Below are 144,179 nucleotides of genomic sequence, written 5' to 3'. Positions count from 1 at the left end.
TTCTGAAGCTGGAAACGGGGAGAGACAGTCAGACAGACTCCCACATGCGCCCAACCGGGATCCACCCGGCATGCCCACCAGGGGCGAGGCTCTGCCCACCAGGGGGCAATGCTCTGCCCCTCCAGGCGTCGCTCTGCCACGACCAGAGCCACTCTAGCGCCTGGGACAGAGGCCAAGGAGCCATCCCCAGCGCCCGGGCCATCTTTGCTCCAATGGAGCCTTGGCTGCGGGAGGGGAAGAAAGAGTCAGAGAGGAAGGAGGGGGGGTGGAGAAGCAAATGGGTGCTTCTCCTATGTGCCCTGGCCGGGAATCGAACCCAGGTCCCCCGCACGCCAGGCTGACGCTCTACCGCTGAGCCAACTGGCCAGGGCCGTAATTAATTTTTTGACAGAAGTTTGGTGAGTATCTAAATCTCTGGAGCTATGGAGAGTCATCCCAGTGTTTGTGCATGAATGTTTTTATACCATAACGTTTTCAGTGAACACCATACTATTTCTATAAATCAGTCATTTTAAACCTTGACCAAATGGTATATATTTACATTTCTTTTAAGATATTTTATTAAAACATACCATGTCAGTATTGGTTGAAAAAGATGGCATGAAATCATATATAAAATGTGTTTTTTAAAAAAAATGTTTAATTATGCTTTTTAAATTATATTGTACTTCCAGAAGAAATACTATTTTTGTGTAGTGTTAATCTCCAACAAAATAAAATATTTAAATTGTTAATTTTTTTTTGCAGTGAAGTCATTGATCTCAGTATGATATATCATGTGTGTCTTAATATAATTCCATTGAGTACATTATATCTAGGCATACTGGTTTGAAAATGAAAAGTAAACATTTTAAAGAGATCTATTCTATATAAGAAGGGAGCTGGCGAGGTTAAGTAAATTCTGAAGCTGTGACTGACATCCTAAAACCTTTGCAATATGCATAAAATATTAAGACTATAAACTGAAACCTTTCTTTGCAAGTAAAAAGAAAGTTATACCAACTAGTAGCAAAATTGTCTGGATTTAAGTACATGACAGTTGAATAAATGAGATTATATTGTGTCAATTAAATGTTATATATGTTACATTTATAAAGAAATATCCAAGAGCAGCTGTCCTACCTTCTTGGTCCCATATTGTTTTATAATTAGACTTTTGTTCATTAAGTTGATCGTTAGAATCTTTAAACATGTTATTTGTAAGAGTAGCAAAATTTTTAGAAAACATTTTATTAGCTTCACTTTTCTTAGAGTCGGGGACAATTTTTTAAGGTTCTTAACATGCAAACATGTTACTTATATGTCCCAGGTAGTTTATTTTTTTATGTCGATAAACATTTGTGCATGGTGCTTGTCCAAGATCATACAAGTAGTAAGCAGAAGTAGGACTTTAAAAGCAGAAATTGTACTATTAACTAATAGTTTATAGGTTGAAGAGCTAGAGTGAGGTGTTTTTTTTATTTATAGTTTTTTTAAAAAAGTGTGTGTATTTTCCTTAACTTCTATCTTTCTGAGTCTTTAATGCCTATGAAACTTTCTTTTTTTCTCAGCGGAGATTTAAAAACAATTATAAAAGGTTGTCATTTAGGAGAAAGGGACCGCTGGGTTGATCTTCACTGGCTTCATTGGCAGAAGCAATGTACACAGACCCATATGCTATTTATTCCTACTGTCAAGTACCAAGCAATGGGGAAAGTGTTTCTACATTGTGTTATGTAAACAAATTAATTGAGATAAGTTTTCTACTACACTAATATATTGTTTTGATATACTTATTTATATATAATGCTTTATTAGCTTATCTACCTACTGTGTGTTTTGAGGATGAAATAGCTTTGCCTTTTAGGAAAGTAAATATCTGAGACCCGTTCTCCAAAAAGCTTTACTCTTTCAAAGACCAAACATGTGTTTCATTGAAATCTCCTTAGACTTGACTCATCCCTACTATGCTGAGACAATATGAAATGACTTTTGAATACGTGTGTAAATTAATAAATCCCAACATTCAGGCATTTTATTTAGAACCTTCAGGCTCACTTTTATCATCGATGAATGCTTAAAAGATACTAAAGGTCAGTTTAAATTTTTGTGGGTTTTTTTCCCCCAGCTAGTTAATGTAAAGAGGAACATTTTTTCTTGAACTCAGCATTAATTGTGATGTCGCAATTTACTTCTCTGGTGGTGTTTTTTGTACATCTGTATGTATTAAATCCTTGCTACTCAAAGTGTATTCCATAAAGTAGCAAAATGATCACTTGAGGACTTCCTAGAATTGCAGAATCTCTGGCCCCACCCAAGACCAATCAAAATTTGCATTTTAATAAAATCTCCAGGTGATTCATATGCACATTAAAATTTGAAAGGAACTGATGCGAAGTGAAATATGACTTCTTGTACAGATTGGAATTCTAAGAGCTGGTAATCGTAGAAAAGAAGTGAATGTCCTTTTGTCCATTTTCATATGTACAGGTGCAAGGCAATATTTAATTAAAGTATTATATGGTTAATATACATCAGCTTTGCTCAGTTCTGGAGTTAACATTATCTCATTGATAGCTACAACTATATGATGAGTAAAATTGTTGACTCTGAGGGAATCCACATATTCTGGTGATAGTGATGGCCTTACCACTGAAATAGTATTTATCCTCATTATTTGACTTGTCAACAAAGTGTTACAGAATAGTATACATATATCGAGGTCACTGTCACTAATATCTTCAAGAGGAGTTGTATTAGTTTTCTGTTTATTGTAACAAATTAGTACAAAAATACTGGGTTAATATAACATGTATTATCTTACAATTCTGGTGGTTAGAGGTCTAAAGTAGGTCTCAGTGGGTTAAATCAAGGTGTCAGCAGGGCTTTCCTTTGTGGAGGCTCTAGGAAAGAATCGTTTTGTTTTTTTTTTAGTTCTTTCCAGCTTCTAGAGGCTACCCACATTCTTTGGTTTGTGGCTGCCTTCCATCTTCAAAGCTAGCAATGGCTGATCAAATCTTTTCTACATCATAACATTCTGACACAATCTTCTGCCTTTATATTTCACATTTAAAGATCCTTGTGATAACACTGGGCCCACTCAAATAATCTAGGATAATCTCTTTATTTCAAGATCAGCTAATCAGCCACCTTCATTCTTCCTGCAATTTTAATTTACTTTTGCCATGGAAACTAACATTTTCATAGGTTCCAGGAATTAGGATATAGATATCATGAGTTCTAGGGGTTGGGGAGAAAGAAGCCCAGGAATTGATGGCCTTTTGGGCTAATAAAGTCAGTCTATTATATTGTTATTATTGGAATAAGCAATTAGTCAGTGTTATGAGGTGAATTGTGGCCTCCTCCAAAATTGATTTCTTAAAATCCAAACTTCCAGTATCTTAGAAGGTGACCTTATTTTAAAATAGGGTCATTGTAGATATAATTAGTTAGATTATGATAGGTCATAGTGAAGTAGAGTGGCTTCTAACCTAATATGCCTGGTGTATTTATTAGAAGAAGAAATTTGAATACAGAAACACATACAGGGACAATGTTATGTGACCATGAAGATAGCCATTTACAAGCTAAGAAAAAGGGTCTAGAACAAATCTTTTCCTCATAGTCTTCAGATGGAACAAACCTTACCAACATCTTTTTTCCAGACTTCTAGCCTTCAGAACCATAAGACAATAAATTTCTGTTTAAACCACTTAGTTTGTGGTACTTTGTTACAGGAACCCTAGTATATTGTCAAGATTGTACTTTAGTAGATATCTAAGTATCATCAATCTCAAAAACACTTATGTAGTTAGTTTGTGTTCTATAATATACCAGGTGTTGGATAAAGTGAATTACGTTGTTTTCATATAAGTTCTAAAACACTTCAACTCTCTGGCTGTTAGTATATTCAACTGTGAAATGAGTTCAAAATCTTCATACTATCTAAGAGTATTTCTACTTTAAAAATCTACTTATTAAGTGATTTTAATATTATTAAATCTATGCATTAATAAAATGGGGAGCTGGTTGAAAAGTTGAAGGGATTAAGAAGTACAAATTGATAGTCACAAAATAGTCCTGGGGATGTAGAGTATGGGGAATATAGTTAGTAATATTGTAATGACTATGTCAGGTAGATATTTGGAATATTGAGCAGGAGGATCACTGTGTAAAGTATATGATTGTATAACTACTATGCTGTACCCTTACTTGTACTAATATAAAATAGTATTGAATATGAACTGTAATTGAAGAAACAGAAAGGATATTAAGTATAAGTGAAGCCCTCAAAATTGTGTTAATCATTTTTTCAAGACGTGGTATCATAATAACTACCATCTCTGCCATTCATTGCCCACGTTCTAACCTTCCATTTTAAAGACAAGTGATAAAGACATTATTGTGAAACACCTTTGTTCTTTTGACTTGCATGACCCCTTTGAAATTGGTTTAAGACTTATTTTTAAAACATAGTACATTAATGATGGCAGGAATGTAGTATAGGGTTAATAAATAAACATATAAATAAATAAATAAATTGTCGAACTATCTGTGGTGATACACCTATATATTGGCAGCTTTTGAAAATCATGACTTATAAAGGAAAAGGTTATTTAACAAAATGTTTTTCCTTAACTTCTCAGTACTGCAATGTATAATGGAGAACATGTGTTCTCACAATTCACAAGTAAATATATATATAGTTTCTAAGTAGCCTTGAATATCTTTTGCAAATGATTATCAGGTTACTTGATTTAAATAGTAGCAGTTTAATAATTGCCAAATATGGTCATAATCAAACCCTGAAAAAAATTTTCCCTGTGTTCAAATCTGGTTTGAATAACACCAAGGAATATAACTATGATGAAATACCCAGAAGCATGTTAGTTGAGTAACATTTTCTCCCATTGTGTCTTATATCTACATGAGAAATATAACTTGGCAGGAGAAATGCAGTGACAACAAAAAATTAAGGGTAAATGTTAATCTCATTTTTCAAACATATATATGTCTATGACTTTGTAGTAACAATGTGTTTTCTATCTTAATGTTACAGGCTTAACATAGGGCAGTGTCTTCAAACTGAGGTTGCAGACCACTGGGGGTCCAAGGACATGTTTTCCGAAGTCTGCATGTTTACAACAATTTTTAAATTTGAGATCTTTCTTTAATTGGTAACCATGAAAATAAAAATCCACAATATTCAGGCATTCATTCACACATAGAACCTTTCCACTAGTTACAAAGAAAAAACACCTCTCTTTTAAAAAAAATTATTAAAGTATAGTTGGTTAAAAGACATATGATGGAATTAATTGAGTACCCTAAGACAGAGTTCTTCAGAGACCCAAAGACATATTTTTAGCATAGTAGGAAAAATTTTGCCTTTGTTTTTTTCTTTCAAAGGAAGAAGAAAGAAGGGCTTTACCTGTGGCTAATAAATGTGCTCTGTACTTCATGAGCCTAAGTCATTAAACAGTTTCTTAGTCTATTAAAAGTATTTGTGGAGATAAATTTATGCTTCCGCTATTTCATGAATTAGCATGTGTGTATTGTTTCAACACTATAAATGTTTGTGCATTTATATACTGTTACCTACTTACCACTAGATAGTGTGCTTTGCGGAATCTTCCTCTAACCCCCAAAGGACAGGATGTACACTCCCTCAAGTTTTGCAGGCTTTAGAAGTAAAATCAGGAATGGTAGGTATAAAAGTATGAAGTAGTCCACCTCTTTGCTCCTAGAAGAAACTACTTGTAAGTCTGACATATATTGTGAATATCTGATTTACAAAATAATAAAAGAATATCTAGCTTAAGTGAAGAAATAATGGCTTTAATTTTTTTAGAACTTCATTTTTAAAATTGAACTTACTGGGGTGAAATTTAATAAGACTATATAAGTTTCAAGTGTACAATTCTATAATACATCATCTGTATATTGCATTGTGTGCTCATCACCCAAAGTTTAGTTTCCTTTCATCACCATATATTTGAACCCTTTTACCCTCTTCATCCTCTGCCCCTACCCTTTACCTTCTGGTAACTACCCTACTGTTAAAACAAAATTTAATTACCAACCAAAATTCTTGCTGGGAGTGGGGTGTGAAAAGAAGTAGAATAGTGTAAGATGGAGTTATATAGGTAATGAAAAAAGGTTAAGAGAGAACTAATAAAAATAATTTCAGAGTAGAGTGAATCCAAGAGGAATATAGATTATTTTAATACAACAAATAATTTACTAACAATCACTTTTCCAGTTGTGCCCAGGAGGAATTTTATAGAGCTTCCTCCAATAGTAAATTAAAATACAACCTAAATTTTAAAGGTATTAACCTAAAATGTGCATTGCAAGATGTAAGTGGTTAATGGTTGTGGCTATGGAAACACTTTCAATAACTTTGAAAGATAGAGGTGATTTACTTGCACAAGTTGCTTGTGACTAGAAACCTTAAAAGGTAGATACAATTTAGTTGACAGATATATATGGATCAAGGTACTCTTTAGTTCATAAGGAGATGTTATATGTCACTGGTCATTAGTTGTCACATATTCTGTATGAGTGTGTGCATGTGGGATTGGATGAAAGAAAGCTAAGACAACAGAAAATCAGTTATCCATTTGATACTATTTGTGTTTCTGTTGTTCAACAGATTATCTGTATGAAAATGATTTGTTTTAAAAAACTGTTCTATCCTTAGTGAGTCTTGATATCTAAGTGCATGAAAAGGTATTTCTAATTTGAAGGTCTTTTATTATTTTAACATAATACCACTTTGTGATAAAAGCAAATGTCATTATATGTTAAAACATTATCATTGATGAAACAATCTGAGAACCAGCATATTTATTTTTTACTTGATAGTTTTTTTTGAACAAATATAATCCACTTTGAATTTAGACATTAAACATGTAGTAGAAATATTTTCCCTGTAAATGTATATTTTTTCATATATTTATATGAAGAATGTATACATAGCCTTGGCCTGATAGTGCAGTTGGTTAGGGCATCACCCTGAAGCACAGAGGATGCTGGTTTAATCCCTGATCAGGGCACATGCAGGAAATGATCAATGTTCCTCTCTCTCTCTCTCTCTCTCTCTCTCTCTTGCTTTTGATTCTTCTCCCCCTAAAAAAATCAATAAAAATGCATACATAAAATTGTATTGCAATCTATGTCATTCTCACTATAAATATATACATATATAGACTTTACATTGCTGGAAAATACTAATTACATAGAATTTTAAGTGTTTTTTAATGAAGTCAGTGTACAATTTCTTTGTATGTTGAGAAATTCATTATGATATGTTGTTAAAATTTCTTGTTTCATAGTTACACCTAAGGGATAGAGAGATATCATATCTCTAAAATGGAAGATAAGAGATGTGAGCAATGCATTTCAGTAATTATAGCCCAATAAATAAAAAATGATGTTTTTTCATAGTATTAGACTAAAAACTGTGTCTGTTACTTGAATTTCATGCTTAGAAGATGCTGAAATATATGTTTCTTCAATAGCATAAAATTCTGGCAAGTTAATTATGAAAGAAGGTAAATAGAACTTTTTTTGGTAAAAATAAAGGTAATTAAATGTAAATGACAGGTTAAAATGACAGCTTCTGAGAACAGAGTTACTATACCAATTTTTTTATTAAAATTATTGGATGACATTGGTTACTAAGATTATATGGGTTTCAGGGGCACAATTCCATAATATATAATCTATATATTGTACTGTGTGTTTACTACCCCAAGTCAAGTTTCGTTTATCACCATCTATCCCTCCTCTATTCTCCTTCATAACCTTCCACCCTCTTTCATTCCTGCAAACAATTTGTTTAAACATGTTAAAATTTAATTAAGTTCAAGTCTGAAACCCTCCCTAACTTTTCCTACTGTAGGTTATTTTTAAAAGGGCAAGATTCAGGCAAGGTGTTTACTTTTAAATTGGATTTATTGGGGTTAACATAAGTTTTAGGTACTCAATTCTACAACACATCTCTGTACACCATATTCTGTGTTCACCCCTTTTCAAGTCAACTCTATACATCACCATTTATCTCTCTTACATCCTCCTCAACCAGCCCACACAAGATCTACAATGTTATCCTTGTCCATTTTTTGTCTTTTTTTGCTCGGTTCCTCAGCCAGCACCCCCACTGCCTGGCAGCTGTCAACCTGCTATGTATGAGTCTGTCTCTATTTTACTTGTTAGTTCATGTTGTCCATTAGATTCCACATATGAGTGAAATATTATGGCATTTGTCTTTCTCTGACTAGCCTATTTCACTTAGCATAATGCTCTCCAAGTCCATCCCCGCTGCCATAAAGGTATTCTTTCTTTTTTATAGCTGCATAGTACCTCCATTGTGTAAATGTAATACAGTTTTTCATCCATTCATCTACTGACGGACACTTGGGTTGTTTTCAGTTCTTGGCTATTGTAAATAATGCTGCAGTGAACATATTCTTTTGAATTAGTGTTTCAGGATTCTTAGGTTGTATTTTCAAAAGTAGGATCAGTGGGTGGAAAGGCATTCTTTTTGAGGTAACACTACACTGCTTTTCAGAGCAGTTGTACCAATTGACATTCTAACCAACAGTTACAAGGAGGGTTTACTGTTCTCCACATTCTTGCTAACATTTGTTGTTTGTTGATTTATTGATGATAGCTATTCTGACAGAAGCGAGGTGATACCTCATTGTGGTTTTAATTTGCATTTCTCTGATGATTACTGACAATGAGAATCTTTTCATATGTCTATTAGCCATATGTATGTTCTTTTAAAAGAAGTGTTTATTCAGGTCCTTTGCTCACTTCCCAATTTGATTTTTTTTTGGTGTTGAGTTTCATAAGTTCTTTATAAATTTTGTGTATTAATCCTGTATCAGATGTATTGGCAAAAATATTCTCCCATTCAGTTGGTTGTCATTTCATTTTGTTGATGGTTTCTTTTGTTGTGCAAAAATGTTTTAGAATGATGTAGTCCCATTTGTTTATTTTTTTCTTTTGTTTCCCTTGTCCAAGGAGATATCTCAGAAAAATATTGTTATAAAAAATGTCTGAGATTTTTGCCACCTATGTTTTCTTCTGAGATTTTATAGTTTTTAGTTTAATATTTAAGTTGTCAAACTATTTGGAGTTTATTATTGTGTACATTGTAAGAAGGTGGTTTAGTTTTATTTTTTTGCATGTATCTGTCCAATTTTCTCAACACCATTTATTGAATAGACTATCTTTGCTCCACTGCATGTTCTTGCTTCCTTTGTCAAATATTAATTAACCATAAAGCTGTGGGTTGATTTCTTAGCTTTTTATTCTGTTTCATATTATCTGTATGTCTGTTTTTATACCAGTTCCATGATGTTTTGGTTACTATGACCTTGTAATATTGTTTGATATCAGGTAGCATGATTCCTCCAACTTTGTTCTTCTTCTTCAAGATTACTGTGCTTATTTGAGGTCTTTTGTGGTTCCATTTAAATTTTTGGAATATTTGTTCTAGTTCTGTGGAATATACCATTGGTTACTTGATAAGAATTGTATTGAATCTGAAGATTGCTTTTGGCAAAAAAGGACATTTTAATGTTAGTTTTTCTTATCCTTTAACATGATATATGCATCCACTTCTTTGTATCTTCTTCAATTTCTTTCTTCAGTGTGTTATAATTTTTATAGTATAGTTTTTTTATATCTTTTTTTTTGCATTTTTTAAAATTTATACTTTATTTTTCAATTACAGTTTACATTCAATATTATTTTGTATTAGTTTCTGGTTACAGCATATTCATATACTTTACAAAGTGGTCCCTCCTATATTTCCAGTACCACCTGGCACTATACATAGCTTTTGCAGTATTATTGACTATATTTCTTATGCTGTATTTTACATCCCCATGACTATTTTGTAACTTAATCCCTCCACCTTTTTTACCCAGTCCCCCCCCAAAAAAAATGGGTAAAAAAGTTTTTTTATATCTTTGATTAAGTTTTTTCCTAAGTATTTTGTTCTTTTCAAAGCAATTGAGAATGGTATTGATTTCTTTTTTTTTTTTCCTTTCTGATAGTTCATTTTTGGTATATAAAATGCAACTGATTTCTGGACATTTATTTTGTATCCTGCTACTTTACTAAATTTATATATCAGCTCTAATAGTTTTTTTTTTAGTTGTTTTTTTCAGTGAACTCTTTAAGGTTTTCTATATACAGTATCATGAAATCTACAAATAATGTCAGTTTTCATTCTTCCTTTCTAATTAAGATGCTTTTTAATTTCTTCTTTCTGTCTGATTGCTTTTGATTTCTTCTTCCTGCTGATTAGTATATTGAATAAAAGTGGTGATAACAGACATCTTTATTTTGTACCTGATCTTAAAGAAAATGCTTGTAGTTTTTGCACACTGAGTATGATGTTGACTGTAAATTTGTCATATATGGTCTTTCTTACATTGAGATGGTACCAAACTTGCATCCATGGAATAAATCCAACTTAATAAGTTAATGGTTAATATTAGACATGGAACTATAACAATCCTAGAAGAAAACAAAAGCAGTAGAATGTTGGACATTACTTTGTAGCAAATTTTTTTCATATAAATCTCCTTGGGAAAGGGGAATGAGAGAAAAGATAAAGAAATGGGACTATATTAAACTAAAAGGTTATTACACAGAAAAGGAAACAATTAACAAAATGAAAAGGCAATCCACTAAACCGGAGAACATACTCATCAATGTTATATCTGATAAAGGGTTAATAGGTAAAATTTATAAAGAACTTATAAAATTAAACAGCAGGTAGACAAACAATCCAATAAAAAAATGGGCAAAAAACCTGAATAGACACTTCTCCAAAGAGGGAATGCAGATGGCCAATAGACATATAAAAAGATGCTCAATCTCACTAATCATTAAAGAAATGCACTTTAAAACCACAATGATTATCACCTCACACTTGTCAGTATGACAATCATCAATAAATAAATAATCAACAAGTGTTGGCCAGGGTGTGGAGAAAAGGGAATCCTCATGCACTGTCAGTGGGGATTCAGATTGATACAGCAACTCTGGAAAGCACTATGAAGTTATCTCATACAATGAAAAATGGAAATGCTTTTTGATTCAGCAATCCAACTTCTGGGCATATGTCCTAAGAATCCTGAAACATTAATTCAAAATAATATATCCACCCCTTTTGTTCATTGCAGTGTTATTTACAAAACCAAGATCTGAAAATAGCCCAAGTACCCATCAGTAAATGAGGGAATTAAAAAGCTGTGTTACATTTACAGCATGCTGTAATAAGCAGCCACAAAAAAGAAAAAAGTTATCTTTTTGACAGCATGAATGGACCTAGAGACTGTTATGCTAAGTGAGATATGTCAGTCAATAAAAGACATATACCATATGGTTTTACTCATATGTGGAATCTCATGAACAATATGAAGTAGCAAGCAAAAATAAAACAGACTCATACATAGAGAGCAGGCTGACAGCTCTTCAGGGTGGGTAGGAGGGGGTTAGGTGAATGAGGTTAGAGTAAAGAAGGACAAAAAAAAAACCAACTCATGGACAGGGACAAAAGCTCAGTAATGGCCGAGGATGAGGGAATTTTAAAGAGGTTTTAGAGGGAATAAATGGTGTTGAATAGGAGTGAACACACTATACGAGGTATAGAGATGTGTTATAGAGTTGGTTATCTGAAACCTGAATTTTTTTTTTTTTTGAAGTTGGAAACAGGGAGGCAGTCAGACAGACTCCCACATACACCCGACCGGGATGCACCTGGCACACCCACCAGGGGGCGATGCTCTGCCCATCTGGGGTGTCGCTCTGCTGCAACCAGAGCCATTCTAGCACCTGAGGCAGAGGCCACAGAGCCATCCTCAGCACCCGGGCAAACCTTGCTCCAATGGAGCCTCGGCTGCGGGAGAGGAAGAGAGAGACAGAGAAGAAGGAGAGGGGGAGGAGTGGAGAAACAGATGGGCGCTTCTCCTGTGTGCCCTGGCCGGGAACCGAACCCGGGACTCCTGCATGCCAGGCCGACGCTCCACCACTGAGCAAACCAGCCAGGGCAACCTGAATATTTTTTAACCAGTATCACCCCAATAAATTCAATAAGAATACTAACTAACTAACTACTAAATAAATTAATTAATTAAAAGAAGAAAAAATAGCTACCTAATAAATCATCAACAACTTAAAACCTAAGCAACACATTTTTAAGTAACTAATGAATCAAAGGAGCAGCCACATCGGAAATTCAAAAGGACCTTTTAATGAGTGAAAATGAATTTGCAATACATCAAAATATGTAGAATGCAGTAAAATTAGTGCATAGAGTTTAATTTAGAGCATTAAAGATATATTTGAAAAAAAGTAAGTTTGAAAATCAATTACTTGAGTTCACCACAACAAAATATTATCTAAAGTGCAAAGAAAAACCAAAGCAAGAAGAAAAAAAAACCTTTATAGATATAGACAACAGCAGGGTGATTACCAGAGGAAGAAGAGAAGTATGAGAAGGTAGGAGAGGGTAAAGGGGGAATAAATGGTGAGGAAAGGAGACTTTAATTTTTGTGATGAACACACAATATAACAAACAGATGATGTATTATAGAATTGTGCACATGAAAACTATATAATTTTATTAACCAATGTTGACCCAATAAATTCAATAACTTTGTTTTAAAATAACTAAAACAAGCATAAGAAAGAAATAATAAGAGCAGAAATAAATGAAACAAAATACAGAAAAAAGTAGAGAAATGCAATGAAACCAAAGCTGATTTTTTTTTTTTTTTTTTTTTTTTTAATATAGAATAATGAAGATCACACTGGGATTTTTCAGTTTTTGTTTTTTTTTTTTGGTATTTTTCTGAAGCTGGAAATGGGGAGAGACAGTCAGACAGACTCCCGCATGCGCCTGACCGGGATCCACCTGGCACGCCCACCAGGGGCGACGCTCTGCCCACCAGGGGGCGATGCTCTGCCCCTCCAGGAGGTCACTCTGCCGTGACCAGAGCCACTCTAGCGCCTGGGGCAGAGGCCAAGGAGCCATCCCCAGCGCCCGGGCCATCTTTGCTCCAATGGAGCCTTGGCTGCGGGAGAGGAAGAGAGAGACAGAGGAAAGAGGGGGGGTGGAGAAGCAAATGGGTGCTTCTCCTATGTGCCCTGGCCGGGAATCGAACCCGGGTCCCCCGCGCGCCAGGCCGACGCTCTACCGCTGAGCCAACCGGCCAGGGCCTAAGCTGAATTTTTGAGAAAAGATTTTACAGCAAAAAAGACAAATGACACAAATTATCAATATCGGGAATAAAAGAAAGAGTACAATACAGACTAAACAGACATTAAACAATATATTTATGGACTATTGAGACTTTTATACATAAAAATTAAACAACAAAAGGAATGGACATATTACTTGAAAGACTAAAATTATCAAATCTTTGAGAAGAAACACAACTGAACATTGTATATCTGTCAATGAATTTGTAATTTAAAATCTTCATTTGAAGGAATCTCTAAGCCCAAATTACTATACTAATGAATTTTATAAAACTTTTAAAAAAGAAATAATATCAAATATACTCAAACTTTTTCAGGAAATAAAAGAGGCAGAACTAACTAAGCAGCTATTTGAGCACTTACTATATCCCAGGAGTTTTTTTAGAAGATGGAAAATTATAAAAGATGAAAATTTGCTTACTGTCCCCCAGAAACTTATAGTAAGATTAATTTAAGGAAAATTTTCTCCCTTTATATATCATTGGGATGTAAAAAATGATAGAAAAACTAAAGTGACCTAGAGGTATAATACATAAATTAAAGCAACCACTTCAGAATCATGCAAATAAATACAGTCCAAAAGTTAATGTATTAAAACATTTTAAAATTATTCAAATAATCTAAAAACAGTTGGAGAAACGGAAACAGAAAAACAAAAAATCAGGACAAACAGAATATAACTAATAAAATTATATCCCTAAATTCAAGCATAGCAGTAATGATATTAAATCTAAGTAAAAGACATATTGTCATACTGAAATTTTTAAGTGAGAAGAGGGGAGATAGTGAGATAAACTGCCACTTGTGGTATGACCAGGATCCACCCAACAACCCCCATCTAGGGCTGATGCTTAAATCAAGCTATCTTTAGTGCCCAGGGCCAATGCTCAGACCAATTTGGCCACTGGCTGCGGTAAGGGAAAAGAGAGAGAGGAGGGAGAGGGAGGGAGAGAGAAACAGATGTTCGCTTCTCTTGTTTGCCCTGACCGGAAATCTAACTTGGGACATCCATACATCAGGCCAGCACTATCTACTGAGCCAACTGGCCAGGGCCATATTGAATTTTTTAATTTACTATAATCTGTATATAAGAAACCAATGGTACATATAAAGACATAATTTAAAAGCAAAATGATAGAAACTATATATTATGACAGAGTATTCAAAACAAAGCTGAAATATAAATATTAGTATCAAATTAGAATGTATGCCTGACCGGGCAGTGGTGCAGTGGATAGAGCATCGGACTGGGATGAGGAAGACCCAGGTTCGAGACCCCAATGTTGCCAGCTTGAGTGAGGGCTCATCTGGTTTGAGCAAAAGCTCACTATCTTGAGTCTAAGGTCGCTAGCTCGAGCAAGGGGTTACTCAGTCTGCTGAAGGCCCGCGGTCAAGGCACATATGAGAAAGCAATCAGTGAACAATTAAGGTGTTGCAATGCGCAACGAAAAACTAATGATTGATGCTTCTCATCTCTCCGTTCCTGTCTGTCTATCCCTGTCTATTCCTCTCTCTGACTCTGTCTCTGTCTCTGTCAAAAAATAAATAAATTAATTAATTAATTAAAAAAAATTAGAATGTAGACCAAAGAATAGTATGAGGAATAGAGAGGGGTATTACATAATAAATAAAATAACAGTTCACTACAAAGGTGTAACAATACTGATTGTGTATTCTTAATGATGGATCTTCAAAATACATAGAGCAAAACCAATACAATTAAAAATAGAAATAAATTCAAAATAGTTTAAAGAGTTAAATGTTAGATTCAAAAGCATAAAAATTCTAGAATATAACATAGGCAGTAAAATCTCTGATACTTCTCATAGCAGTGTTTTTTCAGCTGTTTCACCTCGGGCAAGGGAAACAAAATAAAAAATAAACAAATGGTACTACATCAAACTAAAAGCTTTTACACAGCAAAGGAAATCATCAAGAAAATCAAAATACAACCCACTGAATGGGACGACATATTTACCAATGAAACTTCTGATAAGGGGTTAATAACCAAAATTGATCAAGTACTTAGAAAACACAACATCAGTCTGACCAGGTGGTTGTGCAGTGGATAGAGCATCGGACTGGGATGTGGAGGACCCGGATTCAAAACCTCAAGGTCTCTGGCTTGAGCACGGGGTCACTGGCTTGAGCGTGGGATCATAGACATGACCCCATGGTCGCTGCCTTGAGCCCAAAGATCACTGGTTTGATGCCCGAGGTGGCTGGCTTGAGCCCAAGGTTGCTGGCTAGAGCAAGGGGTCACTCGCTCTGCTGTAACCCCCAGTCAATGCACATATGAGAAAACAATCAATAAACAACTAAGGTGCTGCAATGAAGAGTTGATGCTTCTCATCTCTTTCCCTTCCTGTCTGTCTTCCCTAGCTGTCCCTCTCTCTGGCTCTCTCTCTGTCGTTGTCAAAAACAAAAACAAAAACTCAATATCAGAAAGGTAAATAATTCAATTAAAAAATGGGCAAAAGACCTGAATAGACCCTTTGCCACACAGGACATACAGGTAGTCAATAGACACATGAAAAAAAAAAATGCTCAATGTGCCTAATTGTCAGAGGTGCAAATTAAAATCACAATGAGTTATCACCTGACACCTACCATAATGACTTTCATGAACAAATCAACAAACAATTCTTGAATAGGGTGTGGAGAAGAGGGGAACCCTTGTGCACTGTTTGTGAAAATGCCGATTGATACAGTTATTCTGGAAAGCAGTATGGTGTTATCTCAAAAAATTGAAAATAAAACTGTCTTATGATCCAGTGATTCCACTCATGAGAATATTGCCTAAGAAACCCAAAACACTAAATGGAAAGATATGCACCCCTTTGTTCATTTCAGGGCTATTTACAATAGCCAAGGTCTGAAATAGCCCAAGAATTTATTAGTAGATGAGTGGATAAAAAAACTGTGGTAAATTGACACAATGGAAACTACACTGTTGTGAAGAGAAAGAACTCTTATCTTTTGGGACAGCATGGATGGACCTGGAGAACATTATACCAAGTGAAATAGGCTAATCAGAGAAAGACAAGTACCCTATGATTTCCCTCATTTCTAGGATCTAATGAACAAAATGAACTGGGAAGCAACATAGAGACAGGCTCATAAATAGAGATCAGGCTGACAACTGTGGGGGACTGGCAAGGTGAGAAGGTGGAGGGATTGATTTAAAAAAAAAGAAACAAGAGAAAGTAAAACTTATAGACGTGGACAATGTGAATGTTGGTATGCCTGAAGTTGTTCAAGAAGTTCCTTACTCTATCTTCATTTCTGTTTTCTTTTTTCTTTTTGTTGTTCTGAATGGGTGTTTTTTGCTTCCTTATATTCGAAATCACTGACTTGAATCTCAGCTTGATCTATATTACTTTGTTTCATTTTAAATTATTCTTCACTTCATCTAGTATATCCTTCATTTCTGACTGGTACTGTTTTATGGTTTCTATGTCCTTTTTATGCTTATTATTTCTTTGTTGAAGTTCCACTAAGTTTCTTGAGCATGCTTATAACCAATGTTTTCAAATTCTGTATCTCATAGATTGCTTGCCTCCATTTTATTTAGTTTTTTTTTTTTTGTTTTTTTTTTTTTGTTTTTTTTTTTTGAGATTTCTTCTGTTATTTCATTTGGGACATGTTTCTTTGTCTCTGCCTTGCTTGCACCTGATTTTCTGTGTTTGTTTCTATGTATTAGGTAGAGCGCCTACATCTCCTGGACTTGGTGGAGTGTCGTTGTGTACTAGGTATCCTGTAGGGCCCAGTGACACAGCTTTCCCAGTCATTCAAGCTGGGAGCTCCAGGTGCACCCCTGTGAGGGTTATGTGTACTGTCCTACTGTAGTTGAGCCCTGATTGTTGTTGGTGTCACTGGGAAGTATTAACACCCACGCTGATCAGCTTTCAGAACTGGCTGTGACTGCTGCAGAGAAGCTGATGTGCAGGAATTGACCCTAAAGAAGAGGACTGGCTTCAGTGAAGCTTTGATGCTCATTGAGTCTGCCTCTTGAGTGTGTCATGCATGTAGATGGTAGACTTGTAATGTGGTGTGTTTTGAAGCTATCCACAGGTGCATTGGCTCTGGGACCTCCCAGGAGGTAAAAGGTCAGCTACTGGCTGTGCACTACCTGTGCCCACCTGGCATGAATTACAGAGTGATGTGCAGATGGCTGCTTCTTGTGCTGGACTTGGATGTTCTCAGGAGAGGCCAAACCAGCTGCAAATAGTGCCAGGCCTGAGGCCACTTAGCAAGAGGTATGGGATGTGCAGAGACCGGATGCTGCTTGTTTGAGAGATAATTAGGAACATCCAAAGCATGAGCCAAAACAGGACATTTGTATGGAGAAGCTATTGAGAACAGCCTGGGTGGGCCCACAAGTTGGGTGCGGTGGGGGTCTCATCGAATCACATGGGTTGAGCAATCAGTGTGAACCAGGTTGATGGAAACTCAGATGTGGCACCCACCTGGCTGACTCTGGCGGTGAGGCTGGGTCTCAAAAAAAGGAACAATGGTGTCTGTCAGCACTTTTGTCTGGTGGAAAGCTGACCTCCCCAGCCCAGCTTTATTGCCCAACAATCTAGTTCCTGCCTGTATGTCCCTAATTCCTTTCAAGTTGCCGCTCCAGTGTTGGAGGTCAGAGGGAGTGAGTCTGTGTAAGTCAGAAGGTGGGTTCTTTAGAAGGAGCTGCCAGGGATTCCCATAGCCCTGCCTCTTGCTCAACCAAAACCCCCACTGGTTTTTACAGGCAGACATTATGGGGACTTCTCTTCACGGGCCTGGAACTCTGGGCTTGGAGGCCTGGTGTGAGACTGGGACCTCTCGCTTCTCTGGGGGGACTTTCAGCAGCAGAGATAACTCTCCTGATTTTAAAACCGCCACACATTGGTGTGGGACCAGCTCATTTGTGTCTCTGTCTCTCCTTTCAGTCTTGATGTGGCTTTTTCTTTAATGCCCTAGTTGGAGGACTTCCATTCAGCCATAGTTTAGGTGGTTCTGAACAATGGTTGATCTGGAGTTTAGCTGTAACTTTGATGTGGTTGTGGGAGGATTCAAGTACCATGTTTGCTTATACCGCCATCTTGACCAGAATTTTCAACAAAGATTTAATTTTTAAAAAATGTATGTAATCTCTTCTAGAACATATAAGTGGAAAATGTGTTATAAACCTAAATGTGAAATACAAAAATATAAAAAACTACTAGAAGAAATAGAAAAAATTTTGTGACTACATGGTAAAAAATATTTTTTAGATATGACACTAAAACCACAATCCATAAAAAACTAATAAATTGGACTTTATTAAAATTAAAACCTTTTTTGTGAAATACGCTGTTTATAATATCAGAAGATAAGCCAAAAACAGGAAGAAAATTTTTGCAAATTATATCTCTGATAACTTATATCCAGAATATGTAATGAATCCTAAAAGTTCAATAATACCTAAACGAACAATTTAATTCAAAAATATGCAAAATATATAGACTGTTTCAAAAAAAGAGTATATGGATGACAAATAAGCATTTTGAAAGTTGCTCAACATCATTAGTCACAAGTGAAATAGAAATTAAAACCATAATAATAATATGCAATTGCACATATATTAGAATGACTGACTGCAAAAAAAAATATGACAAATGCTGGTGAGGAAGTAAAAGAACTGAAATTTTCAAAGACAATTAATGAGAGGAAAAAATGTACTTTTGAAAACTGTTGAGCAGTCTCTTATAAAAATAAGCATACACTTCTCATATGACTTAGTAACCACAGTCTAAAAGTATTTACTCAAGGGCTATTAAAACTTGTTTTCAGGAGAAACCTTCAAAATTTTTTTAAAGTTTTATTAATAATAGCCAAGAACTTGAAAAAGGCCAAATGCCCTTTGATGGATGAATGGATAAATCAAGGCACATCCATACAATGGACTACTGCCCTGAAATAAAAAGGAACAAACTCTAGATACATACAAAACAGATAAAAATCAAAAGAAGCAGATTCAATGAAAGAAGCTCGTCTCAGTAGAATGCATATGTATAATTCCATTCATATGGCATTCTATAAAACTCAGAATTATAGAAAACAGATTAGTGGTTGCCAGGAGCTAAGTGATTAGAGGGATTGATTATAAGGAGCATCATAAGATAAAGTTTTTGAAGTGATAGAATTGTTCCATATTTTTATTGTGGTAGTGCTTTCATGACCACTGTGTATGTTTGTTTGTCTTAACTTAAACTGCACGTCAAAAGAGTAATATTTACTAAAGATAAATTTAATAATAATAATGAACAAAAATACAATGTTAATAAAGACACATTGGTCAGATCAAGATACTCAAGGTGTTATATTAACCTAGGCTTAACTGTTTGTAAACAACAAAATAAAAGGCTTATACAAACTTCTAATTTTTAATGTAAACAATGTTATATTTGAATTGGTGATAATTTTATGGACTCCCATTTTTTAAATCAGATTTTCCTAGTATGGGTACTTATGAGTAAAATATTTTATGACTCCAAATTAACCCATTAAGATATTATTAGGGATTATTAGAGCTGATTTTACGTGTGACATCAGATATATAAGAACAGTGTTATACCTGTATAGGAATTTATACGATATATTCCCATGTGAAAATACATACTTAGTTATCAAGAAATTCTAAAGAAATAGTCTTTCCTAGAAACTGTATTTTTTAACTGAGTTTTATTGAGGTCATTTGGATAATGATCATACAGGTTTCAGATTCCCAATTCTATAACACACCTCAGTACACTGTACTGTGTGTTCACTCCCCCAAGTCAAGTCTTTGTCCATCACCAATCATCACCCCTATACCCTCCTCTTCCTCCCCCATCCCCAGCAATCTCCACATTGATGTCAGTGACTGTGAGTTTAAAAGCTGCATTTTTCAAGTACGTCTGAAACAACAAATCAAAAGTATGTTATTCACTGCTCTGCTAGTTTGAATGCAATATACTGAGTATAATGTAATTTTTTCTCAATGGCTCAGGGTTCTCATTAAAACAAAAAATCCTAAAGCTGACAGCAACCTGATGAATCCCATACCTGAATATGGTAAATAATAGTGCCTAGCTATACTTAAAAATATAAATATGTTACAACTGTAGCATGCTGTACAATTTAAGAAAAATGAGTTTGCATACCCTTAATTGTTCTACCAACCCAGGCTGGAAAGTGAAACAAGTCATGTAATCCAATATTTTACAGACTAGGAAATGGATGCTAATAGAAATTAAGTGATTTACCCAATATATCACAGTGATTCTTAGAATAGATCACAGGTTGTCTTATTCTTATTGGGTGGCAGGTACTTAAGAGGTGGGGCAATGTAAAGAGTATTAATTTAGGAATTCTTGGGGTAAAGCTAAATGACTGGCTGTTTCAATATTTAATCCCCAAATTCAGTTATCCTCCCTACTCCAACCCAGTGAATCTCAATTTTCATGAAACCAGTAGACTGTCATTTATCCATTACATATTTAAGAACCCAAATTTTAAAATAAAGGTTTTCACAAATCTTTGATTTTTGTGCAAATGATTAAAAACTTTGGTTGTGCAGTCATTCAGTATTGTTACACTTAATAGACCAAGATGACTAGGGCAGGTAGAGGTAATGACAAGGTAGCTTGCCTTTAAGGGTTTATCTACTTGTTACAGTAAAGAATACGCTTGCTATTACTTAAAAGAATAATAGTAGATCTCTTGAACAAAGTGGATTTCTTGATGCTGCTACTAAATTTAAAGGAAAAATTTAAAAGTTCATAGCATTGTTATGGGAAGTTGACTCCAGAAATCTGTTCAGCATTCATTACATAGTTTGGTTGTTGGTATCAGTGAGAAAAAAGTCCTGTTGTGTTTTTAAAGGTTCATATCATAATTGGATAAGTATAGCAGTTTTAGCCAGCCAGTAAAAAAACATTCCTATATTTCTAGTGCAGCACACTTGGGAATCAGCCATATCTTGCAGTCTAGGGGTTTCGTGATATTACAGCCCTACAGAAAAGGATCAGAGCATTAGTGACTGAAGTTGACTCCCTTTCTCAGGACTCATTCCGAAGTTCATTACTTCTAAGTCCAGACCATATGAAGTTTTTCAGATATTTTACCTCCATCTTTTGGCTGCTATTGTGACTATAGCTGAACTCTTTAAAGAACCCTAAATTGCTCAGAAAACTGGTAGCCATAACAGTAAATATTACTTTAATGGATACTATCCTCTGTCCCCAATATTTCTGAAGATTGGTTGGGTTGCAGATAAGAGATTTATATTGCTGCGTTAGTGTACTTGAATGAGACCCCCTTCAGAAAGTTAGTGGAGTTATTGGTTTCTGAGTGTTCCAGAAAGAAACTTTGCTTTCATTTTTCTATTGCCTTCTCCAACAACTAATTTTCTTGAATCTGATCCCTTAACATAAGGAAGTGTTTGTAATAGAGTCAGGAGTACAAATGCAAAGGATACCTATACGATGGCCTTTAATTTCTTTATGAGACAGCTTTATTATTTAAAATATTCAGAGAAAGAAAAATTAATTCTTTATGTCAGTGTACTTTGTTGTTTTCATAATCACTATACTAAACTGGCTTCTGTTCGGTTTGGCTTATGGTGTTTTTCTTTTTGTTGTAGTTTTCCTAATTTTGAGAGCCACTTTCTTTGGGAAGGGTTTTCTTTCTCTCAACTTTTAGCAATAACAATTTCAGTGTGACAGCTTTTAACAAGAACCTGAAATTGCTTTAATCTAAGTACAAGATTAAAAATATAAAAACATGATGCACTACTAGAATTTCTTTTTTAAAAGAGTTTGACTTGCCTTTTATTTATTTATGAGATTCACAAAATTGTTTTCCCTTAATGTTAAACATGTGGCTTGTTGAAGGGAAGGATAAAGTGTTTTTAAATTTATTTTGTCTAATTTTGATGTTAATTTAATTAAAAGTTTCATAGTGTTTTTTGCATAGGTTTTTTTTAGTAAAATGTACATATTTTTAAATTTTGATTTGTGTACTACAGTCATTAAAAATAATTACTTTGGTTAATATTGCCTAAAGCAATTTTCACAGTCGCTAAACCCTCTTGTTTATTTTTAAGTTTTAAAAAGAGGTTTTGTTTTAATATATAAAATGAACCCCTTATCTTAGAAGGAAAATAAAATAAAAACACACTTTTGTTCCAGAGAACAGCTTCTGGCTATAAGACATATTCCAGATGCCTGGCTTGACAAAAAACAGTCAGTGTCCCTGTTGATAATTGACCACGTATGGCTACCACCATCTCTGACTTTACTAGCCATAAATATTTATTTTAGTGAAAGAGACTTTTTTCCTTCATGTACTGACACTACCCAGATAAGGACTTTCCTTTTGTTGTCTTTAGAGTTAGTACGTTTTCTGAGCAAATTCAATGTGTTTGCATTATGTATAATTTTCAGTGAGAACCTGTCTCCCTTTAGCACACAAATTATTGCCCATTACTGTGAATTAATTGACTTAAAAAATCTTTCAGCCTCAAAGGACTAAAATTGGTTTTGAAAAGACGTGCCAGTTCTACACATACCAAATTTTATTTCCAATTTTCAGAGTATCTTCTTTTATTTTTAGATGAATCTACGTTCTGTATTTACTGTAGAACAACAAAGGATTTTACAGCGTTATTATGAAAATGGAATGACAAATCAAAGTAAAAATTGCTTTCAGCTCATATTACAGTGTGCACAGGAGACTAAGCTGGACTTCAGTGTAGTCAGGGTAAGTATTGAGGTCTTCCACTCTTGAATTTGTAGCTTTTTATTGCAAGTAATAATTGCTTGATGTGAAAAAGTCCATCAGGGTTTGAAGCCACTAATTTTATAAACAGCTTCATTTTCCTGGTATAAAAATATTATTTTTAAATAACTAGAGCTAATTATTTAGTGTGTATTTGTTTCTATGGATAACTTGAAAAACCTAAAATTTTTTGCATTGTAAATATATTTTTAAAAATCCCAGTCCTTTGAACTAGGTAAAATGTTATGTAAATTATAAAGAATTCGGTAAACCTGTTTCATTAAACAGTATCTTTAAAATTAGATCTTGATCTTATACTTTCTTTAAATATAGACTTAATATAGGTATAACCTTACAAAAGAATATGAATAAAACAGGCATTACTGAGGAAATATTGTATATCTAACATATTTTCTTGTTGTATTTGAATTTTTCATCAGATAGTTATGATTTTAACATTTTTGTCATTTTAGGAAAATCTAGACTTTCTTATGAATACTTACTTTTTTAAGTAAAACGCATGCATTTTAATGGGTTAGCCAGTAAGGGACAAGAAATCACAAGGAGGAAATGTTCCTGGATCACAATTATAGTTATTCACCTGTAAAAGTCAGAGAGCTGCCAAATGTTTGTGAAATCAATGAGAAGGTGATAGAGAAGAGACAGGAGATATGTCCAGTAGAAGAAGTCACAGATTTCACTGAGTGCATAGCTTCTTTCATATTTTCTGGACATGCTACAAATTTAAATATTAACAAGTTTCCCATCATTCATTCATCAAGCTAATATGAGGAAGAGAAAGAATATCATTTTTAAGGTTATTTTCTCTCAAAAGAACTTTCAAAGATTCCAAAGATAAAAATCTCTTGATAAGTAAAATTCTTTGTGAAATCTATTTTTTAAAGACTAAATGATATATTTACCTTCAAATAGGGAATTATGTCAGTAATTCTAAGGTTGTGGGAACATGCAAGGTATCTGTTGCTTATTAGTTGAGATCAATCATCATATTTATATTTGTTGAAGAACTAGAAATATTTCTTATTGATAACTTTACATTTCTTATTTGAAATGCCTTCAGTAAACCAAGAGAAAAATGTTAACTTGCCTTAGTAAAAGTAATATAAAATGTGTATCATTTCAAGTTGATGAGATTTTATTTTATAAGTGTAAACTCACCCCCTCCCACACACACACTCTTGGTAACTTTTCTTTTTTTAATATTATTTTACCATTACTTTTAAGTGAAATGTGTTCTTAAGCAGCTGCTTTGTGAACTGTGACCTTTCCTATTTCAAATTTGTTATTTCAATCTTCCCTAAGAACTTACTTGATTATATTTGAATATTGAGAGTGCTGGAATCCACTGGTTTATAGTTATGCTACTACAAATGGTGTGAAATCTAAAACAAACAATGAAAATAAAAGAAATGAATTCAAAGAGTGCAAGCTTATAGGTAAAATGTTATGTAAATTATAAAGAACTCGGTAATCCTGTTTCATTCTCTCTGCTATAGTACAGAATAAATTGTACAGAAATTTGGTCTTCCTAATCTAAGTTCTAACACAAATTTGTGGCTTTTCCATTCTGACAAAAAGGAAGTTTTTTACTCATCATTCCACAACCTCCTTAACCCTCAGTAGTTTACTTGCTTTGTATGTTCTATTTGGAAGAGACTTTTTCTTGGTTTTAATATAGTTCCCCCCCCCCTCAAACTTGAATCCCATTTTACGAAACTTGATCTTAATATGATTAGAGCTTAAAAGGTTAAAACATCCATGCAAAAAATATATATACTGGGGTAATGGAACAGGAAAACAAACAAGAAAGTATAAAATAAGGAAAAGAAAATAAATTTGGAGAAAATGAATTTTGAAGAGAGAAATGAAAAGAATTTTAGGAACACTGAGATATGATGACCCAAATATGTTTCCATTTTTGTATAGTCTATCACTTTGTTAGTCCAAACTTCAAATTCTTAATTCTATCTTGTTTGACCCACTTTTTATCTCTCTCCAATGAGATATTTGGAAAGTGAAATCATTAATATCCTATAAGTATTGGTAATTTTTTTTTATAGAGACAGAGAAAGAGAGAGTCAGAGAGAGGAATAGATAGGGACAGACAGACAGGAACGGAGAGAGATGAGAAGCATCAATCATTAGTGTTTTGTTGTGACACCTTAGTTGTTCATTGATTGCTTCCTCATATGTGCCTTGACGGGGGTGGGGGGTCGGGGGTGGCTAAAGCAGACCCATTAACCCCTTTGCCCAAGCCAGCAACCTTGAGTCCAAGCTGGTGAGCTTTTGCTCAAACCAGATGAGCTCGTGCTCAAGCTGGTGACCTCGGGATCTTGAACCTGAGTCCTCCGCATCCCAGTCCAATGCTCCATTCACTGCGCCACAGCCTGGTCAGGCAGCATTGGTAAATTTTGTATTATGTGACTGAAGGACTTTTTATTCATTTTTTTTTTTTAAGAAAGAGGGTGAGATGCGGGGAGGAAGAGAGACAGTCTCCTGCATGCACCTGGACCAGGATTTACCGAGCAAGCCCCCTACTGGTGGATGCTCTGCCCATCTGAGGCTACTGCTCTGTTGCTTAGCAATCAAGATACTTTAGAGCCTGCGGTGAGGCGATAGAGCCATCCTAAGTGCCCGGGACCAACTTGCTCAAACCATTCAGGACATCACTGCAGGAGGGGAAAAGAGAGAGAGAGAGCAAAATGGAGAGAGAGAGAGAGAGAGAGAGAGAGAGAGAGAGAGAGAGAGAGAAAGGGGAGGGGTGGAGAAGCAAACGGTTACTTCTGTGTGCCCTGATCAGGAATCGAACCCGGGACATCTATATGCCAAGCTGACACTCTACTGCTGAGCCAACCAGCCAGGACAGAATAACTTTAAAAAAAAAATATTCAGTTATTTGGAACCCTCAGACAATGAATTTTTTTTATTTTCAACATATTAAATGGAAAATATTTCTTAGTATTTACTTTACTACTTTTACTTCAATAGAGATTATTAAAAATAGTTAAACACTTTATTACTCAGAGTTTTAATATGGAAATCAGTTATTGTACTGTGTTCACGTAATAACGCTCACAACATGGGAAGGTATACGGGGTGATTTTCTTCTTTAATAAAGAACACAAGACTAATGATTTCTCACATCGATTCCCTTGTGTGTGTGCGTGTGTGTGTGTGTGTGTGTGTGTGTGTGTGTGTGTTTTCCTTCTTTTCCTTTTTAGTGAGCAATATATATTTAGTAAACATTGTTAGTTTTGGGGCTAACGAGTTGCCTCCAAAAGGAAACTCGATCACCAAGGCACCTCATGTCTTTTCTGTCTAATTTGTTATAGATTAAAATACAAGGCTTGATAAAATATATGTATAAAACAAAATAAAGTGGGTTTTAAAGTCTGGGGATCTCCTTTTAGTAAAGTACACAGATTTTGTGACATCTATGTTGGCTGCCTTCCAAGGTTAGAGAGTTGAGTTTTATATGCACACAATATTCTACTGAATTTTACTTTGTAGTGGGTACATAATATAAATACCTAGTGAATTATGTAAATAAATATTTGCACTATCGAAGTAAGCTATAAATGAACAATGCACGAAGATCACTCTTAAACTTCCTGTGTTAAGGTAGATATTCTGGTATTATGATGAGAATATGGTAAGCTGTTTGTTTTCTTAGGAATATTGCAGAGCTGCCTTTCAAAAGTAGTAGCTCTTGAGTTCAAATTTACCAATTCACAATGCTTTTCTCGTTTAAAGTTTTTAAATATAATGCTTATGTATTTTTACAAAACTGTATGCATCATAATTTCTTTGCTTATTTTTGTGCTTTAAAAGCCATATCACGGTAATGTATTTAGAATATTTATAAAATTCACCTTTTTGAAACATATATTAAAACTATATTTATCAAAAATACATTTTATTAGATATTTTTTTTTAGTATATACTTTAAAACCTTTTAGATTTTCTCCCTTGCCTCCTCTTGTGACATTTATATTCATTTGTCTCTTTAATTATAATTTTCACTTCTGTTTAGTAAAACTAAATCAGAGTTAATTTAAAATTCCCACACCCTCATGTGAAGCAAAATTGAGCTATATCAGTTTCTGAAACATTTTTTTTTTACTAGAGAACATTAATTATAAAAGTATTAAACGGCCAACAAAGATGACTGTTTCAGGAGTTTCTCAACATAGTGGAAGGATAATATGCTTTCAGATCAAGTAAAATTGATTTTGAATCCTTATAGTAAGAATCCACAAACCACTTAACATTTCTAAACCTCACCTCCACCTACTCAATTTGAAAAATAATACCTAGCAAAGGAGCCTCTATATATGTGCATTCAATACTTGATAACTTTTATTTATAGTATCACAGCAAAATTAATATATTTGATAATTTTTGTGATATTCAAAAGCATGTCACATAAAAGTTAACCAAATATATTTGTATCATGTCTGTGCAAAGCTAGTTTATTTAATATTTTCCTTCATTTATTTTTTAAATAATTCTTAATAAATGAATGTGTTTGGGTATTTTATAATATGGTATAGATTTTGAAGTAATTATAAAATTTATTAATCATATTATAGAATAATATTTTATTGCATATTTTAAAAAGAATCATAATTTAGCATTGTAATACTAAGATTATTATAATAAATTATCTATATAAAAGTACATACTTTATAATTAAATACTAAATGCTAACCACTAGTGTTATTTTTATTAATAATATATTTTGTTTATAAAAGTAATACATATTCACACTATAAAATTTGGTAAGGAGAGAAAAGTGTAAAGAAGAAAATAACTACCATAAATTAATGACAAACTGAGAAAAATATTTGCAACTTATAACTAAGCATTGCTATCTTTAGTAAAAAATTGCTCTTATAAATCAATTAAGAAAAACAAATACCCAATATAAAAATGAGTAAAAGAAATAGAAAAGCAATTCTATCAAAGTTATATAGTAACCATAGACATTCAAATCAAAAAAGCAATTATATACCTTTTATTAATTCCTGGGATAAAAAAAAGACTACAAAAAGATAATGCAAAGTTTCCTAAGGGAGTGAAGAAACAAGAACTCTTATACATATATCGCTCAATAATTTGAAAATATCAGCCCTGGCCAGTTGGCTCAGTGGTAGAGTGTCTGTCTGGCCTGTAGATGTCCTCAGTTTAATTCCTGGTCAGGACATGCCTGAGAAACAACCATCTGTTTCTCCATCCCCTCCCCCTCTCCCTTCTCCCTTCTCTCTATCTTTCTCTTCTCCTCCTGCATCCATGGCTCCGTTGGAGCAAGTTGGCCCCAGGCACTGAGGATTGTTCCATGGCCTCACCTCAGGTGCTAAAAAAATAACTTGGTTGCCCAGCAATGGAGCTACAGGCCCCACATGGGCAAAACATCCCCCTGTAGGGGGCTTGCTGAGTGGATACCAGTCGGGATGCATGTGGGAGTCTGTTTCTCTGCCTACCTGCTTATAACTAAAGAAAAATAAAATATAATAAAAAGAAAATATCAAAAAACATAGTGATTTTTTTCTAGAATAATATTCTAACAGAACAACAGCACAAAAATGCAAGTACAATGATGTGTGTTGCAGTATAGTTTATAATAGTGAATCCTTGTAAAAATAATCTAAATATTTTGTTTAGCAATATTAAATTAATCAAGTTAAAACATATTAATAGAGAAGAAATTTAAACTTGAAGATTGCATGTATATATTGTTTAAACTACTATTAGTATTTTCCAAGGTCATTAACTACCTTTAGTATGCTTCCATTTTTCACTATTATAAATAAATATGTAATGAACAAAATTGCATGTAAACTTTTATATCAAGTTTATTGGGATGAAATTGGTTAATACAATCATACAGGTTTCAATTGTACATTTCTATAAAACATGGTCTGGATATTGCATTGTGTGCCCACCACCCAGAGTCAAACAATCTTCTATCACCATATATTTGGCTCCTTTCACACCTTATCGCTCCACCCCTTTGCCTCTGGTAACCACTGTACTATTGTCTGTGTTTATGAATGTTTTATATTCTATCTCTAAGTGAAATCATAAAGCTCTTAGCTTTTCCTGACTGACTTATACATTTATGATTATTTTTAGGCTAAATTCACAGAGGTAGATTTACTAGATCAAAGGATGTAAACATTTGTAAGGTTCTTGCTACAGATTAATTGGATGAGTTTTGAGGACAAGAGCAACAACACAATTCTGTACTCGAAATTCCTAGATATTTACTAAGTGTGAGTCCTCGATCAACTCTCACCTTATATTTTAGTTACGTTTCATTTCATTTTTTTTACCCTTTAATTTGTATAGGCTTTGGCTCTCTAACAAGTGAGAATATAATTTATCACATAAAAATTGTTTTATTTTGTTTTTTTTTTGTTGTTCTTAAGACCTTTCCATAGTGTCATATTTTTATTCTTCCAGACGTGGGTCGGCAATAAAAGAAGAAAAATGAGCAGTAAAAATTCTGAATCAGCAGCAGTAACAACAGGAGCTGTTTCTGGTACGTCCTTGGCAGCTCCAGACATTACAGTAAGAAATGGAGTTAATATTGCTCGACCTTCAAATCAACAGTCTTCTTGGTCATCTGCCAATAATGATGTCATTGTAACTGGAATATACAGTCCAGCCAGTTCACTAAGTAGGCAAGGGACAACCAAACATACAAATACACAAATTACAGAAGCACATGCAATCCCCATTCAGAAAATGACTAGTAAAAATGATACTGAGTTTCAGTTGCACATTCCTGTTCAAAGACAGGTATCACACTGTAAAAATGCCTCTCTGCTCTTAGGTGAAAAGACAATTATATTATCAAGACAGACAAGTGTGTTAAATGCTGGAAACTCCTTATACACTAAGAAAAACTACGGAAGCTCTTCAATGCAAGCCTCTGAGATTACGGTACCTCAAAAACCATCTGTGTGCCACCGACCTTGCAAAATTGAACCAGTTGGAATTCAAAGACCATATAAACCTGAACACACAGGTGTTGCATCACATAACTTATGTGGGCAAAAGCCACCTATTAGAGATCCTTACTGCAGAACACAAAACTTGGAAATCCGTGAAGTATTTTCATTGGCGGTTAGTGATTACCCCCAGAGAATTCTGGGAGGAAACACCCCACAGAAGCCTAGTTCAGCAGAAGGAACTTGTTTGTCCATCGCAATGGAGACTGGAGATGTCGATGATGAGTATGCTAGAGAAGAAGAGTTGGCATTGATGGGAGCACAGATACCAAGCTACTCAAGATTTTATGAAAGTTGCAGTTCCCTTCGAGCTGAAAACCAAAGTACAACTTTGCCAGGACCAGGAAGAAGTATGCCAAATTCACAAATGGTGAATATCAGAGACTTGTCAGACAATGTACTGTATCAAAACAGAGACTACCATATTGCACCACGGACCTCACTACATACAGCATCTACTACAACCTACAGTAATACAAATCCATCACGGAGTAATTTTTCTTCACAGTTCGCATCATCAAATCAATTGAGGCTATCACAAAACCAAAACAATTACCAGGTAATGTATCAGTTTATTTTATAACGGTTTTAAAGCGCATTGTTTGTTTGTTTAATAAAAAAAAACTATGTTGGTATCCAGTTAAACTTTAGACCTAGGTCATTTAACTCATACTATAGTCATTTAAGAATTTTTTTGCTTCAAAATGGTGGGTTGGGGTCAACTTGGAAAAATCTTGTGCTCTTTTGGTCATGTTTAAAAATGGTGCATTTTTATTCATGGAATATAATCATTTTTATAACATGACAGCTTTCTCCTGTCACTTAAAATGACTTTGATGAGGAAATATTAGCTTTATGGGAAGCAACACATTTGCTATCACTAAAACAGGACTAAACTGGCTAGATTCATCCCTTTGAAAATAGATTATCTCTGCAATGATTTTTACTTGCAGTGTGAAGAGATGTCACAGGATGAGTGGTGCTTTCCCTGGGTACATTGCCAGGGAAGTCAGTCATTTTTTTAGGTGATGATGGCTGAGAAGTCAGAGCCTGCTGTACTTAGCCAACTCCTTTTTCTAAAAGAAAATGCTTTATTCAAACATTAAATGGAACATAAATCAAATATTCTTTTTAAAAATGTGTATAAAGAAAAGACATATTCACAGTAAAAATTAAAGCAATTTTATACTTGTGCAAAAAGTAAATGTCATTTCTTTACTGTTTCACACATTTATATATGCTTCAAATATTCTCAAGAATCAGGTATAAGCCTACTGTAGAACAACTTTTAAGGTCACAGATCTTCTCTGAAAAATCTGCTTCAAAGAATTTGAATAACAGAGCAAGGGTGTTTGCTATTTTTTCTTGCTACTAGCTAGACTCTTTAATTTGTTCAAACACAGCATTTAAGTTTTGTCAGATTTAAGATGCTTCCAGGTTATTCTAAATTAATATAAAAATAAATTTTCCATAACTCCTTCCATCTTTTAACTCTCTACTTCAAAATGAAAAGCAATAACGGAGTATAGGAAGTACCCCTCTAGTACCTGTCTCTAATAAAGAAAGACTCCATCATCAGCATTAGTTTTCAGTTCTTATTGAGGGTCTACTGATTTTCTATATTTGCTCTTTCTTAAAACATGCTTAAACTAACATGAGTTATACTGTAAAGATCCTTCGCAGTACCCACTTTCATTCTCTATTGTTTTATACATTTTTACCTCTTCAGTGTTGTTTTGGATGGTAGTAATAACAATAGCATTTAGCATTTGTTGAAAGCTTTACACACACCAGCACCATGAGTCGCTTCATATTTTTTATTCATTGATTTTATTGGAGTACAGGTTCTTATATACCTGCTCTCATTTAATCGCCATGGTAATCTAGACAGAGATTTAATCCATATTTCAATAGCCTGTCCAAGATCACACAGCCAGTACATGACAAAACCAGGATGCAACTCAGAAAAATATCCTGTATTTTTCTGCTTTACCACACACCCTACCAATATTAATTATATTAAAGTATTTAGAGGTCTGAGAGTATAAAGTTGAATCCTCAAAGATAATTTAATTTATAGTTATACCATTTTATAATATTTTTTTCCTAAAAGCGCTTTTAAAGGGATTAAATTTGTTTTTTATAAAATAACTTTGTAAATGGAATAAAACTGAGCAACTTTTTTTTTCTTTTTTTTATGAACAATAATTTTGTTAAAGAAAGGCAGTCTGATATAACAATTTAGAGTGTAGGTTTAGAGTCTTATATACTTGGGTTCAAATCTAGGCTATGCCACTTTCTACCTGTGTGATCTCAGGCAAATGTCATAACTTCTATGTGTGACATTTTCTTCATTTGTATAATACGGTTAATGACACTTCCTTTTCGGGAATGCTGTACTATGAAATGGCAAAATCTGTGCAAGGCTCTTTGTACGTTCCTTCTTACATATATTTTTTTTTTATACTTAAACCATATAGGTAGAAAGTTAATGAAACTCTGCTAGTCTAGATAGGTCTTTTCATTCCATTTCAAGTAAAATATTGCAGAGCCCACAATATCACAATGTTGTTGAGGAAAAAATAGCTGTAGCACTGGCTGTGAGAAGACTGGAAATCAGCTATCAACTTCAGCATAATCTGTGTATAAAAAGCCCATATATTTCTGTTAATATGATACCAGAGCTCCATCAACTTGACTTGAGACAGTATGGTAGAGATTGTATGCAAAAAACACTTGGAGCATCATTTGACACTTATTTCCTTTTTAAATTAAAAAAAAATATTAATTTTGAGAGATGGGGAACATCGATTTGCTTTTTCACTTTTTTATGCATTCATTGATTGATGCTTGTATGTGCCCTGACCGAGAATTGAAACCACAACCTTGGCATGTCAGGACAATACTCTAACCAACTGAGCTACCTGGCCTGGACATTTATCTTTACTTTTAATTACTTGATATTTGGGGATTCCAGGGCAACCTAGGAAATTGTAGTGCATGAGGATGAACATCTTAGTCCATTTTTGTTTCTATTACAAAAAATACCATAATCTGGTTAGCTTAAACAACATTTATTTCTCACTGTGCTGGAGTCTGGGAAGCTCAAAATCAAGGTGCTGGCATATTTTGTGTCTGGTGAGATTCCACTTCCTAAAGTATAGAAGGCTGTCTTCTTACTTTCTCACTGTGTACTCAAATGTCATGAGTAATGGTATCTCTTTTATAACGATACTAATCCCATTTATGAGGGCTCCATTCTTCTGCCTTAATTACCTCCTAAAACTTCAACCTCAAAAGGCCATCAATTCTGGAGATTAGGTTTGAAGATGTGAGTTTGGCTGGGACACCAGCATCCAGTCCATGTTAGTTACCCTCCAAGATATTAATGAAGTTCATTACCAAGGTGTATTACTGTAACATCAGACCTAAAAAAACCTGTAGCCTATGGCAATCTTGGCAGCTCATTAGCTATGAGACTACAGTGTATAAACAAACAAACCATTCTATTTAATTTCTGACCCTAGGACTATGTAATAGAGATAGCTGCCTCTTTTCTCTGTTATATCTGGTATGTTCAAGCTATTCCTGGAGAATCATCTAATTCCAAGCTATCTAGGTGAATGAGTACAAATTGAGGGACTCCTAAAGGATGCTAAAAAGTGAAATCAGCTCTATTTTATAGTCACTTGGGAATATCATACTATGGTTTAACTGGTAGTGAGGAAACTATCAGGAGGTGGCTATAACCAGGATACCATAGCCAAGGTCTACTTCAAAAAATCTGGCTAACCTCACTCCTTTGAGGGCAGATTGCAACCATATTGGTTTCCAAAGTGCCATTCAGTATTCATGTCATCATTGTTGGTCCACTATTTATCATGAGTGGTTTGATGAATAAAGATGAATAATTTACAATCATCTATGTGAAGATATAGGAACATTTTGGAAGATAAGTGCTACAAGATTTTTTGTTGCAGTTATTGTGGATTAATAATCAACTGCATTTCCATCTTTGATGAGCTTCATAAGAATTTAGCAATTAATAAAAGTAGAACACTTTGAGCTTCTTTAAAATGATATATTTTTAAGTACAACGTATATATCCCTATTAGTGTATGTGCTTTGGTAGTGCCCTCCAACTTTCATCAGTATTTGTGGGCTTTGATGCATTTTAAAAAAACAAACATGAAAGTTTAATGGTTGTAGGAACGTTAAACATCATGGCATTTTAAACCAATAAAACTTATATTTTGATTTGAAGAAAGTGAAGCATAGTAACATTCAATGACTGTTAAAATTACTCTCAGGCAAATATTCAACTTCAAAAACGTAACAATAATCTGCTGAATGGCTTTAGTCAGCACAGATGATTTTTACAAAACTTTGTTGAAATTTAATTCCCATAAGATAGAATTCACATATTAGGAGTGTATAATTAAGTAGTTTTTATGTATATTCATGGAGTTGGTCAAGGAGCACCCCAATCTAATTTTAGAATGTTTAATCCCTTCAGAAATGAACTATGTACCAATTAACATATTAAATCCCCCATACCAGCACTAGACAACCACTAATCTTTTTTCTATTTCTGTGAATTTACCTATTCTAGGTATTACTGTAAATGGAATTGTACAAACTGTGGTCTTTGGTAACTGGCTTCTTTCTGTTAGCATAGTATTTCCAAGATTTGTCTAGATTGTAGTATCAGCCCTTCATTTCATTGCTATATTACTTTTTTTGTATATAATCATTTGTTAGTTGCTGGACATTTCAGTTGTTTCTACATTTATCTGTTGTGAATGTTATAAACATACATACACAAATTTTTGTATAGACATATTTTCAAATTTTTGGAGTACATATCTAAGAATGGTTTCTAGTTCTTATTGTAAATCTATGCTTAACATTTTGAAAAACTGCTAAAATGTTTTTCTAAAGTGCCTGTACCACTTTACACTCCCACTTCATTGTATAAGAGATCCAGTTTCTTTACATCCTAACCAAGACTTATGTCATTCATTTTAACTATAGCAGCTATTATGGGTGTGAAATATCTCATGGAGATTTTGATTGCATTTCCCTGATTGCTAACAATGTTAACCCTTTGTCCATTTTTAAAATTGGTTATTTGTGTGTTTTTTAGTTGTAAGTAGTCAGTCCTTTATATACTCTATACTAATCCTTATTATAGATATGACTTGCAAATATTGTCTCCCCCTCCATATGCTGACTTTTCACTTTTTATACTGTTTATACATTAATGTTTTTAATTTTGATGAAGTTCATTTTACCTATTTTTTTTCTATTGTCACTTGTGCTTTTGGTGCTGCATCTAAGGAAAGATTTATCTGAGACAAAATAGTGAAGATTGTCTTTTATGTTTTCTTTTAAGAATTTTATACTTCATTTCTTACCAGTTGGCCTTTCATCGGTTTTCAGGTAATTTTTTGTGTGTGGTGTGAGGTAGTTTACCTGGATTTTTTGTATATGTATATCCAGTTGTCATACCTTTATTAATTGAAAATACTATACAATGCCCATTGAACAGTCATGCATGCCATTTTTCTCAAAATCAATTGATCATATATAAGTTTATTTCTAGACTCTCAATTTTATTCCATTGAGATATATATGTATGTGTGTGCATATCTGTCCATTTACATATATATTTATATGTCTCTCTTATGCTAATATCACATTGTTTTTGATTACTGACACTTTGTTAGAATTTTTTAAATTGAGAAGTGAGTCCTCCAACTGAATTATTTTTCAAATTCATTTTGTCTATTCTGGGTACCTTGAATATTCATACGAATTTAAAGATCATCTTGTCATTTTTAGAAGAAAAAAAGCCACCTGGACTATAGATAAAGATGGTGTTCCACTGTAGATTAATTTGAGAATACTTTCATATTAGTAATATTGTGCTTTCTTATCCATGTATGCCTTTCCACTTATTACATCTTTTTAAATTTTTAATATGTTCTAGTTTTCAGTAGATAATTTTTTTCATTTATTTTATTAAATTTATTTTGAAATATGTAACTCTTTTTGAGTTACCTAAAATGGAATTTCCATCCTAATTTAACTTTTGGATTATTTATTAATTTTTTATCAATCTTGTATTCTGAAAACTAGTATATTAATTATAGTAGATACTAGTGGATTCCATCTACAAGTACAGATAGTTTTACTTGTGTAAAATTTTACTGCATTTTCTTTCTTTCTTTCTTTTTCTTTCTTTCTTTTTTTCTTTCTATTTCTTGACTAATTAATAGTAACTCTAATACAATGTTGAATAGAAGTGGAGCAACCAGATATATTTCTCCTCTTCTTGATCTTAGGTAGAAACATTCAGTCACTCACAATTAAATACATTGTATTTTGTAGATGCTCTGTGTAAAGATGGGGAGGTTATCTTTTATTCCTGGTATGTTTAGTTATTTTATCATAAAAGTATTTATTTTTGTCAAATGCTACTTCTGTATCTAATGAAAAATTCATGTGTATTTTTTATTTTATTAATATGAGTACTTGAACTTTTTTCTTTTTTCAGTAACTGTTTTTATATTTTTTCAGTTTAATTAAGAAATAATTAACATATGGCACAGTTTAAGTTATATAGCACAATGATTTAAGTTACTTATATTGTGAAATTTTTATAATAGGTTTAGTTAACATCTATCATGACATATACATGCAAAAAAAAACATTTTTTTCTTTGTGATGAAAACTATTGGAGACTACTCTCTAAACAACTTTCAAATATACTTTCATCAGTGTTAATAATAGATATTATATTGTACATTACAGTTCTAGTACATATTTATCTTATAATTGAAAGTTTGTACCTTTTGAACACCTTCATCCAATACCCTCCAACCTCTGGTGACCACAAGTATGATCTCTTTTTGCATTAGCTGTCTTTTGCTTTTTACATTCTACATATAAATGTGATCATACAGTATTTGTCTTTCTCTGTTTGACATATTTCAAATAACATAATGCCTGCAAGATCCATCCATGTTTTCACCTATGGCAAAAGTTTCTTCTTTTGACAGCTGAATATTTTTTCTATATAAGTAAGAAATGTATATATAATCATAACAGCATTATTTACAGTGACCAATTTTTGCAAACAACTTAAGTTTTGATCTGCAGATTAAAGGGGGTCACAATATCTCTGTGATCCAGTGTTTTCATTGACTTTGGATCTATTCACAGAATTGAAATTGCTGGATCATGGGGTAGTTCTATTTTCAATATTTTGAGAGAACTCCATATTGTTTTCCATAGTGGCTGCACCAATTTACAATCCCACCAACAATGCACAATGGTTAATATTTTTGCCTACATTCTTGCCAGCATTTTTAAATGATAACTATGATTAGCCTAAGGTGATATCTCACTGTGGTTTCCATTTGCATTTTCCTTTTGATTAATGATGTTGAACACCTTTTCGTGTACCTGTTAGCTATTTGTATATCTTCTTTGGAAACATGTCTATTGAGAGTCTTTTCCCATTTATTAATTGAATTATTAGATATTATCTATTGAGTTATATGCATCCATTATATAGTTTGGATATTTATCTTTTACTTGATACATAGATTAGAAATATTTGCCCATTCCTTAGATTGTCTTTACATTTTGTTGATTGTTTCTTTTGCTGTACAGAGATTTTTTGTTTCATGTCCCACATTTTTATTTTTATTTCTTTGTTGTGTGTGCTTTAGGGGTCACACTCACAAAAAATAATTGCCAAGACCCATGTCAAGAAGATTTTTCCTATGATTTCTTTAAGAAGTTTTATGATGTCCAGTCTTACATATGTCTATAATTTATTTTGAGTTAATTTTAGAATGGTGTAAGATAGAGGTTATTTAATATTTTTTGTATGTTAATTTCTAATTTTCCCAGCACCATTTATTTTTTGTTTGTTTGTTTGTTTTTATTAAGTGAGAGGCAGGGAGGCAGAGAGACAGATTCTCGCATGCGCCCTGATCAGGATCCACCCAGCAACTCCCCTACCTGGTGATGCTCTGCCCATCTGGAACTGCTGCTTCATTGCTCAGCAACTGAGCTACTTTAGCACCTGAAGCAAGGCCATGGAGCCATCCTCAGTGCCTGGGGTCAACATGCTTGAACGCATTTGAGCCATGGCTGTGGAAGGGGAAGAGAGAGAAAGAGAGAAGGAAGAGGGGGAGGAATGGAGAAGCCGATGGTCGCTTCTCCTGTGTGTCCTGACTGGAAATTGAACCTGGGACTTCCACACATGGGGCAATGCTATACTGCTGAGCCAACTAGCCAGGGCCCCAGCACCATTTATTAAAGGGAATGTATTTCCTCCATTGAGTATTCTTGGCTTTTTCATCAAATATTAGTTGACCATAAGTGCACTGCTTTATTTTTAAGATATCGATTTTTGTTTTGTTGGCCTATGCATTTGCTTTTAAACCAGTTCTATACTGTTTTGATTACTATAACTTTTTCATATAGCTTGAAATCAGGAAATGTGATGCTTCCTACTTTGTAACTTCTTAAGATTGCTTCGACTATTTGAAATATTTTATGATTCCATATAAATTTTAGTATTATTTTCCACTTTACTAAAAAAAATGTCACTGGAATCTTGATAGAGGTTGCATTGAATTTGTAGATGGGTTTGGGTAGTATGGATATTTTAACAATATTTCTACTTCCAGTTCATGAACCGAGATACCATTCCATTTATTTTTGTCTTTTTCAATTTTTTTTTTTTTTTGTCAATGCCTTATAGTTTTCAGAGTACAGAATTTTTTCTTCCTGGTTAACTGTATTCTTAATTATCTTCTTTTGCTTTTAATCTATTAAGAATTTTCTTTGTTTCTTTTTCAAACAATTTGTTTTTAGTGTAAAAAAATGCTACTGATTTTAGTATGCTAATTTTGTATCCTGCAACTTTACTTAATTTTTTTATTATATCATACAGTTTTTTTGATGGTGCCTTTAGGGTTTTCTCTATATATAGTCATGCCATCTGCAAATAGACACACTTTTACATCTTCTTTTTCAATTATGAAGCCTTTTATTTCTTTTTCTTGTTTGTTTGCTCTGGTTGGGATTTCCAATAATAGGTTGAATAAAAGTGGTGAAAGTGAACATCCTTGTCTTATTATTCTCTTCTTGGAAGAAGAGATTTCATCTTTTTACCATTGAGTATGATAATAACAGTGGGCTTGTCATATATGACCTTTTTCTGTTTAGATATGTTACTTCTACATCTATTTTGTTAAGAACTTTTTATCATGAATGGATGTTGAGTTTTGGTTAATGATATTTTTTGTATCTGTTGAGATGATGTGATTTTTTTTCTTTTGTCTTATTTATATGATATATCCCATTGATTATATTTTGTATGTTGAACTATCCTTGACTCCAGGCATAAATCCTACTTAAAAATGGTAAATTATCCTTTTAAAATGTTACTAAATTTAGTTTGCTAGTATTTTCTTTTTTTACAGAGACAGAGAGTCAGAGAGAGGGATAGACAGGGACAGACAGACAGGAATAGACAGATGAGAAGCATCAATCATTAATTTTTCGTTGGGCATTGCAACACCTTAATTGTTCATTGATTGCCTTCTCATATGTGCCTTGACCACCGGCCTTCAGCAGACCAAGTAACCCCTTGCTCGAGCCAGCGACCTTGGGCTCAAGCTGGTGAGCTTTTGCTCAAACCAGATGAGCCCTCGCTCAAGTTGGCGAACTCGGGGTCTCGAACCTGGGTCTTCCACATCCCAGTCTGACATTCTATCCGCTGCACCATCGCCCAGTCAGGCAGTTTGCTAATATTTTAATGAGAATTTTTCATTTTCATTCATCAAGGTTATTGACCTGTAGTTTTCTTTCTGGGTAGTATTCTTTTCTGGCTTTGTTATGAGGGTAATGCAGACTTTGTAAAATGAGATTGGAAGTGTTCCTTCTTGTTTGATTTTTAGAGGGAAGAAACTGAGAGGGATTAGCATGAATTCTTTAAATGTTTGGTAAGATTCACCAGTGAAGCCATATGGTCTTGGTCTTTCTTCATTAGGACATTTTTTGTGGTGGTTTTTTCAAGGGTGGTTACCATTAAGTAATGAAAAGGGTACCTACCATATTCATTGTAGTACCCTATCTTATGAGTATTTCTGCACTTCATTGTCCTTTGCTACTGTTAATCTCCATCCTCTCCCCCCTTTTTTTCCTTTGTTGTCACAGTTTAAGTTTGGTTTTATTGTGTTCTTGGTGGAGCTGTTACTTGTGGTGTTGTTTTCTTTTGTTCTTTGAATCTGGTTGGAAAACCCCCTTTAGTATTTCCTGGAGTGGGGGCTTTCTGCTGATAAATTCTCTCATCTTTTCTGTATTTGTGAATGTTTTTATATCTCCTTCGTACTTGAAGGATAGCTTTGATGGGTATAGTATTCTTGGCTGAAAGTTCCTCTCTTTCAGGGCTTTAAATATTGGGGTTCACTCTCTTCTAGCTTGTAGAGTTTCTGCTGAGAAATCTGATGATAATCTAATAGGCCTTCCTTTATATGTTGTACTCTTCTTTTCCCTGGCTGCCTTGAGAATTTTTTCTTTGTCATTGGTTTTCTTTGTCATTGGTGTCATCTTTATTATGATGTGCCTTGGAGTGGGTTTGTTGGGGTTAATAAAACTTGGTGTTCTGTTTGCTTCTTGAATTTGAGGCTTTAGTTCTTTCCACAGGCTTGGGAAGTTCTCATCTATTATTTGTTTGAGTATATTCTCCATTCCATTTTCTTTCTCTTCTCCCTCTGATATACCGATTATTCTTATGTTATTCTTTCTGATGGAGTCAGACAATTCCTGTTGGGCTTTCTCGTTTTTTATTATTTTTGAGTCTCTTTCTTCTTCTCTCTGTTGTGCCTCAAGTTGTTTGTTTTTTATTTCACTAATCCTATCTTCTATCTGGCCTGTTCTGTTAGCTAAGCTTGTTACCTCGTTTTTCAGCTCGTGAATTGAGTTTTTCATTTCTGTTTGATTTGTTTTTATAGTTTCAATTTCCTTGGTAATATATTCTTTGTGTTTATTGAGTTGTTTTCTGATCTCCCTAAATTGCCTTTCTGTTTTCTTGTATATCTCTGAGTATTTTTAAGATTTCTATTTTAAATTCTCTGTCATTTAGCTCCAAGGCTTCCAATATGTTAAGTCTTTTCTCCATAGATTTTTCCACATCTATTTGTGTTACCTCTCTTTCTTTTGTATCCATAATATTCGATTTCCTCTTTCTTATTGGCATCTGAGGGTGGTCTTGTTGATAGCACTAATTAGTATTAATAAAAAGTAAAAAAAAAAAAAGGTAAAACACCCCACAAAAAAAACAGTAATAATTTATTATGTCCCCCTTTTTTCTTTCTTCTCTTTCCCTCCTCTCCCCTCCTCAGGGAAATATCGTGATGACCTGTGAAGTATATTATGCTAAATGGAACAAAAACTGCCTATAATGGAGGGCCTGATTTGGGGTGAAGAGTTCAAGGGGCAAAAAAAGGGAGTAGGGACCTACTAAATGCAAAAAAAAAAAAAAAAAAAAAAAAAAAAGGAAGAAAATCTTAGACAAGCATAAGATGATTTGCTTGTAAGTGATGGTCGACTAAGAGATATAATGAGAGGGATAAGAGGGAACCAGAAAAAAGGAGAAAAAAAATAATAATAAAGAAAAAAATAAAAATAATAAGTAAAAATCTGTTGTATTAAGTGGAGCGAAGACTAAATACAATGGAGACCTTGGGTTGGGAGGAATGCTAGTGAGTTAAAAAGCAATGTAAAAAGTACCCAAAATGCCACAAAAATAAACAAACAAAAAAAAAAAAAACAAAAACAAAAGCGAAAAAGAAAAATAAAACCAAAAAAAACCCTTGAGTCCCAAATTAACTAATTTGTTCGTGATTGAGGATTAAATGGGAGGAAAAGTAAAACGAGAAAAGAAAAAACGAATAGAAAGGAAAAAATAAGAAAAAGAGAAAAACGAAGGAAGAAAAAAAAGGAAGAGAAAAAAACAAAACAAAACAAAAAAAAACAAAAGAGGAGAGAGTGAGAGTTAAGTGTTTTGGAGTATAACCTTAAAGGAGGGTGAGGATAAAGATAAGAAATAAAATGTAACACTCATGGGTAGTGTAGTTCAAGAAAAGGGAAGCATAAGATGGGCAGAGAATAGAAGGACCGAGGTGGAGGAAATAGAAATAATAATAATAAAGGCAATAAGATAGAAGAAACAAACAACAGCAAAAAAAAAAAAAAATTAGTGGAACAAGTTGTAAAGTCTGTGGATTTTTCTTGATTTTGAGAGGTTAACTTCTTCCTTTTTCTTTTCTCTCCCTCTTCCTGGTCAGTGACTCTGTACCCCAGGCTCTGCCCCTGTGTCACACTTAGGTAGGGATTTGCAGTTGATGGGATTCTATGGCAATGTTGTATAATTGGCTTTAGTCTTGCTGGTAGTCAAGGCTTGTTGGTGTTTGCAGGGTCCAACGATGAGAGAGTTTGCTTTCCTGGAGTCTCTCTCCTAGTCCCCCCTTCCTGAATTAGCAGCCTGGTGATCCAGCTATAAGGCTGCTAATGCTTCTGCCTGGGGAGTAAGAGGCTCAAAGAGCTAGGAAATCCCCACTCTATCCCCACTCAGCGCAAGGCTTTGGGAAAGGCTCTGGCAGTCAGAGCCTCCAGTGTAATCAGGCGGGGGTGGGAGTCAATTGTTGTCAAGGTGACTGTTCAGCACCTAGCATTCAGTTGGACCACTCAACCCAGGCTTTCCACACTTTGTAGCCTGTTTTGGCTGGGAAGAAGAGGCACTAGTCTTTGCTTGCGACTAGTGTAGTAAAGATCTTATTATCTGCCAAGTCCCTCTTGTTAGCGTTTATCCCTGAATATGGAGGCTCTATCAATCAGAAGTTGCCCCCGCCCCTTTAGCGAGAGGTACTAAGAAATATCACGCCTCTTGTCTTGGACCGTTGAACTGAGAGAGATCTTATCAATTAGAGCCCGTGGGTGCGCAGATTTCATGGGTTAAGCTAATTTCAGTGATTGGATCCGCAGCTGTGCTCCCGAAGGTATTTCAGGCTGCCTGCGCGCCCCTCCCCCAACGCTTGATTGTTAGCTTGAATGGCTGGGTGAGGTGCCGCGCCCGCGGAGAGAATCTCCCAAGTAGGGAAGACCGCCCTGGCGCCTCTCCCGCTCGCCCCACCGCTGGCGGCTGGGGCGCACCGTGTGCAGGATAATGGGGCACCCTGGGTGTGCGGGCCAGTAGGGTGCACCGGGCGCAGGATAATGGGGCACCCTGGGTGTGCGGGCCAGTAGGGCACGCGCGCGAATGGGGTGCTCCAGGCACTGGTGGCTGGGGACTCTCACTCGCAGTGCGCGGGCCGCTGGGAAAGTTAGCGGTGCTCGCTCTGCAACCGGACCGGGCACGCGCCGGCGGCTGCTCACCACTCCCGAGTGTGGGCCGACTCACCACAGGCGCACTCCCTCCGCGGCTTGAATGAACGTCCCTGCGGTAGTTAGCTTCCTCCACACCCTCGTCTCTCAGATTCAAGTGATAACAGTCCTTTCGCTTTCAGTTTGTGTGGAACTCCGGAATGCTCCGAGGATAAATTTTTCTGTTTCTAGTTGATAAATTTGTTGTGATTTTGGGGAGATCTGTCGGACGCGCTGTTCACGGCGCCATTTCCGTGACGTCACTCTTCATTAGGACATTTTTTAAAATGACTAATTCAAATTCCTTAAAAGTAATTGGTTTGTTCAGTTTTTCTATTTGTTCCTTATTTAGTCTTGGTTGATTATATGTTTCTAAGTATTTGCCCATTACTTTTAGGTTGTTTAATTTGTTGGCATATTCCTGTCCATAATAACTTCTTTTTAAAATTTATTTATTTAATTAATTGTGTTTACATAGATTATAGGGTCACCTCAAATGCATCCCCCTCCCCCATATTCCCCTCAACATCTCCCTTGCCCCCCTCCCTACAACACCCTCCCCACTTCCCTTCAGGTTTATCCCATCCTATCATCCCCTTTCCCTCTGTCTTCTTTTCCTCTGGTCCCTTTGATCCCTCCTCTGTTTCCATTCCGTTCCTCAGTTCTCATTGTTCCTTGGATTCCTCAAATGAGTAAGAGCATACAATGGAGTAAAGATAGTCTCATTAACAAATGGTGTTGGGAAAATTTGACAGCTGCCTGCAAAAAAATGAAACTAGACCACCAACTTACACTATTCACAAAAATAAACTCAAAATGGATAAAAGACTTAAATGTAAGCCGTGAAACCTTAAGCATCTTAGAAGAAAACATAGGCAGTATGCTCTCCAACATCTCTCACAGCAATATATTTGCTGATTTATCTCCACAGGCAAGTGAAATAAAAGACAGGATAAACAAATGGGACTATATCAAACTAAAAAGGTTTTGTACAGCTAAAGACAATATGAACAGAATAAAAAGACAAACCACACAATGGGAGAACATATTCAACAATACGTCTGATAAGTGGTTAATAACCAAAATTTATAAAGAACTTGTAAAACTCAATACCAGGAAAACAAACAATCCAATCAAAAATGGGCAAAAGAAATGAATAGACACTTCTCCAAAGAGGACATGCAGATGGCCAATAGACAGATGAAAAAATGTTCAACATCACTAATCATTAGAGAAATGCAAATTAAAACCACAATGAGACACCACCTCACACCAGTCGTAATAGCTTCTTATGATACTTATGAATATCATTTCTGTCTTATGATACTTACGAACATTTCTGTTATGTCAGTAGTGTCTCTTTTTTATTTATAGTTTTGTTAATTTTAGTTCTCATTCTCTTTTGGTAAGTCTACACAAAGGTTTGGCAAATTAGTTTTATCTTTTCAAAGAATCAATTCTTAGTTTTGCTAAATTACCCTATTTTTTTCTGTTCTGTATTAATTTATTTATTTTCTTATTTTCATGATTTATTTCTATTTGCTACATTTTGTGGGCAGTTATTTTTATTTCTATTACTTATAAGTGTACAGTTGCATTATTTATTTGAGATCTTATTTCTTTTTCTTTTTTTGGCTTTTATTACTATTATTTTTAAATTTAATTTATTAGGCTTGGTGGTTTGCAAAATCATACATGTTTCAAATGCTCAACCCAATGTTAATGTTTACTGCTATTAACTTCCCTAACTGATTTTGCTACCTTGTATAAATTCTGGTATGTTTTGTTTCCATTTTCATTTGTCTCAAGAAACATCTTTATTTCTTATTTAATTTTGTCTTTGATATATTGATTGTTCAGGAAAGTATTATTAATAATTTCTATATGTTTGTGAATTCTCCAGTTTCTTTTTTGTTATTGATTTCTAGTTTCATACCATTGTTCTCAGAGAAGTTAATTGATATGATTTTAATCTTTTCGATTTTGCTAAAACTTGCTTTGTGTCCTAACATATGGTCTATCTTAGAATATGTTTCGTATACACTTGAGAATATGTATTCTGCTGTTATTAGATAGAAAGTTCTGTATATATCTGTTAGACCACTTTATCGTTCTGTATATATCTGTTAGTTCACAAACACTTATAGTATTGTTCAAATCCACAGTTCTATTGAATTAGTGACTGGATGATCTATACATTGCTGAGAGTGATGTATTGATGTACCCACCTATTATTGTATTACTATTCATTTCTCCTTTTAGTTAGTTGTGGCTTTATATATTTAGTTGCTCTGATGTTGGACACATAAATATTTATAATTGTTGAATCTTCTTGGTAAGTTGACATATATATATATATATGAAAGTCATATATATGTCTAATAATATATACTGTATATTGTTATTTACTATTTTTTACAGTAAAATATATTTTGTCTAATGTTAAATGTAACTACTACTACTTTATTTTGGTCAGCATTTGCTTGAAATGTCTTTTTACATTCATTTACTCTCAATCTATATGTGTCTTTAAGGCTGTTACTCTTTCGTAGGCAGCATATTATTGGGTCTTGCTCTTTAAAAAATCTATTCAACCTTTCTTTGTCTTTTGTTTGGAGAATATAATCCATTTGCATTTGAAGTAATTATTGATAGGTAAGATCTTACTATTGTAATTTTGTTCATTGCTTTTTGGTTGTTTTGTAGATTCATTATCTTTTTTATGTGTATTTTGATGTCTTTTGATAACAGTATGTTTTGGCTTCTTTATCATGTTCTTTTTTGCAATTACTACAAGATTTTCCTTTGTGGTTACCATGATGAGGCTTATATAGATTACCTTAAACTTATAACACCATATTTTAAAGTGAAAACAACATAACTTCAACATAATTCTTATACTTTTTGTTTTTACTTCTTTTTATCACATTTAGGTTATTGCTTTTATAATTTACATGTTATTAATATCTTGTAACAAAACACAATATTGTATTTATTATTTTTGCTTTATCCATTTTAAAAAGATTTTTTTTGTATTTTTCCAAAGTGAGAAGCAGGGGCAGGGGCAGACAGACAGACTCCCGCATGCACCTGACCAAGATCTACCCAGCATACCCACCAGGGGGTGATATTAGACCCCTCTGGGGCCTTGCTCCGCCACAATCTAGTGCCTGAGGCAGAGGCCGTGGAGCCATCCTCAGCACCAAGGCCAACTTTGCTCCAATGAAGCCTTCACTGTAAGAGAGGAAGAGAGATAGAGAGAAAGAAGAGGGAGAAGGGTGGAGAAGCAGATGAGCGCTTCTCCTGTGTGCCCTGTCCAGGAATTGAACCTGGGACTTCCACACACCTGGCCAACGCTCTATAACTGAACAAACTGTCCATGGCAATTTTTAAAACTTTTTAACTGGAGTTGTGAGTTATATACCCTTATTACCATATTGCAGAATCTAAATGTGACTATATATGTACCATTATTAGTGATATTTACACTACTTTTTTGTGTAAAGTATATTAATTAGCTTTCTTTTGCTTGCACTGAAATATCGCCTTTTAGCATTTTTTTTTTTAAATGCAATTCTACTTCTAATGAACTTCCTAAACTTTTGTTTGTTCTGGAAGGCTTTTATTTCTCAGTGTGTTTCTGTTGATGTTGAAACCAGAAATATCAGTGTCCATGCTACCTGCCACCATTCAGCCAAATAAATAAATACAAGGGTAACTTTTTATGGGTGATTTATTCAAATGGCTGTCAATCTGAGAAGACAGGGATTATATACCCTAAAAAGCCATCTTACCTTTTTATACGGAGAAGAAATAGCTAAGAGGGAGGTTTGGAATTCAAGGGAAAGTTAATTAGGTGATAGTCAACAGACATTCCAGCCGAGGCGTACAAAAGCTTTGCTTGCAGTCTCTGAGGCACAAAGGTGGATTGTTTGCTGTCTTGTAAAGTTTTGTAGACTCATTCGGGTATCCCAGTTCCTGGAACAAAACTTTTAATTGTGTTAACTGTTAAGCCTGTTGACTTTAACTAAAGCTACTATTACTCAAGCTAAAATTTTAACTCTTGAGTTGCCTCTATCAATGTCTTTGGGTAGGTAAGACCTACTACTGTAGTCTATTTGAGAGCAAGTCTAGTCTTCATCCTCTGAGGATAAAGTTGGGGGAAACATTTGCATAAGACTATTGGCTTGATTCCTTCCTTACCTTAGTGAAGCCCTAATATGGATTCTGCAGCTGCCTGGATTCTCTGGTTAGACCTACTAGATGGATGGGATGGGGTTTTATATTCATCAGATGAAGGTATAAATTACCTTCTCCTTCTTGGCAATTTAGCAGGATGGTACCCAGGACTTGTATGGAGTGTTTTTTGGGGACTTGAATCAAGCAAGAGTGTACTCTGAATTTCTTTTTTTGGTCAGGTGAAGCCCTCAGTTTTGCTCTGCAGCCATAGAAAGCCATGGAATGTGCTGTGTATTCAAATGTTTATTTTGCTGTTGAATGGGCTCTGCAGGTTCTTGTGTGTTCTAGTTAGGTTCCGTAGTCAGACAGACTGAAGGCTATCTTCAGTGATGAACAGGTCTACTAATTAGATACCCTGCCTAGGCAAAGCAGGAGAGTCAGATTTAAAACTGGTAAAGCTCCTTGCTTTCTTAACTCAAGTCGACCCACAGCCCAGTTCGCTGGCTTTGTTCTGCATACTATTGGCTTTATTTGATCTTCTCACTGCTTAAGTGCTGCTGTGTCACACATCTTTCAGTTTTTAATTTGTTCTTGTTTGTTTGCTTTTTTTTTAGCCAGGCTTTCTTGTCTTTAGGGCTGGAAGACATTGTACAGTGGATGGGACTGTTTCTCAACTTCCTTACTTGGGCTGCTTTAAGGTACTTTCAATTTTTCAAACAGGTTCTCTGGTCAGAAAGGGTTGGGAGCTATCCTCAGACTTATCTATGAATTAATCTTCCTGCCTTTTCATGGCCCTGGAATCTTCCAAACCTGGTATTGGCTTTGTTTTGAGGATAATCTGCTCTTCTTAACTGCTTCTAGGCTTTAGCCCCACTGAGTCACACAACTTCCAGGAATTGTCACCAGCCCTTCTGGTCAGATGGGTCTGGTAAACACTTTCCATATTGAGTGTGTCTGTGACTTAACACCTTGCCTAGCATGGGAATTTTCTGGGGTCAGAATATTCTTCTTTTGAGGATCTAATCAAACAGAGCTAGCTGTACCTTTTTGGGTTCCCTGATCTGAGTGCACCTGAGAGCTAGTTCTATAAGTAACGAAGCTGCTGTTTGAGATTATTATTGAGACTTTGCATGTATGAACTCCGTCTTCCAAGATCTATGTGCTAGTTGCTGGTGCAAGTGTCCACCTTTTTCTCCATTGTTATCAGATTTCCAGTGGCTAGTTCCACAGATTCCCCTGCAGTCCCCATGGTGAGATGTCAGAGTAAGGGCTCCTACACAGCATCTCACAATGCTGGGAGAGGCTGGTTTACTCACTCCCATTTTTTTCTTTCTTTCTTTTTTATTGGAGAAAACAAACTCAGTAGAGTTTTCTCCATGTGTTGCTGTGCTGTCCGGGGAAGGAACAACATGGTCAATGTGTCACTACTCTTATTATCCTAATACTGCTAATGCAGTCTGTTTTAGTCTTTGAGGTACAAGGGGTACTTTAGCCTCACTTTTGTATTCAAGAATTGTCCCAGTATTGTCTTATTCTTGAATAGATATCTGTTGTGTATCTTGCAGTGGGTAAGGTGGTAAAAAGTCTGGAAAACCTTTATTGCCATTTTGGTGATGTCACTCTCCCCCTCCTGCCTTTAATGTTTGAAAGTTTGGTGGTGAGTGCTTTCTTTCATTCTTAATTTTAGTAATTTGTGTTTCTCTTTAATTTTTCTTTGATCAGTGTATTAGTGTCCTAGGGTTGCTGTAAAAAATAACCATAAAGTAGTTAACTTGCAACACTAGAAATTTATTCTTTCACATTCCTCAAGTCCAGTGGTTGGAAATCAAGCTATCATCAGAGCTAGACTCTTTCTGATGGCTCTCAGAGAGGCTACTTGACTTGTAGTTGAATAACTTCCATCTGTGCCACCATCTTCACATGACTTTCTCCTCTGACCTCTTCAGTTTCTTCTCTTGTAAGGATATTTGTCATTAGATTTAAGATTTGTCCCATATGAATAGTTTGGGACAAGTGCAGCTCAAGGCTTTTACTATGATTACATCTGCAAAGATGCCTTTTCCAAATAAAGTCACAGCAGGTTTTAGTGATTAAAACATAGACATGTTTTTTGGCCTGACCTGTGGTGGCGCAGTGGATAAAGTGTCGACCTGAAAATGCTGAGGTTGCCAGTTTGAAACCCTGGGTTTGCCTGGTTAAGGCACATATGGAGTTGATGCTTCCTGCTCCTCCCCCCTTCTCTCTCTCTCTCTCCTTTCTAAAATTAATAAAGAAAAAAAAAATTAAAACAAAAACAAAAACAAAAAAACATAGACATGTTTTTGGTAGTCACCATTCAATATACTACAGTAAATCCACCTAAAGTTTTGTAAATTTAATTGTTCTTTTAAAAAATAAAAACAAAGAACATTTGTTTCTGTTGATTTTTTTCTTGTGTTTTTTTCCATTCTCTATTTTCCCTTCCTACCACATTTGTTACATTAGTTTGATATTTCTTTGCTGTTTTTAAAAATCAAATTGCCTGTTTGTTGTTGAATTTTAAGGTTTTTAAAAATATGTTCTGGATATTAACCCTTTATCAGATATACAACTTAGAATATTTTCTGCCAATCTGTGGGTTATTTTTGTTATTCCTTTGATAGTATCTTTTGATCCATGAAAGTTTTTAATTTTGATGTATTTTGTCTATTTTCCCTTGGTGTCATATTTTAGAAATCATTGTCAAAGGCAGTGCCATGAAGCTATTTTTCTACATCTTTTTCTCATAATTTCATACTTTTAACCTTTATGTTTTAAGTGTTTGTCCCATTAAATCTAATTTTAGTTATGGTATAAGGTAAAGGTTTTTAGATTTAAAGTGGGTCTGTTATATGAAGGGATTAAGGAAATTATATATACCTAACACATAGATACAGAAAACAAGATAGCAAATCCCAAAGGGAAGGGGAGAGGGAGATAAGAGGAGGGCGCAAAGGGAGTGTAAATGACACGGAGGTGAGTGGGTAAGGTTATTATATTCAGTGGGACACTTGAATCCATGTTAACACAATAAATTAAAATTAATAAAAATTTAAAAAATAATAAAATGGGTCTGTATAAATATACTATACTTGAATCCTGTTTTTTAATCTATTATTTCAATCTGTCTTTTAATTTAGGAATTCAATTACATTTAAAATAATTACTGACAGTGAAGTACTTACTATTGGCCATTATGTTTATCATTTTTTGTAAGCCTTATGTTTTTTTCCTTTATTGCCTCCATTGCTACCTTCTTTTCTATTTGATTTCTTTTAAATGCTTACTTATACTGTGGTTCAATGAGGAACCATATGCAACACAAAGACATGAAAGTCCAGCCCAACAAATATTGTAGCTTTATAAGAGCAATAAATCTTTTGCTATTTAGGTAGCTGATCTCTGAATACACATGTAATAAAACATTTCATTTCAGTTGTATATTTAAAACACAAATCTAACATTTGACAGTTTACTTTATAAAGTTAATAAATAATTTGTGTATGTTCTCAAATATCTATTTTTTACACGAAAAAAATTAAGACAGTATTTTATAATGTTAGAAAGTAAGATATCATGAGATCAAGAATTGTAATTGTACACTTCCCAGGGCCTGTAGATCAGAATATAATCATTTCATGTATCAATTTATATTGTTTTATTTATATTTTGATTTTTTTAACAGCTAGCCTCTTTAGAGACAATATGGTAAAATTATATTTGCCATGTAATGTCTGAGTACTTTTTATGATTTTCTTGAAACATCTTGGAATTCTAGTTTTCCTGATTTTAATCTTTTGTGGTTTGTAAAATTTTAACTACTAAAATCATGTTAGGAAAAAAAATCTCAATTAGCATTTTAGTTGTCAACTACAAGAACTTTTCTAATAAAATTTTCTAAATACTAGTTTTATATTTCTTAAGAAAAAATTCATGTGCTTAAAAAAGTGTTAGATAATTTGTCAAAATTTATAATATTGAAATTTCCATTTGTAAGGCTTATTTAACTTCTGAAAGGTTTTCTAGACTTGGTAGAGAGGAGATGGGAGAATATTTTTAAAATAAGCCACTACATCTTTTCTCCTTTGCTCCTGAATTTATTTTTTTTTAACCTGAAGCAACTTATTTTCCTCCTTCTATTACCTACTCCATATAAAAGTCTCTTGTATATTTCCACTCTTGGCCTTTTGTTAAATTTCAGCAAGTGAAGCCAGTGAATAATGAAGGCCCTAGTGAATTCAATCAATCAATCAGCTTATATTTATTTTTTGTCTACCACATACCCAGCAGTGTCCTCTATGCGCTATACCTCGTAATTGAAAAACACCTAGAGAACACTGCTTATTAAAACAGAATGATTGAAAGATTTTAATGCTCAACTGATACCAGAACATCTGATGCAAAGCTAAAACATTGATTTGTGAATCTCTTACTACTGAACTTTTCTGAAAGACATATTTATTGTCTGATTGCTTCAGTTAATCAAATTTTATTTAATGACTTGCTAATTAATAATATACTATATTTTCTTGACTCACATAAAATGTAATATATTTTACATAGGAGCTATCCTAAACCCATAAATTTGTCTGAACATTTTAAAATAGAATATTCAACATATGTGTAGAATTGTCTTTATAACAGATTTTTCTAATCAAATAAATTCATTTTTGTGTATATTCCCTGTGACTATATAAAAATAATTAGACTAAATTGTTTTAAATATGATATCTTGCCTTTAATCACCTCATAACCTAGTGAAAATATTGCAACAGGATTATATTTAGGATCTAAATTATAAGATTTTCTATTTTTATTTTTAAGATTCTATTTATTCATTTAGAGATGAGAGAGAGAGAGAGAGAGAGAGAGAGAGAGAGAGGAAGAGGGGGGAGGAGCAGGAATCATTAACTCCCATATCTGCCTTGACAGGCATACCCAGGGTTTTGAACCAGCAACCTCAGCATTCCATGTTGACTCTTTATCTACTGTAGCACCACAAGTCAGGCAGGATCTAAATTACATAAAATAAAATGCAGTAAAATTACCTTTAAAATTTCTTAAATCATCCATTAAAGTAAATGTATTGCTTTCTTATCAATATATAACCATATACTATGATGTATATAATAATATATAATTAATATTCTGATACATAGTATCTATTTTAAGTATGATTTTTTCATGAGAAAGATAATGCATGATAGTTGATTAAAAAACCTTAACTATTCACATGATGTGACTTCAGTTTACATCCAAATAAGTTTCTCTACTCTTAGCCAAGAGTAGCAGATTTCCAACAGTAGGTACTTCTTTGCATTTACATTCAAAGTAGTGTCCCTCTAATTGTCCATTAGTTTGAGCAAGGCAACCATTTGGAGAGCTAGTTTTATGGTGGCCATAAAAAGACTATTCCAGTGATGTCCAGCCTCTTCTATCTCATACATAAGACTTTTCCTTAAAAATATGTTTTTTTTTATTTCTCCTCCCAATTTCTACCTCACTTAACATAGTTCAAAGCCTGAATTACCTACCCCTTGACTAAACAATTATTAAAGTTTTTATACTTATTCAATTCACACTTAGTTAAATTAGTCATCCAAATATATAAAAACACAATTCTGACCATATAACCTGTTGCTTAAAAACCTTCAATTGGCTCCCCATTTTCTACAGAATTAGATATAAACGTACCTTAGTATTCATGGCCTCCACAAAGCAACCTCAACTCCCTTTCTAGTTCTAGTTGAGCTGACAATTTCCAAAGACACCTTATCCTTTTAGTCCACTGTGTTTATACCACTGTTTTTCTCCAAAATGCTCTTTTCTATTTCTGTCTATCAAACGTATGCTCATCTTTTCAGGTTTGGATGAGAGATATCAATCCTCTAATTGATGTAATTTTGCCACATCTTGAACTTGTATAGCACTTCATTTATTGACCTGTTGTCATGGCACTTATCATAGCTTTCTTTGTATTAAAGTCATTCATATGTCTGTCTTATCTCTCCCTCTCGGATCATAGTTTTTGCCCTCCAGGAAATTATGTTTTACCTATCTTTTTCTTTTTCATTTTTATATTTCCTGTAGCACCTAAAACAGCACCTAGTATAGAAGATATGCTTGATAAATATTTGAACAAAATTCAAATAAGTTACCTTGGAAAGTTATCTATCCTTATTTCAATAATGTTCAATTTGCCAAAAAGTTTCTGAAGTCCTTTACAATTGTTTTAAAGGACTGTAGGATTCTTTTAAAAGATTTCAGTGGTGACAAATCTTTGTCATTTGATGGAAAATTGATTTTGGAAAATGGAATTTATTCTTAGTCAAATTTAGTGAATAATGTGGCTGTTCAATCTAGGCTGTTATATTTTCAGTTATTGAAAAAGGAATGTGAAATAATGAGACAAATCTCTGGGTGAATCATAACTGACAACTCCAAAAGTAAAGTTTCCAAAATGATTTCAACAATGGCAATATCATTGTAATGACTTTATAACATCTTGAATTTTCTACTTGGACTACTTATTTAAATGTGTAAGTTCTAATACATTTGTTAAATCCATCTTGGCCCTTGTAGATTAATTTTGTGATTCTCCACGCCACATTGTTGAAAAATGTCTTTGAAATTTAAATGTTATTTAAACTAGAAGTAAATTATCTTGTTCATTTGAAATAGTGCATTTTATAGTTTTTGGTGAAGGAGAAACTTTATCAACACTATTGGACCAAACAAAATTTCCTAAATTGGAAGAAAACATATTTATACTGTTCTATGATTCAAAAAAATCTTACGAATTCAGATACTATGCCTGGCTGTTCTGAGTTTTACCATAAGCATAAGAAACTGAAGAATAGATTAGTAGCAAACAATAGAAGGTAACTGCATATAGCATTTGAATACCATGTAACTGGTGCCTCAGAATTATAAAACAAAAATGTGAGACTTTATCCTTTCCTAAATCTCATGATATTTATAGTATTGGTATATTAATTTCTTATGGAAGTTTTACAATTGGCTTAAGTAAGAAACTACATTTTATATTGTTATCATTTATAATATCCATGTTTAAAGAAATTAAATTAACCATGTTTATTACATGTATCATTTTTGTTATTTCATATGCAATCTTTTAGTCATTACTGGGTCTTTTGCAATTCATTTATGTTATAACTTATTTTAAACATATTTTCCGTAACAACTTCATATAGCCAGCTTTAAATTATCCTAATATATGGGAGTATGTGAAGACATAATGCAAAATGTTTAGATATTTCTGCTTTTTTTCAAAACTGTTGATGTGACTACTTTAGCAAATTTACCTCCTTCATTAAGGTTAGCAATCAATTTACTTTACACACAATATATCAAATACTAATTATTGGTTGCAAGACAAGAAAGTATATGTTTTGAAGAATTTTTAATAGAAATATTATCACTCTCAGTTCACCATTTTAAAAATAAATTATTTAAACTTCATAATCTTTAGGCATTCTAGTTAATTGATATTTTACTCTAATGAGACTAACTTGAGAAAAAGTAGTTTTACAATATTTCTTAAAATAATTATTTGGAATTTATATAAGTTTTATCTTATCCTCAGTATATTAATATATGCTGAACTCAAAGTAAAATGGCAGGTCTAGTGGCCAGGGGTAGTAATAATTTAACTGAAAATTGAATAATTGACTATATTACCTTATTATTTATATTGGATGATCATCATTTCTTACTAATAGGCATAATAATAATTCATTGGCTATCACTGAATATAATTTATCAAATTCAATAAATGTTTGGTTGAATACCATGTTCCCACCACCACCACTTAGTGAAAATAAATTGTCTTATCAATTTCTCAGGAGGTACTAGTTTGGGAGGGAAGGAGAGGACAAGTGAGAGTTTGAAGTATTCCAAAAGTTTGTGTGTCTCAAGTAAAAGTATGATAAAGTACAGGCTAACTTGAGCCACAGCTCATAGGACTACCTTGGTCTCTATAAGCACTCTCCAGAATCCAACTAGGGTAGCATTTGTCTGCTTGTGGGCATGTTGATGTAATAAGGTGTTGCTGGCTATTTCCCTTAGTAGCTTCTATTTTAAAAAAAACCTTACAGGACTGACGTGTGGTGGCGCAGTGGATAAAGCGTTGACCTGGAATCCTGAGGTCGCTGGTTTGAAACCCTGCACTTGTTCAGTCAAGGCATATATGGGAGTTGATGCTTCCTGCTCCTCCCCCCTTCTCTCTCTCTCTCCCTCCTCTCTCACTCACTCCCTCTCTTCTCTAAAATGAATAAATAAAAAATTTAAAAAAAGAAACAGTTATGTCAGATGAATAAATCTTGTGAAGTAATACAAAGCATGATGACTATAGTTAATAATTTAAATATTGTAATTCATTCCAAAGAGCACTGCATATTTATTATAAGAATTTTATTTTTCATAGATTGCCAGACCATACTTTCAGGCCCCAACTATGTCTTAGAAATTTTGTTGAATTCCAAGGGAACCTTGCACCACTTCTAAAATTTCCCCACCAAGGAAGTCCTTTTCTATCTAGTGCATTCAATAAGGAAACAGGATTGTTTATGTGATACGTTATGAATGAAAACCTATCTTGAAATCTTATATGATTTTTTTGGTGTTGATCAGCATACCAGGTAGTGTTAATGCATACCTTACTGAGATTACATTTGTTGTTTCCACAGATTTCAGGAAACCTTACTGTGCCTTGGATTACAGGGTGTTCTAGAAAAAGAGCAGTAAGTAATCTTTCCTTTAAAGCAGCAAATGGGTTTTCCCTTGTGTTGTTAGTAGGGATGCCATTGAGAAAACTGTGATGATATTTATAAAGTTGGCAAAACCAAACCTCAGTAAGACGGCATTATCGCAAAGGATATATTTTGTGATCATAATATTTATATATGCTACAAAAGTAACCTTAAAGAAAATGCACTAATCAGTGCCTTAGATAATATTTGAGCACATTTTTACATTTTTAAAAAGCATTCACAGGGAATTAATAAAATGTTGTACTTTTTCTACATCTAGTTAACCCAGCTAATTTGATCATAACAAATGAATCGTGATTGATTTAAACATCTCAGTCAAAATTAAATAATTTATATTAGTATTAGTGCATTTTCATATCTAGCAGTAATGAGTAACTCATATTTTAACAGTCTTATTTAGTTTTTGTGTTAAAACTGTTTTGTGATGTTAATATAAGAGAACTTCATTAGAATTGTGTTTTCTCAATGAATCCCATCTAGTTGGTCTGTGTAAGACCCATAAATCTACATTTTAACAAGCAGTTCAGGAGATTTTTATACAATAGTCCATAGATAAGAAATTATTAAAGAATTTTAATAATAAAAGAGACATGAGTAGACTTTTAGAAAGATAACTCAAGTTACTCTATTAGATAGTTTTGAGGATAATAAAATGGAAGCTAGTATTGTAGTACTGGACAGGATTATGTAGACTCCTTTTTCTTTTTACTTCCACACAAAATAGAACTATATAGCATGAAAGTAATACAGGAGGCCACCAAAGGAGAACTCTGAAAGATGGAGAGAAAGCAACTGGTTAAGGACTCTAAGGCTTGGAAGACCTACAAGGTATTTTGTTGTCATATAACAACATCAGGTGACACAGATTAGGCATAATATGACCCCCAATCTAACAAGAGAAGACAACTTGGGGGGGGGACTCAGTCCTCCCATTTAATAGATGAGAATCCCACAAACATGAAACGAGCTTGGTTATATCGGTCCAAAAAGATCAATTTGAAACCTCAGTGACAATAAGTAAGCAAGGGAAATATTTGTTTGTTTGTTTTCCATTCTGGGCCTGAACTTCTTTCCTAGAAAAACCGGGCAATAATATATATTTTTAAAAAGGGAAGCCTGTTTGTTCCTTTAGGTCAGAGAATTATTTCTCCCACTTTTAGAACCAAGTGACTTAATTAGTACCAGCAAGTGTGATCAGGACACCATACCTACCCAACAAAGGAATTGTGTTATTTATCCTTAAATAATGTAAAATTTAATGGAGAATCTATTTTTTGACCTTGAGACACTGGTCTATTAGTTGGCACCAATAGGCAACATCTTCCCACAATAATCCCTTAGGCTGGAGAAGGTCCTGTGTCCCTTAAGATTGTAGCAGTAGTGATCAGTGGAAATCCAAGTGATACCATATAGACCAAAAAAGTTAAAATATCAGTACAAATGGTCTGAAAACAAAATATCATTGGAACCAAAACCCATAAAATAGGCCAAGACCTGTGTGCTAAACATAACTGGGTGACTATTAGATAAAATGAAAAGATTTAAATAAGACCAAAGGTCTGCCTGACCAGGTGTTGGCACAGTAAATAGAGCATCCTACTGGGACGCAGAGGACCCAGGTTCGAAGCCCCGAGGTCATCAGCTTGAGTGTGGGCTCACCAGCTTGAGTGCGGGGTCACTGGTTTGAGCATGGTATCATAGACATGACCCCATGGCTGCTGGCTTAAGCCCAAGGTCACTGGCTTGAAGTGCAAGGTTGCTGGCTTGAGCCCAAGGTCACTGGCTTGAGCAAGTGGTCACTGGCTCAGTTGGAGCCCCCTGGTCAAGGCACATATGAGAAAGTAGTCAATGAACAACTAAGGAGCCGCAACGAAGAATTGATGCTTCTCATCTCTTTTCCTTCCTGCCTGTCTGTCCCTATCTGTTACTCTCTCTGTCTCTGTCTCTCTCTGTCACACACACACACTCACACACACACACAAAGATCAAAAGTCTCCTATCATAATGGATAAAGTGGGGAGGATATAATTGAAAGTCATCAATAATTCCAAGAACAGAGAATTGCAGCTTGAATAACAAAAGAAAATCAAATGCAATGAACACTGAGGTGAATTAGGTAATGGGATTATCTGACAAGGATTTTAGAGCATCCATGATAAAAATGCTTCAACATGCAATTACAGATTATTTTTAAACAAATGAAAATTTCAAAAATTATAAAAGAACCGAATTAGAATTATAGAACTGAAAAATCCAATAAATAAAATTTTAAAAATAACTTTCTGTATGGCTCAAAATTTGAGAGGTGTTTTAAAAAAATAGAATCAATGAACTTGAAGACAGATTGATAAAGTTTACCTAATTTGGACAACACAGAGAATAATGGTTGAAAACTTAACAAATTTGAGTAAAAAATAACATAAACCCACAGATTCAAGAAACTGAGTGATCTGTAAGCAAGATAAATGCAAGTAAATCCATACCCAGACACATCATAATTAAACTTCTGAAAACTAAAGATAAAGACAAAGTCTTAAATTTAGCCAGAGAGAAATACATTTCCTATGGAAAAACACCAATTCAAATGACAGTAACAGATTTTTCATCTGAAATGTTGGAGGAACAAAGGCCAATATTTTTCACATGTTTAAAAAATATAACTTTCAGCCAATAAATTTGTCAAAACTGGATTATTTCAGGAATCAAGGAACAATAAAGACATTCATAAATAAAAAAACTGAAAGAATTTGTTAACTGAAATACTAGATATCAGGTATATATTGTTGCTGAACAAATCACCACTATTTTAACAGCCTAAAATAACATGTATTTATTATCTCAGTTTATTTGGATCTGGAGTCCAGGCATGGATTAGTTGGATCTTCTGCTTAGGCTCTCACAGGATGCAATTACAGTGTTGACTAGGCTATATTCACTTATAGAAGTTTTAATGAGGCTAAATAATACACTTGTAAACTCATTCAGGTTGTTGGAACAATTTATTTCCTGTGGCTTTAAGATTGAGACCCTGTTTTCTCATTGGCTGTCGGCTGGAGGTTACTCTCATTTTCTAGAAGAGGCTGCTCACAGTCCTAGAGGCCCTTTTTAGTTCTTAGAGGATACCCACAAGTCCCAGATGTTTTCCACAATTTCTTGTCATGTAGTCTCTTTTGTTTAAATGCTCACATTTTTTCTAAGCCACCAGAGTTTCTACAATGAGTCTGCTAGCAAGACAAAGCCATTTACAATGTAACATAATCACAAGGGTGATATTTTCTTATCTTTATTATATTCTATTAGTTAGAAGCAAAGCAATGGTACCCCCACAGTAAGTAAGAGAGAAGGGATTACATAAAAACATGAAAAGGAGATGGTGGGTTATTGAGGTTGCAAATTTAGTGACTGTCTACCACAGGCAACAGATGAGTGGTGTTAAAGCCTCCTAGTCCGTTTTGTTACTTTGAAAAAGTTACGATTCTACGGTGCAAAGAAGAGAAGCCTAGGTGGGGTCTGGAAGGTGTCCTTAAGTTGAAGAGATGGAGTTAAGAGTACAGGGAATATAAGATGCTTAGTGTTTGCAGACAAGAGTATTGAAGAAGAGAGAGCTATGCAAAAGAAGATACGTCTTGAAATCATGTTGTTCTTTGTCTCTAACTATATACTTTCTCAAAGTTGTTTTGGCTGTTGTAGGTCTTTTGAATCATCATATGAATTTTAAAGTCAATTCGTTATGTTCTACAAAAGTTCACTGTGTTTTTGGTTAGAAATGTTTTGAATGTATATGTATGGAGAGAATAACATCTTAGCAATAATTACCATTTTGACCCTGAAAAAGTTGTATCTCCTTATTAGTTTAAGCCCTTTAAAATTTTCTTAGCAATATTTTTTTACGAGCACACCTTGTAGATAATTCTGGTTTCCTTTCCAAATCACCACAATAAGGTGAATATTGCAATAAAGCTAGTCACATGAAAGTTTTGGTTTTCCAATGCATATCAAATTGATGTTTATACTATACTACAGCCTATGAGGAGTACAATAACATTATGTCTAAAAAATGTACATAACTTAATTTATTGTTTATAATGCTAATCATCATTTGAGCCTTAAAGAAGAAATATATATTTGTGTGTGTGTCTGTGTCTGTGTGTGTGTGTGTCTGTATGCGCACATGCGCACACGCACGCGCAGGTGAGGAGGTTTGCCTCTGTAGATAGCTGTTGACTGATCAGGGTGCTGCATGCTGAAGTTTGAGGTAGATGTGTTAATTTTAAAAAATAAGACAACAGTGAAGTTTGCAACATCAATTGACTGTATCATCCAGAAATTTCTCTGTAACACATCATGCTGTTTAATAGCATTTTATAAATGTAGAACTTGTTTCAAAACTGGAGTCAATTGTCAGAAACCCTGTCATGACTTCTTCAATTAAATTTATGTAATATCCTTTGTTATTTTAACCATTTTCACCAAGACTAGATTCTATCACAAGAAACCACTTTCTTTGCTCATCCATATGAAGCAAGTTCTCATCCATGTCTGTTCAGTCACATCTTCAGGCTCCATTTCTCATTCTAGATCTCTTGTTATTTTCACCATAACTGCAGCTACTTCCTTACCTGAATTCTTAATTCCCTCTTAATTGTCATGAGGACTGGATTCAACGTTTTCTAAACTTTTGATAATATTGATATTGTGGTCTCTTCTTCATGAATCATCAATGTTCTTACTGGCTTTTAGAATAATGAATTATTTCCAGGAGGTTTTTTAATTACTCCACCCAGTTCCATCAGAGGACTCAACAACTATGAGAGCTATAGCCTTATTAAATGTGTGTGTATTTTTTAAAATAATAAGTCTTGAAAATCAAAATCACTCTTTGGTCTGAGGGCTCCAAAATGTATGCTATGTTAGCAGGTATGAAAACATTAATCTTATTACATATTTCCATCAGAAAGAAATTTTTTCTGAGAAGTATTCCTCAACTTAAACTATTCAGTAATCACATTGTAAACAAATGTGCTGTCATCCTGGCTTTTTTTTTAATTGAGCATAAGAACAGTCAATTTATCATTATTTTAAAGGGCACTAAGATTTCTAGGATGGTAAATATGTACTGGCTTTAACTTAACATCACCAGCTTCATTAACCTGTAACAAAAGAGTCAGCTTGTTGAAGCTTTGAAGCTAGGCATTGACTTCTCTTTTGCTATGATGGTGTTAGATGGCATCTTCTTCCAATATAAAGCTGTTTCCTTTACATTGAAACTCTGCTGTTTAGTGTAGCCACCTTCATTAATTATATTTGCTAAATCTTCCAGAGAACTTTCAGACCCTTCTACATCAGCACTTGCTGTTTCACGATGTACTTTTGTGTTATGGAGATGGCTTTTTTTTTCTTGAACCTTATGAACCAACTTCTACTAGCTTCAAACTTTTCTTCTGCAGCTTTCTCAACTCTTTCAGCCCTCATAGAATTAAAGAGATTTAGGGCCTTGCTCTGGACTAGGCTTTGGCTTAATAGAAGGGGGTGGTAGATTTGATCTTTTATCTAGACCCTTAAGTTTCTCATATCAGCAATAAAATTGTTTTTGCTTTCTTATCATATGTGTGTTCACTGGAGTATAAAAAAGAATTTTTTCTTTGCATTTACAACTTGGCTGTTGGGCACAAAAGTCTAGCTTTCAACTTATCTTGGCTTTAATGTCTTTTTCATTAAAATTAATCACTTCTAACTTTTGGTGTGAAGTGAGTTATGCCTAACTCATATCTTTACTTGAGTACTTAGAGGTCATTACAGGTTATTAATTGGTGTAATTTCAATATTGCTGTGTGTCTGAGAATATGGAGGCTTGAGATGATTAGAAAGACAGGGAAACACCTGGTCAATGAAGCAATCAGAACCCACAAGGCATTTATCTATTATTTTCATAGTCTTATGTTTGTGGTGTCCTCAAATAATTACAATAATAACATCAAAAAGACCTTATCATAGATCACCATAGCATATATAATAATGATCCAAACCTTGAAATATTATGAGAATTACTAAAATGTTTCACAGAGATGCATAGTGAATAAATGTTGGAAAATGATGCTGATAGTCTCATTCAATGGAGGGTCACTATAAACCTTTTATTTGTAAAAAATGCAATATTGTAAAACACAATAAAGTGAAACACAATAAAATTAAGTTGACCTCTATTTTTTTTTTGTAAAATGCTTATTTAAGGAACCATACTTTTCTTAATTTTCTATCTCTTTTTAAATTTGAATACTACTAGTGACCAGAACTGTGCTAAACAAATGTTAGCAAGATATCCTTCTTAGTACAAAACCAGATTTTTAATCACATTAAATACATTTTCTATGATTACCAGTGCATTATACTTTTAAATAATGTACATGTGTTTTAGAAAATCCTATGTTCTATAGATATATTATTCCATTTAAGTATTGATACATTTCCTACCCTCAGTGAAAGTGTCTTATCTGCAAGAGGTAAGAGGATGTGTTCAAAAAGTCATTTGTGATTTCTGGTTGAAAATTTAATTTGACATTTCTTACGTTGTTTTAAAATACTCATAGTATAAAATATATCATTTTAACTACTTAAAGTATACAGTTCAATAGTATTGAGTATATTCATATTACTATATAACCAATCCCCAGAACATTTTTTAGTCTTCATTCCCCTGTGTCTCCAGAGACTGACAACTACATTCTACCTTTTTTGTTTCTATGACTTTATTTACTCTAGATAACTCATGTAAATAGATTAATATAAAATTTCCTTTTTGTAACAGATTTAATTCACTTAGAATAATGTCTCCAAGCTTCATCCATATTTTAGCTCTTCCTTTTTTTAAGAATGAATATTATTCCCTTTTATATATAAAACACATTTTGATTGCATCAGTGCATTAGTTGATGGACAGTTGGGTTGTTTACATGTTTTAACTATGGAGAATAACATTTTCATGAACATTGTCATACAGGCTTCTTTTTGAGTTCTTCTTTTGACTTTGGGGGGTATACACCTAGAATCAGAACTATAAGATCATATGGAAATTTTATTTTAATATTTTGAGAATTGTCATACTGTTTTCCATAGTTGCTGAACCGTTTTACATTTCCCCCAGCAGTGAACAAGTGTTCTAATTTTTCCATATGCTCACTATGTTATTTTCTGTTTTTGTTTTTTTTTTAATAACCACCCTAGTAGATGAGAGGTGATACTTCATTGTGGTTTTGATTTACATTTTCCAGGTGATTAATGATGTTGGTTATCTTTTCATGTGCCTTTTAGCCATTTATATATATTTGGGGGGGCAAATGTCTATTTTAGTCTATTGTCCAATTTTTAATCAAGTTATTTTGTTGCTTTTATTGTTTTTGTTGAGCTATAATAGTTATTTATATACTCCTAATATTAATCCCTTATCAGAAAAATAATTTATATTTTACATTTTGATAACTTTGTCTTGAATTTCTGGGATCTGTTCCTGTGATGATTAATTTTATGTGTCAATTTCACTGAGCCATTGGCTGCCTTGGTATCTGTTCAAGTGTTATTTTAGGTATATCTGTGAGGATATTTCTGGATAAAATCAAGAATTGAATCACTAGACTGTGTAAAGCAGATTGCCTTCCGTAATGTAGGCGGTCCTCATACAATTAACTAAAGACCTGAATAAAATAAAAAGGCTGAGTAAGAAGGTACTCCTTCTGCCTGACTGATTGAATTAGAATATTGTTCTTTTCTGAAAGCCTTTGGACTAAGACTGAAACATTGGTTATTTTTGGCTCTAGAGCGTGCTGGCTTTCTAACTTAATCTTGAGCTATTGCTTATCCTAGTTCTCAGACCTTTAGACATAGACTACAACTACACTTTGGCTCTCCTGGATCTCCAGCTTGCTGACAGCAGATCTAGAAAGTTCTCAGCCTCCATGATTGCATGAGTCAATACCTTATAATAAATCTCTCTGTTTCTATGTTTCCTTTTATGTACTATATACATATATATTTATTCTCTCTATACACACACATGCACATACACATATACATACTTTTATTAGTTTTATTTCTCTGGATAACTCTGACTAATCTCTTTATAATCCAAATCCACTTATACTTTATTCTTTCTTGAAAATAACATCTCTTAGATGTATATTATAGGTGTCTTGGCATGAGGTATCTTGAACCCTTAGTCCCAGGATTTCTGTCTCCAAATCCCTGACCTAATATTTTTCTGAAGTTACTATATGTGAGAAATTACTATTTTTGTTTCCACTCTTTTAAAAAGATCAACAGTCAACCCTAGAGTTTAAACTGACATAGCCTAGCTAACATTTTACTTGTCAGACATGCAGTTGCAATCACATTCTTCTGCTACAGGAATGTAATGCAAAAAAAATCTTAAGCAGGAATAGAAAACTTCATTCTGCTGACAAGCAGAAGTGAAGCAAAAACCCATTTAACATAGCCTATGGTTAAAAACATTGAATTCAGATAACTAGACTTGTTTAAAAGTCCCTGAAGGAATGGACTCACCCTTTTTAGAAAAAATCAAGTAAGTTATTTCCCCCCTCTAAAGTTTGGAGACAGCAGTCTCAATAAAAAATAGAGGGATTGCTGATAAGTTTTTATGTACAAGAGAAAACTTAAAAAAAAAAACAGAAAAAAATATCAGCACAACAAAATCTTACACAATGAAATCCATCACTTCAACATGTATACATAATTTCTATTCTTCAGCAACAAAAATTAAAAATTAGAGGTAGAAAATATTTCAATTATGATAGGCACATAAGGGAGGCTCAAAACTGGTATAATTTTCTTCCTCGGTGCAAAAGAGTGGGAATTGAGAAAATCCTGGGTTTTAAATTTAGCTCTGCCAGTTTCTAGTTGTGAGCCTATGACTTTATCCCTGAGGGTTAATTTCCATATATGAAAATGGGAATAATGCTACCTACCTCATAAGATTGCTAAAGTCATTAAAGAGAACAATATAAAACATATCATGCTCATAGAAAGATCCAATAAATGTTAGTCTCTCTTTGATACCTACCTCCCCACACACACCCACTTCTATCTTAAGCAGAAAGGAAGTACAAGATACTTTTGGGTGATGACTAATTTAAAAGAATCACATATACCTGAAAGAATCTTTTATTTTAGTAAGAGCAGCAGTAGTTTATTATGCTGTAAATTTGCCCAAGCTTCTTTGTGAAGGATATTTCATCCTGCTTTCTTTTTCCTTATTTTAGAAACTACAGGCCCTCGCTGGCTGGCTCAGCAGTATAACTTTGGCTCAGCATGTGGAAGTCCCAAGTTTGAGTCCAGTCAGGGCACAGAGGAGAAGTGCCCATCTGCTTTTCCACCTCCTCACCCTTGTCTGTCTGTCTGTGTCTCTCTCTCTCTCTCTCTCTTCACTTCCCACAGTAATGGTTAGAATGGTTTGAGCAAGTTGTCCCCAGGTACTGAGGATGGCCCCATGACCTCATTACAGGTGCTAAAATAGTTCAGTTGCCAAACAACAGAGCAGCAGCCCCAGATGAGCAAATCATTGCCCACCTGGTAGGGGGCTTGCCAGATAGATCCTGTTCAGGGTGCATGTGGGAGTCTGTCTCTGTCTCTCTGCCTCTCACCCTCTCACTTATCATATTTTTCATTCCATAAGACACACCTGACCATAAGACGCACCTAGGGTTTTAAAGAGGAAAATAAGAAAAATAATATTCTGAACCAAATGGTGTGTTAAAATATTTAATAAAATATACCACAATAATATTTCAACAATGTAAACTCAACAGCAATGTTAACAAACATCAGCTCTGTTATTAACAAATGAGAAGAGACTTTAATGTTCAGATACTCTTCTAGTTGTCTGGGAATCTGCAGCAGCTAAAAAAAATGAACATTTGCTCCATAAGGTGCACAGGCATTTTCCCCTCCACTTTTGGGGAAAAAAAGTGCATCTTATGGAGCAAAAAAATACAATAATTTAAAAAAAATGACACTTGCATATGCTCAAGACAGTAGATGAGGCTTTTTTTTTAATTACAATTTTATTTGAGGTATGAGATCCAAGAAACACATACATCATTTGGATGATAGCTGGTGTGTGAATAAGTTCTGATTTCCTGCCTTGCATGTATCATCATGTAACCGTAAACAGCTCCATTAGAAACTCTGCTTGGGATCCCTCAGTGATAGCTGCCAGGTTTACATTTAGTACTGCAAGCTACTACGTGTTCTCTGAGAAACCTGTATTGACTAAATTAAACCGTAGGGCCTAACACCCTGCAGCCAAGTTCTGGAGCTAAAGGGCAAACTGCAGCATACTCCTTCTGCAATATGACACCTGGTGAGGTGCACATTTCCACCACTTTTACTGCTAAATTCCTATAGTCTTATACACTGGAGATATTTTTCCATATTCACTTAGTAATTTATAAAATTAAGAAGATAAAAATAAATCAAAATAAGAAACCCACACCAAAATGTAGTTTGAAAGAACCCTTTCATTAATAAAAATGGAATGAACCTGTAGATGTCTTAGTATGTTCAGATCTAATGAAACAGCAGCCACAAAGACAGAAAGGAGAAGGAGTCATAGAATTAGACAAAAGGTATAAACATAGTAGCAAATCAGGTAGTTCAGCACTAAGGAAAACTTGCTTAACTTTTCTTTATATATCTTTTACAATATTAATCCAACAGCATTAAGTATTGTTACATTTTTCAGTATTAAGTACATTTGATATTTTATTTAAGCATCAATTTATGCATATACATATTTAATATTTAAATATATATATATATTTTTATTTTTTTACAGAGACAGAGAGAGAGTCAGAGAGAGGAATAGATAGGGCCAGACGGACAGAAACGGACAGAGATGAGAAGCATCAATCATCAGTTTTTCTTTGTGACACCTTAGTTCATTGATTGCTTTCTCATATGTGCCTTGACCATGGGCCTTCAGCAGACCGAGTAACCCCTTGCTCAAGCCAGCAATCTTGGGTCTAAGCTGGTAAGCCTTGCTCAAACCAGATGAGCCCGCCCTGAAGCTAGCGACATCAGGGTCTCGAACCTGGGTTCTCCACATCCCAGTCAGATGCTCTATCCACTGTGCCACCGCCTGGTCAGGCTAATATTTAATTTTAAGACATAGTTAATAAAAACTTTTTTCTATAACCTTAAATCAGGAGATAAATCAATGGCAAAACTTCCACTAGATAAGGCCTTTTGTCATTCACTCAATTAACGTTGGATGTCTACTGGGTATATAGTATATAACTATCCAGCACTCTGGTTTATAAATTTTCATTTACTGACACTAAAAGTTATGGATGGCCAAGGATTCTCTATTGTAAATTTGAACTACAGCACATTTTTGGTTTTTAAATCCTTCTCTAATCTTATTGCATCTTACAGTTTCTTTTTTTGTTCTTAAAATCTCTTTTTAAAAATATTTGTATCTTACTGAACTAAGGTATAACAGATTTAAAATAAGAATTATTCACGTAAAATGTAATTAAATTCCAACAGGTTTATCAGAAGATATAACTTTTACCACAGTGTTCTTGCCTTAGAATGGGAAATCTTTTGTAAATTAGTGTAAACTAAATACAATCATAAACATTAGACATTTGATTTGTAAGGCTGCAGCTAGTGCCAGGCCTGGCATCACTTAGCAATGAGTATAAGGTGTGCAGAGTTCAGATGCTATTTGTCTAAGAGATTTTAGGAAGGTTAGAAGAATGAGAAAGGGAATCCAATTGTATAGAAAAGCCACTGAAAACAGCTTGGATGGGCCACAAGTTGCGTGGGGCAGGTTCTCAGGGAATCACCAGGGCAAGCCAAACAGTGGGAGCAAGCCAGCTTGATGGAGACTCAGGTATGGCACCCACCTGTCCTCTCTGTGTGTGGTTGTCTTAGCAAAGGAAAATGGCTTCTGCCAGCACTTTAGTAGACAGAAAGTTGCCTTCCAGCTCTCATCCTGATTTCAGACAATTAAGTTGCTCTTCATATGTTCCTCGTTCCTTTTGAGCTGCTGCTCCAGTACGGTAGTTCAGAGTCCTTGTTAAGGCTTTGCACAGGCCTTTTAAGAGAAACTGCCTGGGTTTTTACAAACATAAGTTATGGGTTATTTTTCTTCATCAGACTGGAACCCTGAGCCAGCAGTCCTGGTATAGGTCCTTCCTCAAGGAGGACCTCCACAGCCAAGGTATCTCTTTTGATTTTAAACTGCAATGCATGGATATGGGACAAACCTTTCTGCATCTTCAAACCTTGTGTGTCTTTTTGTCTTCAACAGGTTAGGTTAGTTTTCACTCACTATTTCTTCAAATAAGTCATCAATCTCTTAGTCTCTCTCTTCTTACTCTGGTACACCTATAATACAGATGTTACATTTCATGTTGGCCTAAAAGTCCCTTAAAATGTCCTAATTTTTTAATTGTCTTTCTTTCAGCCTTTCAGATTGGGTATGTTCTGCTACCCTTTTTTTCCAAATTACTGATTTTATCTTCTGCTTCATTGAACCTACTGTTCATTGATTTAGAATATTTTTCATTTCTGATATTACATTCTTTGTTTCTGACTGGTTATCTTTTTTATGGTTTTTATGTCCTCTTTCATGCTGTTGCTCTTTTCACTAAGTTCCTGAAAGTTGCTACTAATTTTCTTGAGCATTCTTATAACCATAATTTTGCAATTTATAACTGGTAAATTGCTTACTTCCATTTCATTTAGCTTTTGTTTTTTGAAATTGTTCTTGTTTTTGTCATTTCATTCATGTTCCTTTTTCTCCCCATTTTGGCTGCCTTTGTATGTTTATTTCTATTTATTATGTAGATCTACTATGTCTCCCAGACTTGGTAGGGTAGCCTTATGTAGTAGTTGTCCTGTGGGTGCCACCAAGTGCCACAATCTTTTTTATGTAAGGTGGTTGAGTGCTCCAGAAATGTCTTTTGAATGGGTTATATATGCCCTCCTTTCATAATTGAGTATTGAATGTTCCTGGCTCACTTGTGCATTGGGTTGACCCTCAGACTGGCTGACTGTGAAGACAAAACCCAACTGCAGTTTACAAGCTGCTGTGCTGGAACTGACCACACAAAGTGGAATTTGCTTCAGCAGGGTCTGGTGCCTACTGAGATCTCCCTTTGGATATGCTGCTTTTGAAGCTTATTGAACGCTGTTCTATTGTTGTCTGATCTGGACCACTAAAGGTGTCTGTTCTACAGCCTCTTGGGGGGGACTCTGATGGAGGTCAATGTCAGAAACTGCCTGTGAATGGCCCTGGGCAACCTGTTTGGAGCTACTAAACAATCTACAATTTGTGACTCTGTGCTGGACCTTGATGTGCATGGGAAAGACCAAGCTGTACACAGAGGCTGGCTTCTACAAGCACTTGCTCTGTGGTAGGTCAGAGAATAGTCAAAGGAACCCCAAGTTCCACCTCCACCTACTAGCTATCTGTTAGGCTTCTAGGCTTAGTTACTGAAAGATGCTTAGGTAATAATCAAGTTGCCAGAGGTATGTTCATAGTGTGTCACCAGGTGAAGGTGATTGCTGTTCACTAGAAAAATACAAGTTCAAATTCAGTGCTAGTGCTGAGTTAATGCCACCCAGCCAGTCTCTCTCATGGTATACCAAGTAGAACTGCTCCCTGCTGAATGGTGGGAAGGGGGTCTCGGAGTGGTCAAGATGAAGCCAACAGAATATATTGGGCACAAACAGAACAAGATTTGTTGTGCAGGGGAGAGCTCAGTGCTGATGTAGCACACAAGGAAAAAGTGGCCTCCATCCTAGAGCCACAAAGCTCAGTCTATTCCATATTCTGTCGAGAGCCTGAGTTCAACAAGGTGGGGTTTCTGAGAGTTGAGAAGATGGTGCTAGTGGATTTCCTATGAGTGGGAGATGGCAGTCAGGCTTGCCTGAAGGTGGGAAGTATGATGTTCCCACCGAGACACACAACTCAGTTTGTCTCAGGTTGTGCACTAACCTCCTGGGGAGCCTGCACTTGGCATGGCAGGACCATCAGAAGCAGTAGTTAAGGCCTCTGGGACACTGGAGTGTAAGGCTAGCATCTCCTATGAAAGGAATGTGCCAGTCAGCTTCATGAGAAAGTGACAAGAATGGCTGCTGGCCCAAAACCACACAACTCAGTCACTGACTCTCCTTGAGTCTGCCCAGACCTCTACACTCAGGTTCAGGCAGCTGACTTCTCAGCAGTGTGTAAGTTCTGCAAGGTGCGTGGACAGGGAGTCCAGAGTGTTGGGCTATTGCTTTCTCCCAGGCTGATGTTATAACAAGGAGGATGATCCACCCAAAAAAAGATGCTGTCTGCCATGTGGGAAAGGGACTCAGCACAGGGATCATGGTGCTGTTCTTGTAAAGCTCTACCCCCAGAGCCACAAGCTCCAGTCTTTCACAGGACTCTAGACTACTTTTCTCTCCTTCCATTGGAGCTGTGAGGGAGTAACTGCAAATGAGATTTTGTGTGTTAACCCATTAAGAAAGTGTTTGTCTCCAGTAGACACCTTTCTATCTCTGGCAGACAGAATCCCTATTGATTTTCACAGCCAGGTGTTATGTGGGCTCCTCTTTCTGACTCTAGTGCTTTTTGGTAGAGATGCTGTTGTGGATTTGAGACCCCCACATTCTTCAAGGGAAACCTTTGCAGCTGAGATATTGCTCCAGGATCTCAAATGTGCCAGACCTTTTTGCATCTTCACCCTTTCTATCGTTGTGGTTATGGCTCTTCTGCAAATCTTTGGTTATAAGACATCTGTTCATCTAGTTTTCAGTTGGCTATTCAGATTGATTGTTCTATATTTAAGTTGTTAATTATACTTTGGTCCTGTGAGAAGGGGAGTGTAACTTCCATTGCTTTGCCACCAACTTGGACCTTTAACCTTTATTTTGTTAATGTGAAGTCTCACATTGATCTATTTGCATATGTTGAATTGTCCTTGAGCCCTTGCAACAAACCCAACCTAATCGTCATGCACTATTTTTTTAATGTATTTTATTTAACTTGCTAATACTTCATTTAAGGCATTTGAATATGCATTTAACAGAAATATTCATCTGTAATTTTCCTTTTTGGAGTCTTTCTTTCCAGATTTTGGTATCAGGTTAATGTTGGCCTTATGAAATGAGTTTGGAGGTAATGCCTCTTAATTAACGTTTTGTAGAAATTTGGGAAGGATAAGTATTAAATCTTTTTCTAATGTTTGGTAGAACTCACTTGTAAAAGTCAACTGTTCTTAGTGTTTTTTCTTTTGAGATTTTTGATGACTGTTTCAATTTATTTACTGTTGATATATCTCTTTATATTTTACAAATCTTCATGATTCAGTCTATAAAGATTATATATTTCTAAGAATTTGTCTATTTCTTCTAGGTTATCAAATTTGCTATAATCTCTCATAATATTCTTGTATAAACTTTGCTTTTCCAGTAGTGTCTATTATAACTTCTCTTTTATTTCTGATTTTGCTTCTTTTGCTGTCTTTTCTTTTTTCCTCTGTGAGTCTATCCAGTAGTGTGTCAATTTTATTTATCTTTTCAATGAACCAGCTCTTTTTAAAATTAATTAATTAATTAATTTATTTATTTATTTTTACAGGGACAGAGAGAGTCAGAGAGAGGGATAGATAGGGACAGACAGACAGGAATGGAGAGAGATGAGAAGCATCAATCATCAGTTTCTCGTTGTGACACCTTAAGTTGTTCATTGATTGCTTTCTCATATGTGCCTTGACCGTGGGCCTTCAGCAGACCGAGGGATCCCTTGCTCAGGGACCTTAGGTCCGAGCTGGTGAGCTTTTTTTGCTCAACCCAGATGAGCTTGTGCTCAAGCTGGCGACATCAGGGTCTCGAACCTGGGTCTTCCGCATCTCAGTCTGACGCTCTATCCACTGCGCCATCGCCTGGTTAGGCGAACCAGCTCTTTTTTAATTAGTGGTTTCTGTCATCTTTTTTTCTCTATTTTATTTAATTCTACTTTACTTTTTTATATTCTCTTACTGACATTGAGCTAGTTTTTTTTTTCTTTTTTTAAATTTTTTCATCTAGTGCTTTAAGGTGAAATGTTAGGTTATTTGAAATTTTTCTTGTTTCTTGAGGTGGACTTGTAGTGCTATAAACATATCTCTTATGATTGCTTTTGCTGCATCTAAAAAAAATGTCCTATTGTCATCTTATATGTCTTTTTCTATGTCTTGTTTTTTGACCCAGTCATTTTTCAGTAACATATAATTACTTTCCAAATGTTTTTGGTTCTTTTAGCTTTCTTTTTGTTGTTGATTTTTAGTTTTATAATACTGTGACCAGAGAATATATTGATATGATTTCAATGTTTTAAAATTATTTGAAACTAATTATTTTTCTAATATACAGTCTTTTTTAAAAAATATATATTCCATGTTTGCTAGAGAAAAAAATTAATAATCTGGTGTTATGGAATGAATAGCTCTGTAAATATTGGTTGTGTCTATTTGGATTAAAGTATCATTTAAGGGTTATATTTCCTTATTAATTTCATGTTTTGATGTTCTATTAACTTCTGCCAATAGGATATTAAAGTTTCCTACTATAATTATAGTTTTCTCATTTTAGGTTTGTTAGTTATTGTTTCATATATTTGGTTGTTCTCAGGTTTGGTGTAAATAAATTGATAATTTTTATGGCTTCTTAATATATTGTCCCTTTTATCATTTTTCTTGTTATCTTTTTATCTTAAAATCAATTATTTTTCTGATGTGGAAGTACAGCTATACCTGTTTTTCTCTGGATACCATTTGCTTGGAGTATCATCTTTCACTTCTTCAATTTGAGATTCTCTTTGTCACTGAGATTTGTGTCCTGAAGGCAACATATGGTTAAAGCTTTTTTTTAACTCATACTGCTAGTCTTTTAACTGATGAGTTTAGTCCATTTATATTGAGGGTAATTATTGAAATATAAGGACTTTCTATAGCCATTTTATCTTTGTTTTCTTGTAGGTTGATGTCTCCATTGCTTCTTTTCTTTTGTGTTTGTCTATTATTTAAGTCTGGTTGTATTCTATGATTTTTCCCTCTATTTCCTTTTTTATGTTTTATGTCTCATCTTTAGATTTCTGTTTTGTGGTTACCATAAGGTTTATGCAAAAACAGTTTCATATATAAAAAAGTTATTTTTCCTTTGATATTATCTTTTTCACCTGTGCAAGTTCAGTCCTTTCATCTCTCTCCCTTTTTTTGCCACAAATTATATCTTTTTGTGTTCCAAATTGCAGTAACTATTGTCTTATTTTTTTAAAAAAAAATATTTGATTCCACTCCTGCTTGCTGGTAGGATTTCTGCTGTCAAATCTGATGATAATTTAACAGCTTACTGTTTTCTTTTTCCTGGTTACCTCAAATATTCTTTGTTGTTAATTTTTTACAATTTTAATATAATATGACTTGGAGAAGGCTCCTTTTGATTGAGGTAATTAGTTGTTTTATTAGTTTATTGGTTTTGAGGCTTCAGTTCTACCTACAGGTTTGGGAACTTTTCATCAATTATTTGTTTGAATAAGCTATTTCTCCCTTATTTCTCCTTTTACTATGTGCATTATTCTTATATTGTCTATCTCAGTCAGATAGTGCTTGTAGAATTCTTTCATTTTTTTTCCATGTGAGTCATTTATAACTTTCTATTTCCTATGTATCACTAATTCTTTTCTCCATCTGATTTGCTGTATTTCCTGATTTCACTAGTTCACTTTTTATCTCTTTATTGAGTTTTTCAGACCCAGAATTTTTTTAATTGTTTTAATATTTTTGATTAAGTATTTTTGTTTTATTGACTCCATTTATGAAGTCTTGGACTGCTTTTCTGAGTTTGTTTTTTTTTTTTTTTTTTTTGTATTCTATTCAGTATTTTCAGAATTTTTATCTTGAATTTTCTCATTCAAATCAAAGTCTTCTATGTCTGTAAATTTATTTTTTAGAGAATTTTTATTTTCTCCCTGAACTCCTTATTTTTACCTTAATTACTCATTGTGCTTGATGGATTATTTCTCAGTTGAGACTTTTTTAGGATTTTTTTAAGTCAACTGTTTAGCAAGGTGATTAATAGTGTAACGGGTTTTTGTTTCCAGTAGGTGGTGCTGATTTACAAGTTTTTTTGTTTTCTTTTAACTTCACCACTAGGATTTTTGGTATTTCTGTGGGGTGCTGTTGCCTAGGCAGTGGGAAAAGCCCTGTATTCCTAGAAGTGGTATGCATCCTTTTTATGGCATATTTGCTTTGGTCTCTGGGCTCCATCATTGTGGTGAGATGCGGCAAATGGATCTGCTAGCCAGTGTGAACCTAGTGTTGCCTTTATGCAGCCTGAGAGGCTCCCTGCAATGCTGTTCTCTCTGAGGTGTTTTAGCTGTCTCTACCAGGCTGTGGTATGATTGGTGGGGGCAAGGAAGGTGGAAGTGTGGGTTTGCACATCTAACATCTCCGTGCTTTCCAGTGGGTTTATCTGCAATAAGTACAGACAAATTAGGCTGGGAAGTTGTTTCTGTCCTTTTGCAATCTGCTCAGTGAGGATTTTACTGCTGGGTGAGTCAAACTAGGATGAGGGGTATTCCTATAGCTACAACTTTGTCTGATGATGGTGGTTTCTAGAATGTTGTCACTCTGTGCACCACTTTCCTAACCCTGTCCCTGAGTTCAGCTTCAATGTGTACCAGCCACCCAAACCTGACTGTCATTTCTAACCACCTAGTTTTATCTTTCCTTTTAGGCCTACACATTGACTCTTCAGTGTTATCATGGCTGCTATGGCCATAGCATGCACAAGACTGCATCTGTCATTTTTATATTTATTTTTTTCTAATGTCCTAAGTTCCCTAATTGCTCCAATAAACCCATGTTCAGATGTCTAACTGTGCAGATTCCTAAGGCATTCAGACATGTTTGTGTTGCGAAGGGAATCATTTGTTGAATTATAGATGTTCAACATGTTGTAACTTGAAGAAGAGAGACGTAGAGGTCTTCTCATGCCACCATGCTAAGGAACATCACCAGAAACTATTTTAAATTATGAAATTATTTGCTCCAATATGAATTTGGGAAACAAATCATAGTAACTAACTCATTTTATTAACCACCTTAGAAGACAGTATTTGTTATTGTCATGCAGAAAATATGAGACACTGGTCAAACTTTCCTATAACTTTGCCTTTAATGCATCAAGGATTTCTAATATAAATAAGCAAATTGAGAAACACTGATAAATAAAAATAAAAGTTAAATAACATGTTGTTTGTACTTATATATCAATAAAAATGGGGGAAAGAATTAAGTAAAGTGGCCAAAAGACACAAACATCCAGAAATAAGATAAGTACTAAGGATATAATGTACACTTGATGATTGTAACTAACATTACTGTAAATTACAATTAAAAGTTGTTAAGAGAATAGATCCTAAAAGTTATCTTCACAAGAAAAAGAATTTTTCTTATTTCTTTTATATTAGATTATGTACATTAACTAAACTTATTATGATAATCATTTCACAATAAGTGTAGGTCAAATAATTATGCTGTATGCCTTAAACTTACAGAGTGCCTTATCTTTCTTAAATTCTGCAAATGCTGTGAGAGATGAGGCAGTAGCAGAAAAAAATAAATTTGAAGCTAGCAGAGGTTAGTTCATGAAGTTTAAGCGGAAAAATACCCATTTACATAACACAAAAGTGCAAGTTAAAGTAGCCAGTGCTGGTATGGAAGCTGCAGCAAGTTATTTAGGAGGTCTAGCTAAGACAATCAGTGAAGGTAAGTACACTAACCAATAGATTTTCATTGTAGACGAAACAGCTTTACTTTGAAAAGAGATACCATCTAATACTGTCATAGCAAGAAAAGAGAAGTCAATACCTAGCTTCAAATCTTCAACAGACAGGTTGACTCTCTTGTTGGAGGCTAATGTATCTGGGGACATTAAAACAAATGTTTCTAAAAATCCTAGGGCCTTTAAGAATTATGCTGAATCAATTCTGCCTGTGTTTTATAAATGAAACAAAAAATCTTGGATGACAATGTTCATTTATAACATAGTGTATTGATTATTTTAATCCCACTGTTGAGGCCTACTACTAAGAAAAGAGATTTATTTCAAAATATTGCTCATTGACAATGTCTCTGTTCATCCAAGAGCTGTGGTTAACATGTATAATGATATTAATGTTGTTTTTATACCTGCTGAAACAATATTCATTCCAGAGCCCTTGGATCAAAGAGTAATTTTTACTTTAAAATCTCATTTTTTAAAAATATATATTTATAAGGTTATTGAGACCATAGACAGTGCAATGGATCTGGGTGAAGTAAACGGAAATGTTTCTGACAAGGATTCACCATTCTAGATGCCAATAAAAACTTTGTGATTCATGAGAAGAGTACAAAATACCAAAAAAAATTAGGGTTTGGAAAAAGTAGATGTCAGTTCTCATGGATGACTTTGAAGAAATTACGATATCAGTGGAGGAAGTAACTGCAGAGATGAAAAGAGCAAGAGGACTAGAATTAGAAGTGGAACCTGAAAATGTGACTGCATTGCTTCAATCTCAATAGAAAACTAATGATGAGCAAGAAAATGACTTCTTGATATGGATTCTATTCCTTGTAAAGATGACTTGAAGATTATTGAATGACAACAAAGGCTTTAGAATATTACATAAACTTAGTTGGTAAAACAATGGCAGTATTTGAGAAGACTGACTCCAGTTTTTTTGTTTTTTAATTTTAATGGGGTGACATTAATAAAACATGGTACATATGTTCAAAGAAAACATCTCCATGTTATCTTGTCATTAAATTATGTTGCATACCTATCACCCAAAGTCAAATGTCCTCCGTCACCTTCTACCTGGTTTTTTTTTGTGCTCCTCTCCTCCCCACTCTCCCTCCTTCTCCTCCCCCCCCCCCCATAACCACCACACTCTTGTCCATGTCTCTTAGTCTCGTTTTTATGTCCCACCTATGTATGGAATCATGCAGTTTTTAGTGAAATAAGTAAATCAGAAAAGACTGACTCCAGTTTTGAAAGTTGCTTTATTATGTATAAAATATTAACAAACAGCATCACATTATACAGAGAAATTGTTTGTGAAAAAGTCAGTCAATGTGGCAAAGTTCATTGTTTTCTTATTTTAAGAAATTGTGACAACCAACCCAGCTTCCAGCAACTATCATCTTGATTGGTGAACAGTCATTAATATCAAAGCAAGATCTTTCATTTGAAGAATTTTTATAACTCAGTGAAGGCTCAGATGATGGTGAGCATTTTTTTTTTTTTTGCATTAGAGTATTCTTAATTATGGTACATTTTTAGACATTATGATATTGTCATCTTTTTTGTGACAGAGACAGAGGAAAAAACAAAGAGAGGGGCAGATAGGGAAAGACAGAAAGGAAGGAAGAGCGGTGAGAAGCATCAATTCTTCATTACGGCTTCTTAGCTGTTCATTGATTGCTTTCTCATATATGTCTTGACCAGAGGGCTACAGCAGCAAGTGACTCTTTGCCCAAGTCAGTGACCTTGGGCTAATGCCAGCGACCTTCAGCTTGAAGCCAGTGACCTTTGAGCTCACTCCAGCTACCACTGGGTCATGTCTTGATCCCAGGCTTAAGCCAGAGATCCTGTGCTCAAATTGCTCAAGCCAGAAGAGCCTGTGCTCAAGTCTGTGACCTACCTCATGGTTTCCAATCTGGTTCCTCTTTGTCTCAGTCCGATGTTCTATCCACGGCACCACTGCCTGATCAGGCTGCTATTGTAGCCTTAATAGGTTTACAACAGTGTTTTTTCAACCGCCAGTTCATGGACTGGTGCCGGTCCAGAAATATTGTGTAGGTGTATGAAAGAGTTAACCATCCTGATGTTATATGAAGATTATAGAGTCTGCAATCATTTGGTCTATTTTTGGCAGACTGGCAGCAGTCCACGGACTGGTGGTTGAAAAACACAGGGTTACAGTATAGTGCAAAAATTATTTTTATATGCACTGGAAAACACAAATTTTTATGTGATTTTATAGCAATATTTGATTAATTGTAGCATTCTGAAACTGAATTTGCAATATCTCTGAGATTGTTGTATGTAAGGCTAATAAGTATATAAAAATACTTGACTTTACTTAAAGTAATACAGGTCAAAACCATAAGATATATACAGAACTCTTTCTCACCGGTGGGAGTTAAGTTCTAATATCCCTAGTGGATTTCTGACACCAAGGATAGAATCAAACTTTTTGCTTAATGAAAACACTTTATGGATTCTATTTGGCATCACTACTATTGCGTTTTGTGGCCATTGCTAAGTAAAATATGGCTTACTTGAACAGAAACACTGCGATAGTCAATCTGATAACCAAGACATTTAATAAGTGATTAATGGATGTATAGTGTATACATTATGGATATACAGCCTGAAAAAAACGGTGATGACATCCAAGATGGAGCAGAACAGAAAAGGATTTCATCATATTACTCAAAAGAGTGTCCAATTTAGAAGTATGAATTTTTTATTTCTGTAATTATTTATTTAATATTTTTAGACTGTGATTGACCATGTATAACTGGAACTGTAGAAAGTGAAACCACAGACAAGGGGGAGCTACTGTAAAATTTTTTATTAAAATAACAAAAATTACAAAGCTCACTTAGCATTGATAAATATATATGAAAAGAAGAACTTTCACAGCTCCTGCCCAAAGGCAATTTGAATATATTATTTGAAAAATTAAATGCTCCTCCCAACTCCAGGAGACTAGAGTCATACATGCAGATACTCGGTTGTATAGCTTCTGGGAGAGAGCTGGAGGTATAAACCACCAATGTCCCTGTGCTAGTACCTCTTTCACACTGCCCACAGACATTATCTCTCTGGGTCAAGAGCTCTCTCATATGGCATCAGCCTAGGTAAATGAGACCTTGGGCATCATTCCTCCTCACTCCTTGTGGACCCAACATGCAAAGCTTGAACCATGCTGAGGAATAAGCTAGGCTAACTGCAGCCAGCCTGGTCCTGTGATCAGACTAAGGGCTATAGCAGAGATGCACAGAAAGACACTGAATTGTGTGACTCTAGGGTGTAGGGTCTAACATTGACCTGCATTGGAGTTCCTCCCAAGAGGACCCACAACACGCACCTAGTGGTGGACTTCACAACATATCAAAGTAGAACCCAAATAACTCCACAAGTGGCACATCCAAACAAATATCTCAGCAAGCACTAGACTCTGATGAAGCAAATTCTACTTAGTAGGGTCAGCCTCCACACCACAGCATATACATTTTGGTCCAGGTTAATCCTCAGTAGGCCAGCCTGAGGGTCAACTCCAACCACGGATAAAACAACAGTAATCAAGGCTCAACTACAACTGAAGGGTTTACATAACCCACACATGGGACATTTCTAGAATACCTAGCTCTGGTAATCATGGAGACTGCAACTGAACCCCACAGGACACTTACTACATAAGACCACTATTCCATCCAAGACCAGGAGGCATAGCATAACTACTTAATATACAGAAAAAATTACAGAGAGATAGCTAAAATAGAGAGATAAAGAAATGTGTCTTAAATGAAAAAACAGGAAAAATTTCCCCCTCCCCCAAAAATATCTAAATGAAATTGAGTCAATCTTATTAAATACAGAACTGAAAACAGTGGTTATAAGAATGCTTAAGGAACTTAGTGGCAAAATTGATCAACTTAGCAAGAATTTAACAAAAGATAGTATGCATAAAAAAGAGCATTGAAAATATAAAAAAAGAGCAGTCAGAAATGAAGAATACACTAGAAGGTATCAACAACAAATTACATGAAATAAAATATTAAATTAGAGATTTGGAAGACAAGGTAGCAGAAAACAATCAGAACATCAAACAGTAAAAGAAGATTAAAAAAAATAAGGGAGTTTATGGAACCTTTAGGATAACATCAAATGTAACAACATTGGCATCATAGTAGTAAAAGAAAGACACAAGAGAGAGCAAGAGATAGAGAACATATGGGAAAAATAATGACTGAAAAAATAGTTAACCTTGTGAAGGAAAAAGAAACACAAGTCCAGGAAACACAGTCCCAGACAAGATGGCCCCCCAAAAGACCATGCCAAGACACATCATATGAGAAATAGCACAGGTTAAACACAAAGACAGAATCTTAAAAGCAGCAAGACAAAGGACAGTTTTCTACAAAGGAGCTCCCACGAAACTGTCAACTGATTCTTCAATAGAACAATTTCAGGACAGAATGTATTTATTAACACAAAATATATAAAGTGATGAAAAGCAAGGACCTACAGTAAAAACTTATCTACCCAGCAAGGCTATCATTTAAAATGGACAGACAAAGGAATAGTTATCCCCCAAACAAAACAAACAAAAAAATCTTTCTAAAGGAGTTCATTAACACCAAACCAGTATCACAAGAAATGTTAAAGGGACTTTAAAAAAAAAAAAAGGAATATAAATATGTATAATAAAATGCCAATAAATACTAACCTATCAATTATCACTTTAAATGTAAAATAAATTAAATGTTCCAATCAAAAGACACAAGGTAGCCTGACAAGGTGGAGGTGCAGGTGATAGAGCCTCGGACTGGGATGCAGAGGACCGAGGTTCCAAACCCCAAGGTCACTGGCTTGAGCAGAGGCATATCCAGCTTGAGCGTGGATTCTCCAGCTTGAGCACAGGGTCGCTGACTTGAGCGTGGGATCACAGACATGTCCCCACAGTCGCTGGCTCAAACCTGATGTCGCTGACTTGAGCAAGGAGTAACTAGCTCTGCTGTAGCCCTCCAGTCAAAGCACATATGAGAAAGCAATCAATGAACAAGCAATCAATGGACAACTAAGATGCCACAATGAAGAAGAATTGATGCTTCTCATCTCTCTCCCTTTCTGTCTGTCTATCCCTATCTGTCCTTCCTTCTGACTCTGTCTCTGTCAAAAAAAGGACATAGGATAACTAAATGAATAAGAAAACAATAGTTGTTTATATGCTGTCTAAAAATGCCCACTTCAGATCAAAAAACACATAGACTAAAAATAAAAAGATAAAATGTATTTCATACAAATAAAAATAAAACAGGGTGCAATGCTTATATCAGACAAAATATACTTTTAAGCAAAGGCTATAAAAAAAAGTCATTACATAATGGTAAATTATCAGCCCAATAAGAGGATATATCCTCATAAACATTTATGAATCTAATATAGGAACACCAAAATATATAAGGCAAATAATGATTGACATAAAGAGAAGAAAAGTTATACAGTCATACTAGGGGTTTTAACACACCATTGACATTAATAGATAAATCTTCAGACAGAAAACCAACGAGGATACAACAGTCTTAAATGATACACTAAATCAGATGGATTTAATTGATATTTTCAGAACACTTCAACTCAAAGAAGTAGAATGTATATTTTTTTCAAGTGTACATGGAACATTTTCCTGATTAGACCACATTTTAGGCTACAAACCTAGTCCCATTAAGTGTAAGTAGCTTGAAATCTTATCAAGCATCTTCTCTAACAACAGTGGAATGAACCTAGAATTCAATTACGAGACAAAAACTGAAGATCACAAAAACACTGCATAGTTGGAGGTTAAATTAATTGTTACTGAATTATTAATAGGTTGAGAATGAGATCCATGAAGAAATCAAAACCTACCTTGAAACAAATGAAAACAAATTCTACCTGAAATCTATGGGACACAGTGAAAGCAGTCCTAATAGGGAAATCTATAGCTATACAGGACTATTTTAAAGAGCAAGAGAAATCTAAGATAAACAATCTTAAATAAGCAATCTAATCTGAGGGAACTAGAAAAAAACACAACAAAGTCCAAAGTGAGAAAAAGGAAGAAAATTTTTATAGATTACAGTGGAAATAAATGAAATAGTGTCTAAATATTTAAAAAGTTAAAAAGAAAAGAAAAACAAAAGCCGATTCTTTTAAAGATAAATAAGATTAACAAAATTTTCAAATAAATAAAATAATAAATGAAAAAGAAGTAACAATTGACGGCACAGAAATATAAAAGATTATGTGAAAATATATGAACAATTATTGCCAACATGTTAGACAGTCTGGAAGAAACAGATAAAGTCTTAGAAATATATACAACATTTCAAAACTCAAGAGTAAACCAAATATCTGTATAGACCAATTATATACAAACAACAAAATTAAAACAGTAATCAAAAAACTTCCAACAAAATAAAAGTCCTTGACAAGATGGCTTCACAGGTGAATTTAAACAAATATCCAAAGAAGAACTAACAGTTATCCTTCTCAAACTAGTTCAAAAAATAAAGAGGAGGAAAGAATCACAAGCTCAATTGACAAGGCCGACATCATCTTCATTTAAAAACCAAATATAGCTACTGCTAAGAAAAGAAATTATATCTTCTGGAAACATAAATATAAAAATCCTAAGCAAAATATTAACAATTTGAGTTGAGCAATACATTAAAATGACCATACAAAATGAAGAAGTAGAATTTATTCCTGGGATACAAGTTTGATACAATTCAAATCAATTAATGTGATACACCACATACAGAAAATGAATGGTAAAAATCATATGATCATATCAATTGATGCAGAAAAAGCAGTTTATAAAATCCAGTACACATTTATGTTAAAAGCTGTCAGAAAAATAGTAATAGAGGAAACATACCTCAACATAATAAAGCCATATATGACAAAGCCACAACTAACATTACACTCAATGAGGAAGAGCTAAAAGCATTTCCCTTAAGATCAGAACCAAGGCACTTTTCCCACTCTTTTTCAACATAATACTGGAAGATTTAGCCACAGCAGTCAGAAAAGATAGAAAAATTAAAAAAAAAAATCACCCAAATTGGAAATGAGTAAAACAGTAAGTATTGCAGATGACAGGATACTGTATATGCACAAAGCTAAAAATCCCAAAAAAAATTGTGGATAAAATTGATAAATAAATTCAATTTGCAGGGCACAAATTAAATACTCAGAAATTCATTGCATTTTATACACTTAGGAATAAATTGAACCAAAGTGGTAAAAAGTCCTTTACTTGGAAATGTATAGGACTTTGAAGAAATAAATTGAAGAAGATACAAATAAATAGAGGTATATACCATGCTCATTAATAGAAAAAAGTAAAATGGGTAAAATGTTCATACTAACCAAAGCAATCTACAGATTCAAAGCAATTCTTATCAAAATACCCTCCATGTTTTTCACAGACCCAGAATAAATAATGTAAAAAAAATTATGGAATCACAAATGACCCTGAAGAGCCATAGCAATTTTGAGAAAAAAGTACAAAATTATAGTATTCCAGGTTCCTACTATCAAACAATACTACAAGTCTATAATAATCAAAACAGCAAGGGATTTGCATAAATGCAGACATATTGATCAATGGAACAGAATAGAGACCCCAGACATAAACATACAAGTAGATAGTCAAGTAATATATGACAAAGTTGGCAAGAACATACAAAGGGATATAGACACTCTATTCAATAAATAGAATTGGGCAAATTGGACAGATTCGTTCAAAACTGAAACTAGACCAACATTTCAGAGCATACACAATAATACACTCAAAATAGATAAAATACTTAAATGTAAGACAATAAACCATAAAAATATTAGAAAATACCATAAGCAGTAAAATCTTTAACGTTTCTTTTTTTTTTTTTTTATTTTTTTTTTTTGTATTATTTTTTCCTGAAGTTGGAAATGGGGAGGCAGTCAGACAGACTCCCGCATGCGCCTGACCAGGATCCACCTGGCATGGTCACCAGAAGGTGATGCTCTGCCCATCTGGGGCATTGCTCTGCTGCAACCAGATGCATTCTAGCGCCTGAGGCAGAGGCCATGGAGCCATCCTCAGTGTCCAGGCAAATTTTGCTCCAATGGAGCCTTGGCTGCAGAGGGGGAAGAGAGAGACAGAGAGGAAGGAGAGGGGGAGGGGTGGAGAAGCAGATGGGCGCTTCTCCTGTGTGCCCTGGCTGGGAATCGAACCTGGGACTCCTGCACGCCAGGCCGACGCTTTACCACTGAGCCAACCGGCCAGGGCCTAACATTTCTTTTAGCAACATTTTTTCCCCCTGATATATCCTCTTGGGCAAGGAAAATAAAAGGAAAATATGGACAAATTGAGACTACATCAAATTATTATTATTATTATTATTATTATTATTTAAAAAGCAAGGAAACCATCAACATAACAAAAGACAACCTACAGAATGGAAAAAGATATTTGCCCGTGATACATCCTTAGAGGTTAAAATCTAAATTTTTGACGAACTCAACTCCAAAAAAAAAAAAATCTACACAATCTAACTGAAAATGGCAGAGGATCTGAATCTACACTTAAACAAAGAGGACACACAGAAGGCCAACAAATATGTGAAAAGATGCTCAACGTTACAAATCATCACAAAAATTCAAATTAAAACAAAAATGAAATATCATCTCACACCTGTCAGTATAGCTATCAGTAAATCAACAAACAAGTGTTGGTGAGGATGTGGAGAAAAGAGAACCCTTCTGCACTCTTGGTGGGAACATATATTGATTGATACAGCAACTGTGGAAAACAGTATGGAGTTACTTCAAAAAATTAAAAAATGAAACTGCCTTATGGACTAATGTTACCATTTCTGAATATTTATCTAAAGAAACCCAAAATACCAATTCAAAAGAATATATGCACCCCTATATTAATAGGTGCATTGTTTACAAAACTAAGATTTGGAAGCAACTCAAGTTCCCATCAATAGATGAATGGATAAGAAAGTGGCAGTACGTATATATAATGGAGTGTTACTTGGTCGTTAAATAGAATGACATTTTACCATTTGTGACAGCATGGATGGCCTTGAGGGGTATTATGCTAACTGATATAAGACAGAGAAAGGCAAATGCCATTGATTTCACTTCTATGCAGAATCTAAAATAAAAATAAACAAATATAAATGGACTCATAGATACAGAGAACAAAATGATGTTGCCAGAAGGGAGGATGTTTGGAGTATTAGGTGAAAAAGGTAGAAGAGTTAAGAAGTACGTATTTGTAAAGCCAGAAGCCAGGGCCACTATCACAGCAGCCTGGCCCATGCAGGTTCGCATTGGATTCAGACAGTCGGTAAAGAAACAATGGAGCCAAAAACTGGTGGGCCATAGTCTTTAATCCTAGCTTGCACCCGGCGGGCAAGTAAAAACATACACTGGGCTCCAAAACCCACTCATTCAGTGCTCACAAAGCCACTGACTTATCCGAGTTTCCTAGAATCAAAGGTTTCTAGCTCACCAGACTTATTCTCCTCAGTTCCCCATCTTCTTCCTTATCCCAGATACAAACTCTGCACAAACTGGCATCTCACTCAACACTCCGCTATCTTGGCTGCTTCTCCTGGCCACATGGCCTCTTTCTGCTCTCTGCTCTGCTCCCTCTGCTCTCTCATGCTAATCATCCCAGGAACCAAGAGCGCAAGCTCTCGTTCTGCCCCCATTTTATAGTGTAGAAATCCAAACCTTTAATCCAATATACAAAACAGGGAAGTCTCTAATACAAAGACACTTCTCTGAGGCATGATTGGATTGTACCACCCCACATCAAAACGGGTGGGAAAGGCCTAATCCCAAAACCAAGCCCCAGGCTACAAGGATTCTACCTGCCCACAGAGACACACATTAATATCACCTGGGTGACGGCCTCCTCATGGGCAGCACCGTCTTTAAAAAAGTGAGAATAATATATTTTATCTGCCCAACAATATTAGTAGTTAGAAAATAGTCATAGGCCTGACCAGGTGGTGGTGCACTGGATAGAACATCGGACAGGGATGTGGAGGACCCAGGTTTGAAACCCTGACGTCTTCAGCTTTAGGGTGGGCTAATCCGTCTTGAGCATGGGTTTGCTGGTGTTGGGCAGATAAAATGTATTATGCTCACTTTGTTAAAGAGGCCATCGCCCAGGTGATATTAATGTGTGTTGGAGATCGTTGTAACCTGGGGCTTGGTTTTGGGATTAAGCCTTTCCCACCCTTTTTGCTGTAGGGCGGTACAATCCAATCATGCCTCAGAGAAGTGACTTTGTATTAGAGACTACCCTATTTTGTATATTGGATTAAAGGTTGTGAAGCTACACTATAAAATGGGGGCAGAACGGGACTTGGCGCTTGGTTCCTGAGATTAGCAAGAGAGAGCAGAGGAGAGCAGAAGGAGGCCACGTGGAGTAGGCCAGGAGAAGCAGCCAAGATGGCGGAGTACTGAGTGAGATGCCAGTCTGTGTAGAGTTTGTATCTGGGATAAGGAAGGAGATGGGGAACTGAGGAGAATAAGGTTGGTGAGCTAGAAACCTTTGATTCTAGGAAACTCGGATAAGTCAGTGGCTTTGTGAGCACTGAATGTGACTGGGTTTTGGAGCCCAGTGTGTATTTTTTACTTGCCCGCCGGGTGCAAGCTAGGATTAAAGACTATGGCCCATCAGTTTTTGGCTCCGCTGTTTCTTTACCGACTGTCCGAATCCAATGCGAACCTGCATGGGCCAGAAGGCTGCTGTGATGGTGGCCCTGGCCGTGCCTTCTGGCTTTACAGCTGGCTTTAGTGTGGGATCATAGACATAACCACATGGTCACTGGCTTAAGCCCAAAGGTCACTCGCTTGAAGCCAAGGTCGCTGGAGTGAGCCCAAGGTCTCTGGCTTGAGCAAGGGGTCACTTACTCTGCCGTAGCCCCCCAGTCAAGGCACATATGAGAAAACAATCAATGAACAACTTAAGTGCCACAATGAAGAAATGATGCTTCTCATCTCTCTCCCTTCCTGTCTGTCCCTATCTGCTCCTCTCTCTGACTCTCTGTCCCTGTAAAAAAAAAAAAGAAAAGAAAAACGAAGAGGAGGAGGAGGAGGAGGAGGAAGAGGGGAGGAGAAAGAAGAAGAGGAGGAGGAAGGAGAGGAAGAAGAAGAAGGAGGAGGAGGAGGAAGTGGAGGAGGAGGAGGAGGAGGAGGAGGAGGAGATCATGGGTATATAAAGTAGAGCATAAGGAATATAGTCAACAATATTGTAATAACTATATATGGTGTCAGATGGACTCTAGACTTACTGAGGCAATCACTTCCTAAGGTATATAAATGTCTCGTCACAGTGTTGTACACCTGAAAATAGTGTAATATTGTATGTCAATTACAATTGAAAATGCATTTAAAAATAAAATTTTAATAGTTCTAATTTTGAAGGGATTGCTTCTTAATATAAATATGTCGTTCAGTTCATACATTTAACTGAGATACATAATTAAAACAGAAAACTCTGCTCTCCAATGTCAGATTTTTGTCACTGTTTTCTTTTTAAAAAGGAAGCAAAGAACTCAATTCCTGGAAATGTCCTTGGGCTGGTGAAGAGGCCAAAGGGTTTCTATTTTGTTGCAATATAAGCAAAGTGAAATTAACATGATTATCTGGTCACACGCCCAAGCCTCAGTTCCACAGTTACTGGAATGTTATCCTTTTCAAAAAATCTACAACGTAATTGCCTAATATGTCTCCCTCACTTGAAGCAAAGCTTAGGTGGTGGCATATCTTGTAAAGTGAAAGGGGCTTTAACGTCCAATAGTAAGACAAAACTGATGTCATTTTCAGATTTCCTCAAGGAAGAACTTACCTTCTCCATATGTGTCTGCCTTTTATTTTCCTACTCTAAGAGGGTATTAACTTTTAATGCTAATTGATTTTTATTACTTTGTTTATTGTATTATTTAAAACATGCTCTTAATAGCTTTAAAACTAACTGTTCTTCCTCATAAGCTTCTACTTAATAGCCATTGTCGTAATAGGTCACCTTCAGCATTACTAGGTCTGAGACCCCAGTACGTTTCTAACAAAACAAATCAGATTTTATTTAGTTCTGTTTAAGAGATGAGTAAGTCTTAGATGTCTTCCAAATGAGTTACAAATTAATTGGCTGAGTATGTTTAAGTTTTCTGTTCAGTATTTCTTTCTTTTTGTCATAATTTAGGCTACCTTACACTGAAGAACTTGCTGCAATGGCAATGGAAAAGTATGGGAATATTTATCCTGTCTGTTATGATGGACTATTTGAATCTACTTGGAACCTTAGACCATTTATTCTGCTCAGTTTTTTATTGAGAATTTTAGCTCTATAACTATTAAACAATCAATAAAGGATGGGTACCTAATGAGATTTTTATGTTGTAAATAACTTGAGGGTTATTCCACTTGATTAAAAAACTTGGATGCATGTTTTGATTTATTTATTGGGAACATGTAATTTGTCCTAGTAGTTGAAATAAAGGTTACTTAGGATTTTTTAAGAAGTGTGAGAACATATTTAGCAATAAAGAAATTGATTAACACACAAAAATGTATTGCATTTCTTATGGAGATACATGTTAATTACACAATCTAACCTCACTATCATGGTAGGAAACTAAAATTTTATATATTGATTTTCCTCCTGATAGCTAAAATTCCTTTTCAAATGGATGTGGTTTTAAAATAAATTTGCTCCCATGGTTTAGTATTATGTCAGTTTTATCTATAACTTTTAAGTCATGTTTTATGTATTGTATACATTATTTTCCATTGTTACCCTAATTCAATTTGAGAATGTTTCATTTTAAATTTCTGTTAGAAAGGAAATGTTGAAAGCAGTGTATGTCTAGGAAGGATTTGAAGTGTAGTCTCTGTGTGGGACCAGACCATATCTTGTTAGGCAAAGGCAGGAAAATAATCTTATATCTTATGCTGTGGTTAGCAACATTTACCCTAAATGCACTCTCACAGGCTCTCTCTTCCTCTCATCACAAACACACACTTACACATATAGGGCTTTGCAAGATATATATATATATAAAATATATATATTTTCTACCAGAAAATTCTGTCGGTTTCTATCACAAGTTTCGACACGTAAGCAAATGTTTATTTGGCGTATGTGTGCCTCTCTATTTTTATCACTTAATGTATACATACTGACGTAGCAAATAACTAAAACAAAATTGATCCATGTTAGTCTTATGTGTGAAGCAATAGTGTACCCATGGCTACTGATAAAGTTCATTTACACCACTGTAATTTTTACGAATTTCAACAAGGAAGAAATGCTACAGAAGCATGTCTGTCGCATCCACCATATTCCCCAGACTTAGCACCCTCCGACTATCACTTGTTTTTGTCCTTACAAAATTTTTTGAAGGGCAAAAAATTCAAAAATGAAGAAGATATCAAAAAAGCACAGGTTCAATTTTTCACATCAAAAGATAAAACATTTTTCAAAAATGGGGTATACAAATTACCCTCACGCTGGCAAGAAATCATTAATAATAATAGCAATTATATTATTTAATAAAGTTTATTGACGGTAAGAAAAATTTGTATTTTGTTTTATTCCAAAAACGGACAGAACTTTCCGGTAGACCATATATATACCATATATATATATATATTTTTCCCCAAAATGAGAAACGGGGGGGGGAGGCAGGAAGGAATCCACCTAGCATGCCCACCAGGGGACGATGCTAAGTCCCTATGCGGCGTTGCTCTGCTGCAATCGGAGCCATTCTAACGCCTGAGGCAGATGCCATGGAGCCATCTCAGTGCCTGGGCCAACCTTGCTCCAATGAAGCCTTGGCTGCAAGAGGGGAAGAGAGAAATAGAGAGCAAAGAGTGGGGAAGGGTGGAGAAGCAGATGGGCACTTCTCCTGAGTGCCCTGACCAGAAATCGAACTTGGGACTTCCACACGCCTGGCCGATGCTCTATCACAGAGCCAATCGGCCAGGGCCACAATATATATTTTTAATTAAAATTCATTTTTATATTTTTTCTCCACCTCTTGAAATAATTGGAGACATCATAGTGGAAAAGCTCCTACAAAAAAAGAATAGGTATATATCTATTTCTAGCTCTGCCATGGACTCTTTGTGCCCTGTTGAATGTGTACTCTGACCCTTCTTTTCCTGATTCCTTATCAGCAAAATGAAGGTCATTATTCTATTGTGCTTCTAATTTACTTCCTAGGGATGACTCCAGGATTCATTAAATTAAAAAGCAATATATAAAGTCCATAATTTATTGTTTTAAAAAACTTAAGAACAAAAAGAAGAGGTTTATTGTGAAACTTCCTAAGGCCATAAATATAATTTTTTCTTAGATGTACATTATATTCTTCCATTTTTAATTTACCTTTTTAATTAATTATAAAATTAGTAGGAGACCTACATGTATGGAAATCTAGATTATTATCAAAAGACATCACAGTGATGTAATATTGACCCTGATATTATTTTAATATATTGCGTGTGAATATGAATGGTGTATCATAAAGAAAAAGATAAGGCTAACAAGTGTTATTTCCAGAATTGTGGGTAATTGAACCTCTCTTCTTTTTAAAATTTATCTGTATTTTTTACAATTACATGAATTATTTGTGATCATTACCATTTAAAATCAACATTGCTTAATTGCTATCAATCAAATTTTTATTTATTTTATTCCACTACACCTTCATGTTATAAAAATAAATATAACTAAAATATCCATTTCAAAATGTAAACAGAGTAAGAATTTTGAAACTAATTTAGCTACTATTACCATATTTCCCCATGTATAAGACGCACCTTAATTTGGGGGCCTGAAATTTGAAAAAATAATCTATTACATAAAATTATTGAACTCAAGTTTTATTCATCATAAAATTCATACAACTCCTAATCACTGTCAAAACTCCCATCCATTAGCTTGTCCTCATCTGTGTCTGATGACAAATCACTGTCTTTATATATGCTTCGTCCTCAATTCCATCTATGGCATTTGAAATACCACAACCACTGTATAAGATGCACCCAGTTTTTAGACCCCTAATTTTTCAAAAAAGTGTGCAACTCATACATGGGGAAATATGGTATGTGTTGAAAGTGACCTATTACATCTCACTATGATGATCCTCTCTATAATATTCTTTCTTTGGATTATTCTAATTTTTAAAATTTATTCTGCAGCTACAAGACCGCACTCAGTTCAGTGACAGAGACTTAGCCACCCTTAAGAAATACTGGGACAATGGCATGACCAGCCTTGGATCTATCTGTAGAGAGAAGATTGAAGCAGTTGCAAATGAATTAAATGTTGACTGTGAAATAGTACGGGTAAGATATTTTCAATAATTTTCATGTTGTGGTTGATGAATATCATAAATGAAAGCTTTACATGTATATGAGGTGATAAAAATAATAGCAATAATAAAGTAGAAAAGATAACTCACATAATGGGAAGAAATATATTCAAATCATATATCTGATAAAGAACTTGTATGCACAGTATATAAAGAACTCTTACATCTCAATAATAAATGGCAAGTGCAAGTTTTAAAATGTATAAATAATTTGAATAAGCATTTATCTATAGAAGATAGCACTTACTATGAAGGCTCGAATAAAAAAAGACAGATAACCACTGTTAGCTAGGAAGTGGAGAAATTGGAACCATTATACACACCTAGTGAAAATGTAAAATGCTTTAGCCACTTTGGAAAACAGTCATCTAAATTTTTAACAGATTTATTATATGACCCAGAAATTTCACTCTTTGGTATATACCCAAGAGAAGCGATATGTTCACCAAAAACCTTTTACATGGATGTTGTTAACAAATAATAACAAAAAGTGGGGGGAAATGTCCATCGAGTGAATGGGTAAACAAAATGTGGCCTATGCATATTATAGGCTATAATAGAGCCATGTAAAATAAGGAAAGCCACATGCGAAAGAATGAAACTGGACTACAGTTTGTCCCCCTGCACTAAAATTAACTCAAAATGGATCAAAGATCTAAACATAAGACCTGAAACAATTAAGTACATAGAAGAAGACATAGGTACTAAACTCATGGACCTGGGTTTTAAAGAGCATTTTATGAATTTGACTCCAAAGGCAAGAGAAGTGAAGGCAAAAATTAATGAATAGAACTACATCAGACTAAGAAGTTTTTGCGCAGCAAGAGAAACTGATAACAAAATAAACAGACAGCCAACTAAATGGGAAATGATATTTTCAAACAACAGCTCAGATAAGGGCCTAATATCCAAAATATACAAAGAACTCATAAAACTCAACAACAAACAAACAAACAATCCAATAAAAAAATGGGAAGAGGACATGAACAGACACTTCTCCCAGGAAGAAATACAAATGGCCAACAGATATATGAAAAGATGCTCATCTTCTTTAGTTATTAGAGAAATGCAAATCAAAACTGCAATGAGATACCACCTCACACCTGTTAGATTAGCTATTATTAACAAGACAGGTAATAGCAAATGTTGGAGAGGCTGTGGAGAAAAAGGAACCGTCATACACTGTTGGTGGGAATGTAAAGTAGTACAACCATTATGGAAGAAAGTATGGTGGTTCCTCAAAAAACTGAAAATGGAACTACCTTATGACCCAGCAATCCCTCTACTGGGTATATACCCCCAAAACTCAGAAACATTGATATGTAAAGACACATGCAGCCCTATGTTCATTGCAGCATTGTTCACAGTGAACAGGACATGGAAACAACCAAAAAGCCCATCAGTAGATGACTGGATAAAGAAGATGTGGCACATATACACTATGGAATACTACTCAGCCATAAGAAATGATGACATCGGATCATTTACAGCAAAATGGTGGGATCTTGATAACATTATACAAAGTGAAATAAGTAAATCAGAAAAAAACAGGAACTGCATTATTCCGTACGTAGGTGGGACATAAAAGTGAGACTGAGAGACATTGATAAGAGTGTGGTGGTTATGGGGGGAGGGGGGAGGGGGGAGAGGGAGAGGGGGAGGGGGAAGGGGGAGGGGCACAAAGAAAACTAGATAGAAGGTGACAGAGGACAATCTGACTTTGGGTGATGGGTATGCAACATAATTGAACGACAAGATAACCTGGACATGTTACCTTAGAATATATGTATCCTAATTTATTGATGTCGCCCCATTAAAAAAATAAAATAAAATAAAATAATTAAATACTGAAACATGCTACAAAATAGATGAATCTTGAAAACATAATGCTATCTAAAAGAAGCCAGTCACAAAAGACCATATATTATGTGATAACATTTATTTGAAATTTCTAGAATTGGCATATTTACAGAGACAGATTAGCGGTTGCCAGAAGTTGGGTGTATGTAGGAATAGGAAATGATTTGTAAAGGGCATAGGTTTTCTTTTTTCATGATGAAAAATTTCTGGAATTAATGGTGATTGTTGCACAACTCTGTGATTATGTTTAAAACATTATCAATGCACACATTGAGTCAATAGTGGGTATTTGTACTTATTTATATTTGTGTTGTGACAGAGACAGAGGGACAGATAGGGATGGACAGACAGGAAGGGAGAGAGATGAGAAGCATCAATTCTTTGTTGCGGCTCTTAGATGTTCTTGGCCGGGTTGAGGGGCTACAGCAGAGCGAGTGACCCTTGCTCAAGCCAGTGACCTTGGGCTTCAAGCCAGCAACCATGGGGTCATGTCTATGATCCCATGCTCAAGCCAGCAACACCACACTCAAGGTGGTGAGCCCGTGCTCTAGCCAGCGACCTTGAGGTTTCAAACCTGGGTCCTCAGCATCCCAGTCCGACACTTTATCCACTGCACCACCAACTGTTCAGGGAATAGTATGGTATTTTAAATGTATCTCAGTAACATTGTTTTTAAAATTTTCATGAGGTGATATGAATATATGTTACATATTATGTAAAGAATGATAAATTTAAAATTATATTGATCAGTTTTGAAACCAGCAATTTACAACTGTTTGAAGGATGTTAACATAAGATTTAAATAGTGGCAGTGGTGTACCAGTAAATATTTAACAATTAGACCTTTAAGGAAAATATTTGTTGGTTTCCATGGTACAAAGATTCTCACCATGGTTTATTCCTGTGCTCATTCCATGAGGAGTTCAAAGGAGATACCAAAATTTGGCTCTTGTGAGCAAATATGTGTAAGTTTCAGCTCACACTAAGGGTCATCTCAGAATACCACAAGGGAAATACTATTAAAGAACAAGTAACAAAAACAGAAAACTCTTCTAGAGGAAGAAATAAAGTATTTTCTCATACACACATGAAGAAGATAAAGAAGTATAAGGAGAAGTCATAGAGCACAGATTTATCAAAATAAATACTATTTTCAAAATACTATCCTGTTCAGAGCCTTGCTTTTTATTTTGTTAGAATTTTGATGGGAAGTAAAACTAAATTTTGTATTTACTAAACATGTTATATGTTACACATACTAAGGAAGGATTTAAAAATTATTCTAAATGTGTTCAATTTTTAGGACAGTTGGAGTTTAGCTAGAGGGAAGGCACAAGAATACAAATGACAGAAAATAAATTGGAGTGGAATTATAGTATGAGGAACCTAAACAAAAGCCATGAATAAGAAAATGCAGAGCCTGAGTTTCTGCTATAATTGTCATATTTTTATTTTTTAAATCAAAGTTTATGCATGTACATAACTTAAGAAGTCAAATTCTATAGAACTTCCTACAAGGCAAACATTTCTCACTTCTTTCTTTATACCACTTTCCAATAGCCAAGGTCAACCACTTCCCACTCTTTTAGATGATTCTCTTGGTATCTACCTCCATCTATGAGTAATGTGCTGTATTGATAGAAGTAGGCTTGGTTGTCAGTAACAAAAAAGCTCAAAATAACATGGCTTACACAAGATATTTCAATTTCATGTACAAACCCAGAAGTATACAATTTAGAACTGGCACAGCAATTCTGCCTTGTGAAGTCCTCAAAGATTTTGATGCTTTACACCTTCCATTCTGTCATCCTTACAATGTATTCCTTGCCCTCCAAGTCCAAAATTATAACATTTATGATCCAGAAAACATGACAGAAATGGGGAGAATGAAGAGGCAATGGGTATGTACCAGCTAATTTGAAAGACTATTCCCAGAAACTGTCACAAGACACATTCACCTCTATAACATTGGCTAATGACATGCCAATACCAAATTACAAGGGACACTGCAAATGTAGTTATATTGTGGGAAACTAATATAATTTTTATTATTCTAAAAGAGAGAGAAAACAAGTATTGGAAAAACTAGTGGTCTCTCTCATATCTGTTTTTATTGTTACTTTTCATTTTTCAGTGCTAAGCATTGTTGATTGATTTTCTACTATGAAATGTGAGGTTTTTAAAAAATCTGCTTCAAGATATTTTCATGAATTCTTCCACCTACTTATATACTTCTTTTCTTATTCTCCCAGTATAGTTATTTTATAATTTTGATTAGTTTGATATTCAGTGTTTTTTATAATTTTTTATTAATTTTAATGGGGTGACATCAATAATTCAGGGTACATATGTTCAAAGAAAACATCTCCAGGTAATTTTGTCATTCAATTATGTTGCATACCCATCACCCAAAGTCATATTGTCCTCTGTCGCCTTCTATCTGTTTTTTTGTGCCCCTCTTCCTCCCCTTCCCTTCTCCCTCCTTCTCCCCCCCCCCAGTAACCACCACACTCTTGTCCATGTCTTTTAGTCTCATTTTTATGTCCCACTTATGTATGGAATCATGCAGTTCTTAGTTTTTTCTGATTTACTTATTTCACTCCATATAATGTTATCAAGATCCATCCATTTTGTTGTAAATGATCCGATGTCATCATCTCTTATGGCTGAGTAGTATTCCATAGTGTATATGCCACATCGTCTTTATCCAGTCATCTATTGAAGGGCTTCTTGGTTGTAACACTCAACAAAATGGGTATAGAAGGAAAATATTTCAACATGATAAAGGCCATATATGATAAACCATCAGCTAACATCATATTAAATGGCATAAAACTGAGGATTTTCCCCCTTAAATCAGGAACAAGACAGGGTTGTCCACTCTCTCCACTCTTATTTAACATGGTGCTAGAAGTTCTAGCCCGAGCAATCAACAAGATAAAGAAATAAAAGGCATCCATATTGGAAAAAAAGAAGTAAAGTTTTCACTTTTTGCAGATGATATGATCCTATACATTGAAAACCCCAAAGACTCCACAAAACGATTACTAGAAACAATAAACCAACACAGTAAGGTTACAGGATACAAAATTAGTATACAAAAGTCCATAGCCTTTCTATATGCCAACAATGAAACATTAGAAGTAATCCCCTTCATGATTGCAACAAAAAAGATATTCAGTGTTTAATGTAAATGCTTTTCACATTTGAATGATTTAATATAAATTATTATTTGTTCTTTTCTGCATAACATTATTTTGTTTCCTTGGAGTTCATTACTTACTTACTTTTTGTTTTTTGTATGTTTGCTTGCTTAATTTTCTAGGCACTTAATACTAATTTTTCCTCACACCTTTCCCCATTTGAATATTTCTCCTCTCAATATATTTATACACATTTGGTAGTGTAACAATTTTATCATCCTAAGTAATCTTCTCCTGGAATCTTGTAATCTGCTCCAATCTGTATTGGTTACTCTATACCCAGAGCACAAGAGTTACTCTGAGGTTTTCTATTTCAATCTTTTTGACCATTTTCCATACTTTCAGAAAGGTGTCCTAAGTTGCAATTTCCAACTTTTCTCTGATATATTTTACTTTTGTTTACATTCAGTCTGTCACTGATACTAATAAATACCATGTTCTATAACGAAAGCTTCCAGGCACCACTGATTGCTTACAGGGGCTCCTTGAGACCCTACAATGTAAGAGAGAGGAGATAAACACAAAGTATTTCTAAAAACATCCTCTCCCAAAATGAAAGATCAGATATACACAGGATTCCTAGCTAAGATTTTGTATAGAATATATATATATATATATATATATATATATACACACACACACACACACACACACACACACACACACACACACACACACACACCCCAAGAGGTTTTAGTTATCCTCACTTAGCCACTGCTACGTATAGATTCCTAAATTTTTGTAGAAAGCCTGATACACAGAAAAAAAGAAATGTTATCAATATCTGTTTGCTAAAGGCTAGTTAAAACCTTTGCTAGAGGAAAGTATAGAGAACTGCTCACTATTCTTTTATTTCTAGTGATATCCAAAAATGTCAGCTTGCGCACAGCAGAGAGAACATTTCAAAATGTGATGTGCTATAAGATGGCCTCTTTTGTAATATTTGGTAGATTAACTGTAAAGAACAATATATACTGCTCACAAAAATTAGGGGATGTTTTATTGTTTCATAGTAATTTTGAAAATATTCCCTGATTTCTATGAGCAGTATATTTGCCATATAAATATATTCTTGAGATTTCAGAAGAAATTACATAACTGTTTTTAAGGCTAATAGACCTAGTTATTGATCACTAAGATAAACTTTGTCTCAAGATTTCTGGTTAACCATTACTTCTGGTAAAATTCGGAAATTTCAAGTGCATATTTTTTTGTTTTATGTTTTAAAAAGACTAAGAACAAACTTGTCATATTTTTTTATTTTAATCTTATTCAATGTTATTATATGCACATATTTATTTAACTTGTAATGTTATTCCCAGGTTAATGCCTATTATTTATTGACTTATTCATTCATGAAGTGTAAACTGAATACCTATTCTATACTAAAACTCTTCCAGGTGCCATGGAAAAAATGCAACTCTATTAAAAACTTTTAATTTAATGTGGTAAAAAAAAATTAACGTGTTTCCATTAACAGTAAATGGAATAATACAACAGAGGGTTGTTTTGAGGTAATATATAAGGATAATAAGTGTAAAGCACCACATGCATGTTCTCAAAAATAGTTCTTTTCCCTATCGCTCTACAATTCAGTTTAATGCCTATACTTTCCATCTGTGTTTGGTTATAGTGGACAATGTCAAAACATACTCTTATGTGGTCAAATTTTTGTATAAACAACACATGTTTGAATGTTTGGAATACAATTTGAAAGACTTAAATAAATTTCATGGAATACAGATTTATGTTTGTACATTTTAGATTATGTTTATTTTTCAAGGAGCAAGGTTAATATGAAGAAATGTCTTTAAATAGAAGAATGCTTTTCACTTACACTATTTTTATATATTTTTTTCATTACAAATAACCTTCTGTCCCCCATGTGTGTGCAAAACTAATAATGGTAAAACCTTTATTATCTACCATAGGCATTTACTCAAAACTGGTAGACACCTTGAAATTGTATTGCATGATTTTATTTGTATAAGGAAAATGAGCATAGATGTGAGAATTGCTTTCCAGTCAGTGACTGGAGGTCAGATAGCTTTTTGTCCAGTATAACATTATTTTTATTTCTGCTTCACCAGAGTATGCCTTATCATAAGAATTAACTTGCACACTTCTTAAAGTACAGATCATTCCATTCCAGACCTTCTAAATCACAATTTATAGAGAAGGAAGTAATATATATGTTTTTGTCTAATTACCCTTATGATCAGATATATTTGGAAAATACTTCATTCACTTCATTACACTATGTCATTGTGACTAAATATTATATCTTGTTCTTTCCCTTCATAATACTTGGTTAAATTTTGTAGTTTATATTTTCTTGTCTAGTTGTTTACATTTATACCAATACTATATTGTTAGCTTAAGTTCCATAGGGACATATATCATGCCTACTTTTTCACTAGTGTATTATGAGCACTAGTAGTGTTTGGAACGTAGTTGATATTCAGTAATATCTGTGGGATGAATAAATTCTTAAAAGAAAGGTGTGCCTTCTATGTATAGCATATACAAAATAAATATTTATAATAATATACCTTTAAAATAACAGCAGTTTAAATATTTTCATGTTATTTTAATACATATAAACTTATAGGGTCTGAGAATTTTAATTTTTTTTTTTTACTTTTTTTTTTTTTTTTTTGAAACTGGAAACGGGGAGAGACAGTCAGACAGATTCCCGCATGCACCCGACCGGAATCCACCCAGCACGTCCACCAGGGGCGACGCTTTGCCCACCAGGGGGCGATGCTCTGCCCCTCCGGAGCGTCGCTTTGCTGCGACCAGAGCCACTCTAGCGCCTGGGGCAGAGGCCAAGGAGCCATCCCCAGCGCCCAGGCCATCTTTGCTCCAATGGAGCCTTGGCTGAGGGAGGGGAAGAGAGAGACAGAGAGGAAGGGGGGGTGGAGAAGCAAATGGGCGCTTCTCCTATGTGCCCTGGCCGGGAATCGAACCCGGATCCCCCGTACGCCAGGCCGATGCTCTACCGCTGAGCCAACCGGCCAGGGCCTGAGAATTTTAATTTTTAATAGCCATAATATTTGTGTTGTCAAAAAATAAGAATTCTGGTTGAAAGAATTATCCTATCGAGTTATGAGCATCCTAGAGGGAGAAAAATTATCCAGTAGACTAACAATTTAGAAACCAGTTCCTTCAGTTTGAAGAATCTGAGGCCCTAAGTGATAAAAATAATTTTCCTCTGGCTCATATAAAATGGTTGAAAACTTCAGATTTCAAAAATATAAATGCCTTCGCGGCAGAGCGACGCCCCGGAGGGGCAGAGCATCGCCCCCTGGTGGGCAGAGCTTCTCCCCTGGTGGGCATGCTGGGTGGATCCCGGTCGGGCGCATGCGGGAGTCTGTCTGACTGTCTCTCCCTGTTTCCAGCTTCAGAAAGAAAAAGAAAAAAATAAAAATATACATATAAATGCTTAATTTGAAGAAGAGAAAAAAATACTCTGTACATAATTACATAATTGATTACTGGAATGTAGAAGAGGATGTTTGGGATGAGGTGGACCCAGAGTGAAGAACTAGAACTGATGTCTAGAATTAATAGGCGAACAGATATTGATTTAGTTTAAAGAACAGACATTTGGGGAAAAATTATCCAAAAATTTGACTGGGGAACTAAGCAAAGTATAATGTTTCATATTGCTGAAGTTGTCATGTGAAGACTACATAGCCATTTATCTAAAATGTTGAAATCACTTTTTATTAGTTTTTATTTTTAATTTATTGTGTTGACATAGTTTCAAATGTCCCACTTAATATAACACCCTTTACACACCTCATTGTGCCCCACGCAAAAATCTCTTCTCACCTTCAGTTCTCCCCTTGTCCTTATGACCCAGAAACATCAATGTGTATAAATAAACAAACAAATTAACAAAAAAGATACAAGAATGATAAATTCTCTCTTAACAGCCAACCAGGAAAAGGGCAGCTTAGCAAGACAGAAAAATATTTAGACAACAACATATCTACTTCAGCCAAACACTACAGAAACTTCAGCAACACCTCACCCCTATAAAAAAGCCGTGTAGAGGGCTCATTTTTGTGACTTCAAGCTACAACTAGATGTTCTAACCACTCACAGAGTGGTTTCAAAACAAACAAAAAAAAGTGCAGAGCTAGGCATTATAAATCCTTTTTCCCCCACAATGTCATTGAAGACTTTCACTCCCACCCCAGTCAAAATAATAAAGACCCCATTTTCCTTTTTATTGAGGTAGTGGTAGAGGAGACCTGTGGAGATACTGGAAGACCAAGCATCCCTAAGAGTAAAAAGGATCTCCTCCTTTGTCTGGTGTAAATGGAAGCCAAGTGGAGAACTTGGTCTTCCACCCCTTTGTGAAAGTGTGCCATAAAATAACTAAATGATATACAAGATGGAGAACTTTATATATATTTTAATGAGCCTGGCTGTTTGGCTCAGTGGTAGAGTGTCGATCCGGCATGTAGATGTCCCAGGCTCAAGTCCCAGCAAGGGCAAACAGGAGAAGTGCCTATCTGCTTCCCCACCCTTCCCCCTTCCCATTCTCTCTATCTCTCTTTCCGCTTCCCGCAGCCAAGGTTCCACTGGAGCAAAGTTGGCCCGGGCACTGAGGATGGCTCCATGGCCTCTGCCTTAGGTGCTAGAATGGCCCGGGTTGCAATGGCGCACTGCCCCAGATGGGTAGAGCATCCTCTAGTGGGCTTGCTGGGTGGATTCTGATGAGGAGCATGTGGAAGTCTGTCACTCTGCCTCCCCTCTTCTAATTTTAGAAAAATAAATAAATAAATAAATAAATAAATAAATAAATAAATAAATAAAGTTTAGAACAGTTATTGAAAATGTTGTGCAAAGAGATACAGAAAAAAACCTGACTGGGTGGTGGTGCAGTGGATAGAGAGAGCGTGGAACTGGGATGCAGAAGACCCAGGTTCGAAACTCTGAGGTCACCAGCTTGAGCGAGGGCTCATCTGGTTTGAGCAAAAGCTCACCAGCTTGAGCCCAAGGTCGCTGGCTCAAGTAAGGGGTTACTCGGTCTGCTGAAGGCCCGCCATCAAGGCAAGTATGAGAAAACAATCAATGAACAATTAAGGTGTTGCAATGCGAAACAAAAAACTAATGATTGATGCTTCTAATCTCTCCATTCCTGTCTGTCCCTGTCTATCCCTCTCTCTGACTCTCTTTCTGTCTCTGTAAAAAAAAAAAAAAAAGAGAGAGATACAGAAAAAAATATATAGATAAATCAAAATGTAATTCTAGAAAGTGTTCACATAATGTATGGGAATACAGGCAGAAAAACACAAAGAACAAATATTGAAATAAATAAAATTATATACATAAGCCATAACAGCAATAATTGCATTCGATTTAAACAGCCTAATTTTCCAATTAAAAAAAGAGAGATTAACAATCTGTATTTTTGTTATTATTATTATTATTTGTATTTTTCTGAAGTTGGAAACGGGGAGGCAGTCAGACAGACTCCCGCATGCACCGGGATCCACCCGCCATGCCCACCAGGGGGCGATGCTCTGCCCATCTAGGGCGTCGCTCTGTTGCAACCAGAGCCATTCTAGCACCTGAGGCAGAGGCCACAGAGCCATCCTCAGTGCCCCGGCCAACTTTGCTCCAATGGAGCCTTGGCTGCAGGAGGGGAAGAGAGAGACAGAGAGGAAGGAGAGGGGGAGGGGTAGAGAAGCAGATAGGCGCTTCTCCTGTGTGCCCTGGCCAGGAATCAAACCCAGGACTTCTGCACGCCAGGCCGATGCTCTACCACTGAGCCAACCAGCCAGGGCCTGAATTTTTTTTAATTAAGTGAGAGCAGGGGAGGAAGAGAGACAAACTTCTGCATGCACCCTAACTGGGATCCACCTGGCAAACCCCCAGTGAGGTGATGCTCTGCCCATCTGAGGCATTGCTCCATTGTTTGGCAACCAAGATATTTTTAACACCTGAAGCAGAGGCCATGGAACCATCCTCAGTACTAGGGGCCAACTTGCTGGAGCCAATTGAGCTATAGCTGAAGGAGTGGGGAGAGAGAGAAAGAGAGAATGAGAGAAAGGGTAAGCAGTAGGGGTGGAGAAACAGATGGTCACTTCTCCTGTGTTCCCTGACCAGAATCAAACCGGGGACTTCCACATGCTTAGACTGACAATGCTCTACCACTGAGCCAACTGACCCGGGTTAACAAACTGGATTTTTTAAATAACCCAAGTTTATGCTTTTTATAAGAAAGTAAAATATAATCATATATGTAGATTAAAAGTAAAAAGATAGAAAATACATTCAAGCATGAATCAAAAAGAAAGCAGGAGTGGATATATTACTATTAAATGAATGAATGTCTAATAGCAAGCTGTACCCTCTGTGTATAGCATACACAGATACAAATATATAATAATTTACATTTAAACAAAAAGCAATTTAAAATATGATTACATATTAATATTATCCTATTCTACTCTAAAGTAGACTTCAGAACAAAGAAAATTACAGAGACAGAGAAAGACATTACACAGGATAAAGAGGAAAATTCACCAAGGGGACATTGCAATTTTAAATGTGTATGCATCAAATAAGAGAGCTGCAAAATATGTGAAACAACGATTGATAAAACTGAAATGAGACATAGGCAATTCCAAAATTATATCTGAAGATTTCATTACCCTTTACCAAATAAGGAATAAAGTTATTACATGGAAAATCATCAGTGATACAGAAGAACTCAAAACCACACTCAATCATGGAACAGAATAGAGCTCAGAAATAATCCAGTGCATATACTGTCAACTGATCTTTGATGAGGGTGCCAAAAATACACAATGAAGAAAAGATACTGTCTTCAATAATTGTTCTTTGAAAAACTGAATATCCGTATGCAAACGGATGAAATTGGACTCTTATACCAAAATCAACTCAGAACTAATTAAATACTTAAACATAAACCTGAAACCATAAACCTCCTAGGAGAAAAGATAGAGTAAAATATTATGGACATTGTTCTTGGCAGTGATTTCTTGGATATGACATCAAATGTACAGGCAAATGTAAAAGCAAAATAGACAAGAGAGATAAACTAAAAAGCTTTGCCCTGGTTAGATGGCTCGTTTCGTTAGAGTGCCATCCTTATACACAAAGGTTGTAGGTTTGAACTGGGTCATGGCACATACAAGAGCAGTTCATGTTCCTCTGTCTCCCACCACACACATCCTTTCTCTCTAAAATTAATAAGTAAAATTTAAATACTTTTTAAAAAGCTTCTGTACAGTGAAGGATATAATCAACAAAAATAAAAGATAACTTACAGAATGGAAGAAAATATTTTCAAACCGTTTATTTGATTAATAGTTAATATCCAAACAATAGGATAGTTATCATCAACAAACCCACAAAAAAGTGTTGGCAAGGATGTAGAGAAAAGAGAACTCTCATACACTGCTGGTGGAAATTCAGATTGGTACAGCCACTGTGAAAAGCAGTATAGAGTTACTTCAGAAAATTAGAAATAGAATTGTGTTATGACTCAACAACTTCTCTTCTATGAATATATCCAAAGAAACCTGAGACACTAATTTAAAAGAGAAAACATGCCCCTATATTTATTGCAGCATTATTTACAGTAGCCAAGATTTGAAAGCAGCCCAAGTGCCCAACAGTAGATGAGTGGCTAAAAAAGCTGTGGTACATTTACACAATGGAATACTACCCAGCCAAATAAAAACAAGGAAATCTTACTTTTTGGATGGATTACTTACTCTGTCGATTACTATTCTAAGTGAAGTAAACTGGTCAAAAAAAAAAAAAAAAAAAAGACAAGTACCATATGATCTCACTTGTATATAGAATTTAATGAACAAAAATAAACCACCAAACAAAATAGAAACAGACTCACAGATACAGGGAACAGACTGACAGCTGTCAGACAAGAAGGGGGTTGGGAGCGGGGTTGTAAAAAAAAGGAAGAGATTAAACAAAGAAAAAACTCATAAACACAGAGAACAGTATGGTGATTACAGGAAAATAAATGGTGATGGAAGGACACTTGACTTGGCGCTGTGAACATGCAGTGCAGTATACAGATGGTGTATTATGAAGTGGTACAACTAAAATCTACATAGTTTTTTTACATAGTTTTATTAATCAATGTCAACCCAATAAATTCAATTAAAAAAGAAACTCCTTTAACTCGATAACAAATAATTAATGAATTAATAATCTGATTTAAACAACAGGCAGAAGAACTAAACAGATATTTCTCCAAAGAAGACATATAAATGTCCAACAAGTATATGAAAAGGTATTTAATATCACCGAGCATCAAAGCAATGAAAATCAAAACCATAATAAGCTATTATTTCACACCTGTTAGGATGATTATTATCAATAAAATGACATATAGCAAACATTAAGGAGTATGTGGATAAGAGGATCCTGTACATTGTTAATAGGAATATAAATTGGTAGTGCCGTTGTGGAAAACCATATGGAGGATTTTCAAAAAACTAAAGATAGAACTACCATAAGGTCCAGTAGTCAAAGTTTGAGTACATAAAGAACTCCCAAAACTCAACATTAAAGAAAACAACTCATTTAGAAAATAGGCAAAAACATAAAGAAACATTTCATTGAAGAGGATATATGAATGGTAAAACAAGCACATGAAAATATTTTCACTCTCACTTTCCATTGAGGAAATCACATTAAGAAGTTAATCATTGTTCACTACATGCTCCAGTGAGAACAACTAAAATAATAAAAAATACTATCAAAAAGCTGGGGAAAATGCCAAGAAACTGGATCTCTCATAGATTGTTGGTAAGAATGTAAAATGGTACAACTGCTCTGAAAACAATTTGGCAGTTTAGTTTAGTTAGAAAGCTAAACATATAATTACCATACGATTGTGCAAGTGCATTCTTGGGCATTTATCCTGGAGAAATGGAAACTTATATCTGCATAAATTCCTGTACATGACTATTTATAGACTCTTAATATGTAATAGATAAAACTTTGAACTTTGAATAGTGTCCTTTATAGAGTGAATTGTTAAACTGTCATTGAGGAGAAAAACAGGAAAACGGTACATAACTATCATGGAATACTACTTAACAATAAAGAAGTAAGGGACCATTGTATATGCAACTTAAATAAATCTCCAGGAAATTATCCTGAGTAAAAAAAGCTAATTTCAAAATGTGACATGCTGTGTGACTCTATTTATATAACATTCTCGAAATTACACATATTAGAGAGTTTCCACGTGTTGGAAATGGTGGGAAGGGTAGGGAGAAGAATGGTTGATAAAGGAACATGTAAGTGTGTATACACATACTTAATATATTTTCTATTTTTGTCATTGTGATATAATTATGTAAAATGTTATTGAAGGCAACTGAATGAAGATGTATCTTTGTAACTTTTTGACATTAAACTTATTTTAATATAAAACATTTTTAAATGGTTATAAATCCAATAAAATAAAATTGTTTATTAATTGAAATACCCAGGTAACCATTATAAAGCCAAATAAAGTTAATAGAAAGTACATTTTCACCTACAAAGAGCAAGTTTCAGAATGGAAGAGGTGAATTATAATTATAGCTGTATGTCTGATTTCTTAAGAAAAGAATCAATTCATGTTCCTTTTGAAAGATTTGGTAAATTATTTTCTCCAGAAAAAACAAACAAAATAAAAAAGCATTCTATAATAGACTGCATAGTCCTGGAAAGTCATAATATTAAATAAATATCATCATTCTGCTAATAAGTTATATAATAGTAAATACAATTATTTTTATTCTAACTTACTGAGTAATAATAAAATTTTATTATACAAGGTACCTACTTATTCTTTTTAATCATATTTTATGCAGTATTCATTCATTATTTTAATGACCAGAACTGTTAAGTTTTCTTTGTTTATAAAACTTCCTCTTGTATTTCTCTTACAAAGACTTGGATTGGGAATCGAAGAAGGAAATATCGTCTAATGGGGATTGAAGTTCCACCTCCAAGGGGAGGCCCTGCTGATTTTTCTGAGCAGCCAGAGTCTGGTTCTTTGTCTGCACTCACAACAGGAGAGGTACCTGGTCCGGAAGTAGAAGAGGATAATGACAGAAATGATGAAGTGTCCATCTGTTTGTCTGAAGGAAGCTCTCAAGGTATTTTATATGGTTCACCTCCTAATGACAGCTTTTGTAAATTTTATGCATTTTTACTTTCTTTTCAGTTGCTGGACTTCAAATCTAAAGTCCTCAAACATTTGGTCAACTATTTTAAAAGAAATTGATTTATATTTATTCTATTTTTCAATGATAAATATATATTTAAAATATACAACATGATGTCTTGATCTACACAGACATAGCAAAATGATTACTATAGTCAAACTAAATAATATATCCTTTTCTTTTGTATGTGGTAAAAACGTCTGAAATTTCCTCTATTTGCAAATCTCCAGTATTCAGTATAGTATTGTTAGCTGCAATCATTACATTGTTCATTAAATCTCTGGTCTTATTCATCCTATGTAATTGTAACTCTATACCCTTTAACAACTACCACCCCTTTCTCCCCAGCTACCCACCCTGGTAACTACTATGTATCTGACTTAAAAAATCCACATATAGCCTGACCAGGTGGTGGGGCAGTGGATAGAGCGTCGGACTGGGATGCGGAGGACCCAGGTTCAAGACCCTGAAGTCGCCAGCTTGAGCGCGGGCTCATCTGGTTTGAGTAAAAAAAGCTCACCAGCTTGGACCCAAGGTCGCTGGCTCGAGCAAGGGGTTACTCGGTCTGCTGAAGGCCAGTGGTAAAAGCACATATGAGAAAGTAATCAATGAACAACTAGGGTGTCACAAAGAAAAACTGATGATTGATGCTTCTCATCTCCCTCCGTTCCTGTCTGTCTGTCCCTATCTATCCCTCTCTCTGACTCTCTCTCTCTGTCTCTGAAAAAAAAAAAAAAAAAAAGAAAAAAGAAAAAATTCCACATATAAGTGAGATTCGGCAGTACTTTTCTTTCTGTGTCTGGTTTATTTCAATTAGCATAATATCCTCCAGTTTCATCCATGTTGTCAGAAACGGCAGGATCTCTATTTTAAGGCCGAATAATATTCCATTGTGTGTGTGTGTGTGTGTGTGTGTGTGTGTGTGTGTGTGTGTGTGTATAATGGGCACTTAGGTTATATTTGTATCTTGGCTATTATAAATAATGTTGCAATGAACAAGGAACCATAGATATCTTTTGAGATACTGATTTAATTTCCTTTGGTTATATGCCCAGAAGAGGGATTGCTGGATCATATCTTAGTTCCATTTTTAATGTTTTGAGGGACCTCCATACTGTTTTTCATGATGGCTTTACATTCCCATCAATCATACACAAGGGTGCTCTTCATATTGGCACTGCACTTACCATTTACCTTTTTGATTTGTAGTAACTCCAACTAAATGATCTCCTGAATCATTTCATCACAACAAAGAAAATTCATCTACAATGATGGTCTCTTACATTTAGAAGTGTTGGTTATCACATTAATCTATACATGAAAATTAAGTACATGACTGTTTTTGTTTTACTGGAATTCTAATCAATTTAGGTTAGAGCATTATGAATGCATTGTAATAAAAGACAATATGGTGTAATGTAACAATTACCTAGATCTTCCACGAGTTCTTATTGTTACTTAAGGCAAAGTATTGAATTCACTGGGTTTTAATTTCCTCACCTTCAAAGTATAGAAATTAGGCTGGATTATCTTTATAATACATCTCAGTGTTTTCTTAAATGAGAACTCAAATAATATGTAATTATACCATTTGTCCATGAGTAGTATTTTTATTTGACTGTAAGCATAGAAACAGTTCTCTTTTGAGACCTTTTATTAATGAACAATTATATTGAGGTTTAATTTACATATAATAAAATCTATGCTTTGTAAATGTAGAATTCAATCATTTTTAATCAATTCTATAGAGTTGTGCAGTCATCACCGTCACTGAATTCCAATTTTAGAATGTTTTCATGACTTGAAAACATTTTCTTAAGCCCATTTTGCAATCGATTTTTTACTTCCACCTCAAAACCCACACAACAATTGATCTGTTGTCTGACTATATAAATTTGTCTTTGCTGGAAATTTTATATAAATGGAATTATATAATATTTTATCTTTTGTATCTGTGATAGAGAGAAAATCTTGCATTGGCCCATTTGTTTGTTTTTATTTAATTGATCAGGATATTAAGACCATATTTTTAAGATTTTTTTTTTTGCCTTTTAAATTTGCTTATTGAGTTTTCTCATGTCAGAACCTTTTTAATGCATTTTTTATATATTCAAATATACCAATACTTTCTTTTATGGTTTCTGACTTTGGTGTCATTATTACAAATTTTTCTTTGTACTACAGTTATGTAAACATACCCCTATATTTGCTCCTTATATCCTTATGGTTTCATTTTTTAACTTGATATTTATTACATTAGAATTTATTTTGCTTTAATAAGTGTGAGAAAAATATCTAATTTTATTTTTCTAAATGTTTAACAAATTTTCCCTAAATTATTAAATAAGTCAGTGTTTTCTCAGTGAATTTAAGTATAGCTTTTTAAATCAAATATTTACACATGCATATTTATATAAGCATGCATACACATCATGTAGACAAAATTTTGGATTCCTTATGTTACATTGACCTAATTATTTATAACTGTTGTTTTATAAAATATGTAGATATCTGGCAGGATTCTCATTATTCTTAGCTCTTGTAGAACATTGATTCTTCTAGGTGAATTTAAAAATTATTTTCATCAATCCCCTTCCCCATAATTTATTTATGATTTTTATTGGCACTGCACTGAATATATAATATAATGTGTGAAGTTGAATTCAAATTCAGTTAATATATGTTGAGTTTTAGATAATGGCAATGAGAGGGCCATGAATTTTCTTTCTTACTAACATTTGTTATCAATATTGATGAAGATCATAACAGAGAATTTAGTGTACAGAAAAACTGAAAGAGGAAAAAGAAAAAATGAAAAGCTATTGCATCATTTCCACACCCCTTATTTCGAATCTAGTTAGTCTATGAAACCATTTTTGTCTGATAGTAGTGTTTACCAAATTGTATATGTCTGAGAATACTTGAATATTTTTAGTGATTAATAAATAGATCTTTAGAGAATGTGTGTTTCTTTGGGTGGATGGGAGACTTATGAATAAATAATCTGATAAAAAGAAATTACATAAACCCCTAAAGAGAGTTTCATTCCCCAACTCCCACTTCCCTACCTGATAGTGAATTTTAATAAATAAGAAGTTAATGGAAAAAAATGAGTAAATTTTAAGGTTGCTAATGGACCACTGCTACTACACTGGCATCCTTTGTCATTTTATAGCGTGTTCTCTAGACAGCTGGCATAGTAATCAAGATTTAATGAGAAAAAGGAGAGAGAATTTAATGCATGAATCAAAAAACACTTGATGGGAGAAGTGAGATTGTCTAGAGTTTCTCTCAGTGGCTTATTTTTCACAGCTGTATGGTAAGCTTTTCATTTTTATCTGAAATTGCATCAGAAACAAAACAAAAGAACTTTCAAGTACTGAAAAGAGCCTGTTTTGAACTGTTCTATCCTAATTCTGCCCTATTCACTTTCTCATTTTGCTGATGGAGAATAGTAATCTGAGTAATTTAACTGTCTGATCATTTTGTGATGATTAAATGAATTGTATCATTCGGCTTAGCCTAATGTTATGCCTTTAAAATACACTAACCATATTCTCTTCTAGTTATGAAAATGTAGTTAAATGTATGTTTATTTTGAGATATCCATTAATTACATGACTTCTTAGAATAATGAGTAGTTGACCATACTATTTCAATAATCAGACAAGCTGAAATTCGGCATCCTTCATAATATGGCTGCTTATTCAACAGGGTTAGTCTTCTAAATATTCAAGAAGAAAAAAAATGTCTTTAAATCAGGTCTTACATTTTAAATGTTAAAATCACTTAAAAATCACATTAAATGTTTCTAGGAAAACATTATATAAGCAAGAAACAAGGATATTTTTTAAAGCACAGTAAAAGGCAGGTTTATTCAGTCACCAAAAAGTACTGTTTATCTTTTAACAGTTCCAATTCCATTCTTTTGCTTCTGAGAAAATAAGCAATTCACTGATACAGAGTTTTTGAGTTAACCTCTAACTTCAACCTTCTCCTGCCCACCTTCGCTTCTCCCATTTCCTTTTCTTTTCCCTGTATGGTGTGGAAGAGAAAGGAGGTGTGGTTAGGATTTGTTTTAGGAATTTTTGTTTGTTGGTTGGTTTGTTTTTAAAAAGCTGCCTCTCATCTAACTGCAAACTCTGGCAAAATTAATAGATAACTCAGTTCCTGAATTTCGAGTTCTATGTCTGCCAAAATATATTTAAAACTGGGCAATTGTGAAGATTTCTCCTATTCAGAGAAGCAAATTGTTTAAAGTATGGAAATCATTAACATCTATAACATTAAATTTCATAGCATAACCTTTTTGCAGCTGTATCTATTATGTAGGTGTGCAGATGAAGATAATTCTACTAACAGTTACTATGGCCACCACATAGAGTGCCCTCTAGAGTTTTCACTGATTAGTAATTACACTTACTTGTTTGGTTTCTAATTAGCGAGGCTGATTTTCTTCAGGAATAACCAACCACACGGACAGTGTTTAGCTTTCAAACTTTAACTAACATACAAGCTATCAGTAAGCAAAAGAATCATGCTTTATTCAGATGTATCACTTCACATTTTTTTTATTTTAAAAATCCTCAACACAGTTTTCATTTACATCTTGTAAAAATAATTAACCATGCATGAACATGTTGCTGGTAAAGTGGAACTATGTAGAAATTACAAGGAAGTGAGAATAGAAATATAAGCAAGACAGTAAAGAACAATTCCAGTAATGATCTTGTGGATGAGAAATATAACCCTTATTCTGAGGTTGCTAGTATTAATAGCATCTCTGAAACTCAACTTAATGACATTTTTCCCTCCCTTCATTTCATTTACTTGTTGATTACATAGAACTTGAAATGTCTGTGATTCGAAATCCTAAATAACAAATAGATCATAGTTTCCTCTCTTTAGCAACCAGTCTTTTAGAATACATACATACATACATACATACATACATACATACATAATTGGACATTGCATTAAAATTCCAGTAAAATTTCCCTGGATATTTAAACTCTAATCCCTATGTATTTATATGTGAGTTCCTAGATCAACCATGTTTTCCTAATCATACCTGTGTTCATACAGAGCACATATATATCTCTTCATGGAAAGAAATGGACTCTGAAAAATATTAGGAGGATTAATATTTTTGTTCTGCTTTGTACAGTGAAATAAAATGTCACTTGCTAAGGGGATGGAAAACTTCTACTAGTATTTATGCAAATAACCTTCATGATAGGCCTGTGCAGAAAGAACAGAGAGAAACAATACTGCCATGTTTTCCTAAGAAGTTGAGGTAGGAGTAACCTAAAACGGGGGTTCTATTGTAGGTGCCCTATGCTGTGAACTAGCCACTTCCCTAGCTCAACACAAAGAGCTTTTTTACTAGACTGGTTTCTCTGAATTACTTTTTATTTCTTTTATTTTACTTATTTATTATTTTATTTTATTTTTATTGAATATATTGTGATGACATTGGTTAATAAAATTATATGGTTTCAGGTATACAATTCTACATTATATTATCTGTATATTGTATTGTGTATTTGCCATCCTGTCTTTTATTGTTTATTTCTCATTTTTAGAATATTGAATTTTGATTATAAAAACAACATAGGTTCATTATAGAAAACATTGGAAAATACAATGAAAAATTTGGAAATAATACTACCCCTCAGTTATAACCATTCTTAAAATGGGGATGCGAAAATGTTTTTGCCAGTGTTTTCTCTTTGTCTATATACAGGTGTGTGTCTGTGTGTGGGAGGGGTGTGTGCATGCATTCACAAACAACAGCTTTTTTACAAAATCAGAAACATTCTATATTTATAGATTTGTATCTTATCATGTATTTGAAATTTTTTTCTCTTGTTATAATAAATAACGCATGTTTATTTTAAAATATTTAATTAAGAATGAGCAAATGGAAGAAAATAAAAGTTATCAAAATAAGTAAAATTAGAGGCCCTTGCCGGTTGGCTCAGTGGTAGAGCATCAGCTTGGCGTGCGGGAGTCCCGGGTTCGATTCCCGGCCAGGGCACACAGGAGAAGTGCCCATCTGCTTCTCCACCCCTCCCCTCTCCTTCCTCTCTGTCTCTCTCTTCCCCTCCTGCAGCCGAGGCTCCAATGGAGCAAAGTTTGCCCGGGTGCTGAGGATGGCTCTGTGGCCTCTGTCGCAGACGCTAGAATGGCTCTGATTGCGGCAGAGCGACGCCCCAGATGGGCAGAGCATCGCCCCCTGGTGGGCATGCCGGGTGGATCCCGGTCGGGCGCATGCGGGAGTCTGTCTGACTGCCTCCCCGTTTCCAAATTCAGAAAAATACAAAAAAATAAGAATAATAAAATAAGTAAAATTAGACAAAAGGAATAAAAAATTCTCTGTACTTTCATCCAGAAAGAATAATGGCAATCTTCTGGTATAAATAGTTTTAGTTTTTTTCTCCATGAATACCATGAGTATGAACACAGTTTTTCTTTCAGTGTAGTTACATAGTAGGTTTTGTCACCTTCATTTTTTCACTTTCTAGTGTATCATGAATATTTTCATTACCAACTATCCTTCTATTTTATTTTTAGTAGCTTCATAACATTTATTTTAAAGATAGGTCTTAAATGACTCCTCTAATCCTCCATTGCTAAACATATAGGTTGCTTCCTCTTTTTTTTTTTTTTTTTGTTATGAACAACACAGTAGTGACCATCCTTGCATTTTTACCTATCTACACTTATTTCCTTAGAACACGTTTTAGAAATAAGATTGCTCCTCACAGTATGTTTGGAGTGAATTTTCCATTTATTTTTTTTAATTACCTATTTGATCATAAAGAAATAATTCTAAATAAAGTTTTAAGCAATGAAAAATGAAATCATGACCCTTTTTTTTCTGCAGACGAACCCAATGAACTTGTTCCTAATGAAACTAAGGCTGAGAAGGAGGAGGACCACAATACAGTCTCTGAGGATAATGTGGTATGTACATTTTGCAACTCCTCATCACATGATGGTTTTCAAGGATTTGTTTCCAACTGGTGACAGTATTAGTGTTGTCAGAATAAAGTTTTACTCTATTTCACAAACTAAAACAGAACTTTTCCCAGTGAAATTATATATCTTTTTTTTTTTTTTCCATTTTTCTGAAGCTGGAAACAGGGAGAGACAGTCTGACAGACTCCCGCATGCGCCCGACCGGGATCCACCCGGCACGCCCACCAGGGGGCGATGTTCTGCCCACCAGGGGGCGATGCTCTGCCCATCCTGGGCGTCGCCATGTTGCGACCAGAGCCACTCTAGCGCCTGGGGCAGAGGCCAAGGAGCCATCCCCAGCGCCCGGGCCATCTTTGCTCCAATGGAGCCTTGGCTGCGGGAGGGGAAGAGAGAGACAGAGAGGAAAGCGCGGCGGAGGGGTGGAGAAGCAAATGTGCGCTTCTCCTGTGTGCCCTGGCCGGGAATCGAACCCGGGTCCTCCGCACGCTAGGCCGACGCTCTACCGCTGAGCCAACCGGCCAGGGCTTGAAATTATATATCTTTAAGGGTTTAATAAATGAAATTTAAAGCACTGTCAATTTAACCTTATATTTTTGATTTAGAAGATTAACAAATATAAAAACCTAATGCTTACTACACGTAAGACATCTTATACATAACAAGTTATTTACTTCAACACATTTAGCAAAGAGAAGATTTCTTCTCATTTGACAGATGGCAGAATTAAAACAGAGTTTAACCTGAGGTTAACAAGGAAAGAAACCTTTGTTAGTTTTGGGAATTGTATCCAAGGATTCCTTATTCCAAGGTCTCTTTTTAGACCATACCTATCTCGTGTACTGTGTTTGGAACTTTTTCTTTTTTCTAGTGAATTGGACTCTGTTATCTTAAAAATTGCAGCCTTAGCCAGATAGCTCAGTTGATTAGAGCATCGCCCTGAAGAACAGAGATTACTGGTTTGATCCCTAGTCAGGGCACATACAGGAACAGATCAATGTTCCTGTCTTTTCCTTTCTCTCCCCCTTCCCCTCTCTAAAATATATAAAATAAACATTTTTAAAAATTGCAGCCTGACCTGTGGTGGCGCAGTGGATAAAGCATCGACCTGAAATGCTGAGGTGGCCAGTTCAAAACCCTGGGCTTGCCTGGTCAAGGCACATTTAGGAGTTGATGCTTCCTGCTCCTCCCCCCTTCTCTCTCTGTCTCTCTTCTCTCTCTCTCTCTCTCCCCCTCTCTCTTCTTTCTAAAATGAGTAAATAAATAAAAAAATTGCAGACCCTGGCCAGTGGCTCAGTGGTTGAGCATCAGCCCAGCATATGGATGTCCAGGTTTGATTCCAAATCAGGGCACATTGGAGGAGTAACCATCTGCTTCTTCCTCCCTCCCTATCTCTTTTCTCTCCTTCTTCCCCTCCCACAGCCAGTGGCTGGATACATTCCAGTGTGGCCCCTGGACATAGCTCTGTCAGCCTCAGGTGCTAAAAATAGCTCAGTACTCAAGCATCAGCCCAGAAGGAGTTATCGGGTGGATCCCAGTCAGGACACATGCAGATGTCTCTACCTCACTATCTCCCCTCTTCTCGCCTATTTTTTTTAAATAAAAAAATTAAAAAAAATAATAAATAAAAATTGCAGTAATGGAAGACCGTATTAAGCAATTGAATAGCAGGCAGAAGCAGGCAATGTGTGGATTAAACTGGGTTTTATAAAAACATATGAACATTATTGATATGCAGAGATGTCCTTTAAGCAGCTGATTTAATGGTATCTGTTTATATTGTGACTCTATCAACTCAAAAAGATATTGAGATAATATTAAAGTTAAACATAAATACATGTTATTGTGCTTTGTTTTTGCTTTTGAATCACTTTTGCCCTTATTTGAAACTTTAAAAAAAAATGGTCCCTATGGGGTGTGTTCAGAGCTGGGGCCTACAGAAATGGCTGCTTGGTTTACAGCACACCCAACAGGAATTCAGAGTCATTGTAACAAGGGCACAAAACTTGTGGCCTTCCTATGAACAGGCATTTTACATGTAAAAAAACAAAGGTCCTTATAATGGATTTTTCTGTTATAAAATTGCTGTAATGTCAAGATTTACCCTGGCTTTCATTACAAACATTGTTTGTCTGACACATTGCCTCATCTGCTTAATAAAAACAAAACACATAAAATACAGTTTTGTTCTTTTTTGTTAAACATCAATGTATAGCAGTGTTTTCTACAAGCAGAATATAGGTTAGGACTGCATTTTATTGATGCTTGTCGTGATTTAAGTTTGATCCTTCTAACTAAATTCAGTGGGCACATTGGGGAAAAAACTTATTTTAAGGCAAAGTCATGTTTTCATTATATAGCTAGTAATAATTGTTTTTCACAGGTATTGATTATGCTAATATTTTAAATCCCACCAAGTAATAAACTCTGCTCTAGATTTGAGTTACATAATACGTTACATATGATTACTTACAAATTGGAACTTCTTTTCCCCTAAAGGAATGCTCATTTTAGCCTGGATTTCTCTGCAGTGGATTTCTCCTACAGCAGACATTTGAAGATAATGAATGAAGTCATGGCATGGGATGACTCACAGTCACTTAGGCACTTAGTTTTTCAAGAACAATTGGTTTTCAAAGACAAAGATTCAGACTTTCAAAGGTCGATCTTCTCTGCCTGTAACTTTTGAGTGTCCCCAATTATCCACAGATAACAAATCACAGAGACATATAAGACCCATTTATATGCACAAATCTATACAGTGGCCTTTGTGTCTTCTTCCCTAGATTACTTAGCTACCTTTCCCTAGAACCAATACAAATATATGAGAATCTAAAAACATCATCAAAAAATATATCAAATCTGAGGTCTGGTGAAAGCTGACATGATTAAACCCTAAGTTTATAGTGATTATAATAAAAAACAAAACATTTTATTCATCTCCAGGCAGCGGTAGAAAGCAATTTCATTGCAGCTGTCCTCCTGACTTAGAAGCCTGCAGGTCACAAACCCTGCTATAGTATTGTACTCTCATAGACAATATGCCAAATATGATCATTCCAAGATTGTTTGCGACTTTTAATCACCATATATATTGCTTGGTGGGAAGCTTGATTTCAAATTCTGCCTACGACATGTTGCTATTAATGTGCTTGTTCTTAAAAGACTGCCTAGTGACTAACTCTAGCTTAGCTTTTCTCTTTTTAAAAATTTCTTTTAGGTTGTCAGGGTTTAACTGTTTAAAAGTGTTTTTCCTTACTGTTTTTTTTTATATGAAAGAATAATAACTAGAACTGGTTTTATCTTATGGTTTTGCTTTTTGTAAAAATGTTTTCATGATTAGAAAACTTGCCTTGCCCCCACTTTTGGAGCTTATTGGTCATTTTTTCATCAGTGCGAAGTTGCTTTGTTTATACTTTTAACAGTACCTTCTCTGTGCAAGATATTGTACAAATTATGCTGTACCTTAATTCTAAAGCTAAGAACAATTCAGCATCTCTCTCACTTTTCTTTCTTACTTTCCAGTGAAGGAAACAAATAACCATGCTATTTTCATCATTACATCATACATATCTGCTTTAAATTGTCTAGTAAATAAATGAATTTTTAAAAGCGTATTTGACTTTGGAATGCTTGTCTCCTGTTGACATTTTACATTAGAAATTGCAAAGAGGTGTATGGGGGCTTTAAAAAAAAAACCTTTAAACCAACTGGATATGGTATCATTAAATCCACTAACCTTGTAGAAAACAAGTTCTCTTTACTGAGGATGCTATTTAAGCAGATATGAATGCTTATTTTTTTCAGTGATATTGTGAAAGGATGGTTTTTTTTTATTTGAAGTAGTAAAACAGTAATTTTCTAGTTATTAAGAAGTAATCAACTAAAGGTCGAAGGAAGTGACTTAGACACACTGGTTGTAACACTGAGGAACCAGTCAGTTATCAGAGTTTATTCCAGATATTCTAGACCAGATAATCCCATAACTAAAACTGAATATTGAATGCATACACCTTATACATTGTTGACTGTAGTGATGATGATCAAATCTATATTTATGAAAACTTCTCTACCTTTGTTACAGAAAATAGAAATTATTGATGAAGAAAGTGACATGATAAGTAATTCTGAAGGAGAACAAGTGAGCTCTTTCTTGGATTATAAGGTAAAAGTAACTTCAAATTGTGAATTCATTAGAGAAGGTATTAAATGACGCACACTTTTATAGTACTTATATACTAGTTTATTTCATTCACATTAAAAGTTAAACATCTTGGAGATACCACATTGACTCTCAGAAAACTTAAGGTCTCAGTTGCCTGGCATTTTAATTAATATTGGCTGCTTCAGTGGTTATAGTTATAAGCAGAGTTTGCTCAGCAAGAGTAGGTATTGATGGTGTATGACAAGGTTATGCAGTACAGAGCGGTGGTTAATGTGAAATTTGTGGCAATGCTTTTTTAAACCCAATGTTTATTTTTAAATGATGATAAAGGAGAATTTTTCCAGATTTTTTTTTGCTAATTTTATCTTGAATTGCAACTTCTGAAGACCATTACAAAAAAAACATATATAATAGTATACCTATTTTAGAAGTTTAAAGATAATCCTTAAAGCAAATAACAAATTAATATGAGTAGAAATTATTTTTTTTCTGATGTCACTTATTACTAAACAAAAAAGATTACTTTGAAAGCATGCTATAAACAATTTTTATTAATTTTTTTGTGACAGAGAGAGACTGAGAGAATGAAAGATAGGGATAGACAAACAGGAAGGAAGGGAGATGAGAAGCATCAACTCTTCTTTGCAGCTCCTTAGTTGCTCATTGATTCCTTTTTCATATGTGCCTTGACTGGGGAGCTCCAGCAGAGCAAGTGACCCTTTGATGAAGCCAGAGACCTTGGGCTTCAAGCCAGTGACCTTTGGGCTCAAGCCTGCAATCAAGGAGTCATGTCTATGATCCCACGCTCAAGGCAGCAACCCCACACTCAAGCTGGTGAGCCCATGCTCAAGCTGGCAACCTCAGATTTTCAAACCTGGGTCTTCTGCACCCCAGTTTAATGCTCTAGCCATTGCACCACTGCCTAGTCAGGCAATTTTATTAAATTTTGAATAAGCTGTCAGTCCATATGTTAATATATTTTCTTCATATATGTATAATTGCTTTCCCTTTGTTAACCAGTATCCTATCTTACAAGTTAACTTTGGGATCTTCTGAAATATTGGTTACAAAAATCATTCTTTCTCTACACAAAAGTTTTTTTCTTGGGTTATCATAAGAGTTTAAAATAGAGACTAGTACTTTGTTATTAACAGAAAATAATATAACATCTAATCACAAAAGACAACAGCTTTTGTCATTTTCTCAAAATTTGTTCTTTTACTAAAATTGAAAGTTATGTCATTTAACAGATTCTGCTTTCTAAATGTTCATAACATGTCAAACTTTAAAAATGTTGAACATTTTAAACACAGAAGAAAATTATCTTTTGAAATTTATTTTCTAAGTGGTCAATCAGCACAATACAATTCTGTATTTAAACTGTTTTTCCAACAAACAAAATTATAAAGTTTTTGGTTCTGAAGTACAAGAGATCACTGTAATCTCTCCTATATGACCATATATTTCTAAATGCCCAGTTCAGGATAAAAATGGCTCTGCAAGCCACTGCTTGGCACAGTTTATGGAAACTACAGACAAGAGGACTGGATTGCACAGCTGTTAAGTGTGCTCCACTTAGCACTCTCAAACAGTTGAGAGGGTTGTGCCCAGAACTCTGAGGATTCCTTCTAGGGCCTTTCCCTTCTGGTGTTCTAGCACACTTGAGAAGTTTTAGAGCAAAAGCCAAGACAGAGCAGAGTGTCCAGTCCAGAAATCTTAATATTTTCAATTGAACTCTAAAGCACATTTAATGATCCAGTGTTTTCCCCTGGGTAAATGCTGTGAGAATAGGATGTCTTTATAGCACATAGCCATTCTACTTAAACTTCTTTAATTCTCAAAAATCAACACCTATATAGAAATATATCTTTTATAATCATTATTAAAAATATTTCAGTTCACTTCATTTGTGAATTTTGTTAGTTTAAGTGTAACCTCATATGACAGTTCTCATAGCTGATTTTAGGATGTTGATTTAAAGCATCCTTATCAGTTTGAAAATTTAATTTTTCTTCAGAAAACGTTTGTACTATATTTGCATACACATTAATATTTCTTATTAGGGAATCAAAATCACTTTATTGGTTTCTTAAATATATTCGTTAGAAGCTTTTTAATTATCTATGTGTTATCTGGATGTGGTTAGCACATAGGTGTCCACTACCTACCTAATTCCTAAGTGAGTAAATACATTGATGTATCATTATAAATTCTTTTAAGGCTATTATGGAAGTACTCATTTATATGAAATCAATATAGACAAAAAGAAAAACAAGATCATGATAACTTTTTCCTATACTAAATTGAACAGTCTCTCATTATTCTTGGGATTCACTGTAACAAAATGAAAGAATATTTCTGATATGCATTTGATAATTGTTACTGTGCAACCATCAGTGCTCAGTTTGGGCATACTGGAATTTCTGATTAATATATAGTTCTAAAAATCCATAAAATCCGTATTGCTCAGAGTTCTAACTAACTTAAAATGCTTATGAGACAAGTTCGTGATCTCAGTCCCTGAGGCATGAGCAGTATGTCATAAAATAACACCTTGAATATTCCCTACAATCATCTTGGACAAGAAATTGACAAATCTTACTGGAACTTGAGGAAAATTTTAACAAGAAAAATGAACTAGATCTTGTTTTCTGAAAGTCAGTTGTTAATGTTACTTTACTAGCTCCTCTCACAAACACTCCATTTACTTAGGAAAATCTCTAAGGTAAACATAAATCAGTGCTTATAATCTTGAGAGTGTTTAATAAGTTTTTAAAAAACAGCACTGAGAAGAAAATGTCTGCAATATTAAATTATCTTAAAGCTGTTTATGTTTTTTAAACATTGCATAGATACTGAAGGGGAGAAAAATTCACATGAAAAATCAAAATCTACATACCAATAGATGCTTTATGATGCTTGCAAATATGATTTTTTTAAATAATGGAGTGCAGCTCAAAAGGACTTTACATTCAAAGGAGACAGTAAGATAATGAGGATAGGTATCACCTGTATTTAAAAAGACTTCCAGATCAGCACTTTACTAGTACTATTGTTCTGACAATGAGTACTAAAGAAAACAACACATATTTAGAGTTAGTAAAATGTATTGTGGCAGGCGCATGTTGAATTTTATTATAATACTTACTTGTAAATTAGATTGCTATAGAGTGCCTTTGGATAAGGAATTTAACTTGAATCCTCATTTTCAGGTGACTCACTTGATATTAAATAGTCTGAAAAGGAAGCAGTTTTATTAGATAAAGTATGTTCTAAACTGAGCTGATAAAATAGTTGATGCAATAAACATGTTCATAGATTGAATGTGATTAATATAACTGCATCCCTTCATCTAAAACAACAAAAATGCCTGTAGAATAAACTAATTTTAGTGTCTTCTATAAAAGTTTTTGTAAAAATGCTGTTAAAGTTTCTGCTGTGCACTTTGAGACCAATTCTCCATCTGCAAATAACACTGGGGAAATAAATTTTTGTTGCATCCACAAAAACACTTGTTCTTACCTAATTCGAGTGTGCTGATCTCAAATCTGACATTAGTTTTTCTCTATAAGCTACAGTTTTTTGCAATTCAAGATTTTAGGTTTTCATCTTATTGTAAAATTTCAACATTTAGTATAACATAATGAAGTAGAATGTCTTCTTGGGCATCATCTTTGTGAAAATATAACAATTTATATAATACAGTAAATACACTAATACACTAAAAGATATAATTGCATCAGAATTTGTCTACAATTTTGAAATAGAACATATTAAAACATTTATTTAAATTCTATTCAGGCAAAAATTTGCGTTTGTAGCTGTTGCGTTTGTGTGCTTGTTGAGGACAATCTCGTTTGATTCCCCAGCAGTAGTCTGCTCATCACTAACAACTCCAAGTTTTCAGGAAATTTATCAAGGTGACTGTTCAGAAAGTGAATCTTAGCGCTCATGTTACATCCAATGTCGCAGAAAGTCAACAGCATCCTTTGAATCAGAAGTTTATAGTTTTCTGCTTTTTTTGTTGCCAAGGAAGTTCTTTGTAACTGCCACAAAAGACTGCCATGCTGCTTTCTCCTCCTTATTCATCTTCCTGGCAAATTCTTCGTCACGTATGAGGGTTCGAATCTGAGGTCCATTGAATACACCTGTTTTTATCTTCTCGAATGATAAGGCAGGAAAAGCAGAAATAATATGTTGAAAGCATTCACTTTCTCTATTCATAGCTTGAACAAACTGCTTCATTAAGCCAAGTTTGATGTGAAGTGGGGGGGGAAATGATCCTGTCTCGATTAACTACAGCGATTAACTACAGGTTTATTCACAATATTTTGCATCCCTACTTCCAGAGCTTCACATTTTGGCCACTCCTTCTGTGTCCAGTGTTTCTCCCAAGCTTGGCTGTCCCACAAACACAGAAACCAAGGATACTTCGTGAAACCTCTCTGTTGTCCTAGCAGGAAATTTATCATTTTAAGATCCACACAAATGATCCAGTTATGCTCCTCATACTTCAGAAAGTCGAGGACAGTTTTTATGTCATTATAATCTTCTTGCAAATGAGTTGAATAACCAATTGGAACTGCTGCATAAACATTGCTGTTGTATGGGAGAACACATTTCAGACTTAGTTTAGAGCTGTCAAGAAATAGCCTCCATTCTTTTGGACTGTAAGTGGTAACACCTAGCTGGCTGAGAAGACTACTGATATCACGACAGTAAACAAAGTGTTTGTCTTCTGAAGAAAAGTCCACAAAACTTTGTTCATGCTTCCTGAAATGGGATACTTTAGCTGACCGGTGAAGTACATTCTTTTCTTGAAGCCTGGAGGCTAGTAACTCAGCTGCTTTCTTTGATAGGCCCAAATCTCTTACTAAGACATTCAATTCGGGTTGGCTAAACTGCTGAGGGGTTAATGACTGCTTGGCATCAGAAGAAGACCCTTCAGATTCTACAACCACTTAATCATGCATCTTATCAAAATACACTTGATCACCATGTTCACTTTCTTTGTCCTTAGAAGAAATAAAACCATTGAAAACTGGAACTGGGAGTGTCTCAGAGTGTGGGATAGGTCATATTGCTGAAGGAATATTAGGATATGTGATCTTATACCATTTTTTCTTGCCGATGCTCTTTGTATGGATCAGACAGAAATAACAGTCACTGCTGTGGTCCTTAGGTTCACAGAACCATGGGAATACCAAAAGGCATTCCTTTGTGTTTTCCTTTTGTCCAGTTACAAAGCATTTCCTCACAATTATGACACACAATATGAGGAGCCCAATTCTTGTCTTGATCGCCAAAGGGAACTTGAAAATAGGCAATATATGCACGTGTCACAAATGATGAAATATTGTGCCTTTGACATTGAAGTGTTTAACAGCCACATATATGATGTAACAGAAGGTGTCAGGATTATTCTTATATTTACGCCTACTTGAAGAAGCCATGATTCAATCTTAAAACAAAATAAGAGGGTGTTTTTAGCAGATAATAATTTTTTACATTTAAAAACAACTACAATTATGTAAAAGTGATGTTTGTAAAACATTAATTGCCTGCGGTTGTGTTCAGTCCAAGAGTTGTTGCCCTTTACTCCAATGTAAAAATCAGTGCATGCCATTAACTGTGACAAAAAGAAATTAAAATTGTATAAAAACTAGAGCATGCACCAAAAAACGAATTTCAGATTTAGAATCAGCAATGCAGAAATATATAGAAAGAGTTCTAAAACCTCATGCAACAGAAAATGTAAAAAAAATTTGTTCCCCATTCAGATTATTTTTATGGTTTTTTTGTTTTGTTTTGTTTTGTTTTTGGCAAAGGGGCAGACTAATAATTTATTTTTTATTTTAATAAGTTTTTTATATTTTTCCATAAGTAATATTCACCTTCTTTTACAGTCAGATCAGTATTAACAAGTGGATGCAGTTGTGTAACCATGACTATAATCTGTTTATTCATCCACTGATGATCATTTGTGTTATTTCTAGAGTTTGGCTATTGTGAATAAAGCTGCTGTGAATATGTATGTATTCTTTTTGTGGACATGTGTCTTCATTTACCATAGCTAATACTTAAGACTAATATTGCTGAGTCAGATAGTAAGAAGGGTAGATTTAATTTTATTAGAAACCACCAAACATTTTTCAAAGTGGTTAGACAGTTTTACACTCCCACCAGCAATGCATGAGACATCTAATTAACCTACATTCTTACCAACAGTTGCTATTGTCAGTCTTTTTAACTTTAGCTATTTTAGAATATTACTAGTATAATCTCATTGCAGTTTTAATTTGCATTTGGTCATTCACATATATTCTTTGGTGATGTGTGTGTTCAAATAATTTGCCTGCTTTTCATTTGTTTCTGGTCTTATAATTGTGTTATAAGAATTCTTTATATGTTCTGAATGCAAGTTCTTATCAGATAACTTGATTTACAAATATGTTCTTTCAATATGTACCTTGTATTTTTATTTTCTTAACAGTGTCTTTTGAAGACCAAACAGAATTAATTATTTTTTAAATCTGATGAAGTCTTTCTTTTAATTTTCATGCTTTTTGTGTCCCCTTGAGGTATCTTTGCCTAACACAAGAACACAAGGATTTTCTCCTCTCTTTTTCTTCAGAAGTTTCACAGTTTTAAGATTTACCTTTAGGTATAGGATCTACTTCTTATTAAATTTTGTATATGATGTGAAGTAGGGTTTATGCATTTTTTAAATATCTGTTTATAATTGTTCAACCACTGTTCTTTGAAAGACTATCATTTCTTTGTCTACTGAATTACTTAAGCACCTTTTTTATTCCAAAGTGAGAAGTGGGGGAGGGGAACGTGAGGGCAGACAGACAGACTCCTGCAAGCGCCTGACCATGATCTACCCTCCACCTGGAATGCTCACCATGGGGCGATGCCCGGCCCCTCTGGGGCGTTTCTCCTGTGTGCCCTGACCAGGAATCCAACTGGAGACTTCCACACACCGGGCCGACGCTATACCGCTGAGCCAACCTGCCAGGGCCTCCGCAGCACCTTTTTTGAAAATCAACTAAATATATATGACCTTTTTTAGCACATATATTTCTGGACTCTGCTTTGTTCTCCTAATCTATATGTCCACACCTTTGCAATACCACACATTCTTGATTTCTTGATTACTGTAGATTTAAAGGTAAATCTATTCAGAACACATTTGTGGCCATTTTTTTTTTTGTTTGAACCTTATAAACTTTAAAACTAGAATAACTAAAGATTATTAATAATATATACATTTTACTCATAAGTAAACAAAGTCACAGAGAAGTTAATTGGCTTGTCCAAGTTTACACAGTTATCAGTAGTCTTGGCACTAAAATCTTTCCAAATCATAGTCTACTGCTTTTTTCCCAAACAAGTAGAAAAAATAATGAAGAGATTACTGGTCTCAAATTAGTGGTATACACTGGTTTATTTGGAGATATGTTCTGAGTAATGGAATCCTACCTAAAGGCAGGGGGGTTCAGGGAAAATACTTAAAACAGTTTTAGCAGTAATTTCAGTATCTTCTTGGTAAAAGAAAATGATAAAAATTTTAGTTCTCAGGATTTGACTTTATGAATGGTACATTAGGCATTATTGCATCTGCAATTACTTTTTACTTGGCTTTAATGGGCTCTGTCTATTCTTAATCCTAATCCAAATGCTAATTAGGTTTCGTATAGGAGAAGTCTTTCTAAGACAAAACTGTTTCTTGATTTTTCTCTTACTGTAGTTAATTTCATTTGATTTTGGACTTTGCAAATTGTTTTCTGTTGGTGATTTGCTTTAAAAACATCCCTTGATTAAAAGGAAAATTTTCTTCTATGCTCTATATTCTTTTATGCTAAAATTTTATTTTCTTGTATAATTTGATTGTTATTTTAGAATTTTATTGTGCTTCAGCTATGTACAGTGTTGTGTGTTTTTTTGGGGTTGTTTTTTTTTTTTTGGTGGCAGAGACAGAGAGTCAGAGAGAAGGACAGATAGACAGGAAGGGAGAGAGATAAAAAACATCAATTCTTCATTGTAGCTCCTTAATTGTTCATTGATTGATTTCTCATATGTGCCTTGACCAGGGGCTACAGCAGACCGAGTGACCCCTTGCTCAAGCCAGCGACCGTGGGCTAAGCTGGCGAACTTGGGGTCTCGAACCTGGGTCCTCCACATCCCAGTCCGATGCTTTATCCACTGTGCCACCACCTGGTCAGGCGCTATGTACAGTCTTATGTTTGCATAGGCTAATTATATTGTTTGATGTTTTGTCCTTCAGAATGAAGTCAGATTCATTGAAAATGAGCTAGAGATTCAAAAGCAAAAATACTTTAAACTTCAGACATTTGTTAGAAGCTTGATACTAGCTATGAAAGCTGAGGATAAGGAACAGCAGCAGGTAGGTACTGGAAGAGAATTGTAACATGTAATATATCATGTTGAATAATGGCATGTCACACTTGGGTTTTTCATATATTTTTTAATACTTCATTCCTGCTTTACATCAAGGAAAAATTTGTTACTTATGAACTTTTTCAGCACAAATTTCTTGAGATTACATTTTCAAATTTTTGTTTACTGCTTTAATGGAAAATAAAAATAACTGAATAACATACTATAATTCCAAGTTAACTTTAAAAAGTAACTTAATATAATTTTAAATAAATTATCAAAATGTTTGTAAAGACAGCTACCTTAACAGGAGAGAGACCTATTTGAGAACGCTTTATAAATTAAAGACATGAGGCATTTACCTCTCTTGTGGATTTCAGTTGCCTTCTAGCCTATACTAGAGTTCACATATGTTTGAATACTTCTATTTCATGATATTTGCTCACCATTAAAAACATGAAATTATTTTGTGAAAGTCTTTGTGATCACAGTGCATCATTTACTTATCCCAATTTAACTAAAGTATTTGAGTCCTCTACCCCAAAGATGAAATTAATGTTTTCTGACTGTTGCTATGGATTTTTGTTTATAAATTACTCTCAAATGCCATTTTTGTCTGATTTTATCTAATATTTTGTAACAATTTATTAAGTTTGCAAAAAAGAATTATAGGATTATAAAATTCTATTCAACACTAAATTATACTTCATTTGCTTCTGAGTTGTATACTGCCATGGTGATTTCTTGTCAAAAATTTTCAGTATGAGTAGTATGTCACAAAGGTAACCATTAATTAAGAAGCAGTCTCAGAAGTTTTTATTCAGCAAGGAATCTCAGAAGTACAGAAATATATCACTTATATCCTAACAAGACTTCACATATCATCACAGACAACTTCAGAAGAAAATATTGGAGTCTTAGCATCACACAATTCTCTTTTTTTTTAAAAGAAAAAAAGTCTTTATATGTTTCACTGAACTACTGAACCACAAAATTTAAACTAAAAGAACTTACTCATGAGGTTCAAATCAACACATACATTTTTGATCCAGTTTCATGAATTTTGTTCCCCTTACGCCGCACACGCACAGACACCACAAGACAGTAATCTTCATATACTGTGCCAGCTTTCTTTAAGCATATTGCTTTATTATGTCAGTTATGCTTAGCTCATAGCAAACTGAAAATGTGTTTGTTTTTTAGGAATCTAAAGTAAAGGTTTTACAGAATAAGGTGTTAGTCTTAAACATGATCCCATGAGTACTGTAAATTTTAAATAACTGTAAAAAATATTAGGTCCAACTATAGGAATAACTTGGAGTGTGGTTTTGGTCCCAGAAGTTATAGTATGGTTTTGAATTCAGAGTTATACAACCAGCTAAGTAACAGTTTTCTATGTCTCTTGATATCTAAATAACACACAGATTGCATCTTGTTTGCTAGTTTTGACCTTATCCCTAACTTGCTTCTTTCCGTAAAACCACTCACAAATAGGAAAAGTAACTACTTTACATTTAACTTTTCTTCTTCTCTTATAGGTTTTTTTTTTCTGACAAAAATTAATGAACTAAGATATGGACAAAATGATGGTTAGGAAACAAAGAACATTATACAAAAAGCAATTGTAATAAAAGTCATAGGTTATATAATAAACACTTAAGTAGAAACTATTATACTAATTTTCATAGTTGATTACAGATATAATGGATCTCAAAATATGGTCTCAAAATAGAGAAGACACTAAAAATAGTTCATAAAAGTTATTTAGACGATGTCTTAAATTACTGATTTAACACTCTGAAATTCTTAGAGGTTTATTTCTAGAAGAAACAATTTCATTGGTTTCTCATTTAAAAAAATCTGTCTTTTCAATAATATTGATTTGGGTAAGTTGAGTGAGATGAGTGATACACAGAATATTTTGCCCAAATGAAACATTCCTGGCTTTAAAAATGTATGATAGAGTCTGACTGAAATATTATATTACTCAAAGTTTTTTTTTAAGTAAATGACCATTTTAAGATAAAAATAATGGTCCTGGCCAGTTGGCTCAGTGGTAGAGCATTGGCCTGGCGTGCAGTAGTCACAGGTTCGATTCCTGGCCAGGGCACACAGGAGAAGCACCCATCTGCTTCTCCACCCCTCCCCCTCTCCTTCCTCTCTGTCTCTCTCTTCCTCTCCCACAGCCAAGGCTCCATTGGAGCAAAGTTGGCCCGGGCGCTGAGGATGGCTCCATGACCTCTGCCTCAGGCACTAGAATGGCTCTGGTTACAACAGAGCAATGCCCCAGATGGGCAGAACATCACCCCCTAGTGAGCATGCCAGGTGGATCCTGTTCGGGCACATGCGGGAGTCTGTCTGACTGCCTCCCCGTTTCCAACTTCAGAAAAATACAAAAAAAAAAAAAAAGATAAAAATAATATTGTCGTGAGTTATCTTCCCTTGATAATTCACTATGTGAATTTAGCCTGGTCAATTGCCTTTCTTGAACTTCAATTTCTCTACTTTGCAAGTAAGATCAGAATGATTAACATCATAGAACTTAGCATTTATACCCATAAGGCCTAGAATAAATGTTACAGAGACTGATGATATATTTGGGAAATGCTTTAATCTTTTGGGAAAGGTGGTCGTAGGTCACACTTTAAAGATAGATGAATCAAACTCTGAAGATAGATTGATGAAGATCCTAACAATTAACCTTTTTTAAAAATGTTAGTATCTGAGATAAAGGCAGTTCTAGAAATTGGCATACTCTAAGTTGTGTTCAGTATGCCAAAATTGCAATCTGGTAAGATACTGAAAAAAATTTTGAAGTAGTCTTTAAGTATTAGTAGTGCTCTATGTTGCCTCAGATTTCAAAGTTTTCTGTTTTGTACTACACTCAATTGTTGGTCAACTATGTGAAATGCAGTGACGAAGAAATAAATAATAGTGCTTCTTCAATTTTAAGGTCTCCTCACTAAAATTCAGAATATCATTAAGTCTGCTCATCCACTTGATTTTTTAATACTCTAAGCACATGTTGAGTGAAAGATAGTTGGAACACTTTGCCCTCTTTAATATAACTTCTTCACAGTTACAAAGTAAATTAAATCCAGTGATATAGTCCTCATAAACTATGATTTGCCAATGTTAGAAAAAGCTTTGTTTCACCTGGACTGGGTTAGTAGTACGCAAATGTTATAAAAAAATGGCATCATGTCTTATTACTGCAACCTAGCACCTTAAAAAGCATGTAGTACTTTCAGGTAATTTCTTTGTAAATACTCTCAGTTTCAGCAGGAAATTTAAGAACTATTTAATAGTATAAAATAAATAACTTTTTTCAGACAAATTTCATCTTTTCTTATGTAGCCTGCCTGACATAAAAGGAAAGGTTTCTAGTGTTGCCTCTCTGCTATAAGACAAAATATATAAGATTTATACATCTCACTTCTTTTACTAGAGAGAATGGGAGAGTATTGTCTTATTTCAGCAGTGGGTTTCATGTTCTCCAACATGCCCTGTCTTTCTGTTTCTTAATTAGATAGCAGCAAGCTTGCATTTGTTTCTGTTCCCTTGGTCCTTCTTTACTACTACATCCAAAGTCCACATTAAAAGCAATGCTTTTTAAACATTTCCCATAAATACACTATTTTTTAGTATTAGAAGCAAACATATCTCTCATTTACTTCATAATTTTTTATGGTCAAATGAGCTTCAGCACTGTTAACTACATAAAACTTGATTAACCATTTATTTCTCTAGTATGGATACATGTTCCACAGCCCTAGATGAAAAAAATTACACCATGGCAAAGCTTAGTTCATGGCTCTTGCCTTATCCTAATTATTACCGCAGAGAAACAACTGACCCTCTAGGTACATCATTACGCAGCTACATTCACTGACTCAGCTGTGCTCTGGTGGGTGTTTGGCCATCTGTAGATTTATGGGCATAGCCTAAGAAAAGAAAAAAAAAATCACTTCGCATTTTCAAGTTGTTCAAGTTTACTCTAAAGTAAAATAGCTGAACTTCTCTTTTAACAACTAAGTTCTTTCTCTTACTGTCCTAATTGAAATGTGTTTTTCTCTAAAAGACGGAATAACTAGACAGAATTATTTTAATAAGGAATATAATTTTAAAGCCCTTTAGCAGCGATCAATGAATACTCAAAACTAGTAGAAAAATCACTTATCTCCAACACTTCAAAGCAACTTGTTAAAGAATAGTTGTTCATCTCTCTCCTGATTTCCCTTTTGTCCAGGTTTCTACTGTACATAATCCACTCTCAAGATCTAGTATGTTGTTACTTCCTTAATTTAACAGTGTATTAAGTATTATTCTCGTAGGTGAGATACCATATATGTTTCTGAAAGATAAATGTTCCTTTCTTTAAATCTATAAGAATAAATCAACATGAAAAGAATACAACTATTAACATAAAATTGAGGGGAAAATCTGTCCACATACTAATTTTAAAAATTGATTTTTCTGATTCAGGCACTGCTGTCAGATTTACCTCCTGAATTAGAAGAGATGGATTTCAATCATGCTTCACCGGAACCTGATGATACCTCATTCAGCGTGTCTTCTTTATCAGACAAAAATGCCTCAGACAGTTTGTGACTTGAGGCAGGGTGTATATGATACAGCCTTTCGGTTGCCTAACAGGTGTGCATTCCACAATAACTGCATTCTATTGGAGTGCAATTCTTCAGCTGAAAAAACAAATTATTGAAACCAGTACATTATGTGAAAGATGGGCAAGATATAATGGCTACAGTACAAAAACAATGTATGTGAAATATAAAAGCATTGTTAGAATGTATTTCCCAAACTGATAGAAATCTTGGGAAATAATTGTATTTAATTTTGAGCATTTTAGCATTGAAATGCGTAATATCCATTTTTTTTATTTTTTTCGATTTCATAGAAGAATCTTAGTTTTAATAATAGTTTTGGCCAGAGACACACACACACTAAAGTATTTCAACATTGTTTATTGGGTTACTGAAGCTTGATTACTGTTTTTGTAGCTGTTACATCTTTCTCTCTCCTTTTCCTAACATACACGTTTACTCAGGAAAGTGGGCTGTAAATTGAAACAAAACTTTGAAAGTCATTTAACCTGGATGAATCTTGAGATTTATTTTTTAAACCCCTCGAGAATTTGACTTAAGCTAATGATTGAAAATTGAATGATTGCTAATATATAACTGTAAATTTTTGTCATTCCTTCATTATCCAACACAAATACTTGGGGGGAGGGGGAAGCACTATGGAAAAATAACTCAGCAACATGAAGTCAACTAATGGAAGTGTACAGAAACAAAATGTTGTAAAAGATTTTTCTTGATGGAAATTCTTCATTGGTACAAATGACAATTATTGATGATTCACATCCTATTAGTAAAATTGTATAACTGAGTTAGGTGAAATGTTGCACAAATATTACAAGTTTATTACCATCTTCATAATATTTTTTTTTACTTCTTACATTTTATGAAACAGGAAGTCAGTGTAAGCCACTAAGATTTTTTTTTTATCTAGTCATTCAACTTTGCCATAAAATTTACCTCATTTTCATATGAGGCTTGTAAACAGCCATGGCCAAGGGTAATATCCAAAAAGAGTTAAACTACTTTGGTTGCAAATCACAGTGCTCTGGATTTCCTGAATACTATTTTATGAGCATGCTATTCATTTGTTTTATTAGCAGGTACCACATGTCAACACACTGTAGACAATTCTTTGCAGACCCCTTCCGGATACCAGATGGCATTATCAGGGCCCATAAAAAAGAAAATACTAGTTTCTCCCTGAGCACACTATATTATATATTTGTGGGTTGACAGTGTGGAATTGTGTTGCATGGTTAAATTCTATACATAAAGAATGTTAATAAAGTAGCTTAGATGGCTCTTTTAGCCATCAAGTTTCTACGGCAGATATTTTTGTAAATTTTAGGAATAAACAATTTTGATCTTGGAATTCACAGATACCAATTTACTAATGCAGAAAGGCAGTCATGAATGTCTTTGACCTTGAGATGCCCCCTCACCACACACATAAATAAGTAGGGTTCATTTGTAATCTTTCATTTTGTCAGGTATTTGTTTAATTTAATATTGCTGCCATCATACTATAGTTTTTTTGTTAGCAAAAATGTATCATTGGTTAGGTATGCTTCTTTTTAGCTGACAGCCATATGGTTCATTGCAAACACTGTTTAGTACTCCTTGCTGACAAGTCAAATTTTATTTTTTTTAAAAAAGGGTTCTGAGTAACAATAAAATTTCAGATATTAGGATTAAATTTATCTGTCTCGCCAATTACTTCATGAGATAAAGAGTCCCTACTATGTGGAGCAAATATATAAATCATTTCTTTAAGTTGCATGAACAAATTCCAGGCCTTTAAGCCTCTCTTTTTTATTATTAATTTTAACGTGGTGACATTGATAAATCAGGGTACATATGTTCAGAGAAAACATCTCTAGGTTATTTTGACATTTGATTATGCTGCATTCCTTCCTAGTCATTGAGTTTATCTGTAAACTCTAGTTTTTCTGCTTCTTTTTTAAACTCCTTATTCGGTTCTTGTTACAAAGTGAAGATAGATGATTCTCACCTACATCTTTCAACTATGGATTTTATTTGTCAGACCACAGCATTTAGTCACTAAATCAAATAATATTCATTCACCTCCTACTGTAAGGACTTCATTGGATTTCAATTGCTCAGTATGCTATAAACTTTAAAGCAAATAATTTTTTTTATATTCTCAAAGATATTAATAAAATTTATTTAATTAGAAAGTTTAATAGATTTAAGGATTCTTCTAGGTGTAATTCTTAGAAAGACTCCTATTTTGAGAAAAAACATAGATGATTCCATTGTCCCTGTTTAAAGTTCCATTAAAATAGAAACTGTGTAAGTCATAACAGTACACTTAGAGATACTTTTGTTGTGGCATTTGTGCTTTGGCTCCAGAATTATTTATTTTACTATCACTGGAATTAAAACATTTCTAAAATGACAGTCTGTGGCTGTTCTGTAGCAGGAACCAATGGAAATAGCTATATCCAGAAAGAAAATCAGAATTGGCAGAATGAAAAATATTCCAAGGTCAAGTATTTGAAAATCTATTATGAAGAAAATATTTATTTCATACATATAGATTTGAATTGTTTTTGAGACATTCTAGAGACAAAAAAAATCAGTTTATGACTTCTTTTATGAACATCTTCATGACAGTAGAGGAAAAAACCACAAGTGTGCAACAATCCATCTTGCTGGGAACTAAGTGTCGCATGGAAGAAACCTACTCAAGACACAAACTGATGTGAAGAGGAAGAGGGGGAGGCCTGCCAGGGGAGGCAAAGAAGACCTCCTGAATTTCCTTCTCCCTTAGCTTTTATTATCAGAAGCAGAACAGAGGTAACAGGATTACAAGGGAGGGAGGTCAGGTGATAAGGGGAAAGAATGACTAATGGCCATTTTGCTGACATGGAAAAAGGGCTAATTTGGTCAGAACATTCTTTTTCTTTTGCTAATTAACAAGCACAAAAAATGGGCAATCTAGAACCTCTAGGCTAATTTTCTAAAGCCAGTTCACATGCATTCCTTTGTGTCTGCAAAAGGTCATTCATTCACACAGCTTCTTGGTGTTTGCATCCAAGACACATTCACTCAGGGCTTTTAACTGAAGTTCCCCAATCCAAATCATAGAGTTCATGGTTAGTTGGGTGATCCCCTACACAAGTGTGTCTTTCTAGAGGGCTTTTGACATAAAATTGAAACAGATCACACACTATCTAAACCATTGCTCACAAAAAACAGATGTCAATGTGAAAAAATTTTTTTCTTTTACCTAACTTTGATGTTTACTTGAATTTTAGGATAGCTAACCAGTTTCCAAGCAGAAAATGTGTATCCAAGAGCACTTATCTTCCAAAATCTGTAATAAAATACAAAAACAAACGAATAAAGATACCTTCCCCATTTCATCCAAACATTCACAAGAAAAGTACTGCAGTTACCCTGGTGAATAGGAAAATTAACACATGTAAGAAAAATTAAAATTGGCTTTTTATGGAACCTGAGAATGTTTTATGGCATCATATGATAAAAAAATGTTTTTTATTGTTGAGGAAGAATAATCTGCACCCCAATCACATCCTGTGTTCTGTATACTACCAAGACTTCAAAAGACGTTCAACAGGTCATTTTTACAAAGACAGCAACATTTATTTTAAGACACTCTCACAGTCGGTAATATGTAAATTTGTAGGGTAAAACATTAGGTATGTTTTAAAAGAATTCTAGACTCTAAGATCTATATCATTGCTATTTTTGAAAGGAAGAGGCATTTAGCACATTTCCATGGAATAGTTTCCTCATAGTAGACTGATAGCTTATGATTGTTTTTAAGGAACATTCTGGAAACAAAAAAATGAACTACTGTCTTTCTTCTACATTGCAGTCATGATATACCATATACAATATATATACCAATTTACTAATGCAGAAAGGCAGTATATATGAGATTTTCATTTGGATCCTAAAAATGCCAAATTCTGATAGATTAACCTTTTAGGAGAGTTATAAAATCCATAGTGTCTAAATGGTTAGTCAATAGGCTTATCTTTGAAGTTGATGTTATCCTTGGCAGACAGCACCATGTATTTTTCAGCAAGCTATGATCTGGTGATACAATGGAAGAACCTATCAACTTGTGAGCCTAAAGTCAACATACCACTGCTGAAAATAAACCTTTGTTAATATCAGATTTGCTAAGGTACAAAAGAGAATGAAGTGATATTTTCATGAAAATATAATTATGATCCATTAAAGTGCATATTAAGTATATATTGTTCCACATTGAAAATTTATTTTGGATTAACTTGTTAAGTAATTAATTTTAGAAATCTTGCATCCCATTTTACTGATACTACCTCTGAAACATACTATCACCTTAAAACTGTATCAGACTGTAATGTGAACTTTTGTAGGGTTTTTATTTAAACTTTTATAGAAGCAATAAATGATTTCCAACTAATAGACATCTATGTCTTTATTTTAATGTTTACTGTATTTTCCTAAGTTTTTGTGTTATAAGCACTGTATCCCTTCTAAAGATAATTTTCCTTCACAAAAATAAGGATCTTAGAAGCTAACAAATAAAATGCAGAGAATAGTAATATATTGGGGGTCCTAAATGGTAGAACATGGAGTATTCAAGTAAAAATTTGGTTGATTTCCAAGCTTGCATGTACATCATCCTTTATTGACTATAGTTAACAAAGAATTAATCCAATATCAGTAGAATAAAGTAAATATTAGGTAATAGACAATAATTTTTTTTATTTATAGCATATTTAAATGTAATTAAATCAGCAGGTAAATCACCGGAGTACAGTATAAACAAGGAATGCTATTTTTATAGATTTTTTAAAAGGTGATAACGTGGCATCTATCTTTTGTCTGTCTTTCACATCAGTTAAGCAGACTTTTCATTTGGGTGAAGTATGCCCATACCTTATTTTCTCAAAGTCTTCTGTCAATTAAAAGTCTTTATTTTACCTAAGTAAAAAAGGAGGACTTGGGGGGAGTTTAAGTATCCTATAAGCAGTTTTTCTTCCCAGCTGACAAATTTTCAAGGATGTTGCAAGGAGAGACTCACATGCATTTCAAATGACCCACATCTTTCTCAGCTCCATAAAAACATTGACAGAGTGGTGAAATCCATTGTTCAAAAAAAATGAGTGAGGGCCCTGGCTGGTTGGCTCAGTGGTAGAGCATCAGCCTGGCGTGCAGGAGTCCCGGGTTCAATTCCCGGCCAGGGCACACAGGAGAAGCGCCCATCTGCTTCTCCACCCCTCCCCCTCTCCTTCCTCTCTGTCTCTCTCTTCCCCTCTCAAAGCCGAGGCTCCATTGGAGCAAAGATGGCCCGGGTGCTGAGGATGGCTCCGTGGCCTCTGTCTCAGGCGCTAGAATGGCTCTGGTTGCAACAGAGCAATGCCCCAGATGGGCAGAGCATCGCCCCCTGGTGGGCATGCCGGGTGGCTCCCAGTAGGGTGAATGCGGGAGTCTGACTGCCTCCCTGTTTCCAGCTTCGGAAAAATGCAAAAAAAAAAAAAAAAAAATGAGTGAGAATCATTATACATCTATTGAAAGGACAATTCAATGGATGAATATGGCTATAAATTGAATGAAGTTTTCACACCCTTTGAGGCTATCTTTTTCACATTATTTTTTATATCATATATTAAAAATAATAGATGTTCGCCTGACCAGGCAGTGGCACAGTAGATAGAGCATTGGACTGGGATGCAGAGGACCCAGGTTCAAAACCCTGAAGTTGCCAACTTCAGCGCAGGCTGAAATTTCTTTCTGGTTTGAGCAAGTCTCACCAGCTTGAGCCCAAGGTTGCTGGCTTGAGCAAGGGGTCACCCACGGTTTCTGGATTGAGCAAGGGTCACTCGGCCTGCTGTAGCCCCCGGTCAAGGCACATATGAGAAAGCAATCAAACAATTAAGGTGCTGCAACGAAGAACTGATGCTTCTCATCTGTCTCCCTTCCTGTCTGTCTGTCCCTCTCTGTCCCTCTATCTGTCTCTCTCTGTCTCTATCACAAATAAAATTAATTTTAAAAATAATAGATGTTCATTTATACACATTTTAGAAAATACAGATACTATAAAAAAATAAAATCACTTGTAGTCCCACTATTCAATAATAATCATTGTTAACATTTTAGTATATTGCATTCTAGTCATTTCATGTGCTTATTACATATATACTGCTTACAAAAATTAGAGGATATTTATTCCTTCATTTTTGTGAGCAGTTATTTAGCAAAACTTGGATGACACTGAATAGTTATGTGTCCAACTTTTTTTTCTTAATGATGTATTGAGAGCAATTTATCATGTAAGTATTTGTCACCAACGTATTTTAGTCTCAATTATATTTGGATCTGAAGAAGAATTTTTTTTTATATTTATAAGAAAAAAGAAAGCTTTCTAATGATGAAAATCCTTTTTGTTTTAAAGGATTAGCAAGTAACTGCTTTACATTAAAACTATATTTCTTACCCTAGATTTAAAACAAATGATGCTACTTATTTACTTTGACAATAACAAAGTTTCTATACTTTGGCTGTCAGTTACAAGATAGATCTTAATACTTTTACCTGAGTTATGTTTTTTATTTCCTATACCAGCAAACTATTATAAACTTTAAAAATTAAATAAAAATAATTTTTAGGTATAAAATGTCTCATATTAGGTATACTTACATGCACTTGAAGTAGTACTTCTTTTAAAGTAAGTTAGAACAGAGTTCTGATTTTTTCTAAGAAATAAGACTCTTTTTCTTTCTATTATAATGTTTCATTTCAGCCATTTTGGAAGTTTGGGAAATTTTGCCAGTTCTGGATTTTACTGTGAAATAATATTTGATGATGTAACATAATTTATACCAAGACTAGTATAATCAAGTAACTCTTTTGTGATTTAAGTCACATGAAATTTTAATCTTTTCAATATATAGGTCATTTCCTAGTTAAAAATTCAACCTTCAAGGAAGGTTATAAATAATTTTCTCAAGCTGTTAGGAGACCATTCAATACACGGTTTCAATAATGTTGAAACTGGTATCAATCAATGTTTGTTAGATCAATTTGGATAGAGCCGTTCTGAAACTCTGGTCACAGGTGTGATCTCCATTCAGATTGCTTAGTTTAACAGTCGGCGTTGGTGGTATAGTGGTGAGCATAGCTGCCTTCCAGATTACTTAGTTTAAGGAAAAAAAACAAAGAAAAAACAAAAAACCTATTTTACATGACCACCATGTACCTGTATTTCTTGTCTTGCAGTCTGTCACTAGTCACAAAGGACCAAGGGGAAGATATGGGTGGATATAGACAACCTTATGGTATCTTAAATGTTATAAAATAATGGATTTTCGGGAGTTTCTTCTGTACATTGGCACTCATTTCCCATGCATCTGATAAAAGTTTACTAGTAGTAATTTATTGGAGATAATTTGGTATAGAATGCAGTCATCCCTGACAAAGATAAGGGATCTATAATTCATGCCATTGTGGCATTAATTTAATCAATGGCAATCTTGACAACATTGGGTGAAGAACAAGACAGTGAGAGATAATTAAGAAGGTGGGTCATTAAAACTAGAGATGGATGAATACAAAACCTCTAAAAGTTTAGCAAAACTTGGATGACACTGAATAGTTATGTGTCCAACTTTTTTTTCTTAATGATGTATTGAGAGCAATTTATCATGTAAGTATTTGTCACCAACGTATTTTAGTCTCAATTATATTTGGATCTGAAGAAGAATTTATGTTATGTCTTAAGGAATTTATTGTTATGTCTTAAGGAAGACATAACAATGGAGGACACTAAAATTACTTGTTTGCAGGAAAGAGGGAATTCTAGACTTTAAAATCTAAAAGGTTAAGTGTATATATAGTAGTATATTGCAAGGATTAGAGTAGAATATTGTTGGAGTTAAGTCTTGGTATCAAATCTTAGTTTTAACACTAGGTGTATGATCTTGGACAAGCTATTTGAATTCTCCATTTAAGTTTCTTTGAAAACTGTGATAATGGCCCTGGCGAGATAGCTTGGTTGATTAGAGCATCATCCCAAAGCACAAAGTTGCCAGTTCGATCCCCAGTCAGGGCACATACAGGAGCAGATCAATGTTCCTGTCTCTCTCTCTCTCTCTCTCTCTCTCTCTCTCTTTCTCTTTCTTCTTCTCTCACTAAAATCAATCAATATTTTATTTTATTTTTTTGTATTTTTCTGAAGTTGGAAACAGGGAGGTAGTCAGACTCCCGCATGCGCCCGACCGGGATTCATCCAGCATGTCAACCAGGGGGCGGTGCTCCACCCATCTGGGCCATTGCTCTGTTGCAGCCAGAGCCATTCTAGCGCCTGAGGCAGAGGCCATAGAGCCATCCTCAGCGCCAGGGTCAACTTTGCTCCAATGGAGCCTTGGCTACGGGAGAGGAAGAGAGAGACAGGGAGAAAGGAGAGGGGAAGGGGTGGAGAAGCAGATGGGTGCTTCTCCTGTGTGCCCTGGCTGGGAATCGAACCCGGGATTCCCACATGCCAGGCTGATGCTCTACCATTGAGCCAACTGGCCAGGGCTAAAATCAATAAATATTTTAAAAAATTAAAAAGAAAACTGTGGTAATGAAAATACTTAGCTTATAGAGTTGTTGTGAGAAATATAATAATCTGTCATAAAATGTTTAGCTCTGTGCCTAGTACACAATAAGTGCTCAGTAAATGTTAACCAATGTTATTATGATTACCTACAGAAAAGGAAATTGAAGGGATTCAAAGACAATTTCCTCTTACCAATTTTTTCCTGTGTAGAAATAGTTCAATATAAACATCAAAACACAACTCAAAGCAATTTCACCTATATTTTGTATCTTACTGGCAAGGTTGTCACATACAAAGGGCAGTACAATTTTATTGGCAGTGCCCTCACTGATCTTTTTAATGCCTTAGAGAGTTTATAGTCATTCTCTCTGTCAAAGAGCTGCTATGAGATTTGGGGTGAATCAGACTCATTATCTTCCACTGGAAAAAATATTGATGTTGTATAACATATTCCATCTACTTGTATTTATGCATTACCTGTATATATACACTTTTATAATCTTGTTATGAACCAAACTCATTATTGAAAAAATATTTCTTCAAATATTTATTTGACTATTTATATATCCAATACATGCAGGTAAATTTATGACACACAAATTTGACATTATCTTCAGAAATATTGTATTAGTTGCTTTGTTTTGGCTTGTCAATTAAATGAATCAAGGAATGACTTACTGATATATGTATCAACTTGGATGAACCTCAAAGACATTATTTTAAGTAAAAAAGAAAGGAAGAAACAGACACAAAAGGTTATATATGTGTCATTCTATTTATATAAGATTTTGGAAAAGGCAAAGCTATAGAAACAGATATCAGTCAGTGGTTGTTAGGGATTGGGGTAGGAACAGGTGATAAACTCTAAGCTAGCACAACGAAACATTTTATGGCAATAGAAATAAACGTGAATTCTATCCAGTTATTACTGGTTCTGGAATACATATGCTAAGCTATTTTGTTCAAGCACATGTTATTTATTAATTTGAAACTGCATCATGGCTTTTCTGACTGCATGTTTTATGCTTACATGTGGTTTTCCTTCCACTCAATTCATGGACACACCTTTTGCTTTCTAAGGGTTATTTTTGCTAATCATACACAATTTCAAAATACTTAGTTCATGTACACTGGGTCAGAGAAAAGAACTGTTTATCTTAGTTATGGCTGCTTGCTACATGCAACGTTATTTTTCTTAATTTGCTAATATAGATTCTAGATAAATTAGCTAAACATTTAAATGGATTTATTTTCCTTTATGACCTCTATATTTTTATATTCATTTTCCATTTTAAAAGCATTAGCATACACATTAACTCAAATAACAGCAATGAAAATAAGAAAAGTCTAAGACATTAAAAGCAAAAGACATCAGATTTACTCAGATAGAAAACATTGGGCCCTGGCCGGTTGACTCAGCGGTAGAGCGTCAGCCTAGCGTGCGGAGGACCTGGGTTCGATTCCCGGCCAGGGCACACAGGAGAAGCGCCTATTTGCTTCTCCACCCCTCCGCCACACTTTCCTCTCTGTCTCTCTCTTCCCCTCCCGCAGCCAAGGCTCCATTGGAGCAAAGATGGCCCGGGCGCTGGGGATGGCTCTGTGGCCTCTGCCCCAGGCGCTAGAGTGGCTCTGGTCGCAACATGGCGACGCCCAGGATGGGCAGAGCATCGCCCCCTGGTGGGCAGAGCGTCGCCCCTGGTGGGCGTGCCGGGTGGATCCCGGTCGGGCGCATGCGGGAGTCTGTCTGACTGTCTCTCCCTGTTTCCAGCTTCAGAAAAATGAAAAAAAAAAAAAATAGAAAACATTGAACCATTCGGGTACAAGTGCTGGAAACCATAAATTTTTTTAAAAAAAGGAGCTTAAATACAGGATTGTAGAAGTAGAAGTCTTAAGAGCCAAATCACTAACTATCAAGGTTTAAAAAAATATGCAAAAGCTAATAATCCAATAATTAATTTTTCTCCTCATCCTAATTAAAAAGTCACAATATTCTAGGTTTCTGATCTTTCTTTTTCCTTTTGGCTTTTTCTAGTATAAATATTTTTTGTTGGAAGGGCTAAAATTATTGAGAAGAATGTTCCTGAATCCTAAAATCTATTCCTCAATCTCTCCCTTCTTCAGTAAGTTACAATATAGTGTGATAGAGAAGAAAGAACACTGGCTATCTGGTTTTGCTCAAGCTGTGAGTTTTTCCATCTAAGAAAAAGAAATAAAATTACCTGTTCTAAATGCCTCTCACAGTGTTTGTGAGAATCAAATTAATTAATTTGAAAAACACTTTACAACTGCCTGAACAGTGGTTTTACAGTGGTTAGAGTGTTGACCTGGGATGCTGAGGACTCAGGTTTGGAACTCTGAGGTCACTGACTTAAGCATAGAGTCACCAGCATGAATGTGGAAATATCAAAATAACCTCAGGGTCACTGGTTTGAGCCCAAATTTTTATACGCCCATTTAATAATACAATGACCCTTTACTTTCTCATTTATTATTGTTTCTACCATTATTCTTCCCTTCGTTATCTCAAAGTAGGGAATGGTGTGGTTCAGTTTTGATGTTCTTGTGTCTCCACAGCACTGCAAATTCTAATAGTAGAAGAGAAATGTTTTAGAAGTAAATATTGTTAAATCACTTTTGTCATAAGAAAAGTAACTTGTACCTGACCTGTGGTGGTGCAGTGGATAAAGCGTGAACCTGGAAATGCTGAGGTCGCCGGTTCGAAACCCTGGGCTTGCCTGGTCAAGGCACATATGGGAGTTGATGCTTCCAGCTCCTCCCCACTTCTCTTTCTCTGTCTCTCTCTCCTCTCTCTCTGTCTCTCTCTCGCCCTCTCTCTCTCCTCTCTAAAAATAAATAAATAAATAAATAAATAAAATTTTAAAAAGCCTTTAAAAAAAAGTAACTTGCCCAAGGTCTAAAAGTTAAGATAATCCAAAAGCCAATATAAAACTGACAAATTCCTTGTATTAATTATCCAATACACTTTACACTCAATAATTACATGCTCAGCATCCATTTGGGGTTACATATTTCCATATGTGGTAGTACTTGTGCTTGTTTAGTATACTTCCCTGAAACAAAATGGAATCAAAACATACAATGATTAGGAAGAAGACTTTCACACATCCTACCTTAAGGCTGGAGGTTTTTATCTTCATTTTTTTATCAGTATATATTTTTAAAAGTGCAGTGTCCATATATCTACCTTTAAGATAGAACACAACCCTCTATATACAATAATCACTCAGAAACACTTGTTGATGGTGATATATTATTCTCAAAATACTAACATTAAATAAAAAATCAACTAGTCAATTTCAGTATAGAATATCAGATTTAAAAGAGACTTTAAACAGTTTCAGATCAACTTTTATGCCAACAAAAAAAGTCTTTTTAAATATCACTGGCCTATAATCCTCCAGCTTCTAGTTGAATACTTCTAGTGATAGGCATATCACTCCTTAAAAAAGCAAGCTATTGTATTGTGACATCCCTTAAATATTCTAAAAAACTAAGTTCTGGCTCCCTATAATTTCTATGATCCACATTTGATCTCTTAGGTGATACAGAAAATTTTCCCTTTTGTATGTAAACTTCCTGTAAATACTTGAAGGAATAAGCATGACCTCTCTCTCCATCCACACATCAAAATTCTATTCCTAACAAGTATTTCTTCCATGTCAAACAGCCCTAGTTCTTTCCAACAGTTTCAGATTTAACTTCATAAGCAGACCTTAAACCAGCCTGATAAGTCTCTTCTAGAAGACTATCTGAGATTTTATACCTGGAAGAAAATCATATTCCTGTTGCAGTATAGCCAGTTAGCAGTAAAGCAGAGCTACTAATGTTGTTGCTCTGGATTTTGACACAATTAAAAAGGCTTGAACTGCACGTTAGAAAAGCTAAATATTCAACCCACCATGCACACTTTTACGTTTTTTTCTTTGTTCAAATTAGCATTCTATTGAAATTTGGAGATCTGTGCAGCTTATATCTTGTTTAGCAATGACCAAATATAGTTGTTTACTCCCCTTACAAATCTCTAAATTACTGAGAAAAGAAACCTTGTGCTTCTTAAATTCTTTAAGAGTAAATATTTTTTAATAATGAAGAAAGCCTTCTATTTTTAGGAGGTTTTAAAGATGTAATCTTCTATGTTTATGCTATGATGTTCTCTGTCATTGAATAAAATTATATTGAAATTTCCTAAATAGTTACAGAAAAGATAATATAAAATAGTCCTGTTAATAGTTTTTAAGTGCCTTTAAAAAGATGAAGGTTTTGAGGTAAATGCAGTATTTGAATCCTCCCCCAAACACATCAAAATTACAACTAAATTACAGAAATATCAACATTCAC

At 34.6% G+C, this 144,179-nt stretch overlaps 1 protein-coding gene and 1 non-coding gene across 2 annotated transcripts; both read left to right on the top strand.

Moving 5' to 3' along the window:
- Positions 1-22,887: 22,887 nt before the first annotated feature.
- HDX (highly divergent homeobox) lies at positions 22,888-131,246 on the top strand. Its single transcript, XM_066357050.1, has 9 exons — positions 22,888-23,034; positions 29,539-30,648; positions 56,444-56,497; positions 91,613-91,759; positions 106,810-107,017; positions 113,976-114,055; positions 118,152-118,232; positions 126,523-126,642; positions 131,121-131,246. Exons 1-9 carry the CDS (start codon positions 22,888-22,890, stop codon positions 131,244-131,246), a joined length of 2,073 nt encoding a protein of 690 aa, XP_066213147.1.
- Positions 115,980-116,107, top strand: LOC136386679 (small nucleolar RNA SNORA11). The gene has a single exon (XR_010748027.1). It is a non-coding gene; the product is annotated as a small nucleolar RNA SNORA11 (small nucleolar RNA).
- Positions 131,247-144,179: the final 12,933 nt, after the last annotated feature.

The sequence above is a fragment of the Saccopteryx leptura genome, chromosome X (assembly GCF_036850995.1).
Source record: "Saccopteryx leptura isolate mSacLep1 chromosome X, mSacLep1_pri_phased_curated, whole genome shotgun sequence".
Classification (NCBI taxonomy): Eukaryota; Metazoa; Chordata; class Mammalia; order Chiroptera; family Emballonuridae; genus Saccopteryx; species Saccopteryx leptura.
This window is presented reverse-complemented; position numbering and strand designations above follow the sequence as displayed.

What these genes read in the sequence shown, in the direction of transcription:
- HDX (XM_066357050.1), top strand. Translation starts at nt 22,888, where the DNA reads ATGAATCTACGTTCTGTATTTACTGTAGAACAACAAAGGATTTTACAG. An exon ending in TGGACTTCAGTGTAGTCAGG is followed by an intron (nt 23,035 to 29,538) that starts GTAAGTATTGAG and finishes TTATTCTTCCAG; the next exon opens with ACGTGGGTCGGCAATAAAAG. An exon ending in AAAACCAAAACAATTACCAG is followed by an intron (nt 30,649 to 56,443) that starts GTAATGTATCAG and finishes TTGTTTCCACAG; the next exon opens with ATTTCAGGAAACCTTACTGT.